At 38.3% G+C, this 121896-nt stretch overlaps 17 protein-coding genes across 20 annotated transcripts; 12 read left to right on the plus strand and 5 right to left on the minus strand.

Annotated features, from left to right (window-relative positions):
• Positions 1–3468: 3468 nt before the first annotated feature.
• On the minus strand, positions 3469–3720 carry RB195_020300 (uncharacterized protein; the record flags this gene model as incomplete). The annotated part of the gene is made up of 1 exon (XM_064188540.1): positions 3469–3720. The coding sequence occupies one exon, from the start codon at positions 3718–3720 to the stop codon at positions 3469–3471; it is 252 nt and encodes an 83-aa protein (XP_064044421.1).
• A 6920-nt stretch (positions 3721–10640) lies between these two features.
• On the plus strand, positions 10641–17255 carry RB195_020301 (uncharacterized protein; the record flags this gene model as incomplete). 2 transcript variants are annotated; one of them, XM_064188542.1, is made up of 5 exons in its annotated part: positions 10641–10665; positions 10953–11007; positions 16890–16989; positions 17055–17144; positions 17232–17255. In XM_064188542.1, 5 exons carry the CDS (start codon positions 10641–10643, stop codon positions 17253–17255), a joined length of 294 nt encoding a protein of 97 aa, XP_064044422.1. The 2 variants fall into 2 exon arrangements, with proteins under 2 accessions (XP_064044422.1, XP_064044423.1); XM_064188541.1 differs by lacking the exons at positions 10641–10665; positions 10953–11007 and having other exon boundaries at positions 16879–16989.
• Positions 17256–18191: 936 nt separating this feature from the next.
• RB195_020302 (uncharacterized protein) lies at positions 18192–18499 on the minus strand (the record flags this gene model as incomplete). Its single annotated transcript, XM_064188543.1, has 2 exons — positions 18192–18341; positions 18398–18499. 2 exons carry the CDS (start codon positions 18497–18499, stop codon positions 18192–18194), a joined length of 252 nt encoding a protein of 83 aa, XP_064044424.1.
• Positions 18500–30834: 12335 nt separating this feature from the next.
• On the plus strand, positions 30835–31257 carry RB195_020303 (uncharacterized protein; the record flags this gene model as incomplete). Its single annotated transcript, XM_064188544.1, has 1 exon — positions 30835–31257. One exon carries the CDS (start codon positions 30835–30837, stop codon positions 31255–31257), a length of 423 nt encoding a protein of 140 aa, XP_064044425.1.
• Positions 31258–31267: 10 nt separating this feature from the next.
• On the plus strand, positions 31268–32323 carry RB195_020304 (uncharacterized protein; the record flags this gene model as incomplete). Of its 2 annotated transcripts, none has more annotated exons than XM_064188546.1 (1): positions 31268–32323. In XM_064188546.1, the coding sequence occupies one exon, from the start codon at positions 31268–31270 to the stop codon at positions 32321–32323; it is 1056 nt and encodes a 351-aa protein (XP_064044426.1). The 2 variants fall into 2 exon arrangements, with proteins under 2 accessions (XP_064044426.1, XP_064044427.1); XM_064188545.1 differs by having other exon boundaries at positions 31439–32323.
• A 5025-nt stretch (positions 32324–37348) lies between these two features.
• Positions 37349–41967, plus strand: RB195_020305 (uncharacterized protein; the record flags this gene model as incomplete). Its single annotated transcript, XM_064188547.1, has 6 exons — positions 37349–37453; positions 37589–37680; positions 37814–37910; positions 39474–39563; positions 39628–39702; positions 41818–41967. The coding sequence occupies 6 exons, from the start codon at positions 37349–37351 to the stop codon at positions 41965–41967; spliced, it is 609 nt and encodes a 202-aa protein (XP_064044428.1).
• A 1409-nt stretch (positions 41968–43376) lies between these two features.
• Positions 43377–46057, minus strand: RB195_020306 (uncharacterized protein; the record flags this gene model as incomplete). The annotated part of the gene is made up of 8 exons (XM_013451810.2): positions 43377–43460; positions 44456–44608; positions 44671–44759; positions 44819–44918; positions 45008–45107; positions 45642–45757; positions 45846–45923; positions 45983–46057. 8 exons carry the CDS (start codon positions 46055–46057, stop codon positions 43377–43379), a joined length of 795 nt encoding a protein of 264 aa, XP_013307264.2.
• Positions 46058–47812: 1755 nt separating this feature from the next.
• RB195_020307 (uncharacterized protein) lies at positions 47813–50056 on the plus strand (the record flags this gene model as incomplete). The annotated part of the gene is made up of 6 exons (XM_064188548.1): positions 47813–47919; positions 48017–48107; positions 48709–48836; positions 48893–48957; positions 49659–49784; positions 49857–50056. The coding sequence occupies 6 exons, from the start codon at positions 47813–47815 to the stop codon at positions 50054–50056; spliced, it is 717 nt and encodes a 238-aa protein (XP_064044429.1).
• A 2592-nt stretch (positions 50057–52648) lies between these two features.
• On the plus strand, positions 52649–60659 carry RB195_020308 (uncharacterized protein; the record flags this gene model as incomplete). Its single annotated transcript, XM_064188549.1, has 14 exons — positions 52649–52695; positions 52754–52864; positions 52976–53087; positions 54147–54284; positions 56189–56285; positions 56630–56697; positions 58313–58404; positions 58528–58647; positions 59461–59590; positions 59752–59864; positions 59925–60007; positions 60074–60153; positions 60432–60521; positions 60576–60659. The coding sequence occupies 14 exons, from the start codon at positions 52649–52651 to the stop codon at positions 60657–60659; spliced, it is 1365 nt and encodes a 454-aa protein (XP_064044430.1).
• Positions 60660–62246: 1587 nt separating this feature from the next.
• On the plus strand, positions 62247–70582 carry RB195_020309 (uncharacterized protein; the record flags this gene model as incomplete). The annotated part of the gene is made up of 14 exons (XM_064188550.1): positions 62247–62293; positions 62347–62460; positions 62537–62648; positions 63409–63546; positions 65167–65263; positions 66434–66501; positions 67051–67142; positions 67287–67406; positions 69002–69125; positions 69766–69878; positions 69940–70013; positions 70087–70166; positions 70337–70426; positions 70499–70582. 14 exons carry the CDS (start codon positions 62247–62249, stop codon positions 70580–70582), a joined length of 1353 nt encoding a protein of 450 aa, XP_064044431.1.
• Positions 70583–73903: 3321 nt separating this feature from the next.
• Positions 73904–78279, plus strand: RB195_020310 (uncharacterized protein; the record flags this gene model as incomplete). The annotated part of the gene is made up of 11 exons (XM_064188551.1): positions 73904–74055; positions 74119–74281; positions 74383–74511; positions 74660–74782; positions 74845–75000; positions 76289–76427; positions 76504–76571; positions 76639–76766; positions 77750–77912; positions 77981–78065; positions 78191–78279. 11 exons carry the CDS (start codon positions 73904–73906, stop codon positions 78277–78279), a joined length of 1395 nt encoding a protein of 464 aa, XP_064044432.1.
• A 5013-nt stretch (positions 78280–83292) lies between these two features.
• Positions 83293–95068, plus strand: RB195_020311 (uncharacterized protein; the record flags this gene model as incomplete). The annotated part of the gene is made up of 12 exons (XM_013451815.2): positions 83293–83471; positions 86327–86408; positions 86496–86570; positions 87740–87877; positions 90261–90376; positions 90445–90554; positions 90615–90720; positions 91001–91094; positions 91250–91375; positions 93384–93497; positions 94730–94795; positions 94922–95068. The coding sequence occupies 12 exons, from the start codon at positions 83293–83295 to the stop codon at positions 95066–95068; spliced, it is 1353 nt and encodes a 450-aa protein (XP_013307269.1).
• A 337-nt stretch (positions 95069–95405) lies between these two features.
• Positions 95406–97744, minus strand: RB195_020312 (uncharacterized protein; the record flags this gene model as incomplete). The annotated part of the gene is made up of 9 exons (XM_013451816.2): positions 95406–95483; positions 95540–95599; positions 95673–95768; positions 95829–95918; positions 96085–96168; positions 96515–96574; positions 97299–97400; positions 97474–97586; positions 97675–97744. The coding sequence occupies 9 exons, from the start codon at positions 97742–97744 to the stop codon at positions 95406–95408; spliced, it is 753 nt and encodes a 250-aa protein (XP_013307270.2).
• A 1116-nt stretch (positions 97745–98860) lies between these two features.
• RB195_020313 (uncharacterized protein) lies at positions 98861–106445 on the plus strand (the record flags this gene model as incomplete). 2 transcript variants are annotated; one of them, XM_064188553.1, is made up of 20 exons in its annotated part: positions 98898–98992; positions 99296–99433; positions 100748–100925; positions 101003–101058; positions 101113–101314; positions 101370–101503; positions 101571–101740; positions 101796–101848; positions 102252–102365; positions 102434–102568; positions 102643–102745; positions 103557–103706; positions 103773–103930; positions 104048–104155; positions 104278–104400; positions 104463–104590; positions 104659–104760; positions 105317–105471; positions 105582–105705; positions 106001–106445. In XM_064188553.1, 20 exons carry the CDS (start codon positions 98898–98900, stop codon positions 106443–106445), a joined length of 2871 nt encoding a protein of 956 aa, XP_064044434.1. The 2 variants fall into 2 exon arrangements, with proteins under 2 accessions (XP_064044433.1, XP_064044434.1); XM_064188552.1 differs by having other exon boundaries at positions 98861–98992; positions 100748–101058.
• A 460-nt stretch (positions 106446–106905) lies between these two features.
• Positions 106906–114160, minus strand: RB195_020314 (uncharacterized protein; the record flags this gene model as incomplete). Its single annotated transcript, XM_064188554.1, has 10 exons — positions 106906–107034; positions 107090–107189; positions 107406–107487; positions 108864–109435; positions 109503–109639; positions 110085–110141; positions 110981–111137; positions 112778–112831; positions 113876–113969; positions 114109–114160. 10 exons carry the CDS (start codon positions 114158–114160, stop codon positions 106906–106908), a joined length of 1434 nt encoding a protein of 477 aa, XP_064044435.1.
• Positions 114161–117515: 3355 nt separating this feature from the next.
• RB195_020315 (uncharacterized protein) lies at positions 117516–118244 on the plus strand (the record flags this gene model as incomplete). The annotated part of the gene is made up of 3 exons (XM_064188555.1): positions 117516–117675; positions 117915–118042; positions 118107–118244. The coding sequence occupies 3 exons, from the start codon at positions 117516–117518 to the stop codon at positions 118242–118244; spliced, it is 426 nt and encodes a 141-aa protein (XP_064044436.1).
• A 2177-nt stretch (positions 118245–120421) lies between these two features.
• On the plus strand, positions 120422–120989 carry RB195_020316 (uncharacterized protein; the record flags this gene model as incomplete). The annotated part of the gene is made up of 3 exons (XM_064188556.1): positions 120422–120572; positions 120646–120773; positions 120852–120989. 3 exons carry the CDS (start codon positions 120422–120424, stop codon positions 120987–120989), a joined length of 417 nt encoding a protein of 138 aa, XP_064044437.1.
• Between the last annotated feature and the right edge of the window lie 907 nt (positions 120990–121896).

Below are 121896 nucleotides of genomic sequence, written 5' to 3' on the forward strand. Positions count from 1 at the left end.
AACCCTTATATTTCCTCATTCTCTGGAAACTTTCAGTGCTGAATTGTGTTTAACAGTGAACGTAATCGTGCAGTTAATTCGAAATGAGTTGTCGAGGTGCGACGGTGTAATGAGGTTTTGTATCAGCTGAATAATAATAGTGAACATAATAAAATTCCCTCTCACACTGACTTTATCGACGTTGCTATGATCATATGTTTACTCGATGACATTCACGGAATGATTCAACTTAATTTCAGCGTCTATTTTCATTTCTTATGACGATAAATAACGTAAAACTATACAATTCAATAAATAAATAAGATATTAGAAAATATCCAGACTAGTTCCTAAAATCAGTGTCATCATAGTTTTTGTGAAGAAGAAGATCGTTTTTTTTTTCGGGAAATTCGCTTTTCGTTCATGTTTCGTACATGAGAAATGCGATTTTTTCAAGGATTTATCCACTAAAACATCTCAGAAATTGTTAGCAATTTCTCGATTTTTTCTACCCACGAGTTTCCTCAATTCTTTTGAAATCTAATTTCCTCAGTTTCATAAATTATAGTTGACGTGTCAAAATTCTGGGATTAATTCCTATTTGATCTCTTCGTTTGTGAATTGAAATATGGTGGAGATGGCCATCCCAAAGATTCTCGATTGCTCTTTCTCTTAAAAGTACTAAAAGCAAAAATTTTGATCTGTATCCTTACAGTAATTGAATACATCCAGATAACGGTGAACACTGGGAGATAATTAGTAAGATTAAGTTTATTATTTCATTTCGGATGAACCAAATATCTCGCCGGATGTCTCGTTTTTCCTATAGAGCGTTCCATTTCAGGCTTTTGCGGCTTTTGGTAAACGCAGGGTTTTGTGTTGATCCCCTGGGGCTGGCTTTGATCGTTCCAACACATCTTCAAGCATTCCTCTTCTGTATGAAGTTTGTTACAGTTTCCTCCACAACTACCGTAGTCGAGTACTTCGCACCTTTCTGTCAGTGGATTCCACGCCCATTTAAAAGAATTTTTTTTAAAACGACGTTGCGGCACAAGCAGATGTTCTTCTTTTCTTTGTCTCTAAAAAAAAACAAAATATATGCGCAGCTTACTCACTATTTTATAAGGGCCCTAAAAATTCCTGAATCAGGATCTATTAGACAGAATAGGTCTCGATCCACGACTTTTTCGTTTTCTTCGCCTGTTCTCATTCCTTAACAGCTTAGCCTACGGTAGGAAATGAAGAAGAGACGTTGCTAATTCATTTCACTGGCAACAATGCTGATTGGAAAAAACCGCAGGATTTTCATGGCTGAAACGGGTAGAATTTGCTACTGACGCCAGTACTTCTACCGTACCTTCCGAGAGATTGAAGGCCATGCTTTTTTTAAGGAGATTTATTTTTTAAGGAGAAATTTGTGCACCACTCGCTTCGTCACTGTCTTGAGTCACAGAACCGATTATAGCTGCTATAGTTCGGGAGACTTCCCAGCTTTTCTTCTATATGTCTGAAAAACGTGACTTCTGGTAGCAGTGAATGTTCCAAAGTATCTGTTATTGTATGTTTGTTCGTATTGAAGCGTTCTGAATCAAAATTTAGAAATATCTAGAGGATGCTTGACAATGGTAATTTTCGCATACACTTTGGCGTCCTTTCTAATTTTGAAATCAAACACCTCACTTTGCCCAACGTTACAACTCTTTACACCTGCAGCCACGTTGCACATTTTTGTCATTTTCAAAAATCCTTGTTTTTTTTTGCTTAAAAGCATCACCACACGAATCTAGGGTGGCACGGGTTTCAGGCGGTTAATGCGATCAATAGTATGTCCGAATGGGTTTTCGACGAATCGCAGGCGAGGCGGGACGCAAACGTTGCGCATTGCAACAGAAGCCGTCGTAAGAAACAGTTCCGGGTCGCCCGTCTACACTGATACAGGGAGAGATGAACGGAATTAACCTCTTCCCCACAATCTACGACCCCGCATAGACATTACCCGCCTGAAACCTGTACCACCCCAGATTCGTGGGGTGATTCCGCAAACGCAGTAACGACATATGTTTCTGGGGCAGTAGCAGAAAGTATTACTACCATTAAAGAGTCACACTATGCTATGATTATGCCTATTTTTTCAGCTTAAAGGTAGCATACTACAAATCTTACGTGAAAAGGGAAACCGCGGGAAAAGTTAGAGAAGGGTTTGTGGATTGCGGTATCCGAGGTGGTTCTGCTCACCTCTTCGTGATCTTCGTAAGAAACAGCGTGGAAACTGCATTAGTTCCTACGAGACACGTGAGAACGCGCACCCTTGTGCCCGCGCTGCATCCACGTGCGAGCAGCGTAAGATCAGGGATGCTTCCTCATCAGGCTGTCCACGTGAAATCGATGAATAGACTGTTGAGGGGACTGAAGCATGCACATGAAACCGCGTTCTAACGTGCCTCGTAGGAAATAAAACAGTTCCCACGGCGTTTCTTACGACTATCAGAGAAAGATGAGCGGAACTACCAAGGATTTCTCATTCAACAACCCCACCTCTATCTTTTCCAGCTGATTCCCTTACACGTCAGATTTGTAGTATGCTGTATTCGAAGAAATTAAGAAAGAATTTCCTCCCGGTCTTGCCAGTATTTTTATGGCATTGTAGTGAGCTGCACGATAAACAATTCTAGATCTATTATGCCCTACTGCATTCAATTATGCTCTATTACATAGAAAACACATGAAAAGTTACTATTATTGTACGGAGTTACAAATTTGCTTAGTGCTTTGATCGCTTTGAAACTCAAACCGGGACGATGAACTAGAAATCATAAGCGATTTGAATTCGTGTAGTAAGAGGTTATATAAACGGTTTTAACATAAACAATTATGCCACTATCAACTTCGCAGCTGCGTGGAGGTTTGGTTTTTCTCAGTGACCATTTAAAAAACCATTTATTTTAGCTTTATTTAGATTATTTAGATTTATTTGTGTTGGAACTTCCCGAAAATCCTTCTCTTGCAAGGGCGTGGAATCCAGTTACAAAAATGTGGAAAAATTTCTATTACGGTGATTATGGTAGGAACTGGAACCGCTGAGAAACTTAAGAAAAATGCCCGAGGGAGTGTTGAAAAGAAAGCTGACCTCCTATTAAGTAGAAAAAATAGACCTCAGAATTCATTTTTAATGCTCCTGAGAAAAAGTAATGAAATTATCCGTTCTAATTTTCCACTAGCATTCACCATTATTTAAGTGTATTCAGTTGAAGTAAATAATGTAATGTAATAGTAATGTAATAATAATGTAATGTAATGTAATAGTAATGGAGGTAAAACTATGATTCCTTTAAATTAGAGCAGTATGAGTGCTTAGTAATAACTGCACGGAATTCCATCTCAAGCACACGGCTCCTTCTTTGCACCATATCAAAGAATATGCAGGGAAACGGAAATGAAAATGAAATTGAAAATGACAACCATTCATCTGTTGGCACGTTTGAGCTCTGGTCAGCAAATGGCGGAAAGCAGATCAAAGCAGAACCGTTGGAATGGCTGCAACTTCTCATCAGAAATGTTCTGCTGCTGTTCTGGAAGACTGGAGAAGATTTCGCGATATGTCTTAGCCTTGAGGGTTTCCCACAAAAACTGGTCGAACACTGACGGATCAGCTGACTTGGGTGGTGGCCAACTAGGGCCGAGATCATCCAGACCTCTGCTAACATCTCTGTCAGACGCGAAGATTGTGTGAATGTGATCCATGGTTCGACGGGATTTATGGGCAGTTGGACCATCCTATTGAAAGTAACCATAGGTCTTTTCCTCCTTAGTCAATGCTGCTACAACTTGATTGAAAATGTTGGACATCGGTAACGGTCCCATTTCACCGACTGATGGAAGATAATGGGACCAAATAATGCGGCGAGCAGACCCTCCGCATCTCACACCAACCTGATGGTGCAATGGTGTATGGTGGAAGTGATGCGGATTATCCGCTGCCCAGTGCCTGCCATTCTGAGAGTTGACATAGCCACTCAGGTGAAACCAGCCAGCATCAGACAAAAAAAGATCCATCTCCGATTCGGTGTACCCAGTGGCATCCGGCAATTTTCCTTTGCAACATCTGCTACAGTATAAGCAGGTCAGGGAACCATCATCTTTCCTTTGATGTGTTTCTTTCTGACCTGGATCTCTTTTCCCCGGGCCACTTTTATTTGCCCTCCCCCTTTACCTTAACCATTACCTAAAAAAATTTTTTTATTATCTTAACTATTACCTAAAAATTTGTTCGTTCTATTACCTAAAAAATCCAGGCGGAACAACTGAAACAGTGACAAGGTCATTCCTTTTTAGGTTTCAACCAGGCCCTGCTATTACTGTGACACTTCAGGAATCACGTTCTTCTGCCGTCGATGATGACATCGCTAAATTGATAAATTACGACTGCTTGGAAACCCTAGGGTTTTTGACCAGGAAAGAAGGAAACTTAGCATAACCTTGTAAAGATATGAATATCTAAAATCAGGAAATCAGAAGAAAAAATCTGCATTTCTGGCGGTGGAGAGATGCCGTGCAACTCAGTTTCCTCTACAGTTTTCAAATTGTTTCAAAATTGACCTTCATTCCAAAAAAATCGCGAAACAACACGGAAAAACTTTACAAGATGTTAAAAAGTCTGATTTAAAAAAAAAAGCTAGAAGCTTCTTAATCGTACATGGGTCTCTTCTTCTCTTAAGTAATGGATAGAGTTCCGGATAGTTCCCAAATAGGAAAAGGAAGGAATATATAGTTCCCAAGTAGGAAAACGACGACACGAGGCACTCTCTGCAAATCTAGGAGTCAAATGCCTCAGTTTGCTTAACGTTGAAGTACTCACATTTATTTGACATTTAGTATTTATATTTAATATATTTATATTTATTTATATTTGTCTTTTTCGAATACATCTATTTTTTTCTGTCAAACAAAAACAGTTTTTTGTTTTGCTTTTGTTTCGTTTTTTGTTTTTGCTAGAACGACGACGTGTATTTTTGGTGCAATACGAAAAATATTATTACTTTTAAAAAGTCATATAATGCTCGGGTGCTTCGTACGTTTTCAACGTATGTAATTTCCTCCCAATCGTGCCAGTATTTTCATGTGATCGTAGTGAGTTCCACAATAAACAATTCTGGACCTATTATGCTCTACTGCATTCCTATAGAAAACACCATAAAAGGCTATTATTATATGAACAATCTTGCAGCTCGGTCTGCTGCTCACATTTATGTACATATGTAACTCATTCGTGGTAACTCAGATCCTAAAAAAGGATATGATCCCGAGAAAATTCGAGAAAAATGAAAATTTCACCGAAAGAAAGCAATCTTTGCAATTTTGATCGTGTAGTTGAGTGTCGTCAAGTCGTTCAGTGTGCATTTTCTCAGATCACAATGTTTTCTTTCTTCTGGAACGAATCAACTCCTCCTTAACAAACGCATGTCCTTTCTCTCTCTTTTTTTTTATTTTCAGGGAACATGAGACCAGTTTCCACCTCGTTACAGATTGAAATTTTGTTTGAACGGTGATTTCTGGATAAGAACAGAAATGAATACAGCTGAGTCCAGCAAATATTACAATTTATTGAAGTTTTTGAAACTTCTGTCTAACTTTACAAGAACACCGTTGACTTTCTGCTTTATCTCATTTTGTTTTACTTTTGCAGAATTTTATTCAAATCACCAATGATTTTCTACTTCATTTCCCGAACCGAACATTTCATTTCGATTTTCTTGTGTTTTTCGTGACTTTGTTTGAAGTTTAGATGAGAAAAAAATTTGAACGTGATAAACGTCTTTCAGGAAAAAAATAGTTACTGTAAGACGTTTCATTACTAGAAATAAATAAGAGAGAATTTCCGATTTGAATCCGTTTGATGAATCACGACTCACGGTTCCTGTTTTCGCAGGAATTTCTCACTTAATTCACTGACATTGAGCGTTCAAATCGGAAATCATCTCAATCTACATCTTAATGACAAATCTCAATTTTCCGGAAACCTCTTACGCACCGTAACCCGTCAACGTCATCTACGTTTTATAAATTGCGAATGATTAACACTTGTTTACACCAAATCACGAGTTTATTTACGCTTTCATTTCCATTTCCATTTCCATTTTCTTTTGTTTTTCTTTCTTTTCTGACGCAAGAACAATGAAAAGTGCTGCGCCCATTTCTACAGTACAAAGATCCAAAGATCTCTTGAATGAGAATTTTCAGGGATTTCCTCAGTTTTTCTTTGTTTCACTGCTTTATCCTTCGTCCGCATAGTACATAGCATTTTTTTTCTCGACTCACACACTACGCATCATTGAACAATTATTGAGGCGTAGGAAAAAAGCACCAACGGCAACATTTACCACCATTTCCCTCATTTCTTGGGAACAGAATCCTCTCGACTCATTTTTCATTCCAAAATCGTTTGTAATCTCTTCTTTTCTCCGTTTAATACATTAATAGGGTTATGGAAATCTTCCTCCCTCCTTCCTTCTTTTCTTCGAAACAAAATCCTTCCAAATCATTTTTCAATCCAAAATCGTTCATAAAACTACTTAGTTCCCATGGAGCTCATAGAGGTTTTTCGTGGAAATCCATATTACTATTACTATCAGCTACGTCAGCAGCACAGTCATAACTTAATTTTCCTAACCTCCTTATGAATATATCCGTGTAGATCTGGGTTTTTGAGGATAAGCCACGTATAAGCTAGGTTACGTATACGTTAAGCTACGTATAACCTTTAAGCCACCGTGCAGCCATATAAGACGGTCTTGCTGAGTCTTGCTCGCAAAAAAAAATTACGGTAGTTGAACATTCATCCTTCTATAGCTATAGCGGATTTTCAATGCGTCTCAGCGAGAAAATTTCCTTTTTTTTTGCTTGTCGAATTTTTTCCTCCCAATCCTATATTTCTATTTTGACATCCCTTTTCGTGTTTATCACACAAAAGCGATGATGCATAAAAGTGTCGATTTGTTGGATATTCATAACGTTTTTGTTGTGCGTTTGAAATTCACGAACTCGCCGTTGACAAGTCACGCATCCAGCAGTTACAATGCATTCATAATGTCCGGCGACTAATCGGCGCTATCCACACATTTTCCCTGACTTGACCACCACTACGATAAAAAAGTGGAAATAACAGTCGAATCAAACCACAATGGGGAGCGATCTTTCGCTGATTTTCCTGATGCAGGAGCGACTCTAAGACCTTAAAGTCTTTAAAAAACTGAGTAAAGAAAAGTATCACGGTTTGATTAGGACGGCAAAAACTTCTCCTTCTAATCGTTACCATGTGAAATAGCTATAATTTCATAAATTTTAGTTTGATCTTAATTTAATTATTTTTTTTATTTTATATTTTTTATGTTCTATATTTTATTTTATTTTATTTTATTTACAATCTATTAACTACAAGACAACCATCCATCAAAACGTACTTTTCTTTTAAAAAAAGAGCGAAATAAGCTTTGTTCGAAAAAAGGTCTTTCAATTCTTTGCCAGAAATAATATTTTTTTTTATTTTTGAAAAGAATCATAAAAGTTGACTCTAAATAATTTTTTTAAATAAAAATTGCATTACTGTTACGACTTTTAAACAATAATCCAATTTATTTCTGGTCGAATACCCGCCAATAGGAGGAAGTGAGGTGAGTGGTTTGAAGCGTTAGAATGAAAGAAGGGCGGAGACGATGCGCTGTGATTGGCTCGTTTCAAACGTTTCTGTTTCTCACCAATTAGAACTCTCTCTGCCCTCAGGTGACGGTCGTACTAGATTACCGTATTTATACATCAGTTATTGTTATTCACTCTAATTTTATATTTTACATAAAATGTTTTTTTTAATTCTGTATAATAATATAAAATTTTTATCTAATAATTTTATATATGTTTACCGTACAACTTATATAATACATATTTACACAGTTGTTTACAGCAGATTAATAGAAAATGATCTACTATCTACTAATATTATATATTATTTACGTATGTAATATATGTTTACAGTTGCATATATAGCATATATTTACAGTTATGGCAATTTTTTGCTATTTCTAATTTTCTATTATAACTCCCAAGCCTGGCTGAGATCGTTTAAATACATAATTTTTAACGTGATATCTTCTCAGGAAACTCAGTAAATGCAAGTAAAAATAGATTTATAGTATAGTTCGTATATATTTACCTTTATATCTTATTTTTTATAGCATTTACAGTACTTATAGTATATAATATAGTTTTTAAAAATAGGATGTTGATCCGAGTGAGCAGGTGAACTGATGTAATCCATAGCTGAACACCCTGCTGACAACGGTGTCGAACATTTTTTCTGCAGTGTCAAAAAAATGGTCCATAATTTTGGAGGACACCATAATAACTCACTTTACCAAGAGTTATTGAACATCTAATGGTATAAAAGTATATTATATATTTATGTATTTTGCTGTTTTGAACTATTTATTTGTTATTTTGTTATTTTATATTATGTATTTATAACATATTTAATGGTACAATAATATTTTGGGGTAATCGTAAGTAGACATTGCTGGACGATAACCATTTAATAAATTTATAATATGTTTTACAATACGGAAGCACAGAAAAAAAGTACGCGTGGTCCCAAATGACGGATATGCGGGGGAAAATATGCGTCTTGATCGTCATTATGTAAAAGTTGTAGGTAAATTGTGGTACATACTTCTTCAAATCGTTAATTTATGATGAAGTGCGGACGAAAACGTTACGTGCACCCTTTCCATCACTAGTTTTATGCATTTTTCACACATAATTCATAATAAATAATCTTTTTAAAACTTTTATCCATTATTATAATCTTTGGGGTATTTAATTTGAATTCCTTCTAAGGGTGTTAACATTAAATTTTACTTAATTGGGTAAATCCTCGTAGGTATGGTACTTTGAAAAATAAGTACATATCTCAAGGACAAAGGTATTTAATAAGAATTTTTCATGAAGAAATGGTGAGAAAATATGTAAATAAATTAGGAAAGCTCATTTTCACATATATTTAATTTTGATAGGCTGTTTAATGAAGTTTTAAAACTACGTTTCACGTAAGTGCATAGCACTTAAGTGGGTTTTAAACGTTGTCGCTTTTTCTTAGTTAAGGCTAGCGGTCACTACAATCGATTCGCAGCAATCACACTCTTTCCCCAACTTTTACATAAACAAATAAACAAACAGCAAATATGTATATAATATAAAGATATAAATACTCTTCCTCTGTGCCCTTGAGCCCGTATTTTCGTGTTGTCCGGACAAACAGAAATCTCAGCGCCCCAATTAGTGCGTATTCTTGAATTCATTGGATTTTTCTAGTTCCAGTTTCATTATTTCTCTTGGAAATCGTCAGATTAGTGGATTCTATAGAAAAGTAAAAAAGATTCTCTGAGCTTATAGGAAAGCACAAAAGATTCTGTGGTTTTAGGTCAAAAAAATAGAAAATTTTGTGAGAATATTATTTCATGAAGGAGAAAGAATCACCTATTGTCACAATATTTCCTTAAAAAAAAGACAAAAATCATCACAGAAAAATCCTCTTCTTCGTTCTGGAGATATCAATTTCAATTTTCAATTTGTAAGACGTAGAAATAATGATATTTTCCCCTCAGTATTCATACGTTTACCGAGCCATCAACAGATTTTTCTCCAGAGATTTCCCGTCTTCCATGACGCTAGAAATATGAGATTACCACACGTGGACCCCCTCGAACCTCCCCGCACTCATCGTGATCCCTGAAATAACGCATGGTCAACTGATTGTTGACTGATCTGAGCTGAGTAGCCAATTCAACTCACTGAAATAGCGCATGTAACTGCCTGTGACTTCTGTTCGCCACCATTTCGACGTAAAAAAAAACAAAGAAACTCTTCAAATCACTCGTACTTATTCTTAGAGAGTTCTACCTTTTGTTTTCCCTGGAGAAACTATGTAATTGCCATGAGGGAATTTCGAGTTCTGCCTTCATTTCGGTGGATTACTTTCGATTTTTCCTTCAAGAGCACCCTCACTTTTCTACGCTGTAAATTTTACCAATAAGGTATATTTATAATTCATTGTATAACGTAATTTATCTGTCAGCATATTTATTTATTATTTAATATTATTTATTATTGCTTACTATTGTTTATTATTGTTATTTACTAACTATTCATTAGCAACAGTATTTCCAGCAAAAACGTTAAAACTAGAAGTAATGTTAATAAGTATAGTAGTAAAATAAATAGTAATAATAAAAAATGAAAATATTTGTAATTTGATTTATTTATTTATTTAATTTTTTTTTGAACAAAAAGATTATAAGCCATCTTCTTCACTATATTTTCGATCAATTCTAGCAGAGAATTCCTCTTCGATAAAAATTTCTAAGAGGTGGAATTGGGAGAAAAAAAGCTGACCGATCCACAAAAATTTCCTGCACACTTATCATTCGGGACCAACCTAATCCATTCTGCGCATTCGCTAGCCGCTTTCATTAGCCGGCTTCCGGCAATCCCATCAATTCTGGCCATGTTTTGTCTGAAGACAAAGCTGATGATGTGGAATATGTGCTGAAATTGCTATTCGTAATATTTATTTACAGCTATACGAACAAATTGTCGATGTAGGGTTTATTGACCATATGGAGAACGCGGATAGCCTCAGGGGTGATCAAAAAATTCGGAGGTTAGGTTTAGTAACGGATCAGGGTCATTAGAATGTTTCCAGGGTTCATATAAAAAGTATAGTGGTAAAGTAAAGTATAGTGATAGTAGTAATTTTATTCGGTTTCAATTCAGAGCATTTTTCATTTATCCATAATCAGTGGTTCAAGAAAAAAAAGTTTTATCCATTTTTCGCAGAATTTATTCGCCAATATGAAATCTAAAATCTCTGACTTATCAATCCGCTCGGGATGCGTCCCCACGTTCGTTTCAATTCAAAATCGTTTGAGGTCCACGAACATGTGACTGGCCTATACAATACAACTTGCGAGGGCTAGCCGATGTGTCAGTTCAGTCTTTTTATCCTTCCAGAGAAGCCTGGTACCAATTTACGGGTAAACCAGAGTGACTTGGACTGTAAGGCTTGGTTGGCACTAGCGCGGATTCGCACCATCGACCTGTACAATGACTACAACGGATCTCTAACCGACAGCGTCACACCCATCCCATTTGCATAGGGGGAAAAATTGAATATACCACTTCTGAATAGTAAAGGGAAATGTTATTTTATAATTTATTTATTTATTTTAATTTTTATTTATATTGTAGTAGATGAAATTCATGAGATTTTTAAAAGTGCCTTGGAATTCTTACGTGGGTGACGGTTAGCCTATTTTTGAATAGACCTCTTACTCTTTCCACATTTTTCAGCTATTCTAACGATCTTAGGTCGTAGCGTAACGCCGTGCACATGCATAAGAACCTCCAATCATCACTCTAGGACCAAAAATCTCGATAGATAGCCAATCCTCTGCCCTTCTTATCTTAGTTCGTCGAAAATTGGCTTGAAGTAGGACAGAGAAAGGATACTATGCATTAAGAAGAGAAATCCTAGAAAAAACGGAAGAAAATTCCTGATTGAAATGCTGCATTTGATGATTTTCTCACCACAAAGGCTTCTTTGCAACCACACTTTTCATTTGGAGAAAAATTTTTGTGGAAAATTCAAGCGCTTGCATTCCAATTCATAGCCATTCTGGGAGAACTTCTCTTTCTCTTCTGTTCTTCCAGAAATATCTTTAAAAATATGAGACGAAACTACGAATAATGATTCCGCTTATTCCGAATATCGTTTCATGTTTATTTTACCATTATCTTCACCAAGGACAACGGTTATTTAAAGTAACCGTTATTCCAAGTAAAACAAATTGTGTCAAAAATTTGGTGAATCCCTGTTTTTTCAGGTCGTAGTCCTAAATTAGTAGCGAGTCTCGTCTACGGAAAATATGTGGAAAATATAAGTTGAAGTTTTCCTGGCTTTTCGTGGCTTCCATACATACGAAAACATTCATAGGTAAGCAGAGAAAGGTTGAAAAAGAACCATTTTTTTATTCTTGTTGAGGTAAAGTTGAGTTGTGTTGAGGAGGAGGAAAGTCGTGAACCAATCCGTCAATCAATATTTATTCTACGTTCTTTTTCATCAAAAAAAAAATAAAACAAAAAAATAAAATAGAAATAAAGGATAGAAATAGAAATAAATTAGAACTAATTAGATTAGAATAAGAAATTAGAATAGAAATAGAAATAAATTGTGAAGTTTCTGGCTGTGCCGGGAATAGCAGATGTGTAAAATCAGAGTTTTTATTCTTCCAGAAAAGTCTGGCACTAATTTATCGACCCCGGAGGGATGAAATCCCTGGTTGGCGCATTTTTTAAGAGTCCCATTATCAAAATTAGTGGTTGGTAGAACGTCACATCCAGACTAGTCTGATAGCAGATAATTTCGAACACGCTTCGTTCCTGAAATTCTCCAAATATGTACGCTGCGGGGTCTGGATATTTATGAGTAAATATAAGCCTATTTTTTGATACCGGGTCATCATGTAAATAATAAGTTTATACTTCCTTTATTCTTCTGAAACCTTAGCTAAAATTGGGACCCTTGATTCATCTCCTAACTTCATTTCTAATAGAATTTTGACAAGAGCATTGTCATCGACTAGAAATAGAGACGGTGCTAAGAATTTTAAACAAAATCGGAATGTTTATAAAAATTCCTATAAATTCGTAGAATCCTCCTCCATGTCCCTTTGCTTTGACATTTTTCTAAATATGATTTGTAGTTTTCTTTGTGTAGAGATGGTGCTAAGATTTTTCAAAAAAATCTAAGTATTTGTAAAACTTTATCTATACTTATGGAGTTCTCCATCATATCCACTTGTTTTGACATTTTTCTGATTGTGATCTCTAGTTCTCATTGAGTTTATACTTTTCTTCTTTCTGATTTAATTTAAATGTACTTTTTTACCTATAGGAGCCTCAGGGCGTCAAGCAATTTGATGTTTTTCACCGCAAAAAGCACAAAACGTTTGTTTTCCTCTTTCCGAATATAGAAATCCTCATCTATTCGGGATTTTTCAACGAGTAAACTGAACGCGACGTGGGCGGCGATCGCATCGCAACAGCAGATGTCAATCGCAGCGCTTTTAACCACCTTTTCACGTGATTGCATAGGCCCACTCGAGTTAAAGTTAAACAACTCAACGTATGAGTGCCATGAGTTCACGATTACATACTCAAAAGCGTGTAGTGTTTAGGTTTAGCCAAAAGATATCGAATATTCATGGGTAATCGCGACATGCAGCCGCGATATAGTATAAACGGGACGCGAATTTTGTTTGAGAAAATTGCTGCATTCTAATCACTCTAATGCTTCAGAGGGTCCTAAAGTTATTTTATATTCTAAAATTCGTGAGCTGTTATCCAGTAGAAAATCGTGGGTAAAATAGTAAAATAAAAATTCAAAAAATTGGAAATATTCGAAGAAAAAGGAAGAAAAATTATAGGTAAATGGAAAAAGAAGTGATAAAACATCCATTTACATTATGACAAAGACACATTAAGATATCTATAAGGATCCTATAAGGATTTCCGGATAAAAAACGCAAAGTGTTTCTTTTAGAAATTCATTTCCTCAAGAAAGAAAAAGATTTTCATGAAGTATAGCTGCGTTCTGTTTTCCTACATTTTCCCTCTCCACTATGCTATGGATCTACTCCAGAACTAGAACTAAACGCACGTTCAATGCATTTTTCCCAATCTAACAGAGGACACTACTAAGAAGATTAAAACAGAGAGTTAAGCAGGCAGTTATCCAGAAGTTCCCATCATTTACACATAACCAGCTTGTTTTAATGAGAATTACATTAAAATGAACGCGGATTGTCCTAGCTCGTGGATTTTCTCACGGCATGCTTTCGTTGAATAAAGTAGATCATGTCTCGTGATGTGATAAAAACGATGGGTACATTTTTAATTCCTAGACTAGGCCTTTATTTCCTAATTTCCAAAATTATAAACTCACTAGTAACTTTCATGAGTGATAATACGTGAAAAATATTATTTTTAATTAATAAAAAATAAAAAAAAATAAGCAAGTAATATAATTTTTTCTGGATAACTATGAGTCATAACTCTTCACCTCAACTTCCAAATGTTCTTTTTCTTTCCTCCCTTCTCCTTTTTTTCCTTGAGGGATAATCAAGCAATGAATAATCTTAATTTCACCTTAATGGATACCTTAATGGATCGTCGTCTTGGAAAAAGCGAAATGATCATTCTTTTTTTAATCATGGGCCTCTATCCTGGTTCATGGATCGTACCTCAACGTACGACGTGTTCATATAAATGTTAAATTTGGAATAAGAAGAGGAAAATTCCGAAAATACGATTTGATAGTGAAATTATTCGAGAAATAAATCGCTCAATGGAAACAAAAACTACAACAAAAATCCAGTACAGGCTGTACTATATGTAGCCTGTACTAGATTTTTGTTGTTGTTTTTGTTTCCATTGAGCAATTTATTTCTCGAATAATTTCACTATCAAATCGTATTTTCGTAATTTTCATGATACGTTGGAGCGATCCGAGACTCATAAATCGATACATGATTGATGAAACAACGGTAGTTAAACGAAAAAAATGACTAGAACAAATTTATGCTAATTTAAGCCCGTTCACTAGATGAGAACATGGAGCAGAAGGACCCATGGATGGAATATTTGTTTAGGGTAAGGAAGAAGACAGGATTTAAGATTAAAAGGAATTCTCTGGAATGCTGATAGGACTGGTAGGATAGAACTAATTAATTTAGAATTGTTTTCTTCAGAACTAATTCATTGTAATGTTTGTACGCAGAAAATATGGTCAAAAGGCAATAGGTCTAATTCTTGAAACTAAGATGTTCATCTCCTTTTCTTCGATTCCTTCTCATTAATCCCTGACTCTCCGGAACACGCAAAAATTCTACGATCTATCTTTTATTGTAGTATAACCTGGAAAATACGACAAGGACTATACAGGGTAGTCAGATTAGTTCTTTAAATTTATCTGCAAAAAGTATTACCGAGTTCAGCTGGTCTTCAGATTAGATTCGTTTTGAAAAAAAAAGTTATTTGCACAAACTACTGCCGAATTCAATTTCTCTACACTTTTCTCTCCTTCTCTTCCTCAATTCTCTAATCTATGGATTTTTCCCGCAATTAGAACTAAACCCAATTACGATACAATATACTATACAGTATGCTAAATTACATTTTCTTTGGAGTGTATACCAGGAGCTAGGATTAGAAGGTTGTAGTTGTTATTATTTCTTTACTGCTCTCATAAATTACCCTCAATGTACATTTAATTGCGGTGTTTTTATGTCGGCCGCTACTGATTGTTACGCTGTTGCTCCATTTCTCTTGGTTTTTTTGGACTTTTCGAGTTCACCTGGTTATTCCCAGGAACAGATATATTCCATTGAATGAGTTATTGTAAGAACTAAGCAGAAATTCATGCAAATTTCTGTGATTCCGCATCGAGAATGAGGTCACCATGGTATTTTGTTTCAACGGTTGCTGGATGGATTAGCGCTGTTACGTTTATACTTTACCTCCCTACGCTTTCATTCCTCTTCTCTAAACCTCAATACTCCGGAATAAGCACGGCTTGTTGTTTCTCGGAGATATTATGTTGTCCTAGAAGTTTCCGATTCCGCACAGCTCTCGACCTATAAAATTATCAATGGCCTATTTTTGGGCCAATAACAAAGGCCAAAGTTTTTAACTTAAACTAAACTAGTTTTTAACTTGAACCTACTAACTTTTTTTTCGAAAAAAAGAGATCAATCTACTCGATCGATGAACGAACGTTATTGACTATTTCAATGACACGTTGAGAATATTGTTGAAAGTTCTGTTCATGAAAAAAAAACTCGAAAAAGTGGGAGAAAGATTTAAGGGATAACCTAATAAAGAGTGGCCGACCCTTACATTTTCGACGGTCGCAAGACTCTTTTTTTGAAGAGGTTTGGAATGCGTTGTTTGTAAATTCGTTCACTTTTAAGAGATTTTTCATGGAATCATGACTCAGTCCTCATTTGTAATGATTCAAGCAAATAAATAAATAAATAAATATGGATAATAAATAAATGAATAAAATAGATTAATAATAAATAAATAAATATACGAAGCAAACGTTTCTTTCATAATGTATAGTGGAAAATGGAATATAACAAAATAGTCCAACCTAATAATGATACAGTACAATAAAAATATAATAAAACTGAATATAACAAAATATAAAATCTACAAAACCATCCTTTCGTGCCCGAGGGCATAAGTATATAGCTGCCTTGTTATTTCGCCACAGTTTAAAGCTTCTTTTAAACGGATTACTGTCTATTTATTTATTTTGTTAATCGTGTTACTTATTTTTTTAAATTTACTTTGTTTTCGTTGTTCTTTTTAGATTCTAATTAAACTAGTTCTTTTTTGTTCTAATTTAATTACTTCTTCTTTTATTGTAAATTGACCAGCTCTTATTCCTTTCTTCCCTAAGTAAGTACACTGCAGAGTAACCTGTGTTTCACACTGTGGTGGTTGTTTTTTGCCCTTTGGGCACATACGGGACAACTAATGATTGAATGGATAAGTTTTACGTTCACTAATTTGTTCCAGAAAAATTAATAGTGTTTAAAGTTAAAAAAACACTTCTTATATTGAAATCTTCGAGCAAACGTCGTCGCAGAGTCTTTTTTCTTTATAATTATGGTGCTTCTTCGCAGACCGCATGACTCAGCCTCATATCCGCCGAAGCCGTATACAGTAATCTCAGCCCGTTAGGATCGCGTGAGAAGAGAGCTGGTTTTAAGTAGTGATTCTCGTGAAACTATGATTTTCAGCGCTAAGGAACACTACTCCACTGCGAAATTCCATCGAAGAGCACTTTCACGCCAGCGACCATCTACCGTACACGCAAGAGGCGCACACGATATACCAATGGTCAGTCGGATACGGTATTCACGATTACGGCTCAATCATCGTGCTTGGATTTCCATTCGTTTCAGGTGAACGTAAACGATGTATCATTATTTGGACCTACATGCAGTAATGTTGAACAACAACTACGAGCTCGTCGTGAATCCACAACAAATGAGGTGCGTGTACATAGCTGTAGAGTTTTTCCGAAGAAATTTTCATCTGAGGACGTCATGTAAACAAATGTTGGATTGGATGGATTTTAGCGTGAGAAAATGATGTCGACTTAGGCGGGGCGTCAATCCATGTTGTGATTTCAACGCCATAACCTATAAACATCGGCCAAATAATCAGTTGTCGATGAGTAGCTTTCGATTCGCCGGCGCTCTCCGCTGAAATCCCCGCTCGATTATTTTCTCTGTGTACCCAGTTTTCTTCACAACTGTACGGTGTACTCCGTTGAGTTCACCTTTTAACACTTTTGTACTGTTGTCTAATATTACAATTGTTAAAAAAAAACTACACCAAGAAAATCGATGAATCAGACGAAACCTTTCTGGAAAAAGTTGAAAAATGTGAAATGTGAAATCTGTGATTTATACGTATTTTCTCAGTTAATTTGCACGACGCAAAATAAGAGTGGATTTGAAGTAAATAAAATGCCTCATGGATCTGCAATATTTTTCAGTACCGAATATATGAAAAGTAAAGTTTGAAAAAAATCATTACGTTGCTATAAAATCCGCAAAATGACCTTATTTCCAATTCATTTATATTTTCTTATTGGATATTATGAATCCATGAGAAAATGAATCCACTTTAAATTCGCAAAAAAACACATTTAAAGAAGAACTCAGATTTCATAGCTATCTAGAAATCAGTTCTCAACATCAGCTATCAGTTGTCACTGATTCTTCGATTTTCTTGGTGTAGTTTTTTTTTGAACAATCGGTTTTTTTTTCTAATAGGGGTATTCGGCAGAAACAATTTAGGAATCCAAGCCTAATATGACATTTTCACTCAGTTGGCCTAATCGGCGGCCCACTGCAATTGCTTGAAATAGGAAACATTCTGAAGGTGTTGATGAGAAGTAACGAGGAGAAAATAGGTTGAAATAAAATTTAAGCGAAAAATTGTTCAGTCTGTTGCTCCAATTTTCATTCTCTGCTACTTGTCATGGATTCTTGCATGCATTTCCAGAGATACATTTTCTGATTCAAAATGTCTTACTCAGGTACGTGACGCACTGACGGTATTATTGCCTGACGTCGTTGCCCCTGTCCAGGCATGTGATCCTCGAACATAGCTCTCTCCTGATCTTCTCGATCTACAGCGAGATCTCGTACAGAATCCATCATTCGCCACTGTTCCATATCCTGAGAGACTTGCAGTCTCGTGTGAACTCCCTAATGGCACCGAGGGACCCAAGTACCTTCAGCTCGACAATGTCCGGCATTTCAGCGTAACGAAACGAAGAGTTGCAGCCGAAGATTCCAAGCTCCTCGAACGTATTTGACCTATTTGGGTTAAGCATAAGCGGTGTGCTGGAAAACAACACCTTTTTGCAATACCTAGGTAACTCCCTCACAGTGCAAGTTATGAAGCTCCTACGTGCCCAAAGGCCGATCTAAAATCCCTGACTACCTTTTTACACTCAGCTAACATATGAAACTGCATGTCAAAATATGTCAAAATCATGAGCTTTGAAAACTGCAAAGAAATAATGAGGTGGTTTTTGAAATGTCATGTCTTTTACTTGTCATGTGGTCCGGGGAAGGGCAGTGTAGTTAAAGGCTGAGGTGGTACGGATTTCAGGTAGAGTATTCGTATACGGATAGTAGATTATGGAAAGGGGGGTGACTGCGTCCATTTCTTCCTAACTGCCATAAAAAACGGTCTGGAAGATACGACTTCGAGCGTTCCAGCGCACTATTTTCTACAACGAGTTCGATTGGAGCGCGCCAGCCTTGTGCACGCGCCGCATCTTCCGGGCCGTTTTTTTTACGGCAGTTAGGAAGAAATGGACGGAATCACCCCCCTCTCCATAATCTACCATCCCGTATACAAATAGTCCACTTGAAATCCGTACCACCCCAGATTCGTGGGGTTATGCCTTTGAAGGATAAAGTGTGGATAAATTTTCTGGCGTTAATCAATCCGCTTGGGATGCGCTCCCAAGTTCACTCCAATTCAGAATCGTTTGAGGTTTACAAAAGTGTAACTGGCACATACAATAACTTGCGGTGGCTAGCCGATGTGTCAAGTCAGTGTTTTATCCTCCTAGAAAAGTCTGGCACCAATTTATCGACTCCAGAGATGAAGATGAAAGGCTCGGTGAGCACTAGGGCGGATTCAAACCTCTAACCGCTACACTACACTCGTCTCAGAAAAATAATGAAACAAATAAAAATTATTAAAATGAATAAGATAAATAAAAATAGTAAATCCAAGATAGAATCGATTTATTAACTCGAGAGATCTTTAGCCTAAACCTGAAATACTTGCTATACTATCAATAGAAGAATTGAATTTGAATTTTCAATTACTACTTTAGTCTGCCTTTCAAACACCTAGAACCTATGATTTTCAGTTTCGTGTGAAAAATGAATGACAGGTCCTTTTTTGTGCAGGAAAACCAAAAAATGTGTGAAATCCCTTAGTGAAGGAAATGTTGGTGTAGAGAAAAAGGAAGAGGTTAGGAAGTTCTACGAAAAGGATTTGAGCATGAATTGCAGAAAGTTAGATAACTTAAGTAGTATATGTGAGAGAGGGCAAATTTAAAAAATAGGGAAATTGCTTTGAACGCGTCGCGTACGCCTGCGTAAACATGGGTAAGAATCACTAGATCTATTGTTAATTTTATCATCGTAGTCCGAAACATGCAGGATTTTCCATGAAATTTTTCTCTCCTAAAAGAAAAAAAAGAATAAGGTGCACTCGTTGATCAACGGATGAGCTGCGTCATTGGTCACCAATTATTTTCCTAACAGTACAAAACCCGGAAAGCATAACCTTAACATAGCTGGTATGGCCGACCACAATAGGTTCGTAGGAACAGCACCACGGCTGCAAATCGACAGTAATATCACTTACCCAGACGTAAGGGAAAAAACGATAGAGTGCACGGCACTGAGCAGTTCCTCTCGGGCCTACGCGATCGCCTTCTATTCAGAATTGCTTGAAGTTTATGAACATGTGAGCAGCCTCATGTGTTGTTTGGGTGAGCCATTGTGTTAAGTCCAGGTTTTTATCCTCCCAGACAAGTCTGGTGTACCACGTTATTGAAACCCGGAGGATGAAAGGCTTGGTTGGCAGCGGGGCGGTTTCGTACCATCGATCGATCGTTCGATCGCAGTCGAACATCTCACCAACTGCGCTACACTCTCCGAAAAGAAAAGCAAGTCTTAGTCGTTGAGTGCAGTTTGGGAATGTATTCCTGTATTTTTGCGAAAATATTTAGAAAACATTTATTTATAAGAGAAAATTATTAACTCGAGATATCTTCGGCTTAATAATAGCCATTCAATTATAGCCAATTCAATTATAAAAAAATAGGCTTAAAAATATTTAAAACCTAAATATTTTCCAAAGATTTTTCTGTTCTATATTATTCTAGAATATTATTCTAGGAAAATATTGTAGCTGGCAACGTTTGTGGAAATATTCCAGAAACATTCCTGCTTAGCATGCATACACAAGTAGTTCTAGGAGTGAATTCTTAACGACTGAACAGATCCATCGGAAAGCGTGACGCGCGTTTGATGAACTACTTTAACCCATGCAACAGGGGTAACACATCCTTAGCACGCAATGTTGTGTTAGTCGCACATTTACAGCTCCATAAAGGATAAGGGATAAAGTGCTTGGCGTTAATTAATCCGCTCGGGATGCGCTCCCACGTTCACTTCAATTCAGAATCGTTTGAGGTTCAGGAACGTGTAACTGGCCCATACAATGACTTGCGGGGCCAGCGGATCTGTCAAGTCAGTGTTTCTATCCTCCCAGACAAGTCAGACAGACAAGTCTGGTACCAATTTATCGACCCCGGAGTGATGAAAGGTTTGGTGAGCACCGGGGCGGATTCGAACCTTCGATCGATCGAGCAGGCAGCGGAACCTCTAGGCGCTACACTACACCCGCCCTTGCAGTTCCATATGAATGATAAATTCTTGGAGATTACCATTAACAGCAACTCATTCTTTTTTGCTTAGACATTCGAATACAGTACTACAGTAACATTATTCTTGAAACGAGGTGAAATTGAACTATACCGCTGAAATAGACTCAAATTTCTTCATAAAAATAGTCAGGTCTGGATTTCATTCGAACTGCTTTGAGCAAATGTTTTTTTCTTGATGCGGTATCTAATTTCTCAAAAATTCACAAAGAAACCAAGCTTAATTATCCGAAAAAGGTCAATCGAAAAGTCAAGAATCATCTTTAAAAAAGTTCCTAAAAATCTATCTTCCTACCTAAAAAAAGACTCATCTGCACCAGCGACTATGTGCCATCAGGAATTTCTCTGAGGATTTTTTTTGCAGTACTATTTCCTTTTGATACCCACAAAATCGTGAGAGCCATATTCATGCATCCTGTGGTTTGTAAAACTAAAGAAAAGCGGGAAATAGAAACTGTAATGAAAAGTTTTGATTGAATTTGAAAATTTCCATTTCAATTGGAATTCCATTTGAAAAAGGGACCCTCTTACATTATTTTTTATACATTGTAAGTGATATTCATTCCGTCTTCATCACAATGATTCTTTCCGTAAAAGTCCGAGACCTGTTCTGGAGTTGTATTGTCCAACCAAGTACAATCCCTCTTTTCTATCGTCGAGTACTCAAAGAAGATTGACGTACCTCTGCGACGCATGTATTGTGAGAAAATTCCACTAATCCTATATTATGATGGAAAAAAATTAACCCGTCAGCTGTAAAATCCCCTGGATTTTTTCTATTTGCAGAGGAAGAAAGCATTTCTTGGAGGTGATCTGTCGCATTTCAGTCGTAGCATCTCACCACGACCGGAAAGCAGGTGAGATTTCTCTTCGTCTCATTCCATTATCGATGTAATTTCTGGAAAAAAAAATTACGTATATCCATAGATAGAACATAGGACACGTTCAATAATTAAGATAAAGGGGTTACAGTATATGAAGAATTTGACGAAGAGGTATGGTAAATAATTAGGGAAATAAATCAATTGTTCTCAGAAATTGTGTTTAGGTACAGATTCTTAGTGTCTTGATTGAATTTGATGGGGAATACACGCCAAGGATTGTGTGTCATTACTGGATAACGTGAAAAAACCTTCAATGCTCATACAACAGAACTTATTGTAGCGCACAGTGCTGTTTAGCCCTACAGCATTTTTTTTTTGCTCTTCACTTTTTTCAATTTGAAAAAAAACATATTCATAATACTTGGTTTAATTTAGATAATTTTTCGTCTGAACTTTCCCAACACGAAATATTCTACTTTAGATAATTTTGATTTATTTGGATAATCTTGAAATAGTAACGTTATAACAGGTTCTTGGTAAATTTTAACTCAGCGTATTACGAAACTGGCGTGGTGCGAAATGCGGAACACGCGCCGCATCCGTAAGCGAGCGGTCGAAAATCGATAAGATCTCCTCTACAGTCTCTTCAAGTGAAAGCAATAAATAGGCTGCTGAGGAGAACGAAGCATGTGCAAGAGTGCACGTTCTAAGGTATCTTGTAGGAGCAAAAGCGGTTCCCACGCCTTTATTTTTAGGACAATAAGGGGAGGTCCCTTAATCTACAAACCGAACACTACGGTTTCCCTGGGGTTTTCGTACCACGTCAATTTCGCGATGAGCTGCCTTTGAAATAGTATTCAAATATATAACAAAACTCTTTACGGCTAATTTTTCCATGTAATTGCACAGGACGGCAGCGAGTTCGCTAACTACCTCTCTTGATTTGATCTATGATCGATCAATAATCAACTCTATTATATTTGTTTGTTGCTGTCTTCATATTTTTTCGATATTCTCTTGTACACCCATTCTTCTTACCACCTACGTATAATTCTTTTGCCTTTTTAGCTTTTATTGAGCTTGTAAGATGGAAGGGAAATTCCAGGGTAACTCCCAACATCCACCCTCACCCACCCCTCCTCTCATTTCCAAACCTTCTTCTTACGATTGTTTTTTTTTTTTAAAAAACAAAATCCAGATGAACTGAACTGAGTGCGGGGAAAGTGCTGATATCGATTTTTCTTTGATTTGACAATGTTCCATTTTCCAATTTTCCAATCAAGTAGCAATTTTTCAACCCAATAGAAAAAATCGTTACGAAAACATTTCAAGTAACGTGGGTTCCGAGAAAGAAAGGAAAAGTAATATTTTTTTCAAAGTGTGCTACGTAACTAGTCATCGTCGATGTTTTTGTTATAGAAAATTATTGATTGGACGTATACATTTCATCTTTTTTTCGATTCAGCAGCTTAGAAGGCTAGATTTGAAGCGAACAACTACGGTCAGAGCACTTACTAACGTTTTATGAGATTAATTTAACCATTAAGTGCTGCCCAACTTCTTATTTTTATTCTTTCTTAAGCAGTTTTACGGTAAATCGTGGTGAAACCAACGGTTACCTATTTCTTAGCGAATATACTCACCGTTTCTTCTATGGAGAACATGTTTCTGAATTCTTTGAGTAGAGAATTTTACACTCCTCCTCTCGATCCGATGTCAATTACACTAAATAAATTTTTCTTCGCAATTTTTCCAGTTATTCACACCGTCTTCTAGATTACGGTATTGAACCTAAAAATCGCCAAAATTTCCAACTAGGACCTCATTAAAGAGCATAGTAAAAATTTTCATAACAAACCACTGATCCCATATAACTGAACTGTTGCTTCTTTCTACGTTAAAAAGAAAGATTCTAAATAATATCATGTTACATAATATATATTTATATTTTATATTTTATATTTTTATTTATTTTTTCAATTTATTTTATTTTATACATATTTAACACCCTTATATACTACAATAATAATTTAATGCTCTTCCTACGTATTCTTTTTTGGGAATTCTATTTTGAAATGGGATTTTCTACTTTTTTCCGATTTTTGCTTTCTATTTCAGAAAATCACCTAGTAGAGCGAAGGCATGTTTCAAAAACAAAGAAATTTAAGCGAAAAAAGTGCTTAGGAACTATTAATGGAAACAATTTTGTGCTCGACTCGAGGAAAACTCCACCCATCATTGTTTCTCTTTTCGTTCGAGTGCTCGACGTAATTTCTACGTGGCTGGCTGACTGGCCGGGGTCGGCATCGTCGTAGTTTCGTAGCTCATCTATTTAGCCGATATTGTTCCATAATTGAGTTAGTCCTCCCTCATTCCCATTCCTCATTACTCACAAAACCGCATCAACTATAAGTTATTTCCGCTTGAAAAACATCAGAACTCTGTCGTGACGTGAATGTCGCAGATCAAAAATCCCCGGCTACAATTCATGCATAAAATCCGACTAAAAGCCATCGTGGACAATGAACCCACGGTGCATATTTATGGCCGTAGCGATTCTTTAGCGATTTAACGTCACTGCCTACTGTCTATTTTAGCCTGAACTCTAAAGCATTTTTTAAGGATTAGTTCAATTGCAGATTATTATTTATTTATTTATTTATTTATCTTACATTTTTTGCGTAAAATAAATAACTCATAATAGTTTTCTGCGAGTCACTAGAGGAACGTAAAGAAGAACCCACGGATTTACGCAACATTTAAAATTTTCCTAAAGAATGAGGAGGTAGACAAATTAGAATTAAACAGGTGTAAATAAAAAAATTAAATATTCATTATTATTATGTATTTATATTTATTTATTTTATAAATATTTATTATTTTATGTGTTGTTAATTCAATCTGTATTCCAATACATTTTTTTTCTGCAGAAGAAATCATATCTTATAATGTAACTCACCGGTGCATCACCGCGGCCAAAAAAGAAACATGATTGATCCGTCGTAGGTAATATAATTTTCATCGAATGTGGTGAATGAATGACTTGATGCGAATATGAATGGATGAGATCTCGGTGAATTCTTTGACGAATAGTAGCAGAATCCTGTTTTTTTTTTCTTTTTCTAAGGGAACAATTTCACAACGTATTCCACATAGTATTGTATTGTATAGTAAGCGTTAACGTACACGTAAAAATAATGCATAAAAAAATAAAATGAAGCGATGGAGTTTTTTTTTCTTCTTGAAAAATTTTACTCCATTGAGAATAGCGCGGTTTTTTGTGTATCTCGTGCCAATCGATTTTTGCCAATCAATTTTTACTAACTATACTTTTGAACAAGGAAGTTATAATTACAAGTAATAATGTATCCGTTAAGAACGAAAAAGGAAACTCTTTAAAAAAAAAACCAAAAACACCCGAGAAAAATAACCGCTGAAAAATGTGTACGGCTCAGCAGTCAACCGCACTGTCGTCAATCAGTTAAGATATGAAATTTTCGAGTTGAAAATTGAGAATTTTTATTAGGATATACATATATACTACTAGAATATTTATTAGAATAATTTTTCTGTTTTATTAGCAGAATGTTAGAATATTTACATATAAGTATTGGTTCATTAAATAATTATTAGAATATTGACTCGAATTTATTTTAAAGTAATCCAAGAGAAAAGCAGAAAATGCATGGCAGAGCCGTTGAAAATTGAAGAAGAACGCTCTATAAACTATAAATTATGAAGAATAAACTAACAAAAAAATTTTAAAAAATAAATTACTGTAAACTTGGAACCTTATGCATCGAATGTAGTAGTAATAGTACGGAGAATAAGGCTTAGAAATCATATCTTAACGTAGCCATGGTCAAGTGAATAGTCACTTTTCCTCGTTTTTTTTTGCAAAGCTCATTTCCTTTCCTAATTTATTACAAGTTGATGTGATGTCATTTAGCTTTTTTCAAAATATTCTTAGAATGGAAAACTATTTTAAAAGCATCTTTCAACGGTAAAGTCATGAAAAAAAAAGAAAAGTCATGCACTTTCGCCACTTTTTTCTTCATTCATCCACGTCTAACACAATCCGTTTTCTTTCCTTTTTTCTTTTTCAAACTTTTTTCAAAGAGCAACAACAAAGGTCACAACTCTATTTTCTTTTTTTAGGCTTGAAATAGCTCACTTTTGTGTTTTATGAAGTTTTTTGAAGGAAATCCCTGGAGAAAAGAAATAATTAGACAACTGTTTATTTTGTCAAATACGTATTTGATGCGTACTCCACGATTTGTGATGTTGTTTGTAAGTAAGCAAAAATAAGCAGAATTGAATGTTTTTGTGCAATTTTGTGACGCCGTGCTTTTTTCCGCAACGTCCCCACAAGTGTGTGAAGAGGTCCCATTTACCGTATCTCCAGGCTATTACTTATTTCAAGCGTGTTTCTAGTGACATTAAACTCGTAAAATTTCTTAGATCTAAAACAAAAATATGTAGAGACCTCTCATGAAGAACTAAGAAGAGGAACTAAAAAGGAGCCCATTGTTTTTTTTTCTTTGGGACCCAAATCGCTTCAGTCAGCTATATTTGGGTATCCTGTTATTTACTACTCTATCCTTCTATATTTTTCTTCTACTCGATCAGGATAAAATTTCCTTCTTTGCATCTGACATGAAATGTACAAAATCAACTATCCCATATATAGTACGACCTCGCCCCAGGTTTGTTGTCCCGCGCCGCGTTGACGTCCGCATCGAAAGCGGGGCGCGGCCATAACGATCGATACGATCGATATATGGAGCATGCTAAGCTTCATTCTAAGCTTTCTTTCGCATATTTTCAATTGGATCTAAATTTTGCTCGTACTAAAAATCAATCATACTCATATTTGATCTTAAGCTAGATTTTATTATTTCCTTGAACCATTCCCAGTAAAGATGACATTTCCGAAAGGTCAGAAAATGACGCAATTTTGCGTACAAGTAGTTGAGTTCATGTAATTTGATATTACTTCCCCACGGTTTCCACATCCACCAACCGATATTGGAATAGTGAGGAAATTTCCAGGATTACACACAATTACTTGTAAACCATAAATTTGTCGTGGAATAAATCGTCGGATGAGATAAATTATAGCTTAAACATGGAATAGGATATATGGGCGTGGCTTGTGGGAAATAAATTTTTTCTCTGACCCTGTGTCTTCCCTCACCTAATCCTGTATTTCTCACTCACGCAAAGCATTTGTATCCATGAATTATGCGAATTTCGCTATTCGAATAATTTGATCGAACATTCTAGTGTTTTCTGGAGGAAAACTTTTTCCATAAAAGAGGAAACAAGAAATATGTCTTGCAATGTCATAGTCGATTTTTTCTCATTTCATATTTGTAGGTTTTTTTTTAATCACTACATACAATTGCTAATTGAGAATAGCATAATTAGTTCATCAAAAAGAAACTATATTGGAGCTAAATAAATAGAAACAATGATAAAAACGATGATAAATATAAAAGGATAATAAATAAAGAAAACTATGTAACAAATCAATACGAAGAAGAACAAATAAATTTAGAAAAAGAGGAGTATAAATAAAAAATGTAAGGAGATAAGCAAAAAATTGTCTGTAGAATTGTAAAATTGTCTTTGGAAGCGCAAGAATTCGTTACGTAACTACCAACTTCAGGAGAAAAAAGCCTAGAAATTAAAATCAGGAAATCCAGAGAAAAACAAAAAATCAGTGAGAAATTGTTATTTAATCATTAATTATTAGAAATAATTAAAATAGAAATAATACTAGAAATAGAAAGAAACTATGTTTATCTACAATGTTTTTTTTTCCGAAAATATTTTTTTGAAGAAAAAATTGTTTTCGACTTCATAAAAAACCTTTGGGATTGGCGATGAAAAATTTTCTAACGGTTTTGTAAAATTCTACCTTTTCTTCTAAAACTGTTTTCATTATCTAAACCAAAAACTGATTACTTAAACCGAACGAATTTCCAGGTCACCTTAGAAAATTTGACAGCTTCCGTCTGTTCTATAAAAGAATGGGGAATCGAAAAAAAAGCGTTATTTATGTGAAAAAGACATATGTGCTTCAGCAATTTGAGCAGAACAAAATAAAAAACAAATATATGTAGAGGGGGAGAAATGAAGTACTAGGCGCTGAAACAACAGCTGTTCCCGTGAAAAACACCTTAGAAAGGGCATATTTGTGCATGGAGCACTCGGATCGATCTCTCATCCATAGGAGAGATTTTTCCTATGTTGTATGTAAGTTTACTTTCTATAAAGTTACAAATAACAAATTATGCTGGAAATATATTGAGAAAAATTAGGAGAGCTCTTAAACTTTGGAAAAAACGTAAAAGATCACATAAACATACATTTAGAAAAAAGTAAAGTAGTAAATAGACATGCGCCATCCACCTGTTTCTTATCTGAACCGACAGAAAAGCTTCCGCTTCTTATTTGTGACCTTTAATTTGATTTTTTTTTGATTAGATTAAATGGATGCGATGATAAAATAACATTTTTTTTTCCAACATTCACAAAAACGATGGAATCCGTCCTTGCATAAAAATTTTCACATGAGATATCATTCATTTGAGCGCGAAACCATGCGTAAATAGTCTTTTTTCTTTTCTTTTCTGGTAACTGCAAAAAAAAAAGATTCCTTTTAACGCAACGGAAAAAAAATCCCATTGTATAGATTTACATCAGGCTCTTTTTTCCTTCATTCTTTTTCATCAACAACGTTGGCTGTTCAATTTTACACCTTCAAATTCATCTCGTGTACTCGTCAATTTTTAGGATCTTTACCTTAGTTTTGTTTTTTTGCAACTTTTTTTTGTTGAAAAAAATGCTTGTGTACCAGCTAATTTTCCTATAAATCCCTCTTAAAATTTCATACTTTCTGGTTTTTTTCAATCAAAAAACTCAAGAAGAGCGATATTGGTTGCCTTTCATAGAGTCATCGAAAGTTCTCCATGCAATCCACACGAGAAATTCCCTTAACAGCGCCTTGATCTCCATTTGGGGTTATTTAGTTTACATTTTCTATTTATTACGGATCCTGCTAGTGCAAAGCGAATTCTTGCAACTTCTACAAGATGTCGATTTTTTTCTACTTTTTTTTTGGAATTTTTTTCCTCCTGGAAATTTTCTTTCAGAATTTAAAACTCACATTTCAATCACACTCCGATTCTCCGCAAAACTTCCACTTACGCACAAATCTAATTCTGATTCCACTTCCTCTTTTCTGTTGGATAGGTGAAATTCAATATATGAATAAATAAATAAATAAATAAATAAATAGATAAATCAACTAAAGACAGTGTTTTAGAAGAGGATCATTAATTCCGATGCTCGGTCGAACATGGAAGAGCGATGATTGTCAGCGTGATCCGATCCCGAATTCGTTGAACGTGCCGACGTAAGTGTCTCTGGATGTGTATCCATGTGTGTGTATGTGTGTGTGTGTGATGGATGTTTCTCACGATGTCGTTTTGCGGCTCGCCGTCTTCACTTCTGTTTTGTTGATTCCCCCCAGTTTTTTTCTCTCTTTTGCCTTTAAACACTTCTAGTAAACGCTAGACATCATCAGCACGTCATTGTTTGCCCATAAAGTCGTGAAGGTGGTTCCTTCTTTTTTTCTGTTGATTCAACCTATTCTCCTCCGGCTTCACCCCACGAATCTGAGGTGGTGCAGAATCTCAGGTGGAGTATTCTTATAAGGGATAGTAGATTATGAAGAGGGGGTGGTTCCGTCCATTTCTTCCTATTTGCCGTAAAAAACGGTCCTGAAAATTCGGCGCCGCACAAGGTTGGCGCGCTCCAGTCGAACTCCTTGTAGAAAATAGTGCGCCAGAACGCTCGAAGCCGTATCTTCCGGGGCCGTTTTTTTACGGCAATTAGGAAGAAATGGACGGAATCAGCCCCCTCTTCATAATCTACGATCCCGTATGCGAATACTCCACCTGAAATCTGTACCACCTCAGATTCATGGAGTGATGCCTTTAATAGGACCGGAATTTTTCTATAGGTACTCTTCTCGAGGTGTCTGTGGATGTCATCTGAGGACCTGCACTTTACAGGGGTAGCTTCTGAAACCTGTCCTCTAGAAATTCCGCCTAATTTTTTTCTAATTGAAAATTAAGTTGAAATTCCTAATTCTATATACTTTTATTTAATCTTATAATACTTATACTTATAATACTATATAATATAATACTATATATTACTATTATACACATATTACTATTATACTACTACCACTATATATTATAAGACTTTTACTACAAAAAAATATTATTAGACGTATCTTGGATATATGAAAAATATTTTTATCTTTTATCTTTTATCGGATATTTTTCATATATCCACGATTCCGTGCCGAATCTAATCTGATCCGGATTTATCTCTCTAGAACCACACGCCAAAAATCCTTCTTATCCTTGGCTGGCCTAATCCGGCCCCTTGAACACCAAGCGATACATTACTTAATTGAAATATTTGCATGATAAGTTTAAGATGACGTGATATTGATTTCAAAAAAAGGAAATGCTATCCTGGGCAGTGTTTGTTTCACCAATAACACCACAATTACGGTAGCCGAACACCATCACCTGCATTCAACCCTACAATTACAGTACCTTGACATCTTCATATGCGTCCAAGGTCCATTATTTTCTTTCTGGATTAGCATGTAGCTTGTAACTTTTTTCTTGACAATGTGTTAGGGACGTAGAGAACGAGAAAAGTGCGACACACAGTTGTCGTCCTGTTTTTTGTATACAAACAATTATTTCAGCTATTCCCAGCGTCGAGGGTCCTGTTCTACCAATTACTGCCGTCGAAGTCAGTGCTGCCCTCGCAAAAATGAAGTCGAACAAGGCAACCGGTCCTGATGACATACCTGTTGATATCTGGAAGCTGCTAGGAGATCGAGGGTCCATGTGGCTCGCAACTCTATTTAACAAGATCGTTGCAGAAGGACGGACTCTAGACGTTTGGCAAACTTCCGTGACCGTGCCTGTCTGGAAAGGGAAAGGAGACATTGCTGACTGCACCTCGTACAGGCCCATACGACTGCTCTGCCATACGATGAAGGTTTTTGAGCGTGTCCTGGAAGCTCGTCTGAGGAAAATTGTTAGCGTTTCACTCAGCCAGTGCGGTTTTGTGAAGGACTGCAGCACTATAGATGCTATCCATGCTGTCCAAATCCTCCTGGAAAAACATCGAGAGAAGAACCGCAGTGTGCATTTTGCTTTTCTCGATCTCGAGAAACCGTGTTCCACATGAGCTGTTATGGATGTCCATGAGGTCGCATAGAGTACCAGATGAATATGTGCGGTGGACGAAGCTACTTTATGCGAAGCCTACCAGCGTTGTACGATGTGCTGCTGGAACAAGCAGGCCATTCCCTGTACAAGTGGGGGTTCATCAGGGTTCATCCCTCTCACCTCTGCTGTTCATACTGTGCATGGACACGATAACGAAGGAAATCCAGAAGCAGCATCCGTGGACTCTACTCTTTGCCGACGATGTCATGCTCGCGTCGGAGTCTCGAGATGATCTTCAGAAACAAGTGCAGTCTTGGAAGGATCAGCTGCAACAATATGGATTGCGCCTCAACACATCAAAAAGTGAGTACATGGAGTGCGGACCAAGGATAGAGGATGGTTCAATTCGTGTCGATGGCACCGAATTAAACAAGGTGAACTGCTTCAAGTGCCTTGGATCCAAAGTGACTTCCACAGGCGACATTGATCAAGATGCTCGAGCACGTGTTAATGCTGCATGGATGAAATGGAAAATGGCAAGAAGCGTACTGTGCGACAAGAAAGTCACTGTTCGGCTGAAGTCGAAGATCTACAGGACGGTTGTGCGTCCTGTTGCCCTTTACGGATGCGAGTACTGGCCGACAACGAAAGCCTTGGAAAGAGTGCTGCACGCTACGGAGATGCGGATGTTGAGGTGGACGATAGGTATAACGGTAAAAGAGAAAGTATCCAACGACACTGTGCGCTCCCTCTTCGGTGTCGTCCCGATAACTGAGAAGATGAAGGAGGCGCGACTGAGATGGTTTGGCCACGTCTTGCGGCGGGAGGAAGATTCTGTTGCCAAAACCGCTCTGAAGCTCGACGTTTCAGGAGTGAGGCCGCGCGGGAGGCCAAAGATTCGCTGGTTAGACCGTGTGAAGCTGGATATGATAGATGCACGTTTGTGTACGGCTGATGCAATGGATAGAACCAAATGGAAGACAAGAAGCAGAAAAGCGGACCCTGCAACAACGCGGGACAAACGCCTTGAAGAAGAAGAAGAAGAAGAAGAATTATTTCAGCTATTCTCCAGGCTATTTTTATAAAATATCCTAACTATTTAAAGAAAAAAACCAAGTAAAAATAACATAATAATTAACTATTCTAATTATTTGAAAGTATCCCAGCTATTTTCCTAGCTATTTCAACATCATTTCATCTATCTCCGACTTCTTATTTATTTATTTATTTATGTTATTTATTCATTACATATTTTTCCATGTATGTGTAAGCGAAAAATACCAGAAAAAAACTATACACCTATAAAATAATTAGTAAAAATTAATAATGTAGATCCATATGTTATTCAATATAAGCTAGAAAAACCTTCGATTACTTCATTGTTCATTGAATTCACTCCCAGTTTTCTCAAATTTTGAGAGTTCAATAACCTTATTCTGGCTTTTTTTTTCAAATTTTTCTTCATAAGTATACCTAATAAACAGTTACAATAACCAGAATTATTTTTTTACAACTATTTCTTTGCCATTTTTTTTCGAATTTTGTCTCCGTGAAATTTTTTTCACGACTGAAAAGAAAACGATTTGAAGGAGATATTGAATTTTATTCGCACATGATACGTACGGCTCGGCCCCGACGTTGACGTGGAGTTGATGACTATGTCAACATTTCGCTATAGCGCTTTAGCGGAATCGCAGCGAAACACACCGCTTCTCATTTTCACGCGTGTGTCTGCGCTAACGTGCCTATTTTTATAGGATTTTTCAGCCATTATCTGTCTTCGAACACATTTCTGTACATAGTTTGAGATAAATCAAACTATTAGGGAAATTCTTCCGATTTATCATTTTCATATTTGATTTTTATTCACCATAATTTATTCATATAAATTTTCAATTTTTTTCCCATAATTTTCAGCATTTATCTGTCTTCAAACAAATTTCTGTACATAGTTTGAGGTAAATCATTAGGAAAATTTTTCCGATTTATCATTTTCCTATTTGATTTTTCATCACCATAATTTATTTATATAAATTTTCAATGAATTTTCAATTTTTTTCAAAATAATTTTCAGCATTTATCTCTCTCTCTCCCAACACATTTCTGTACATAGTTTGAGATAAATCAAATTATTAGGGAAATTTTTCCGATTTATCTTTTTCTTATTTGATTTTTCATAACCACAATTTATTCGCATAAATTTTCAATTTTTTTTTATAATTTTCAGCATTTATCTGTCTCCGAGGAACATTTCTGTACATAGTTTGAGATAAATCAAATCATTAGGGAACATTTCCCCGATTTATTATCTTCTTATTTGATTTTTCATAACCATAATTTATTCACATATATATTATGTGCTTTTCATCTAATTATTCTAGGCATTAACTGCACAAAAACGATATTTTCTCCAACAACTATTAGTCTCGGAACTAATTCGAAAGTAATGTTGTTTAGATCTATGTACAGTACATTACCATAAATTTCCTGCACTTAGTAGTTTTTGTATTTAGAAATTCTGGTAAATTTTAGTAATTTCGGTTATATTCCCAGGAATCTATATTTATTATCGTCATTGGTTATATTATAGTATAGTATTTTATTAGTTATTATTTATAGTTATATTATAGTTACATAATAAAATATTTTAGTCAAAAATTTACGATGTCAAACTCCACGATGAGCGGTAGTGCGACAAGATCCACGCCCCATTTGCCGTGACTATAGTTAGAGGCGATTTTTATACGCTTGACCAACTCCATAACCATAACCAGCTACTTCACAACTACTGGTTTTCCAAAATCGTCTGACAAAATGCACCCGACATTCGCTCGCCTTTTCCACTTTTCTTAGATTTTTCTTCTGATTTTCTGAGCAATTTGTGTGATTTTTGGTGATTTTCCAAGCAAAAAACATTAAAAGCAATAAGAAAAAATACATCTTGCCTACCCTAATGATTTTTCTTAAAGTCTCTTCATAAAGTTCGTTTACAAAAAAAAGCAGACGTGAGAAAAGATCTAGTTGATTCATTACGACCAATTATCGAATAAAAATCAATCAATATCGCTCATAGATCACCCAATCAAAGTTCGAAATCAAGCATTCAGTATGCTGGAAAGTCAAATTACTCTGAAATTCTGAAAAATCATATAGTGGCTTAATTTTTATGAACGTACCTAAGGTTGTTTTCATGTACATGTAATATACTGTACTTCAATTCTCGGAACAACAACAACAAAAAAAAAAACAATTTTCCTAAATCTTCCGGAACTGGAAATGAACTAATTCGTGTGACTATCGGTAGAGGAACGAACGATTCACGTAATCACCGTCTAATTTTCTTTATTTCTACTCAAGAGCCGTCGCGCTGAACCGTTTTGAGGATTTCATCCGGACTTTAAGCGGTTTCATGTCAGATGATTGCCTTAGACGTACCAAATGAAACGAAAAGATGGTATCCAGGAAAATAGCAACATCCGCGTTTTCCGAAACGAATAGAAAAAGAGTACATAGCGTTGCTGGGGCTCCTTAAAGTATCCGCATCGTGTTCGAATTTCATTGCATGATATTTTTAGCTGAACTATTTATTCGACGAAAAAAAAAGGTGTCTCGGTGCAATTTTAGCGTGAAATTCGATCTGATGGGGATTTTGTGTGAAAGAGCGTTGAATTGCAATAGAAGTCCAAGGGATATGTGTGTGTGAAAATAATTTTGATTAATAATTTAAATTTTAAAAATAATCAATTCAATCGAGCAATCCCTTTAGCCACCTTGGATTACACAAGAAGCAGGATAGTTAGGAATTTTCAGGCACTATGAAAAAGAATTCATGGATACTCAGCTGATATAATGGAGGTATAGTGGATCTCCAGTTGATAAATATCCTCTACATGCACTCTATGTAGACTATTCTCAGTTTTATGTGTTTTTTCTAGACATTTGCTAATTTTTTTCCCCTAGACATAGCGTGACAATTCCTATAGGGCACCTGATTAGGACTAGTCAACTGGGAATTGAATTTTATATGTTAGCTGACTCTGGATGAAATAAGCTAACTAAGAATAATGGAATGGATCACGCACAACCCTAAACGCTCCTATGTACAGCTGCCGATTTCGGGTTCCCTTTTCTACCGCCTTCTTTTCCGAGAACAGAACTTAACCTCACGTTTCGTTCCTCAATTTTCGTGTTTGACTGCGATCATCGTGTCCAGTTAATCACGTACACAGACGGACAGACATTCAGGCCTCTTTTTCTTCTTTTCTGATCGTCTCAACGCGTCAACACATAGTCCTCAAATCCAGACAATCTTCTGAACTTCGCATGAAAAAATTAATCATTTGCACTTCCTAGTTCCCAAGCTTAATTCTACTCGACTTTTCTTAGATTTTTTTCTTCTGATTTTCTGAGTGATTTGTGTGATTTTTGCTGATTTTCCAAGCAGAAGACATTAAAATCAGTAAACAATGAGCTGTTTTCAAATTTTTTCCTTGAATTTTTTCTTCAAATTTTCCAACGCTTCTTTGTTTCTCAGCTGATTACTCAGGTTGTATGATGTTGTAGCTTTAATTTCGGAGTTAAAAAGAATGTCACATGTGAAGTTACTTTTACGTAAATTAGAAGTAGGGACCTTTTCCAAGAGTTCCCTTTAAGAAAAAAAAAACCAGTAATTCTCGGTTCCGTTTTGTTTTTTTTTAGTTTTTATATTTTTTTTAAAGTTTTGTTATCGAAATTTCTCACACCTTCCTCACACTTTATTTTTTTCTTAATTCGCCTTAATTTCCATCATGAAAAAATTCTGATTCCCAGCTTTAATGAACTTCTCTGAAGTGAACGAGGGAAGAAAAAAAAACATGAAAAGTTGTAAGCTTATTTTCGTGTGGAAGCAAAACAGAATACAATGGATATTTATCGATTCATGGTCAACGACCCACACTTAGCGCTTTTCTTGCCGCCCCCAAGTCAAATTTCTGAGTATTCTGTGTGGTTGTCCTAAAATCAGTAATGAATAAAATTTCATTCTTAGGAAAAAACTCAACAAATAAAAAGGTAAAATAACTGTAATAAAATCTAAATACTCTTCAAAGCAAATTACAAGATAGAGAATTGATCAGTGTTTTATTGCAGGATTAATATATAGAAGAATCATCTATGGAGACACACTAATCAACTTTATCTCTATCTTTTGAAATTTCATTTGGTTTAAATTTTGAGCATTTTTTATTTATCCATAATCAGTGAGTCAAAAAAAAGTTCTAACCGTTCTTCGCAGAATTTATTCGCCAATATAAAATCTAAAATCTCTGACGTTAATCAATCCGCTTCGGATGCGCCCCCACGTTCGCTTCAATTCAGAATCGTTTGAGCTTCACGGACGTGTGACTGGCCCATACAGTGACTTGCGGGGGCCAGTGGATGTGTCAAGTCAGTGTTGTTATCCTCCCAGACAAGTCTGGTACCAATTTATCGACCCCGGCGGGATGAAGGGCTTGGTGAGCACTAGGGCGGATTGGAACCATCGACCGTACGGTCACAGCGCACCTCTCACCTCTTACTCCATTTAGTCCCATTTGTTATTGTTGATTGTTAATATTGCTTTCTCTGTTGTTTTTTTTCCTTAAACTTCTTCCCATTTTTCAATGGATTTATTCATCCGAACGATAGAAATCGCTGAGTCCAGGCTCAAAGAAGTTCTCAAACTCCTTTTTTTGTCAATCTGATATTTAATAGTCTTGCTCCAGGATCTAGGATGTAGTTGTGGCTCAAAAAAAACCGACGAAAACAGAAATGCAGTTAGATAACGGAGTCCTAAGATGAGAACAAGGGGAATTTATAGCAAAAAACAACATGATAGGGAAAATTTTACTCGAAAAATACGATCAAAACATCCACCTCAATCTAATATATTTATAAACAACTCCAAATAGAAGTAACTGTTAAAGAACCAGTCAAACTCTCACTTTTTGTCAGGATCTCTTTCAATTTTTTTCCTATTCCATAACTACACAGAAATCATACTTCCCACATTTACTCCGCAAATTTTTTGTGTTCTCCGTAAATTTTTCTATTTATTACTCTTTTTTTTTAAATTACGATGTTGTAGGAATGGAATGGATCGGCATTTATCCATTGCGGACGTCAGTACTTCACAAGATATAAGTCCTAAGAAAGCTCAACAGCTTAATCTTAGCAACAAACAGAGAAAAATACTACGGGTAAGCACTTATTCCCGTTAAATTTCAAACCCAAGTCATTATTACTAACTCGATTATTATAGTACTGTTTTCTTTTTTAAACAACCTGATTCTATTTCTTTTTTTTTTCTTTCGTTTACTATTAATAATTTTTAGACAACATTCGCGCAGATGAATTCTGGTGGAACGTTCTTTAAATTAATGGAACAAGTATTTAGGAGATTAGAAGCAAAATATCCTGATATAAGGTTTGCATTTACTTTGTTTATTGCTTCTATTTTGTTTGTTTGTTTTTTGCATTTTTTAAAAATCGATTTTTAAAAAAATTAAAATTGAAGATCGATCCAGAATTGAATCCATCCGATCCCATATCTCTTTCAGATCAATCTTCTTAACCACTGCCTTCGTGAATTCGCTGTCCAGAGAGCGATCCTCACCGCCTCTTGTTCGAACAGAACACGATCATAATAAATGTATAGTGAGTTCATGGATCTTTTAACAGATAAATCAGATCAATATAGAATTGTACAGAATAAAAAGTAAAGAATTAAGAATAAAGTAAAATTACGTAGAATAAAGTGTCTCAAAGTATGAGGCCTCCTCCTCCGATTGAAGGATGGATCCAGGCAAAGATTATTAGATTATTAGATTAAGATTTTTCTCAGATTTCTGATTTTCTAACTCCTCACCGTTCAAGGATTTACCATCCCCGTAAAGTTGTAGCTTAATTTTTTTTATCAACAAAGCAAACTACTTAAATATTTGGTATCTGCTATACAGGTCCTTCCTTATACGATGCCTTTAGTGACTTTAGTATTTTGAAGGACATAAAAACACGAAGACCTCTAATAGTGATATGCATTTTAATATTTCCAATAGATTTCTGAATTGTAGTGAGCTCTGTTCCGTCTTGTTTTTGTTTTGTGGCACACCTGTAGGTGTTTTCGAATGAATAAATAAATAAACAAATCTCCAAGAACTCGAAAATTTTGTTTGTATGGTGCTGTCAACAAGGCATACGAAAGACAGTAGAAATAAAATTCATTCTAAACTGTAAACTTCAAGTTGCTGTTCATCAAGAAATCCTTTTGCCTCACATGTTTACGTCAATAGTTTTAATCCTTCCTGATCAATTTTATTGATTAGCTGAGTGAATTAGAACAAGCTTCCACAAAGCTACATTTTAAAAACAACCAAAACCAAAATGTATCTTACTTTTTTTATTGATTTGCTTAAGCTGCAGCCAAGATTAGTAATGACTGGTTCCTTATTAAAGGCATTACTCCACGAATCTGAGGTGATACGGATTTCAGGTGGAGTATTCGTATACGGGATCGTACGTTAAAGAGAAGGGGTGATTCCGTCCATTTCTTCCTAATTGCCGTAAAGAACGGCCCGGAAGATGCGGCGCGTGCACAAAGCTGGCGCGCTCCAATCGAATTCCTTGTACAAAATAGTGCGCCAGAACGCCCGCAACCGTATCTTCCGGGCTGTTTTTTTTTTACGGGAATTAGGAAGGAATGGACAGAATCACTCCCTCTCCATAATCTACGTTCCCGTATACGAATATCCCACCTGAAATCCGTATCACCTCAGATTCGTGGAGTGATGCCTTTAACAGCTAACGCTTCGGCGTTATCGTTTTCGTCAGAGCATGGAAAATCCATTGAATCCATCAGTGGCTTACCCTCTTATGCCCCTCATCATCCTACAGAAACCATTCAAACGATACGGAAACTCAAAGAACAACACATCGGCCAGTGCTTACCTCATTTACTAAATAATGTGACGTCACAGAAAACCTCGTACCAGAACTATGAGTGAATATTGGATGCAACTCGAGGGAATCGATAAAAAAAGGCCTATCAATAAAAGAACCGCCTTTATATTTATTGTTTATTTATTTATATCTGTCACTTTATTATTTTACATTTATTACATATTTATTTGCATTTATTATTACTGTATTTACTATTTTATTTACGAATGACGCTCCCTAGTCAAAAGTTCATTTGAAAGAACATTTAAAACACATTTTAAGGTGGCCATGTTCGAAAGAATCATAGAAAAACTGAACGACTCAGATAATGAACTGATTATTATCCGACAGCATGGAGAAAAACATGCTCAGGTTTGTTCCTTAAAAGTTACTTCCAGAAATTCTTCCACAGTATTCACAATCGAATCAGTTTTAGATGAAAGAAAGCGGTATGTCCGGTAGTATGATCGAACATTTTGGTGAGATTGCTGTTGCAGTGATTGCATCTCAGGTGAGTCCTATAAGCGTCAATATTGAACCTCGGTTAAAGGCATCACCCCACGAATCTGAGGTAATGCAGATTTCAGGTGGAGTATTCGTATACGGGATGGGAGACTACGGAGAGGGGGGTGATTCCGTCCATTTCTCCCTAATTGCCGTAAAAAAACGGCCCGGAAGATACGGCTTCATTCGTTTTGGCGCACCATTTTGTACAAGAGGTTCGATTGCAGCGCGCCAGTCTTGTGCGGCGCCGCATCTTCCGGGCCGTTTTTTTACGGCAATTAGCAAGAAATGGACGGAATCACCTCCCTCTCCGTAGTCTCCCATCCCGTATACGAATACTCCACCTGAAATCTGCACCACCTCAGATTCGTGGGGTGATGCCTTTAAAAAACAACTAAACAGAATTCCGAGAAAAGTTCGATGCAACTCAAATTTTAGAGCGGCACTCGTGTCCAATTTAGTGATTGATTGACTTTTCGTGTGCTTTCCTTCTCGTGGATGGATTTTCGCAAGAGCAACCTTGCATTTGAAGGCAGCGTATCACGAAACTGACGATGGTGCAGTCTGCACAGGGAAATATACATTTCGGGCTGTAGATTAAAGTAGAAACATGGCCATGCTCAATTCCCCTCTCCCCCCCCCCCCCTCGTCCTAAAAGACAGCGTGGGAACCTCTTTCCTACTTCCTACGAAATACTAAGAACGCACTGCTATGAACACGCGCCGCTTCCACAGGCAAGCGGTTGGCAATCAATAAGGTCCTCTCAGCAGTCTACTCAAGTAAAATCAATGAAAATGCTGCTGAGTGGACCGGAGCCTGAAAAAAGGGGCGCGTTCTAACGTACTTCGTAAGACCTAAGCGGTTCCCACGCCGTTTTCCAGGACAATTAAGGGGAATTGAGCTGAGACACGCTCATATTCGTAATCTACACGCCGAGCTACATATTTGCCCACAGAGACCGCAAAATCATCAGTTTCGTGACACGCCACATTTAAGCCACACCACCACTGGAATAATCACAAGTTCGGATATGAAGTAACCCTCAGATACGAACTGGCCGTGATTTCAGTTTGAAAAAAAAAACACCAAAAATCCACTAAAGAAACAAGAATCCATTAACGATGGTCCGTTCATCTAAATTGAAGCCAAATCCTTATTAGTGGGTTTAGTAGGGATTTTTCCTGGCACAGATTACTTTCTTTAGTTGTATCTCTGTATTTCCTTGACTTATTCAATAGCAATACTACAAAATACAAACAAATACATTGTTCAATACCTTTGGTAGAAAAATTTTCCATATCCTCATTCAAAGCGCATTAAAATCTAGAACTTTCCTTGTACACTGAAAATAACAACAAGAAAAGCCGTGCATATGTATGTGAGGAACATCTAGGATTATTACCTTGTTGATAACCGCTTACAGGACCAAGGAGAGTTTTTCTCAAGGGAAAAAATCTCCTTTATATGAAGAATTATTCTTTTATTCAATGAACTACCATAAATATTTGCGAAAGTAACTGCTGAAAGCCTAAGAAACATCAATGGATGTTCGTTTATTCGCTATTCGACGCGAAAAAAGCAAAAAGCATTTAAAGTTAGCAAAATATTGCATTCAAGTTGCGAATTAAAAATTAAATATAGGCGTACGAAGTACCGACTATGGAATTATTGATTGGCATTGAAATAAATAGGGTTACACATGATCACCCCATCTAGCCCTATTTATTTATTTATTTATTTACTAATTTGTTTATTAGTCATTCATGTGTGTATGAACGGAGCAATAAAAAACCAAATAACAATAACCAAATAACCACATATAAAAAATGCAGCGGTGCACCGCGTACGCTCAAAGCGATACGGTAGAGCTTAGAGCGTAGGATCAAGTGGGGACCCATGCTAGCATCACTCACCGCTGCAGTTCGCCATTCGGTCCCACCTCGATTCCAACCGCTATCGTCACCGCGTCGCTTCGAACGCAACCGCTTACGCAACTACACCATGAGCTTCAAGTCGTTTTGACCCTACTATACGTACTTTGATCACTACAAGCGAAGAATTTATACTAATTCTATTCAATACTTGATCGCTACCTTTGCGATATTTTAATGGTAGATTTCAGGATTCAATAAAATATAACCACGATGCTGTGAAAGCATGGCGAATTCTTCTAGCCTACGTCACAGACGAAATGATGGTCGGATTTGATCGACTGAGCCGAATTTCTGACAGAAGGAGCAGTGGAATCAACTCGTGCCCCAGAAGAACATAGAACCTTATATGCATTCATCCTTTCACTGCTAACTAAATGAAAAAAAAAATCCGTAAAAACAAAACGGAGATGTCGAAAGCAAAAGTGATCGCTAGAAAATCGCCTCAAATAACTTTCGCCCTCATCTTGCCTAAATAGTAGCAGCTCATTGATCTGTTCACATTTTTGTGAGATCTAAAATGTTTCTTTTTTATTTTTGAATGCTCCCAGGTACTCCTCATTTTGTTTGTACATATCTATGTACAGTTTTTTTTGTTCTTAATAAAATGAGCTATTAATGGTAATAAAAAGTTATCCGCAGAAGATTATGGTATTTTTAATCAAAATACAAAGGCTTTCCTTCCCCAGTCCCTCGAGACTTTGCTGCAGCTCTAAAAATACGAACAAACAGCAATGTGTCAGAAAACAATGTAAAGCATACGGCAATCACTATTTTGAACAACCACAAAAAAAACTGAACTTCCTATCAGAACCCGCTCACACGAGTGCCTTAACAGGCAGCGGTAAACCGCAAGTAAGTTTTCAATCGATTAGTGACGTGAACGGTTTAAATGCGCATGAAAATTGCTATGCAATTGCATGAAATCTATAAGTTTCGTCCTTCTGTCCTAAAAATTGCCCCACATAAATAGCCTTGATAATAAAATATAAGAAGAAAAATAATATAGAATATCCTAGCCGGTATGAAAGCAACATTTCTACTAAACTATGTATTTCTACTAACTAGCAACGACTTGCAAAATAGTGTAGGCTAACGATAGTTAGGGAACAAAATGGTTACAAGTTCTTCAATGACTGAAATTTGCAACTAAGGCCTTGATCCACAAAAGTATATTTATAATTTATCTAATATACCTTGAAACTTATAAATTTATCTAATATATCTTATAACACAAAACACAAAACACTGAATTATCACACTTAACGAAAGTAAACAATGTCAACTTTCTTAATATTATAAAAGTGTTCCATATGTGCAAGAAAGTGCAGCAGATAGCTATAGATGTGTAGTGAGAAGACATCTGAGAAAAAAAAAACAACAACAAAAACAGGCAACAATCGAATGCGAACTGCAGCTCTTCTCACCTTCTCATAACTGGAAGGGTTTGATTACATAATAAAACATCCAGGTAATCAAAATGTTTTTGATACAGGCATTAGAAATGCTAACAGAACTGGTTCTTAACTCAAAATTTAGATGCAAAAATCCAAATTTTTCAGATCGAGGATTTCAAATATAAAGTTTCATAAAGGACATAGAATGACTTTATGAAAGAATTACGAATACGCAAGTCCTTTATTCCAACATATAGCTAATCAATGCTATTTCATGGTGTCTGACTGAAGAAATGAATTGCAAAAAAAAAGATGAATTCAGTGGCAAAAAAAAAACCAATAATAACTGAACATTAATGACGATATCGTTTTAAATCGTTCTCCCACTTCTTTTTCACAAGCAGATACAACCGAAGTGCAACACGAGCATCGATCACCTAAAATGAGAGATTCCTGAGAGCACCAAGGATGTCACATTACCAGTCTCTCTCCCGGCCTCGAAACTATGTTAATACGTGCACTTAAGCAGAGCAAGTTTAGACAGAGTGTATAAATACAGGGGTGTCCTCACGTCTTTTATTCATTTGCTAATCTTATTCTAACATTTATAATCCGCAAAAAATCAAAACAAAAGTCAGAGGACTGAGCCGACGCAGTTAAACCTCTGGTTAAAATCTGGAACATAACCACTTTGTATTAGGTTATCCTGCAAGTTTCTTTCTACAGTAGCCAACACTTTAAGTCATACCAACTTGAGTTTTGGGCCAAAAAATCAATGATCCATCACATCGATTGGCAAAGACTAATGGCTATTCTGCTGATTATATTTTTTAAAACCTTTGTTGTTGAATAAAAATAACGGAAAAATACGAAAGAAAGTTATGGGACAACCTAATTATGTTATATTCGACAAGAACCCTTTGAAGCGGCAGATTATCACAAAGATTTTAGGCAAATCGTTTATAATCGAATACTTTACAGATCGGGGAAAATAACTCAAATGTTGGTGAATAACGCTGATAGCAGACATATTAATCCTGCTACCTTCAATTTATCCAGCTTATTAAGTGTGAAAAAATAAGGATGCACGGTAGTAAGCATTGTGCTTTATCAAGTGTACGTGTTAGTCTATCAAGCTAAATGACGAACTAGTGCGTAAATCAAAAGTAAAAGAGGGAAACTCTGTGTATGTAGAATAAAAATACAACAAAAAATAAAAATTATGTTGAAGTGGAAGATATGAAGTCACAAAACTCTTAGCAGATATTTATTGTACCGCAGATACTTATACTTACTTAGCAGACGCTTATACCTACAGATATTCTAAGAAACTATCGAAAATGTGTCATTAAGGGTCTGGAGAGGAAAAATCCTTTACGTACGAGATTCATTGCACATAGATGTGAATAAAAGAGAAAATGGTTAGACTCACAGAGTCGTGCTCTCCTTGTTGAATCTCAATGCCGAGAACAGTGTTAGCCAGCTTCTTTAATGACGGGACTCCATTGCAGTTCGCCATATTCCGCAAGATTACACACTTGGAAGTATCACGAGTCAATTTTCTGTTATGATGGAAATTAAGGACCTAAAATCAAAACCAAATAAATTAGAGACGCTCATGGTTCACAACCGCGAGTAACGACTCACACGAAAATCATTCTGAAGCGCATGTCCCACAACGGTACGATCTTTGAGAATCGAAGCAACCTCTCTTTGCACAACGTCGAATGGTGAACCTATTCAAGAACTATTCAAAGCGATTCGAAACAACGTCAACGAACCAAAGATAATGTACCGGTGGCAATGTGAGCAGGTCGAATTCCACTAACACTTGTACGAAAATCAGTAACGCGTTCTCGTGGTTTCACGTATTTATCGTACACTATTTTGCCTTCCTGTGTGAAACAAAATCCATTGATCGTTCAATACTAACGAAATATCACCTTAATGCTCATTGGAGCAAACAGTAAAACATAGCTCGTACCTGATTAACAATGGATACTCGTGCAAGCAAATCCTCACTTCCGTCCATGCCGCCACCGACATATTCGCAGTCGAGGGCGATTAACGGAGTCGGCTCTCCTCTGGAATGCTATATATGTAGTTAGATTTGTCGACATACTTCAAGAACAGTTCAGTACCAGATCGCAAACTAGCGTACGGTCGTGGTTGACTGCCTTTAATATATAGGTAGGTAGATTTGTTTGCTTTCATTTTTCATGGAACCGAACCCATTTATAGTCGGGTCAAAACGACATGAAGCACGGTGCAATTGCGTAAGCGACTGCGTTAGAAGCGGAGCGGTGGGGCCAGCGGAAAGGGACCAGGGTGGGATCACCGTGAACTTCTGCGACGGTTATAGAAAAGGTTCCCCCTTCAATTCTAACCGCTACGCAACGAAGCACCGCTTCGAACGCAGCCGCTTACGCAATTGCACCGAGCTTCATGACGTTCTGACCCGACTATATGAGACGTAGAAAAAACGACAACAATTTACAATTCACCGAAAATCACTAGCTCTACCTTACCAGAAGATTTTCGTCGATATATATCCAGTACATATAAATCGCTACTTTTAAAAACATAAGAGAAAGAAATAGGAAAACAGAGTAACATACATGCTACGATCGTGAAGAACAACAGGAACATCGTTATCTTTCTTGGCTTTTGGTTCATCGTTATTTCCTGCATTTCCGAAAGCTTCCTTACGCTTCCTCTTACGAGAGCGAGAACCCTAACGTCATCATTTTTTTTACAAACAATCACTTACTTCAAATAAATAGTTGTTACCAGCAATTTTTAACAATAACAAAAGCACACACCTTCAGCACCGCTGCAGTGGGATCCGAGTCCTCTCCTTTTTCCTTAGATTCCATCGCCTCTTGTTGCTCTTTCAGCTTCTAAAATACTTCCTTCTATAAGAAATGGTGGTATACATCAACAAAAAAAGGAGAATTACCATCTGAAGCACCTTCCATGCTGGCGACACATCTTTGGCGTCAACCTTGACAGCAGCTGCTTTCAGATGAACCATATTATTTCAGAAATAAACTACGGCTATTAGACAACAACCATATGCCCGGACGAGGGAGATCCAAGCGATATACGGGGTTCCGACGAAAAAAGTGCCGTCGAAAAATATGAACTGCACAGAGCACAAACCATTTCACGACAGATTTCTGACCAACGTTTGCAATAATTCATCGCTTCTTTTCACACATTGCTTATATTTCATGCACTTTTCCTTACTATCTGGTCATTCTTATCGATTTTATTGTGGATAAGTCTCTTCGCCCTGCTGAGATCCTCAGAAGAGGCTGATCTAAAGATGGGTCGTCTAGTAAGAGATGAAACGATGCATCGCTTTTGATTTCTAGGTTCTATAGTGTTCATATGGCTTTTGTCCTGGGTAGTGGAAGTATAGAAGCCCTCAAAGAAGTTATGCAGCCTGTATTATGCGAGAATTAAATAATTAGCTATGTATAATCTTTGCCTTTCCTCGCGTAAGACGACATTGATACGAGGCGTGAGAATATTAGTTCTGAGAGGGGAGACTCAGAGCTGCTCCAATTGAACGTAATCAGAGCGCAAAACGCAAAATTCTTAGGTCACACAACTCCTTCTTTTCTGTCAAATGGGGATTGCAAAGAAGCTATCCCTAGGGCCATTTTAGGTTCTTTTTTTCCGTTGGAGGTAATGCGTGATATGAATTAGCTATTTATTTCCAGTAATCCTATTTGGAGAGTCTGGTAAAATTAAAGCATTAATAGTTTTAGCTCTTTTTTTTCTTTTTTTTTCCTCCTTAAAGGCATCACCCCGCGAATCTGAGGTGGTGCGGATTTCAGGTGGAGTATTCGTATACGGGATCGTAGATTATGGAGAGAAAGGTGATTCCGTCCATTTCTTCCTAATTGCCATAAAAAAACGGCCCAGAAGATACGGCTCCGAGCGTGCCGGCGCGCTATTTTCTACGAGTTCGATTGGAGCGCGCCAGCCTTATGCACGCGCCGCATCTTCCGGGCCATTTTTTACGGCAATTAAGAAGAAATAGATGGAAATCACCATTCTCTCCATAATGTACAACTCCGTATAGGCATAACCCACCTGAAATACATTTTCAGGCACCACCCCAGATTCGTGGGGTGATGCCTTTAAAGGGCATTTCGGTTTTTTTTTGAAGTCACTAAGTTTTGTCTATTGTTTTATTTTCTTTTGGCCTTAGCTTCCAGTAGCTCTAACCTATACTTTATGGATCCTCAAAGACTAATGCTTAGGTTTCCGACTGTCTAAGCTTCCAGAGATGAATTTTCGCCTTCACAAATCGAAAACCATTTGACAGTTAAGAATGGTTTTTGTGCTCTAAAAACGACTTTTGCGCCCTAAGTTCAGTTCGATTAGGCAGCTTTGGTGTTTTCCCTCCCTGAACTACCTTTTCATAACTTTTCGCGTTGATATGTATGGTTCGAGTCTATGCTTGAACTCTTTTTCGACTCCTCGTAGTATTTGTATTGAGCATAATGTAATGTGAGGATTTTTCAAAGTGAACCTCTCGGTTAGATTCACAAGATGTCTATAATAGGGTCAAAACGACATGATGCACGGTACAGTTGCGTAAGCGGCGCGGCGGACATAGCGGTTGTGATCGAGATGGGACCTTCGCGAACTACACTGGGGAATTATGTGGTCCACACTAGATTCTAACCGCTAGACTCCGTCGCACCGTATGGTTGTCGTTTTTATCCTACTATATTTCGTCTTAGCCCAAAAATACTTTCGAACTAATTTACAGATGATAATTCGTAGTCCGCTCTTGGGAAGATTTTCTACAGCGATCCGGCAGTCTTCAACACGTTACGTTTCATCAAAATATCCGAGGCCTACTCCGAGAAATTATAAGTGAGTTTTCCATAATTTTCTGTTCCGAATTAGCCCATTATGGATATGTATTTTCTCAAGTTTCCTTCTATGATTACTTTATTTGTTCTGTTTTCAGACGACGTTTATATGAAGCTGCTGTTGCTCCTGTACTACCAGAAAAGCTAAAAGTATGCACTCGAAACTTTCCAGAGAACCAGGAACTTGAGGTGAGCTTCAGTTTCCAGATGTTTGTAATTTGTTCTGTTCGCCTGTTCTATACTTATTCTTTTTCTCTACATTTTTTCCAATCCTGCGTTTTTTTATTGGGAAAAAGTGTTTGTAGAGAACCAAAGTGTCAATGCCTTTGGTTTTTGTTTTCAAGGAATAGTGATGTTAACTGATTACACCTTATTTACTTCGATACTTTTCCTAAATAAAAGAGGTTCAATCCACTACTACCGCTATTTTGAAGTGGGGAAAGGGAAAGTTGGGCTTTGTACATTCTGCGTTGAAATTCTCTGAAGAGATTGGAATGTATTGATGTAGTCAAGGATCTGAATAAAAATGAATGTGGAAGAGGTTCATCCCTTCACCTTGCTGTTTATTTTCTGCTTTTGCTTCAGCTTCTTCCTTTAATCTTTGGAATACCCTCATCTTGTCTTCGTTTTTCTGTAGACTGTTAATGGAAAAATAGTAATGCGGCTTCCTGATTCTCTTTTTCAGTCTCTGTTTCTGAATTTTTAAAACTGTTTTTCTTTTTTTTCAAGAAATACAATTGAAATTCACACCCAAAGATGACTGACGCTTATTTTACCGATGCATTTGCAGTATGATCCCGTTGAATTAGCTCTTTGTCAACACGTGAAAAAATGGATGATTTCTGAGGAATTTCGAATTATGGCAATTTGTCAGCTCCTTCCCGTAGCTGGACGAACTTTGTGGTTTGCAAAGAACCAGTAGGTCTATATTTTGCATCTTTCTGCTTTCCCCCACATTTATGCGCTATTTTGAGGTTTCGATTGAAAGGATTGGAATATCGTTGCTACGGCAATAGCATTATGAAGAAAGCATTTGAAGGTTTCGTTTTGATTTTATCTTATTCGTATCTTATACAGACATCGTTTAATCCTTTTGAGAGATACACCTAGTTTTCTACCAATCATGTTAGATAATGTACAGTTGAATAGAAAATACTATATTATGATAATAAATATAACATTCTCTTATATTTAGCATCATAGTTACAGTATTCGCGTATTTATTCGGCGCTTCGTGTACGAAGATAAGAGCGGGAAAATGTAGTTGGGGGAGGGCACTCTTTAGCGCCATTATTTCTCGAAGTTCTAACTTACTTTTTCTCCTAGTTGCCTTAGTTTACATGTCACAGATCCTCTAAGACTAACGCTTAGACCTTAGGGCGCCAGTAAGTGCCCCTCCCAACTACGTTTTACCCGATAAGAGCCAAATAACAGCTAAATAGTTGAAATTTGCAGTTTGTATTTTAGGCATTTCCTCTGCTTTTTATTTTTGGCATAGTCGTTACCTTTTGATATAATACTGCACCGAGTCCTCATTCTGTACTTTATATAGACCGTATAAACACTCCTATCACTTTTAGTGGAAATACGTAACGTCTAGGTTTTATAGGTTGCTCATTTTCGGTTTCTATTTTCGCAACACATGTATAACATGTGCGTAAGCACCATGGATTGCCTAAAATTTTATTGATGATTAATCTTTCGATTATCTTGAACAATGAATGGCCAATGACACTTTAGGCACCCCGCTTTCTTCACTCGACACAGTACTGGTTGGTTTTAATGCAATTTTAATGGGGAAAGATCTATCCGCATTAAAAACGATACATGTCGAAACAGAGAAGATCAACTGGCTTGTCCCTTTAGGTGAGGCCGATTTAGATGACCGCTCGGTTTGAGACCGCCTCTTTTTAAAACTAATGTTCTTTCGTTTTCCAGTTTATGTGGCGGACTCTCGTATTTTGGCGAAAGAAGAAGTTGAAAAGTTCTGCTCAGTAAAGTCACTGGATGACCACCGAGCCGAGACGGTTCATATTTTGACCTCTCAGCTTAGACAGCTCACAAATTCCCTGGATTCACAATCTCACCAGTTGACGGCTGGACTCGACCAAGTTGCCTCTCGTTCACCGTCTTCATGACTCTATACTGTAACTAGTCTTTAGACGATTTGTTCACTGTTTTTGCTTGTTCTTGCAATGTTTATATTTGTTGATAGCATGAATCATTCTTTGTTTTTTTTTCATTTGTGAGTAGTAGACATATTAAAACTTAGATTATGCAGATTTCATGGAATGTGAGTTGTGTCAGTTCCTGAAAAGATGAAAAATGGGCGACTGAAGTTGTAGACTCATCAATTTAAGGATGATTAGGATTAATTCTATATACATTTCAGTTTCCTTGTTACGTTTAAATCGTATATATTTGCTAATTCTTAGTTATAAACTTCTTCATTTTGACACATGCAGTAGGTAGGAACGTGTTGTAAGGAGACGCGTCCTCAGTCAAGATTTGGTGCAGTGAATTCGTTCCACAGTACCCGAGAACACCGAATCTCTTTTCTGTTTGCTTTTTGTACTTCTTGATAATTTTTTTCATATAATAGAACATGAACGGAGATTATATAAGTCCTAACAAACCACTTTTCCGCTAGATTTACTTTCATTATTTACCTTTATTTTGCTCGTAGGATGCCTGTGAAATCTTACCGTTTAGGAACCAAACTTTTGCACCATTTTTTGTACATTTGTGCCTAACTACAATGTGTTGTTATCGGTGTAGTAGTAAATACCGAAATCCACGCTAGAAGAAGGCTACGTACAATATTATGCATGAACATTGAAAAAATGGGTGGGTGACATTGTGTCACCATCGGTTTTTCGGTTCACAGTCGCTCGTCTAAAAACCGGCAATCATTGAAAAAGGAGCAAAATAATCCAGAATGCCAAAAGACAATGCTTCGAATCCAGCATCCGCCCGAGGTTATGGTTGAAAAAGTGTTCAGCGACTAAAACATTCGTATTTCATCAGGATATCAAAGAAAATGGTGAAGGCAACCATATGAAATTGTTTGTTTATCATTCTTTTTTACTCATTTGTGCGATTTTGATTCTGTAAAGTAATGGTTTGCCATCACAGTCAAATTTTTGCTGCAAGAACAGAAGTTTTCAGCCCCCCACCCCTCTCTCCCACGGCCCAACGCCTGCAGAGTTCACATTGAAGGATCCTGAACAGAACTCTTGAAATACATAATGTACTTCAATTCATAGACCTGCTTTTCCTCTGGATGGATTTCCTTGCTCTCTTACTGCACCCTCTTTCAAAACTTTACGCATCAAGGAAGAATATGAAATTTTTGGCTACCCATCAATTCTTGAATTTTCGAGTTTTTTTTTTTGTTAAATGCTACTTCTGCCACAGGCCTCTCCTGTCACGGAAAAATCGTTGTTTACGTACTGAGGAGACTCGTTGAAGTATGCCACCAAAGTATTCCAGTTCTCACCAGCCGTCTGAATATACTTGTTCATTTCTGCTGAAAAGAAGCTGTTCCGCAAATATTCATTTTTCTGTCGTTAGTTTATTTTTCAACGTTTTCTCATTTCTTGAGAGTATTTGTCAGCTCAATCACAATAAAGAATTCATACATCATATTTAAAATTCATACACAGTCCGTCAGGCACACATAAGTGTTGGGGTCACAGCGACCTGAAGCCCAGTGCAATTGCGTAGGCGGCTGCGCTCGGAGCGGTGCGGTGGAGCGTCGCGGATGCATCGATATGGGACCCTCGCTGGATCCTTCAATGCTGCCGCCGATGAGGCTCATTCACGTTGGACATGCATGGAATACTTTGCTCAAGATGTACGGAGCAGTCCTTGGTCAGCGCTCTGCTTATTTGTTAAAGGTCCCACCTTTTGCCCTTGACTTCTCATTGCCCCAGGGTACTCAGAAGATGAATGAGCGGAAGTTTCTCTGCATCGCAATTGTACCCTGGTCCAAGTGCTTTAAATCGACGAAAGTCGATGATCTTACTCGTGTTTATAACTCTGCGTATTACTAAAATATTAACACGCATCACGAGAGTACTTTTTATCGATTCTTACCAGTGGAAGCTCTATTTAAAGCACAGAGGAATGCTAGATTTCAGTTTCACAACAAATCTTATTAGGATAAAGGTACTGGCGTTAATCAATCCGCTTGGGATGCGCCCTACGTTCACTTCAATTCAGAATCGTTCGAGGTTTACGAACGTGTAACTGTCCTCTATAATGACTTACGGTGGCTAGCCGATGTGTCAAGTCAGAGCTTTTATCCTCCTTCGAACCTCCGATGGATCGTGCAGGAAGCGGAACCTCTAACCGCTACACTACACCCATCCTATCTTATGAGGACAAATAGAAATTTGCTATTTGCAATAGTACATCAAGGTGATATCGCAACGAAAACAACTCTTTAACAAATTTGGAAGGTCTTTAACGCAAAAAGGGATCATGTACGAGAAGTGATGTTTATACATAGTAGGGAAATGTTTTAACTCCACATGGATACTCTTGTAGTTTTTTAAGCAGCAAAATTGGCGTAGAAATTTGTGTGGTGAAGGGGTTCCGATCTCTGTTCTATGCACTTGCTTCCTGACCTTGTGACTCTGACTGCTTACTTCGAAATGATAAGGTATGTACGCAATCAAACCTTATCTAGAACCTACTATCTGTGAAATGGCTCATTTCGTCATCAAATGGCTCCAACTACCGCCGTAACCGTTCTACTGGTCATTAGCCAATGGTACAAAGCGTTCTACGTATAAAATTCCCGAGAAATATTGACAAATTAGAAATTTTAGCATATCGGCCGCATTGATCACTAACTTACCAGGAGCGCCACCGGTTAACTTCAAGCAGTACTCCGGCTACTATACTGTTGGAGCGACTAAAAATCATCAGCTGCATTATTGGTTCGGGTTTTTTTTTTCTTCTTAAAATTTTAAATCGAAATAATATTTTTCTTCTTAAAATAATTGCATTATTAGTTTACATGAATTTGTGCTCAAAAATAAGTAGTTTAGGTTCGTTGAGTCTCAAAATAATCCAGCTTCGGATCCACTCCTATTGTGGTTGACGGGTGGACCAGGATGTTCTGGTTTGTCTGCTCTTTTGACTGAATGGGGTCCATTTATGGTGAGTATCTCCAAATAAAATCCGTACAAAATAAATGCATGTTCAACTTCCAACAGTGTTTCAAAGAAAAATAGGATTTTTCTATTCCAAGATAATTCTCTATTCTTAAAATAAACCTGGAAAAAGGTAGAACTTTGGAAAAAGAAGAGAGAAGGAGGGATACTACGGGCTTGGACCATAATATATCTGATTTATAGTGTATCATAGCTTCGAAATAATATATTTTTTTCTCTCTTTCTCTCTCTCACTCTCTCTCTCTGGATACCAGCTTCTGTTTTACTTGTCTAGGACACTATGAAACTTATCCCCATCTATCTATCACACCGCCCGAAAATCTCCTATTTGGGATTAAAAAAGCGTTACTTTTAAAATACCGACCAATAGAACCGAAATAGCTATTATTGGCTGAAAATAAATCCGTTAAAAATACTCAGGTAAGAGGGGAATTAAATTGATCTCCCTTCCGTTGAACCACCAATAACGTCTACATGGCTACTGGATACAGCTGGGCTAAAGCTTGGTGCACTTGCTGTCCGCTCGAATCGATGCGGCTTAGCGCAGCGGTTGGGACCAAGGAGGGACCCTCGCTAACACCACTCATTGCTGCAGTGCGAGTGAAACTAGCGATGGTCCCACCTAGATCCCAATTGCCGGCTCCATCGAGCCGAAGCTGCATCGAGGTTCAAGTCGGTTTGATCCGAATATAACTAATTCGTTTTTTAGAGTTTCCAAGACATTTTTTTTTTTGGGGGGGGGGGGGGGGGGGGCACTCAGTCGCCATTATTTATGACTCTCTTTCTTATTTTTTCTCTCTTTAGCTTACATGTCATAGAACCTAATTCTTACGTCTTAGGCCCACGACTGACTTAGTTGTTTACTTCCAGAAATAAGGACCCCATTGAGTGCCTCCCTCAACTATAACATTTTACCCGAATTTTTTTTATTAGTACAAGTGTTGCGAAGGCAATTATTGTCGATTGCTGGTATCTTTTTTGGGTGTTGCTATTTTCGCGAAAAAATTGGTCGTTGTAAACTTTACTTCATGTGTTTTTCGATTAGGTGAATCCGGACGGAGCTACATTAATGGCAAATCCTTACTCATGGAACAAAAATGCTTCAATCCTCACATTGGAAGCTCCAGCCGGAGTCGGATATTCGTTCGCTACTGATGGTAATGTGAGAACCGGTGATGATAAGGTTTGTTCCACTCCATTAGGTCATATCAGAGAGTATACAGGCTAGGAAAAATTTTAGTGTTTTAGTTAGCAGACAGAAGCTATTTCCTTACGATTACAGTCGTGTCGAAGCCTGAAGTCCTACCTAGTTGCGTAAGCGGCTGCGCTCGAAACTGCGTGGTGGAACCGCTTCGAGCGCAGCCGCTTACGCAATTTCTCCGAGCCCCATAACGTTCTGACTTAACTGATAAATCAGTTAAAGACCTACCAAATTCTACTTGTAGTTAGTCTCATTTTCGTTGGCCTATTAGTTACGCGTTCTATAGCAAAACGCACTTTCTGTTCTATTCTAATGGCAAATCTATTGTAAAACTCAGTTTAAGTTCTCCCTAGTGAACACTGATTAAAAAGTCCTCGCTCGAGGCACATAAAATCTCAGAATTTTCCCGGGGTAAGCTGAACGCGAGCAAAAAATTGTTGAGACTGTGAATAGTTTGTGTGTTTTGTGCCCTAACCATTGTACGGTCGAAAAAACGAAGCATGTACGCAATTGCGTACGCGGCTTCTCTCGAGACGCTTCGGTGAAGAGTAGCGGTTAGGAGCGTGGTGAAACCCCTGCTGCCACCACCCATCGCTGCAGTCTGCGATGTTCCCATCTCGGTTGCAACTGTTGCTTCAACCGTGCCGTATCGGGCGCAGATGCACCGCAACTACACTCGTTATTCATGTCGTTTTGACTCGAGTATACCTGCTCTTTTGGGCAAGAAGTGAATGTGGAAGAAGATAATGAAGCGTGCGAATTTGCGCGGATCAGAATGATTTCAAAAAAACGTTTTTGCGGGATTTTTTTTTCCTGTGACATTTTCTTCTTATCTTAGGTTGAATAGGATTACAAGTGCAACTCCTCCTTAAACCTTCGAACTTAAACACAACGTATCACGAAATTGCTGTAGTAGTACGGAAACTTAAGGGAACCCACAGAGTGTGGATTGTATATTACGAAACCCACCGTGGGTCCGCAAAACCTCATCTGATCGTCGTAAGAAATGGTGTGAGAACGGTGGTCGTTTGTTCCTACGAGATACGCTAAAAGTCCCGTTCTAGACGATCCGGTCCCCTCAGTAACCTATTCATTGGTTTTACTTGGATAGACCGCAGAGGATACATAATTGATTTTTGGCCGCTCGCTCGTCGACGCAGCGCGTGTACAGGGCAGATGAGTTATAACTTACTTCGTAGCAAGGAACGTCGTCTTCCACCCAGTTTTTCTCTAAACAACGATTCGTCGAAGTTGAGCGGAGTCACGCTGGAACCCAACCCACACTCTACGAATTCAGTGGGGTTTCTGTATTGCGTCATTTTTGTAATATGCTGTCTTTAAGCGAGAAATCCCACTACTGCTTTTTCTTAATTTTACTTCCTCACCTAAACCAATACAATCTAGTAAAAAAACGATCTGAAGCTCGGTGCAGTTGTTTGAGCGGATGCGTTCGAAGCGCCAGAAAGAAGCCAGCGGTTACAAATGAGGAGCGACTTTCGCTAGTTCCATACGGACGGCAGAAAGTAGTGGATCCAACGATGGTCCAATATCGATAGATCAGCGACGCTCCGACTGCGGACAATTGCACCGAGCTTCAGGTCGTTTTGACTTGCGTATGCTCTGTCGACTATCGCACATCTTCAGCAACTCGTCTTTCTTTGTTGGGACACATTCCTGCTCTCCACTTTCTTGCTACAATCGAACACGTGACGCTGTTGCGTACATAAAACACTAGCGTAGTATATGAAGTATAAACTCTTTATTGTGATTGAGCTAAAGAAGAATATCGTCCAGAAACAGGGCAAAGTTCAGGAAGTAATTAAGGAATAAAGCGGAGACTTGCAGGACAAATATTGCTTTCGGCAGAACTGAACACATATTTTCAGACGGCTAGTGAGAACTGGGAAGCTTTGGTGGCGTTCTTCAACGAGTTCCCTCAGTACAAAAACAATGATTTTTATGTGACGGGAGAGTCCTACGGCGGTAAGTGCTTTTTTTTTTAAGAGAACATGAAAGTTCAAAAATTGATACATGTGCTTCTTCGATTCCACCCATGATGATATTAAATGTTTTAAAATCAAAAGTGAGTAATCAAGAGTAATGATTAGCCTTCCTGTACGTATGGATTCCGTATACACCCTGAAATCCGCAAGCTGATGTTTATTTCTTACAAATGTTGTCCTTGTTGTTAACACTAACAAAAATTTGAATACATTTCTTAAATTATCCGCTCTTCAAACCGCGAGTTGTAGTTGAAAGCTTAGCTCAAGGCCAGACCAGGCAATACTTTCATCATCTGCTTCGTGTTTATGTCGAAATATTTGCAGGTGTTTATGTTCCGACATTGATGCAAACAATTCTGGACAGACAAAATCAATCCCATATCAACATTAAGGTATTCTTAATTCTAAGCAGCAAATACAACAATAGTAAGTGTTCGCGCGGTGGAAGGTTCTCGCCGGGATCTCTCGGGACGAGGAGTTCCCGGTCCCATTCAAAGCCAACGAACGAAATTGAAGTTGTACAGAACCCTTAGAGTTTGGATGGTAGATTAGGAACCCAGCGTGGCTCCGCTAAATCTTCGACATTGAGCGGAGTCGCGCTGTATTCCCTGATCTGCAACCCCAACTCTACGCTTCCCTAGGGTTTTTTTTTCTGTACTACGTCAATTTCGTGACATGCTGCCTGCAAAGGCGCGCTTACGACTTAAAGGCATCACCCCACGAATCTCAGGTGGTGCAGATTTCAGGTGGAGTATTCGTATACAGGATGGGAGACTACGGAGAGGGGGTGATTCCGTCCATTTCTTCCTAATTGCCGTAAAAAACGGCCCGGAAGATACGGCTTCATTCGTTTTGGCGCACCATTTTGCACAAGAAGTTCGATTGGAGCGCGCCAGTCTTGTGCGGCGCCGCATCTTCCGGGCCGTTTTTTACGGCAATTAGCAAGAAATGGACGGAATCACCTCCCTCTCCGTAGTCTCCCATCCGGTATACGAATACTCCACCTGAAATCTGCACCACCTCAGATTCGTGGGGTGATGCCTTTAAGTTCAGGCATGTTAAAAGAAAAGCCAAGATCAGGAAAACTCTTAGCAGAGACCTTAAGTCGGGCACGTTGAGATTTGCAGTAACGACAGAAAGAAAATGCACAAGCGCAACCTTGCGCGCAATTGAGCATTAAAAATTAGTCCAAAACGACCAAACGCGACAGCAAATCTTAACACGCACCCCTTTTCCATTCTAATGTGCATCAGTAGAACGTTTATGTGTTAACGTCGTGTTAATTCCCAATTAGCACGATCAGCAGCACTCGTGTTGAACAATAAAGGTACGCGTTTCTTGTGATCTTCTGCTGGGTCGTGTCGACAAGGGTCTCTCTTCGGAGAGACTACATTACTATAAAAGATGAAGTCTCCGGCGTATCAATCCACTTAGGATGCGCTAATCCGTCTTACTGCAATTCGTTATCGTTGAGGTTTTAGAACGCATATTAGCACATACAGTGACTTGTGGGGGTCAGACAATGATCAAGTCATTGTTTTTCTCTCCCCCCAGGCAAGTCCGTTACCAGTTCATTGACTCCGGAGGGATGGTGGGGTCTGGTTGGCAGCATGGGGGTTTGAACCCATAAACTATGTGGCCACACCAGATCTCCTACCGACTGCGTTACACCAGCGTTCATACGTTAGTATAGTCGAATCAAAATGACCTGAAGCCTGATGCAATGGCTTAAGCAGCTGCTACTCGAAACGGCGCGGTGGAGCCAGCGGTAACGATCTCTAGCTCTGCACCTTCTGTGAAGATAGTGATGGTTCCATCCGATCTACGCATCTGCGCGAAAAAGTACCCGCTCAGTACGGCTTCTGGAAGCCAGCCACCTGCAGTAATGCGCTCAGAACTACGTTGGAACCGTCTTGCACGCAATCAGCTACGTAACTTTGCACCATAAATAAAATTTTCCTAGTTTTTGAGTACGCGGTATATCGTTTATGAATGAATGAGTTCTAGGGATTTGCAATCGGTAATGGATGCGTGTCGGCGAATGAGGGTACCGATGCGTTGATCAATTTCCAGTACGCTCATGGAATGATAGACGACAGGTAGAAATCGCCCACGTCTACCGGTTTCCGCTTTCTTCTTCGATAAGAAATCTTTGAAACTGTTGCTGTGAAGTGTTGATCATTTTCATACATAGAAAATTTGCTGAAATCTTAACATTTCAGCAAATGGGAGAGGATTAAATCGCAGTGCTGCAACAACGACACCGATGGATGTCCTTTCCATTCTTTTAATGGTTTTGATACTTGTTCTTTATTCGTCCAAACCACCACAACGAGTGCATGGTAGGTATTTTGCACTGCTGTTGATCTTAAATTTTATTGTCAAACATTTTAAAAAATGAGCAAGATTTTGACTGTAACGCACATAAGTGTGAACAGCTCACAGCTGTCATGGGCGATTAGGAAAGTGCTGAGATCGCAATAAAAAATAAAGTAAAAGATAAATCAATCTGCTTGGGACGTGCTGCGAAGTTCACTTCGATTCAGAATCGTTTGAGGTTTATGAACGCGTGTACGGATTTCAGGTGGAGTATCCGTATACGGGGTCGTGGATTATGGAAACCGGGGTGGTTCCGCTCACCTCTCCCTGAATCACTGCAAGCAGCCGGCCCCTGAATGCTGTTTTGTACGATGTCTTCTATTGGAGCGCGCCACTCTTGCACGCGTAGCGTCCCTTACTGCCTATCGGGGCACTCCGAATTGATTTTCGACGAATCGCAGGGCGGAGGCGGCGCAAGGGGTGGAGCGTTGCAATAGATGACGTCGTACAATACAGCACTCTGGAGACGGCAGATTGCAGTGATACAGGGCGAGATGAACGGAACCATCCCGGTCTCCATTATGCCCGACACCGCATACGGATACTCCTCCTGAAATCCGCACTATCTCAAATTCGTGGTATGCTGCCTTTAATCTTCCCAGACAAGTCTGGGACCCAATTTATCAACAACAAAGAGATGAAAGGTTTGGTTGGCGCTAGGGTGGTTTCGAACTGTTGATTGAGCACTCACGTCAAAGCAGTCTAACATCTTACCGACTGCGCTGCACTCAACGAGAAACACGTACCAAAGAAAAATTCTACATAGCTTATTTCAGGGAAAGTGGCATAAATCCGTATAATATGTATGATAGCTGTGTGAACGTGAACTCTGCCGAGGCAAAAGTATCTACTCGATTCCGTTTGGAGTACAAATACCGTACCGGGAAGGAACTGGACGTATCTCAGGTTGACAGTTTCTACATGTTTTTGTAGTTCGTACTGAATTAGGATTGAATGAATTGAATTAATTTAAATTTAAATTCCTATTGTAGATGATCTTCAAAATCACATAGGGCAGGTTCGTAGTTTAGTTGGATGCGCGAAGCGCTAATCGTTTTTGTATTCAGCTCTCAACTGTGCCGTGCATGAACGAAACAGCGGTTACGGTGTACCTTAATCGTGCCGATGTACGCAAAGCTCTTGGAATACCTACAACACTGGGACCGTGGTCTATTTGCAGGTGAAGCAAATGGTTTTTTGCTGCTTCTAATCATCCCATCACGATCTTTTGTGATTACAGTGACGTGATCAGCAACACCTATGACAGACAGTATGGAGAAATGTCGTCACGAGTAAAGAATGCTCTGGATAAAGGTCTTAAAGGTCGTAATTTAATCAGTTGACAACCTTGTTATGGTAGAAAAGAGAGGATTCACCAGTGATTTTCAGGAATGATCTACAGCGGGGACATCGACATGGCGTGCAATTTTTTGATGGGGCAGAGATTTTCTCGTAAGTTAGGCTATAAGGTGAGTTACGTATTAGATCAAAACTGATTTTCGTGTTTCCAGAAAATTGTCAACCTTGCCCTTTCATCTAATATTATTCTATTCGAGTGTCATTCGCCAGTTTTGGTGTGATCTACTTGATGTTTTTTTTTCTCGCTCCAACTCAGGGCTTTAAGAAGTTTTTTTTCTCTGGTGAATAATGCAAGCAAAGAAGATTTTCCTCGAGATTTTTTTTTATTCCGTTTGGATGTAGACAAAAGACCAAAATAGTAATCTCCTCTGAAAAATCCGTTTTCTAGGAAGTACAGAACAAGAAGCACTACATTGTGGATGGACAAGTTGGTGGATACCACACTCAATATGAAAATCTTCATTTCGTTACTGTTAGGGTGGGTGCTTAACGATTGTTGTTGCAAAAACCAGTGTTTATGACAATTTTTCAGGGCGCAGGACACATGGTGCCCACGGATAAGCCATCCGTTGCCTACTACATCCTCGAAAAGTTCCTATTCAATGGGAAATTTTAATCTGTCATAGTTAAATTAAATGAATAATAAAGGTTTTGAACCTAATAGTGAACTCTGTTCTATCTGTATTACATATTATGCAAGCTTTTCTTAATTTTTTCAAGGCTAAGATGAGATTTTCACAGAGTTGGTGGATGTTTGTGATATTTGTATAATATGGCGTCATGTACGATGTTTTATCAGAGTTATTATCATTATTATTAAATTTCTATTTTTAATTTATTTTTATTATTCATATATTTATTGTTTTATCATGTTATTATTATGTTTATGAAAGTGGATTCTAAGATAAGCCAATATTGTTCCATCAGGACCGTTGCCTAAAGCTGGAATAACTCAAAAAGAGGAGAAGAGGATAAAAAGAGATTGAAAATTATGGAGTGGTAGTAACCTGGTCGAAATCTCCATTTCAGTGCCAGTTCAGGGTGCGAGTCTGTTTTTGTATCTGATTTTATTTTTCTCGATAGAGCTCAGAGTATAGCATCTGGAGCATCATTTGGAGATGATGGTGAGCCGCATTCGTAAACGCTTTACAATGCATATAATCTATTCACAAGTAGGATACGATAAAGATCTTAGCAGAGACACGAGGTAAAAAAAGGTTTGATCTATTGTTTACCCAAATGACACTGTTTCCTCCTACGAAGATTATTTGAAGAAGTCAATAAATCCTCAAGCTTTCTCTTCAAAGGATCAGATCTTCACATATATCAGAGCGCTTGACTTGGCTTCATATAGTCGGCGGAAGGGGTTTACGGTCTAACGCGACTATCTGCATCTTCGTTGTGGTGTGTCGTTCTTGAACATATCCGAGCCCATCCTGTTCGATCTCCAGCTAACGTTCGTCTGGAATCTTCCCATCCATCGCTATTCCATAAGCAGCGGAATTTAACGTCTCGACCGAACTGTCCATCAACTCCATGTGTCCTCAGATCTTTCTCCGCCACCTTCATCCAGAACTTCTTTTATGACTGGAGAGCCTTTTCCTATTAGGATCCAAAAGTATGCTCAGGTCAACTTGGGCAAGACGATCAGACGATTACCGCATGACGTGATGAAGAGGCATAGACGGTTCTACACACCATGTACACCATGTCCTCTTCCGAGTAAAGTAAAGACACACCACCGGCCAAAAGTAGCCTAGGAGTCGTCTAAGCAGCTTTCTCTCCGTGCACTCAGGCTCTTCCAGCCGATGGCACTATCCAAGTCTCCGAGCCGTACATCATGGTAGGGCGAATTGCGGATACGTAGACTCGCAGCTTGACTTCGTCGGCGGTGGGGGTCGACCAAGGCACTTGGTCAATGAGTTGAATCCCAGAGAGCTATTTGAACTCAACTTAATCTCGAGGAGTTTGATTATGCTGTAGCCGTATGCTTCAAAGAACCCGACTTTTCTGGATTCATTGCAAATCTGATAGCTAATTAGAAAAGAAGCGAGTGGGAAGCGAACCTTCTCTTTGATCGATACACTTGTTTGACTGGTCTTACGAGCTCTAGTTAGTGTTTGTTTTGAAAAAAATAAGCTTCGTACCCACCCACACCTTATCTCGTACCTTCTATCTACGTACTTGCTCACTTCATCATCAAATGGCTTCAGCAGTTGCGGTCGCCCTTCTACTGGTCATAAGCCAATGGTACGAAATTTTCTACATATATCTGATGGCTACTGATATGTTAGTGATTTTAGTATATTGGCCGAGGAGATCAATGATCTTCCTGGTGCGCCAAAATTGAATTTCAAGCAGCACTCTGGCTACTACACCGTAGGAGGAGAGGCTAAGAATCATAAAATGCATTACTGGTTAGTGTTGTTTTTTTTTCTCAAAGCAAATTTTCGCTTGTAAACATAAATTTGTGGTCGAAAGTAAATAGTTTAGGTTTGTTGAGTCTCAAAGTGATCCAAAATCTGATCCAGTCATTTTATGGCTAACTGGTGGACCAGGATGTTCTGGCTTGTCCGCACTTTTGACTGAATGGGGTCCGTTCATGGTGAGTATCGATAATAAACTGCTACTACGCAAAATGCAGGATGTTCTCAAAAACTGTGATGTTTCTGTTTCAATGCTATTCTCAACTAGAATTAGAGTATTTGGAGGGAGATGAAAATAAAGAGAAAAAATAATTAAAGGAAAGAGAAAGCGGAAAATGCTCAACAGATCATTTCTCGCGTGTCGTCGAGAACAATTTCAGAAACTTCCTTTTGTCCTCTTCCGCATTTAGGTCACAACTGTTTTTGCTCGGGAAACCGTGGAATTTGCTTTCTTCTGCCAGTGCCAGGAAAGAAATCTCAGGGGGAACGGAACAAAAAGGGGTGTGGCTTTCTAAGAATCCATGAGTAACCAAAACTATAATCCAAAGACATTCAAAAAGAGAGGAAAAGAAAAGATAATAGTGAAAAAAGTAAATAATCCAAAGATATTCGTTGAAAGAATGCGTATGAAGTGCTTCAGGATTTTTTTTTCAAAAAAAGCGGAAGATTGTCGCTGTCACCTATGCAATTGTTCGCTGACGACTCTACGCCATTTTTAAAGGACTATCAAGAAAGTCCTTCAAAAAAGAAGACTATCAAGACTTTTTTTGCATCAACAGAAAGTTTTGCAAAGGCAAATATTGTAGTAAAATTATCGATTCGTGGAAATTTTGGCCTGCTACTGATACATATTAATTTTGAAAAATTATGAAAAATGAATGAATGAATGAAATGAAATGAGAGGAAGTAAAATTAAGTCCATGTTTGTTTTTTGTTCAGGTGAATCCTGATGGAGCTACTCTACGAGAGAATCCATACTCATGGAACAAAAAAGCTTCTGTTCTCACCATAGAAGCGCCAGCTGGAGTTGGATATTCGTACTCGACTGATGGTAACACCAAGACCAATGATGACCAGGTTTGTTCATTTCGGTTCGCAGCAGGTACTGTGGAATGTCTGCGTTAAGATCAATCTTCAATTCTTCACATAGCAGAAGAAAACATTTTTTAATGACTAAATCAGTTGAAAAATCCTAAAAATATGTTACTGTCTTATCTCCAATTGTACTGTTCGTTAACTGTTGTGCAACGTTGAAATTTCTGCTTCGTCGTAAACAGAACTCTGTTGTCAAAAACAATCTACAATCAGTTTTGAACAAACAATCTACAATCTCCTGTCAACAAATAGTCCGCAATCTGTGGTCTACAAATAATATTGTTGACGTTAAGTGCTTTCCACTAGTAAACACTGATAAAAAAAATGGTTTATTGGGGCCGACAGTAGCAAGAAGGTTTCAAAAGTTCATCTGAATACTCCACTTTGAGCGTAGCACGGACACGTCACGTTCCCTACGTTCCCTGCAGCGTCGACTATGCTCACAGAAGAATTGATGTGAGGACTTTCACTGAATTGAAATTGATCAGTATCCTAGAGTTCTTCAATGTAAACTTAGTGCAATTTCCTTTTCTTGCAATTTCCTTTCCCTGACATTGTGAAATGAATCTACAGAAAACCTCTTGCCAAACACCGATAAACTTGCTCGTCATTTTAGAAAAGTAGTAAGAGTAAAAGAGGGAACGTGAAGCTTAAAGGCACCACCCCACAAATCTGGATTTTCGTTGGAGTATACCTATATCGCAGATTGTGAATACAGGGGTGGTTCCGCTCATCTCTCCCTGCACCACTGTAAACAGACGGCTCCCGAATGCGGTTTCCTATTACGTCCTCTATTGCAACGCGCCACCCTTACGCCCCGCCCCCGCCTGCGATTCGTCGAATGAAATGAATTGCCTATCAGGGCGTCCGAATGGATTTTCGACGAATCGCAGGCGGGGGCGGGGCGCAAAGGTGACGGGTTGCAACTGAGGACGTCGTAAGGAACTGCATTCCAAAGCCGTCCGTTTACAGTGATGCAGGGAGAGATGAGCGGAACCACTCCTGTATACATAATCTACGATCCAACCTAGGTATACTCCAACAAAAATCCATGCCTCGCCGCATTCGTGGGGTGATGCCTTCAAATTGTGAAGGGACCCTACTAGTTCAAATCAACTAGGATTTTTCCACCATACTTCTTGGAATTTTCGTTTTCAAGACGTCCTTAGATTATATACTTAGAGTATAAATGCATTTGCTCTCTCAATTTTCAAATTAAACTCATTACTTTTTTCTATACACATTCTACATCCTTAGTCCTTTAAAATTTAAAACCTTGTGTTTCCCGGGTGACGACAACACTTACAGCTTAATTTCGCGCTCCAATCGAATGCGCGACGCCGTGCTTCGAGTAAACATGAGTGTCAGCGTTTATTTACATCTACTACATGCTGTAGTTGTTCTTTACTGTTCACTTTGATATGCTTCAAGAAATAGAATCAAGTTGTAAGCGGATCCAAGATTAAAGACAAGTGACTAAAGTAAGGCAAATAAAGAGTTCCATCTAAAAACCTCGCAGGCACACAATCACAAAACAAGTGACTAAATTAGGGAACTGCATTCTCGGATTTCCTTTTTTCTTTAATTAAAAATATTTTGCAGACTGCTAGTGAAAACTGGGAAGTTTTGGTTGCGTTCTTCGAAGAATATTCTCATTTGAAAGAGAACGACTTCTATGTGACAGGAGAATCATATGCAGGTGAGTGTCTTTTTTCCTGAAAATCCCAGTCTTTTTAAAGCTAATAAATATTGATTAAAATACACAACACCCAAAACACTAAAGATCATTAGGGGGAATGTTTGATGTTGGATGCTCTCCACTATTGGGTGGAATTTTGCATGTAGTTTTCAAGAATAACAATGAGAGCAAGGAAAACCCTGCACAAATCAACGAATCACAAGCATCAAGGACATCCCGATTCTACAGTTTAATTACCAGATAAAGTAACATTGCATTCATGCGAAGTCCATTCTGTACAGTACATGAAATTAACGATGTTGGGGTCTCTGTGGGACCATACAGAGTTCGGGTTGTAGACTACGCGTATGAACGCGGTCAACAAATGCTTGATCCCACCTAGTAGTAGTAAAAAACAAGGTGCGAAACGGCCTCTGCCCCTTTGAAGTGTGCTAGAATGCGCCGCTACTGTGCACGCGCCGCGTCCACGTGCGAGCGGCCGGAAATCAATGAGGTCCATTCCGGCAGCCTATTCAACTAAAACCGGTTAATATAATGCTAAGGGAACCGGAACTCGTACAAGTGTGGCGCGTTCTAACGTGTGTCACAGGAACTAGGGCGGTTCCCACGCCATTTTTCAGAACGATTAGAGGAAATCTAGCGCGTAACTACGTACACAGTCCTATTCTATAACCCGAACTTTATTTTGTCCCGCAGAGATCCCAACATAATTAAAGGCATCACCCCAGGAATCTGAGGTGGTACGAATTTCAGATGGAGTATTCGTGTACGGGTTCGTAGATTATGGAGAGTAGGGTGGCTCCGTCCATTTCTTCCTAATTGCCGTGAAAAACGGCCCGGAAGATGCGGCGCCGCACAAGGCTGGCGCGCTCCAGTCGAACTCCTTGTAGAAAATAGTGCGCCAAAACGCTTGAAGCCGTATCTTCCGGGCCGTTTTTTACGGCAATTAGGAAGAAATGGACGGAATCACTCCCCTCTCCGTAGTCTCCCATCCCGTATACGAATACTATAATATAATACTGAAATCCGTACCACCTCAGATTCGTAGAGTGATGTCTTTGAATCCATGGCGTGGTGTCTTTAGTGTGCAAGCGGTCACGTGATGATATGTAGATCGAAATTGTACTTATCTATTCTGCTGATAGTAACCATAATATATGACATTTTCAGGCATCTACGTTCCGACGTTGGTGCAAACAATTCTGGACCGGCAAGAAAAATCCAAAATTAACATCAAGGTTATTCGAATATTATAGAAAATAATGTGTGAAATGTAATCGGAAACTCTCCCACGTTTTGAGTATAATTCTAATGAATCGAGCTAAAATTGAAACTTGATAAGATTGTATTTTGATAAAACTAGAATTGGAAAAAGCAGTCACGAATTTCCTCTTCTAATCGCACGGACATTTACAAAAAAAATTTAGAGAGAAAAAAAAAGATGAGAAGAAGACAAGTTCAAGAAGAGAACTCTAGATGAGAATGAACGAGTTTCTGTTAAAGTGTTCTTCTTTTTTTTCTTCTTCTTCTTCTTTTTTCTGGAAATCTACACAGAAATTAAAGTTTTTTTTTTTAAATTTTTTTTATTGGGACATGTACTTCTGTTTTTTTCCATGAGAACAGTCACTGATGCGGTTCAAAAATTTGCGGCCTCTAGGAGGAGTCGCGTTGCAGCATCTGCGTTTTCGACAATAACGACAATACGTAAATAAACCTAATAACCTAATTTAAAGTAACAACTAAAGTCAACTTAGGCCTCTATGCTTTATGAATTGATCAAGTTCTAGGGATTTGCAATCGGCAATGGATGCGTGTCGGAGAGCACCGGCATAGATACATTGATTAACTTTGAGTACGGGCATGGAATGATTGATGACAGGTAAAAATCATATTTCAGAAGCACAGGAACACCATTTTTCTTCCTTGAGTTTGTCAGCTATTGGCAATATCTTTTTTTTCTAAAAAAAAACATGCAGTATTATTGTTGTTTGTTCTTTCGATATTTACCTCTTCTGAATTCCAGCCAATGGCAGCAGGTCAAAGAGCAATGCTGTGAAAATGACGTCGATGGATGCGCCTTCCATGAATTCCAACAAGGCAGTAAATGCTACCGATTCGCCCTAGAAGCCTTCAGAATGGCATGGTTAATGTTTTGCATAATACTTAGTCTTGAACTTTATGCCAACTATTTCCTTCATGGAGCGGGTGTACCGCAGTCGAAAATACTCTATGTATGACTCTCAGTTGGTAAAATTAAGACGTCAATTTTGGAACCACGTCATTTGCTTTATTTCCTATACATTAGAGTTTGTTCCTCTGCTCAACTCAAGCAGAGAGATGGACAATTGTTTTAAGGACATATTAAGGAGCATCCTAAGTTCACTCGTGATAAGCATAACGAAGAACGTCTTGCTTAACGTCTATGTGCCAATCTCAAACCGAACGCACAGGACAAAATGGTACCGCAAATCCAGTAACAAGGATATTATAATTCACAACCTTTCCGGTCATGCTACACAAGTTAAAGGCACCACCCCACGAATCTGAGGACCGTTTTTACGGCATTTAGGAAGAAATGGACGGAATCACCCTCCTCTCCCTAATCTACTATCCCGTATAAGAATACTTCACTTGAAACCCGTACCACCTCAGATTCGTGGGGTGATGCCTTTAAGAGGTCGACAGTACTAAATGTAATTCCCTTTGCACCAGATAGAGAGGAAAGACAAGAATCAATTGAGTTTGCTAGGAAAATTACAGTCAGCAACGAACGCTTTCGCATACCGTTTATGTCTGATGAGGTTAGCATTGCCATTCAACCGCTTCCGAGGAAAGCTAATCTTGAAGAATTTGTAGCGATACTAGAACTCCTCCTAGTAATAAAGCAACTCCTTAAGCGAAAGCTCCTATGCAATCGCCCGTAACCGATCGCACTTGCACTATACCGGTGTCCAAACTTTGTCTAGATAAAAAGGGAGATGATCGAATGAGCTCACATGTTACTTATTGAATTTCCTGTACGCAATGCGGTAACAAATACATAGCAGAAACGGCTGGACCACTATCTGTTCGAGTTAAAAAAGAACACCTAGACCTAGGCAAATTGAAATCACGTTACTCCATGGAATTAGGTGGTCGTAGAGTGCAGTGTCATAACTGGGAAAATTTTGAAAATCACGACGTTGGCGCTTGAACCTAGTATTATTACCACGGAAAAAGCTTTCGAAGCGTTTTGGAGCTCAAAGATGAATCGCAAAGAGAAGTACCTTTAAGATGAGCAAAAAATTGCCCTATTGAAAGGCACCCCACGAATCTGAGGTGGTACGGATTTCAGGTGGAGTATTCATATATGCCATAGTAGATTATGGAAAGAATGGTGATTCCGTCCATTTCTTCCTAATTGCCGTAAAAAACGGCCCGGAAGATACGGCTTCGAGCGTTCCAGCGCGCTATTTTCTACAACGAGTTCGATTGGAGCGCGCCAGCCTTGTGCACGCACCGCATCTTCTGGGCCGTTTATTACGACAATTAGGAAGAAATGGACGGAATCACCCCCCTCTCCATAATCTACTAATAAAGCAACAGCACAGGGTACTATATACCTATCACAGCGGAGGTCCAGTCAAATTTGCGGTAAAATCCGGAAAAATGTCTTCACGGCATGTGCTTTGCGTTTGCTTCACTGTCTAATGCTACGAACGCTCAAAAATGACCAACTATATCCTAGAGTATTTTCAGGGCAGGTGGCCTAAACCCCTACAATATGTATGCTGATTGTGCGCAAGGCGAGAAGAGAGAAGTATCCACTCGATTCCGGGTGGAGTACGAACATTTCATGGGCGAGAAGCTGAACGTTACTGAGGTTGTTAGAATTTGCAGATAATATCACAAAATTCAGTACGAAGCTTGAAGCTCGGTGCGGTTGAGCAAGCAACTGCGCTCGAAGCGGCGCGGTGGAGCGTTGCGGTTGGGGCCGAGGCGGGACCCTCGCTAGCGTCATTCATCGCCGCAGCCCGACTCAAAGCTAGCAATAGTGCCACCTCGATCCCAACCGCTAGCGCTTTCGAGCCTCTCAGGCTGCCCGCGTGGCTGTGACCTCTGGGGGCACACTTACGCAATCGCGCCAAGCTTCAATTGTTGTTGTCATGTCGTAGATCACAAAACAGTAAACTCGTACATATTTATTTATTTATTTTCTCCGCATGCGCCATCGGTACATCAAAAAAAAGAGAAGAAAGTACACTTGTCTGAGTGAGAACATTTTTAAAAATCGTCAAATTTATTATCAGTGGAATCTGGCGCAGTTCATTTCGTGACGCATTCAAGTATTATAGATCGGAAGTCTATTTTTGAAGAAAATTAACCGAATCGTCAAAAAATTAGTAAAGATGTGTTCTGTTTTGTATAATGCCAACTTTTATGCACGTATCCGAACTTTTCTAAGCCCACAAAATGAGCGAAATGCTATCCAGTTACGGTATTTAGTTAGTTACTGTATTCAGCTTCTCCCAGTCCCATGCATGAACGAGACAGCGGTTACGACGTATCTGAATCGTCCTGATGTACGTAAAGCTCTTGGAATACCTGATGACTTGAAAGAGTGGTCTTTGTGCAGGTGAAGTCTAGGGATTTTCTCGGAAATTTCCCATTAATTCAACCTGATCTGATTTTTTTAGTGACGTTGGCTATCGTAAGCAGCATGGTGAAATGGCGGAACGAGTAAAGAATGCTTTAGATGCTGGTCTTAAAGGTTGTTACTCGAGTTCTTGGATTCTTAAAAGAAATCTTCATGTGAAAATAAGGTCATCAACGATAAATTTCAGGAATGCTATTCAGTGGTGACGTTGATATGGCGTGTAATTTCTTGATGGGAGAGAGATTCTCACGTCAGCTCGGCTTCAAGGTGAATTTGTGAACTAGACTGGGACTTTTCCTCAAGTCTTCAAAGAGTCGTCTGATTTATTGTAAAATTTATTGCATGTGTCCTGTGATTGGTCGTGTCTGATACGACAGGCCTTTTCCTTCCGGAAAAAAGTGACCTAATTCGTGAACGTATACGGTATATTTTTGTAGGAGACACAACAAAAGAAAACCTACCATGTGGATGGACAAGTCGGTGGATTCTATACGCAATACGAAAATCTTCATTGGGTTACTGTCAGAGTGAGGGTTTAGCTGTCAAACAAAGAAGTATAGATCGATTTCAGTTTTCAGTACTCATGAGGATTTGTTTAGGGCGCAGGTCATATGGTCCCCACGGACAAACCATCAGTGTCACTTCATATCCTTAATGCATTCATGGAAAATAAGGGATTCTAGCTTGTTGTAATTGAACGTAACAAGCTTGAAATTTTAAAGAAAAAAAACATAAAATAAAAAAAAGATAAAAAAATATTGTATTTGTACTACTTTTTACGTCTGTTAGTTTTTTTACTCGCATGAAGATTCCAAATAAAACTTCTTCAGAATGGTTACCTACAGTACACCATCGTTTACACCTTGGTCACACGTTCGTACAAAATTGTTTTCACAACAGATTGAGGAGTTTGCTTGAAGAGTGTTTGCTGAGAATGAACGTTTGAAAAGAGAATAAAGAAGGAGGAAGTGAGAAGAGAAAAATAATAAAGGATGAATCTATTTATCTATCTATTTCAATCAATATCAAAGGATATCAATAAATGTGGTCGAGTATTTAAATAAATAAATAAAATAATATTTTTAAATGCTTAGAACCTATTTAATAAAAAAAATGGATAAGGATGAAGTGTCTGGCGCCAATCAATCCGTTTGGGACCTTCGCCACCACGTTCACTTCAATTCAGGATCGTTTGAGGTTTACGAACGTGTAACTAGCCTATACAATGACTTGCGGTGGCTAGCCGATGTGTCAAGTCAGTGTTTTTATCCTCCCAGACAATTCTGGTACCAATTTATCGACGCCGGAGGGATGAAAGGCTTGGTGAGCACTGGGACGGATTCGAACCTCCGATCGATCGTGCAGGAAGCGGAACCTCTAACCGACTGCGCTACACCCGCCCCAGAAAAATAATAAAATAAATAGAAATTGATAAAATAAAGAAGATAAATAGAAAAATAAAAATAAAAATAATATAAATAGTATAAATAAAGATAAAATAATGAGTAGTATAAATAAAAAAATTTAAAAAAATTAGAAGTAAAATAATAGAAAATAGAAGTAGTAAAATTTGAAAAATTAAATACAATGTTTACTACAGTACTACCGTTGCAATATGCCTATGATAATGTCAAGCAAAAATTTTAACAGAACAACTAGCGTTCTTTCTTGACATTAAACAGGCGAAGTACTAATTCAAGGAATTTTACAAGATTCCGATTAATCTGTAGAAAATCCAGTGGCATTCACAATTCATTATTAACGACATTCCCAAAGTCCCAACTTCTATAGAAATTTTCTATCCGCTGTTGTTTCGTTCTTGGACAAATTTCTCCTGAAATCAATAAAATATGAATGCTCTGTCTTATTGTGACTGATGTGTTACGTCCACCTGAGCTTCAGCATTTCTCAATTCTCAAACTTCGATCAGTTATTTTTTTCCTCGCCAGCTTATCTGTTGAAGCGCGACAGCGGCCAACATGTGTTGTAATACATAACAAATGATTTGCTAGAGGTTAAGCGATTCGCTCGATTAGCTCGATCTTTCATCGAGTTGAGATTCTCTAAAAATAGTGTTGATTGGAGGTGGCTTTTTCTCAAATTGATGAGGATAAGCAGCCGATCGACGAGTAGAAATCCATGCTAAAACAAACATCAGTTGCTACGAGACGTTATGCAAGCAGTAAATAGTGGGACACCTAAAAAATCCTAACACTTTGACGATAGCACACTTTTCCTGCTTATGGTACGTTATGTGTAAAGATTCAGAAGAATAATGAAAAAGAATCGTCAAAAAGTGTTCAGCTCACCGCTGTGTCGCGCCGTCGTCAAAAGGTTAAAAAGGAATACAAATTTTTGAAGAAAATGCATTATAAAGCTTACACTAATAATTTTTCTTTCTTTTCTTCTCATTCAATTCAAGAATAGCATCTATTTAGAATCTATACCCACGAAAGACTGTCATAAATGAGCCCACTTCCTGATAGTACTTAAATTCAACTGGGAGACCGCGGACGCTTATACAGCAATTCGTGCTCTTAACACTATTGACACACATTCTACGCCTCCTCCACTGCTCACCATTTATGAATGGAAGATAAATTTATCCATTACTCACTAAAACTTCAGAAAACTATTTTTGGAGAGTTGCCCTGATACTTCTTTTAAGAATTCTAACGTTTCACGTTGGATTTCTCTTCGGAAAAAAGAATTGGATGGCGAGAGAAATTCCTCACAAAAACAACTTGTGAACAGTCATTCTTTTTTGCTGGAGCGAACTTCCTTCCGATATTAACAGCTCTTGCTGTTCTTGCTCTACTTGAACGAGTTGCAGTTTTTGGGGAAAAAAATGTAGAAGTATTCGTGAAATCCACCAAGATCAAAATCGAAAAACAGGAGAAGAAACAGATATCTTATTGAAAGAATACAAGAAAGAAGCAGAAATTGCTTTAGATAAAAGAAGGATTTTCGCAAAGCACAAGAAGCTCTTTCCGCCATTATTTTAATTTTAATATTAATTCATTATTTATTGCTAATTTTTACTATTATTTATATATTATCTATTACTATCCTATCATTCTATCTATTATTTACAACTATTCACTTGTTTATTGTTTTTTCGAACTTAGTTTAAATTAGTTTAATTTAATCTTAAACTGCAGGTGAAAATACTGACGAAAAATCTCATGCATTAAGTTTTTTCCTACAAAAGTTGCTTTATCGAGTATCTGCATAGGTCTGTTCGAGCCCAGTTCGATGGTTCGAAATCATCTTTTGCCAACCAGGTCCTTCACCCTTTTTTGCGATCGATAAATTGGTGGATAAATTCTGTGCAGATCGATCCAGAATGGTCTGGAAAGATGAATACCCTGGCTTTTATAATATATGATTTGGCCTACGAAAGTCATTACAGTAACCCATTGGCGACAACATGTTTTCTTTTGTATCTGACTCCAATCTGCTTTGAGCATGGAAGTAATACTAAATAAATAATAATGAATCCATCAAATTTAGAAAACTTTCTAGAAAAAAGTTAAGAAATAGTGAAAAATAACCATTGAAAAGTTTGAGGATCACCGATGAGTCGTGTTCCCATCAAATGATTAAAGAGAAATAAAAAATGAAAAATAAAAATAAATTTTAATGTAGTAATTTACGTCGTGTAAACGTTCATAAACCCCAAACGATGCTGAACTGAAGACGAACACGTTGCTGCATTCCAAAGTGAATGTTTAACACCGAGCACTTTTTCCTTTATCCTATTTATCGATCGGCTGCACAACTGACAATGGACGGATGCTATGCATCAGAAATCTATCCGGCATACAAGATCCAGTGTGACCGTTGACCTTCTTCGCAGAAGTCGTTAGAGGTGCTTGATTGTGCTTGGGGGCTTCGCAACGACGCTCTGACCCCGTGCCCCCGTGTATCAATCAAGATTTCCGTCCGGTGCTCCGCCTATCCGTCAGCCAAGCCTCACCTCACTCAATCAACCTGCCGTGACGATGTTGTGGACGACTGCAGGACTGCTCTGCTGCCTGCTTGTCCTCTGCCGAGCACAAGAAATCAAAGAACTTCCTGGTGTCAGTTTTGAGGTCAACTTCAAACATTATTCAGGTTTCTTCCAAGTCTCCGATACTCACTTTCTTCATTACTGGTAAGGTGTTTTAGACTACGCTTAGGTAATTTTTTCTGTGAGGAAATTTCCAATTGTTTCTAGGTTTGTTGAATCTCAAAATAATCCCTCAAATGATCCGTTGATCTTCTGGTTCAACGGCGGTCCTGGATGTTCGTCACTGGATGGACTTCTCAACGAGATGGGCCCTTACGTGGCTAACGTTGACGGGAAAAGTTTGAAGCAGAATCCATGGTCTTGGAATAAGGTGAGATCAGATTTTCACAGATGTTTTATCACTTATCTAATAACTCTGGATATTTTCGGGTCAGGATGACTCCAAGTCGAGAAAAAAATTCTTCTATTAAGCTCGCCTCCGTCGTCTACATTGAATCCCCAGCTGGTGTCGGCTATTCGTACTCAACGGATGGTAATATCACCACAAACGATGACCAAACTTCCTTGGAGAACTATGAGGCCGTCAAGCAATTCTTTACGGTAACTACAGTACTTTTATAGTAGCTGTGTAGTGAAATTAGGGATTAATTTAATTATTATTCTGCTGGAAAATTTCATGAGAATATTGCATGCAGCAGAAAAAAAATATCAAGAAAAAATAAAACCAACTAAATGGAAATTTCTACAGACATTCCCTCAATTCCGTCATCACGCCACACATATTATGGGCGAATCATATGGTGGTGTCTACGTCCCCACGTTGACGGCAAGAATCGTTGACGGACAAAAAGAATTCCCCATCAATTTGAAAGTGAGTGAAATCGTTGTAAATCGACCAATATCCAGAAAAAAATACTCCAATAATCCATTTAGGGAATGGCTCTTGGAAATGGTTATGTGAACGAGAAGCTGAACATTGACACATCGATTCGTTACGCTTATGGACATGGAATTATCGACGAGAAAACATGGAACACACTTGAACGAGAATGCTGCAAAGGTTGCATTGACACTTGTGATTTTACTCAGGTTCGTTGGGAAATTCGGATATTCCCTGGGAAAATTGATAGTTGTCGTCAGATGCTCAGCGAAAAATTGATAGCTGTCGTTGTTTTGTTAGTTCCGCCATGCGAGTGACCTGCGCCTGGCATTGATATGTCATGTGTTTCTTGAGGTGCTGCTGTATCCTCGATGTCGCAGCTGTAGGCACCCGGACCTATGTTTGACCATCACAGACGACAGTGATACACATTAAAGTGAAGAAAAGCACACACAGTCAGGCAGAAACGATCTGCACCTCGGTGTACAGTAGGATCAAAGCGCATGAAACACGTATGCAATTGCGTACACGGCTTCTCTCGAGGCGTTTTGGTGGAGCGTAGCGGCTAGAAGCGTGGTGAAACCCTTGCTGGCACCATCCAGCTGCAGTTCGCGACGGTCCCACCTCGGTTCCAACTGCTACCTTCACCGCGCCGTTTCGAGCGCGTACGGAAATGCTCCGCAACTACACTCGTGATTCATGTCGTTTTGACCTGACTATAACAGCGTAAGCGGCTGCGATCGAAGCGTTGCGGTTGGGTCGAGATGGGACCAACCTGAACTGTAGCGATGAGTAGTGCTAACAAAGGCCCCAACTCGACCCCACCTCCCCCAACCGCTACGCTCCACCGCACCGCTTCGTGCGCAGCCGCTTACGCAACTGCATTCAGCTTCATCCCGGTTTGACCCGACCATAGTGCGAACCAGGAGTCAGGAAGGGTACGTGCGTTGTTGCGGGCGGATAGCGTAGCAATCGGAAGAGTGAACATAAGTAGCATAGTTTTATTTGACCTTACCAAAAGCGAATATTAAAAAAGTAGCAGAAGAATATCGTATCATATCATATCTTATCAAAAAATAAAGAAAATATCAGAAAATGTATCGTTATTACTCACTAGGACTGGTTCAATGAAAGCTATCTGTGTGGACTGCATTGAGTTGAAGGTTTGATCAGCTTTCCTAGGATTTCTGCTATCCTTAGAGAGAAATGCAGTTCATTTAAGCGTTATAAGATTTCTAGAGTGAAAAGGAAAGAGATATTGAAAAGAGATAAAGAATAAATATAAAAGGATATAAAAGGAAGGATAAATAAAATTAACATATAACAAAACAATAAAACAAGTGAAATAAAAGAATAAGGGCTAATTAAAAATATTTTGGTTGAGATTTCCATGTGTTATTTTCAAAAGCGACAAAAAATGAAGCATCGTTTCCAAATCGCTATTTTCACTGGCTGTGGATGTTTCCGTTGATCGAATTGGACCATTCCTTTTTCCAGGTTACTGGTCACTGTGCCACAATGGTCGAGGATATCTTCCAATTTTTGTGGGCCGGTGGTTTGAATCCGTACGATCTTTATAGAGATTGTGATCCTAATCCGTCTGTCAACGGAGAGCGTATGATGCATATGCTTAAGGGTAATTCTAATAATCAAATTCTATTTTCAGATGTTATTTTCCAAGAGGAATGATTTAAATCGGTTATAATTTTCAGGCGTAGCTGCTGGATACAAATCTCTGGAGAAAGAGCAGAAGAAAGGAGATCTGATGAGCTTTTTACGAGTGAGCATTAGTGGTATACTGTAGTGGTATACTTAATCAATGTAAAAACAATTTTTGCTGTATTTAGGCACACGAGCCTCTTTACGGTGATGCTCCTTGCCTGAACGACACCGATGTGATCGTGTATATGAACGATCGCAATGTTAGAAAAGCTCTCAATATTCCGTCCAACCTCAAGAAATGGGATATTTGCAGGTATAAGCTTTATTTTAACAAAACAAATAATAAGCGCTCGAAATTTGTTCGTCGTTTTCTTTGTTCGAAAATTTAGAATTAAATAAAATCTCCCGTCTATTAGTCACCATTAACTAAAAGCTATTAGTAAAACTCCTCTTCTATGGTCACCAGTTGCTGCATTGACTGCCGAGTAAAGCGCCATACTGGATCGCTACAGAAAGCAAACTGAGGGCAGTACAGCACAAAACTGACGATGTTCGGTTCTCTCCAAGAAATACTGAAAAATAAGGAAAATAAGGGAAGAAAATAGGATCGGGGCTTAGATCACGAGTATGAGTGCGATCGCGCTCTTTTTCTCCTCCCCCATCAATTTTTGAAAGAGGGCTTGTCGATCGAATTTTCCTACGAAGCACCTAGAGACGGATCACATACGCGAGCGCACTTGTGCGAATCATGTCTGCGCGCGAACGAAAATTAATGGGTGTTGACGCTGTTTTCTCTGCTGTAGCGTGGGGCTTTACGTAACGCGTTGCTCGGTGCTTCGTAGGAAAATTCGACTAGGTGTTTCCCATGTGTTTATCAAGGCAATTAGGGTGGATGGAGCGTGATCGACTTCGCACTCGTTAACTACAGCCCCAACATTATCGTATCGTGGAGCGATCCCAATATCGTCAAGTTTGTGGAGTGCTGCCCTGTTCGATAGAGAAAGGACGTAAGTTGGTGTCCAGGCAAGGGAAAATAAGCACCGGGGACTAAAAATTGTCGAAGAACAGGTGGAGAATCAACACAATATAATAGGAATAGGAATGAATTGAGCAGGAAAAAATAGATGTGGAAGGATGACAAATAAGGGCAATTAGTAAGAATAGGAAAGTGGTAATGGTGCTACTAGAACAAAAAAAAACAGTAGAAGAAGAACAGTAGAAGAGTAGAACAAAAAAATGAAATTTTGGAAGATATCTAACTCAATCCCTGGGAAAATCTTATCCACAATGTTGCAGTAACGAAGTGACGACGACCTATCAGAAACAATACGGCGATATGGCTCCATTCATCAAAAAGATCATTAAAGCTAACGTTCGAGTACTTCTTTACTATGGAGACACAGATATGGCGTGTAATTTTATGATGGGACAACAATTCTCGGATCAGCTAGGAATAAAGGTGATCTAGATCGGGTTAGCTGGTTTTGGATGAATGGACTTACAGTTATGTGATCGATTTTTTTGCAGCGAATTCTCGGCAAAACTCCATGGAAATTCGATCGTCAAATAGCTGGATTTAAAACGATGTTCGAAGGACTCACATTCATAACAGGTAAGCACTTAAATCACACGTTTTTATTCTTCAAAAAAAAATCACAATTTAATTGTGGTGGATAAATTTTCCGGCAAAAAAAGTGCGATTACAAAGATCTCGAAGCAATTTTTTTTGACTTGCAGTTCGAGGAGCTGGTCATATGGCACCACAATGGAGAGCACCTCAGATGTACTACGCTATCCAGCAATTCCTCCTCAATCATCCCATTTAAATTATTAAAATGGAAATAAATATTTGTATGTAAAGGAGAATTTTTTTACTACGAGCAAACTGTGCTGCTAAAGTTCTGGATTGGTCGGTTAATTCAGAATTTGTTTCTTATAATTTGCTTTAGTTTTAAAGCAAACTTTCTATTTGAATGTTTGTTCAACTAAGAACTTAAAGCCGAAGAACATCAGTCATTAAAAATTTAAATTTGTTTCAAGAACCATTTCAATTGCTATTCTTCTATGTTCTGTTTTGGATTTGGAAGGAATGGATAGCAAGCAAATAACAATTTTTATAGAAAAATAGTAGAAATACAATGAAATAATCGAATAATTGATTGAAATCGATAATAAATAGGAAAACGTAAAATGGATGCGCCTTCATGGGTGGCCACTGGCTATTCGAGATGAAGGAACAACTAAAACAACCTCATTCATCGATTAGTTAGGAAGAAGTAGATCACAGTGGGGGCACTAGCTGATCTTTCTTTTGATTCAAATCAAAATCAATCATCTTCAAGATTTAATATGTCGTAAATAGATCGACAATACTGGATTCACTCAAAGTAAAATCTATAGTGGATATGTGCTCCGAATTCAGGGATTTCCTCCAAGATTAGGGAACATTTTCTTGTCTTGTTGTGAGATAACATTTCGCTCTCCCTATCAATTCTAGTATGATTCCTTCCCCCTCAAATATTTTCATCATCTCACCTTCACATATTTTTACCTTGGGTGTGTGCTAGAGATTTATACGTTGAAAGATTTTACTATTTTATTTCCTTGACGCAGCAGATTATGTACAATATTTTAAACGTTAATTTTTTCTGATTTTTTTCTGGTAACGAAGTTTTATGAAACATTAATAATAGTAAATTTAACATTAATAAACATCTTTATTAAATATTTATTTGTCGGAATTCAAAAGTATTCAATTGAAGTAGATAAGGATAAAGGATAAAGTCACTGGCGTATCGAATCCGCATTAGTGATGCGCCAAGGCGTTCATCCTGCAATCCGGGGTAATCGTGGTACCGGACTTGGATGTCGCGGAGGCCCATAAAAAATGACTGACTGCGGGGGCCAGCCGGTGATACAAGTAAATGTTTTTATCCTCCCAGTACAAATACTGACGTGACATATCTTCTAGCCCCGGAAGTCCTTGTAAAGGCCAGTTAGCACTAGAGCGGACTCGAACCCTCGACCGTGTAGCTACAACGGACCTCTAACCGACCCGCCCTGCGCCACACCCGCCCCATTGAAGTAGATACGCTCTATCTATATAATAGAAGGAATCGCTATATAGGGAATACATTTGTAATTAAATAAAGTATTTAAGATTTAAAATTAGGTTATATTATGGTATTTATTTAAATAGTTGGACTAATCATGCATGATGATGATGAAAAATCTGTAAAACGACAGCTGAGATGAGAACATGGTGGAGTTGGTAGAGTTTGAAAAAAATTGGTAAAATATTCTAGCAGATGTAATAAATTGCTTTCAACCAACATTTCCCTCTCCCTTTCGTTTTTTGCGGATTAGACCTACCATATTTGTTTTAACGGTAGTACTGGTCATTCAGTTGTCATGGATACAGAATTGTTTACAGTTTTCCGTTGCTTCAAGAAAAAAAATCGGGCTAAAAAATGGGACGTGTTCGTAGAAAAAATCGTCGAAAGATATTTTTCTCTTTCCGCATACTGATAACAATTTTCAAAAAGGATCTTTTCGAGTGATTCATCCGTGATTTTCGGGCACTTTATTTGCTGCGTTGTCGACTATGCCCAATGCCTGATAGCGGCATAATCATTAGTAATCGCTCTTATCTCAAGCACATATAGTTAACGGCTTCAAGCGCCTGCTGCGTTCCGGGCTTATCTCCGTTTCCAGCTCATATTCGTTGCCGTGGAGGTTGTCTTCTTTGATTGTGACCCATCCTATTATTATATATTAGTTAGTATGTTATTTTTTCGACGTTCGTAAACCTCAAACGATTCTGAATTGAAGTGAGTGAACGTGGGGAGCGCATCCCAGACGGATTCATTAACGCCAAAAACTTTATCCTTTAAACTTTATCCTTTATGTTATTATTTATTAGTTCGTTATTTTATTGTTTATTTTAGTAGTTCTTACTGGTTTGTATTAGTTAGTGTAGTGTCTTACGTTATTATTTGTTTATGTTTTATCACTTTTTATTTGTTCGTATATGTTAGTATATTTTATGTTATTATTTATTTATGTTTTATTAGTTTTTATTAGTTTGTATCAGTAAGTATATTATTATTATTATTACTATCATTATTATAATAATATTAATCGTATTTTTGTTATGTTTGCTTGCTATTTGCTTTTGTTACAGATACCTATATTGTATCTGTACAGCTCTTAAGTTACTGTATTGCTTATTTGTACATATTAGGGCACCTTGTCACCTTTTATAGGGTTTTTGCTTATTGTACTTAAGGATTTTCACTTTTTCTGCCTTCTAATTTGATAATTTCGCTCGTATTCCACTGAATCATACCAATAATACGGTTTTGTAGCCTTTTTTTCGAAAAATTTTATTTTACTTCAAATTGGTTTTAATGCTATTTGAGCATTTATTTAGCATTTATTTTAGCATCTTTATTATTTCTGCTATTACCATCACTATTATTTCTATTTCCTTCCTTTCAATTTTATAATAATTATTATTTATTATGGTATTATTATTTATTGTATTATTGGTCATTAGTTATTAATTTGTTAGCCTCTAGTAGCTTTTTTTTTTCCTAAGAGTTAGGATAAAAAGTATTGTAACGTAGTGCATTTTCTAGCTAGGAATATAATCATCTTTAAAAGCGAGAATGACAGCAGTGGCGTAACCAACAAAAATCCGGAATTATTTGTGGAATTAGCAGATTTGCGCTCTGAACGCATTATGTACGCAAAATCGTTATACCATTTTTTTTTGCTTTGATATTCCCTTAAAAAAATTCCTTCCTGATAGTGAAGTTATCGAAGATCGTTTCCCACCAATCCCCTGAAAATGATAGTGGAATGGTCATAAGGACATAAGGAAAAAGAAACGTTCGAAGCGAGGAATGAGTTGAAAAACATCGTTGAGTGAGAAAAAAAACATTGATTAAATATTCTAACACATGGAATTAACTGCATGTTTACATTTCATTGACACTTAGTGACATTGAGATCTGCTGTGAAGTGAGAAACGAACTTGAGCGAAGGAAAATATGGAAACAAATAACTTCATGAAATGAAAAGTTGTAAGAAAAAACATTTTCTCGCTCCTGACTTACTACTGCCTTCATGTAAATGCAACAGTTTTTCTGTTTTTGATCGAATATCACTTTTCTATAAATATGGATGGATAAGAACATAAACTAAGATCGGATGCACGGAAACAAAAATTCAACCTTCCATTTTCTGACATTTTTGTTGATTTTTGCCCCTTATAAATTACTTTTTTGCCCACTAAGCGCCGCAGAGTGATTTGAGTCTACTCACTCTTTTTGCTCTTCCATTTTGAATTGTAATTAAAATCAGGGAAAAAACTGGACATTGCGGTCCCTATGTTTGATTTATTCTATCATTTCACACGACTTTATATTTTTCCCATGCTACGTGTACCATTACCGTCTTTCTTTCATGTGTTCTCCTATTTTCTACAGACTCTAGCAACGCGCTGACATCGCAGAACTGCTACGGCCCGTCAGTTATCTTCAGTTCTTAGCTGAACTCGCAAAAAAGGAGGTGTTGTGTGCCTTTTTCACGTGAAGTTGAAGTGGATAATTTATCGTTAACAATACAGCTTAAAGGGTATAATGTTAATAAAATATGGATAGGGATGCTCGAACAGACCCTTAATTCAAAAAATAAATAAATAAATAAAAATAAATGATTGGATAGATCTTGTTTGCCGAGTGTTTGTACCGTAATTATGCTGTGAAGTGTAGTCATTCTTTTTTAAAGAATGAGTACGAAGAGTTTCTCCTTCTTTTCAGAAGCAAATCCAGTTGCTTTTTCTCTAGTGATAGAGCTTAAAAACAAAAAAAAAATATTTCTGTTGATTAAATTATTTATCAGTTATTCATAAATCATAAAAATGTTGCTTTCAATGAAGTTAGGGAAGTGAATGTCTTGCGATAGAAAAACGAGGTCCTCCCATCCTCGATACGTAGTTAAGCATGTAATCGGAGGTGAAACGATCAGAGAAAAGCGAAGACACGTGTAAATCCAATCGTATGAACTCTCCTTTCTAATTTTTCAACTTTTTTTGACGACATCACTTAAATTTGTTTGTAGAAAAAAAAACGCAAGCAATTATTTAGAGCTGATTTAGATAAGTAAAAGTCAGTAACTTATGTAAATAAACAAAATTCACGAAGAAATCTCCTTCCCCCCCCCAAAAAAAAAACAAAAAGAGTTTGGTATGGTTTGAAGCTTTGTTCATCGTTTCTTCCATTTTTTTTTGCTATTTACAGCAAATATTTTTGACAGCGCAGCTATCGATTTTTCCCTTGCCTTTACACTAGGAGATGAAGCAGCTAGTAGGACCCAGTTTTTGACCTTTTCTCACAATCTTTTCGGAAATTTCTATATTTTTTCCTTCCTGAGACTCAAGAGCTATCCCGATGTTCCACAGTTTCCAGAGTTACTAGTGATCAAAATGGCAACGGGGGCTTGTGTTAGCCTTAGTCAGCGGACTCTCCCGTTCTTCATCCTACGTAGCTCAACTCTTTGTCCATTTCACTTTCCTCAGCCGTCTACTAGTTTCCTACAGGCGACATACATTATATCGCCTCTGGATTCATTCTATCAGCAATAGTAATAAGACAGTGCGTTGCCGTGTTCATCAACGCTCATTTCTCTTCAGTTTTTTTCTCTTTCTCTTTTTCTTCTTGTTCTTGTTCTTCTTCTTCGCTCTCTCTCTCTCGATCCCTCTCCCATAGCTCCTCAATCTCTTGCGAAACGTACCGTATTCGAATGTTTGAAGTTAAGGTCAATTAGGACACGATATGGGTGTGGAGTGGTTCCGTAACGGCGGTTCCGCCCATCTGAGAGTGAGTGTAGTGGCGGTTGTTTGTGGAGGTTTGCTCGTTGTCTCCTTCATAGATTGGCTTTGCGGTATGACTCGTCTGGAGAATCTGTCTGGATTCGTTCATCCCAAATACCAAAAAGTCGAGAAGATATTCAGGTAAAGTTGTTGTGTATTTGTATGTGTTTGTCGGTTTTGTTTACTTTGTTGTTCCCACGTAAAAGGAAGGGTTTTACTCGAAATGTTACGCATCCACCGAACTTTATTCCGTAATTATGGAGAGTAGAGTGAGCTTAAAACTCAAATCCAAGCAACAACCCCTACTATCCTCCACAGGCGATCGTTTCTGGACCCCTCTGAGACCTTTTGCCTCTAAATTCTATTTATTTGACTGCTATTTAATCATCCTACTTATTTTCTAATCCTTATGTATCCAGCATTTACCTCATTCCTAGCCGTAAACACTAGTAAAAATAAGCTATTGTACTTATTTTTAGTTTTTAACAGTAAGATTCAGCTGCTTCCAGAAATCTACTGCTTCTCACGGATTAATCGACCTATCCAACCTGCCTTAAATTGTTTTCGTAAACCCACAGTACTCTTTTTCGCAAATCTCCTCTCCTTTTTTCCTGAAAAATACTCCATGGATGTTTTGATGCTAGTTAATCGCAGCTAATCTATGTGCAATAACCGGTTACCCACATCATGCAACCTTTCAAGGTCGATAGAGAAACCCAGTTCTTTGCTTTCGAAGTATAAATACTTCTGAAAACTATTGTTGTAGATTCTAGAAACATAAATAAACATAAATAAATAGCAGCTAATATTGAAATAAAATTTTAGAGCTTTTTGAAAGGGATTGACTCGCCCTTTAAGGTAGACGCATAGGTAGATAATTGCAGCTAAAAACATCAGGGTGGAATTTCTGGCACGTGGCAAAATCTTAGTTTAAAAATTATTATTGTTTATTGTAGTTATTTGAGCGTCTAATATGTAAATATAAAGTTAAAAAGAAAAATATTTGATCTCAAATAACCCTTAAAGGTGTATTGCAATAGTCACCACTTTTGAAGAGAGATAAAATTGTAGAAAAAGTCGTAGACAAATATAAATACATGTTTTTCGTTTACTTTTTTCTTTCACTCTTTTTTGAAATATCCTTGAATTTTCTAGCGTTAACGAAGACAATTTAAATTTTTCAGTTCCATATTTTTCAGAATAACTCTTATTTGTTGGACATTAATATGTCACGAGGGTGCTTATCTTTGTTTACTGTATTGTGTCTAATGGAAAATTGATAAAATCGAATGTGAGAGAATCTCGACAGAAATCCTACAATGTATGGCAGAGACAATTTTTCATATGGCTTTGATCTCCTAGGCTTCTTATTTTTTTGAAAACTCACATTTTATACCTAGTAGTTTTCTGTAATTTTTCTCTCTTACAGATTTCTGACATTTTTTTCTTCTTTTCATAGTAGAGTAAAAATATATATTCTCTTATGATCCTGAAACTATCACATTATTTTGGCATAAACACCAAGAAATACTAAACTAACAGCAGAGTGAGAGAGAGAACTAGATAGCTAGAACCTACCTGTTAAGTGGATAATTCAAGAATAAAGGATTCAATTTTTTTTACGCTTTCTAACTTTTTTTGTCATGCTCCTTCTATAAATGAACAATTCAACTATTATTATTATTATTATTATTATTATTATTATTATTATTATTACTATTATTATTATTACTATTACTAATATTATTATTATTATTATTATTATTATTTAATTAGTGCAAAAAAGCAGGTTTTTCGTTCTATTAGTTCCTACTGAATAGCAATAAAATAAAATTTTTGTACTAAATGTTATAAATTGTCGTTATGTCGGAAAGTTTATATTATCACTTTTATAAATATGTGTATGATATTTTATTCAAATCGCTTTTTCTAAATTAATTTCATTTTTCTTCTCAGATGTCCCGTCGCAATTTTTCTCAAATCTACTCCTACGATATGAATCCATTAAGAGCAGAATGGTACTGATTTAGGTTTTAGATGGAAAAACCTGGATTTTCTTTTGCGTTAACCTCGTGGTTTATTTATTATTTGGTATTGATATCTATCAAGAGCCTCTCAACCATTTCGCAAAAAAAAAATCTTCGTTAAGCTTTCTTAGCGCTTAGCGTTTAGTTCAGAAGTCTCAAGCGTTTCACTTTCACCCGTTTCGCCCGGTTCGCTTATGCGCCTGAAACAGGCTTGCCAAGGCTGAACTATGTACACATCTACACCCCCTACACACGCATTTATTGTTGTACAAAAACTAGAAGCAAATGTGCTTCGTTCGTGTAAATATCGTGAAAAACACGCACACAAAAATAGCCCCCGTTCAGGCAGTTTAAAGCGTGGAATTGGAATTTTCGGCGTTTAACTTTGAAAAAAAAAACAGGTGCGAAGTGCCGCTTCCATTAATTTCACCTCTTGTCAAACGATGCGAAACATTCCCGTTTGGGAAAAGAAAAAAAGAAATAGCACAAATTTCTTATGTAATCAATGTTTACAAGGAGAAGAACTTGAGAACATTGAGTTACAACGTAAGCGGAGCTCAAAGCTACTGTGCCCGATCCTTTTCAGAGCATTTTTTCCAGGAAAATGTGGGGGAAAAGGTGAAAAATAACTTTCTTCCAACGAAATTTGACAGAAAACAGTGTTGAGAACTTTCTATGATTTTATAAATTCTCAAATGTAAAATTCATATTTTTCTAGTGACCACATTGATTTCTGAATCTCAAAATCTTACAAAATTCCCTAGAGAATTGCTTTCGAGTAAGCGGCGGTCGAATCCAGAATCTCCTGACTGTAACTCTCATTCCCTTACACATAGTTATCAAACGAGAACCGGTTACATTAGTTATAGGTGTAGTTCGGCAAGTCATGAAATCATTTGGGGATGGGGAACGTTGTTGAACGTTTACACTTCGGATGTAAAGCGGATCTGTTACATCTATGTATTACAGGAAAAACTTCCATGACGGTTGGGAACGAGAAGGTGCCGCCATAGCTGTCTATCATAAGGGAGAGTTAATCGTTGATCTACAGGTTAGTCGTCTTCCAATGGTGGATCGAATCTCATCTATCTGTTGATCGATCGATCTTTTTTTCATTTGTGATTATTTATGATTGAAGGGTGGCTATGCTGATAAATCGTCTGGAAGAAAGTGGACTTCTGATACGAGGACAGTCGTCTTCAGCGCAACCAAAGTATGTGTTGTTCGAAAATTTCGTAGTTATGGATGAACTGGCAACAAAATCTTTTACATTTTTTCCGACTTTTTTTCTATAAGAAAGGTTATCATTTACTTGGATACCTAGATGTTATTATTATTATTATTTTGATTATTGTTATTATTACTATTGTTACCATTATTATTATTATTATTATTATTATTATTATTATTATTATTATTATTATTATTATTATTATTATTATTATTATTATTATTATTATTATTATTATTATTATTATCATTATTATTATTATTTTTATTATTATTATTATTATTATTATCATTATTATTATTATTATTATTATTATTATTATTATTATTATTATTATTATTATTATTATTATTATTATTATTATTATTATTATTATTATTATTATTATTATTATTATTATTATTATTATTATTATTTTATTATTATTATTTTTTATTTTTTATTTTATTATTATTATTATTATTATTATTATTATTATTATTATTATTATTATTATTATTATTATTATTATTATTATTATTATTATTATTATTATTATTATTATTATTATTATTATTATTATTATTATTATTATTATTATTATTATTATTATTATTATTATTATTATTATTATTATTATTATTATTATTATTATTATTATTATTATTATTATTATTATTATTATTATTATTATTATTATTATTATTATTATTATTATTATTATTATTATTATTATTATTATTATTATTATTATTATTATTATTATTATTATTATTATATTTGACATCCTTCCTTTCTCTTTTTCTAATTTCAACCATACCTAACCCTTTTGAGCACTAATTAATAATTTATTACTAACAACTTATTTTAATTTAGTTTTTGGTTATCTTGGTTATTGGTTTAGTTATTTGGTTATTTATTATTTCAAATTATTTTATATTAATATATTGACTACTGATTATTTATTATGCCACTTTATTTTATAAGTAATATCTCATGGTTACAGTAATTTATAATTTAGAACTAACAACTTATGTTAATTTAATAGCTACTGGTTATTTATTATTTCAATTTATTTTATTTTTATTTATTGATTACTGACTATTCATTATTCCAATTTATTTTAGAGAAAATAATTCATCACTCACTTAATTTAAAAAAAAATACTCAAGGCTGTCGGAGCGTTATGTGTGGCCATCCTTGTCGATCGTGGACACATCGCCTACGAGGACAAAATGAGTGCGTATTGGCCGGAGTTTGCCCAACAAGGGAAAGAAAATATCACCATAGACTGGTTAATGAGCCATCGAGTGAGTTCAATTACAATTTTGTTCGACAAAGAACAGGAATCCAGAATGCTGACAAAATTCACGTGTCTTAGTAAGGATTTGATATTCTGACGAGTGAAAAAAAAAATCTATTAAAAATAACAAAGACAAACAAAAAAGGAATAACAAAAATAAAAACTTCAATAAAAAGGACACGCACATTTTCACAAAATCTGAAAAAAATAGAACAGAAAAAGTTACAGTTTCTTTTCTATGGTAATTACTTTTTGTGGATGGCATTTCAGAAAGAAGAGAAAAGATGATTTCTATTTTTTGTTTCTCTCGACATAATTTTCTGTCAACTATCAGAATTTGTTCGCAGCAGAGCAAAATGTTTATTTTTCTCAGCAAGAGATTTTCTAAGATATCTTATTTCAAAAGTTTCACTTCAAAACAATCATATTTCTACTTATCTCATATGCATTTATTTATTTTCTTGTTTATTTATTATTTCTTTTTAAAACACGCTTCAAGAGACTATCAATAATAGGGTGACATTCTGAACTACATATCATCAGTGGGCAGAATCTTATCAGGGGACCCTGTCAGGGCATAGCACTACCGTTTTTTAACGGCATATAGTCTTATAAATTCCTGACATATAGTCTTATAATTGTTTGTAGATTAGCATAGTGAAGGTGTAGTCTTATCTTATCGTGCTGCAATAATTGTTTCTGTCTTCGTTTCAATGTATAAAGTACCGACAATAAATGTAGAACGAAGGGAACATCGTTTTCGATGAGTGACAGCAATAATCAAACTCAAAAGAAAATTTTTTTTTTCAATTTTTAGTCGGATCGAGAATCCGTACAATGTAATTACCATCACCATGCTCAGTGACATATAGTCGCTTAAAGGCATCACCCCACGAATTTGAGGTGGTACGGATTTCCAGTGGAGTATTCGTATACGGGGTCGTAGATTATGGAGAGAAGGATGATTACGTTCATTTCTTCCTAATTGCCGTAAAAAACGGCCCGGAAGATACGGCTTCGAGCGTTCCGACGCGGTATTTTCCACAAGGAGTTGTATTGGAGCGCGCCAGTCTTGTGCACGAGCACATCTCCCGAGCCGTTTTTTTAGGGCAATTAGGAAGAAAGGGACGCAATCACACCCCTTTCCATAATCTACTATCCCGTGTACAAATACTCCACCTGAAATTCGCACCACTTCAGATTCGTAGTATGCTGCCTTTAAAGGTGATCGGATTTCAAGTGGAGTATCCGTATACTGGGTCGTAGATTATGGAGAACGGGGTGGTTCCGCTCATCGCTCCCTGAATCATTGCAAGCAGCCGGACCTGAATGCTGTTTTGTACGATGACTTCTATGGCAGCTGCCACCCTTGCACGCGTAGCGTCTCTTACTGCCTATCTGGGCAGTCCGAATTGATTTTCGACGAATCGCAGAGCGGAGGCGGCGCCGGGGGTGGAGCGTTGCAATAGATGGCGTCGTACAAAACAGCATTCTGGAGGCGGTTGTTTGCAGTGATGCAGGGAGAGATGAGCGGAACCACTCCTGTCTCCAAAATCTACAACCCCGTATTTGGATACTCCACCGGAAATCCGTACCACTCCAGATTCGTGGGGTGATGCCTTTAATGAAGTAGAGCAACTGCGACGATAAATGTCGCAAAGTACGCTTTTGATGTCACCGAGGTCTCTGTAATTTTTACGCTCGATGGTGATGCTACAGGAAACAGTTTGTAGTGAAGCAAGATCAAGCAAGGTCCGGGCTATTGGGAAGGGTGGGGCACGGGCGTCCTGAGATTCCCGCGTCACCTCTGCTGTGTGAGCGAAGTCTGCAGCGTTGTCATCCAGCAAGGTGATTTCGAGACGTTTTGAGCGTTTTTCCCACACTACAGCTTCTAAAGTTGCTTCTTGTAGAGATCGGAGTTGATTCTCTAATTATCCCTTATCCATTTCAAAATTTCCTCAAAACAAACTAGAATAAAGATTTTAAATCAAGAGTAGGAAAAATAAAATACCCAAAGGAAGGCCCAGCTGTATTTCTGCATATGCTTATAATCAATCAGGTACCGATCGCAAGATCGCACAGATAGCGATTCATCGTGGTCTTCCTTTGGCTGTATATCCCGAAAAGCGAACTTTCTTGCTTTCATGGTTATTTTCTCGTATTCATTCTACTGATATGGCACCTAAACCTTGGATTCTCAGTAAAAAAAAAATTGATTCCCTCCTGAATGTATCGGTTCACGTCCATCGACCAACAATCACATTGATAGCGTATAGCCAAGACATGTATTATCACACTCAAGAGAGCATCAAAAATTTATTTTCTGCTTCTACAGAATTAAAAACAGAGTCTATAAAAATGAGTGAAAATGAAACAATTTATTGCCACAGGCCGGTTTAGCCGCTTTGGATGAGCCAATTTCAAGAGAGGATGCAAAAGATTTCGAAAAAATGGCTTACGTACTTGCGAAGCAAAAACCAAATTGGGAGCCTGGAACTAAAAGCGGGTGAGCTGAAATTTCAGAACAAAAAAAAAACTAGCATTGTCTGGCTGCTGTCCATATCGTTAGTTCAGATATCACGCAATCACTTTCGGATGGATTGTAGATCAAATAGTTCGTAGAGCAGATCCAAAACGAAGATCTGTGGGACAATTTTTTAAGGAAGAAGTGGCAGATAAGTACGGTACGTGTTGTAGAAACCGTCGTTGAGCCTGTACTCACCTACTGTAGTAAAAATTTCCAGGTATCGATTTTCACATTGGTCTTCCTAGTTCCGAGGAACACACTATGTCACGGTTATCCATGCCTTCAACTGCACACCTACTCAAGGAAATCGTTTACGATCCAAGGTAAAAGATTTCTAATAGGTTTCAAATGATAGGTTTTTGATCGAACTTTTCAATTTTTTCTCACAAAAACATTCCGCAACGTAGTTCCCCTTAAACTCTTATGTAATCCCTCAGCAATGTGACTCAATGACCACCGATAGACACTTTTGACTACTTAAATCGACTGTATTGACTCGCCCGCAAGGCTGTCCATGTCCTTTAAAGATTCTATAAAGAAACATTTTTAGTCTAAAAGTTTCCTTTTTAACATTTCAAAACGTTTTTTTGAACTTTTTTTCAGGGTGCTTATTGTTCTTGGAATACTCCACCTTCGACCTCCAACATCAATTGCGAGAAAAGTTCGCGAAAATCCGCAATGGTTCAAACTTGAGCAGGTAATAATTAAATAATTCACTATTAATGTTATTACCAAGCAATTTAATTGAACAGTTAATAATAATTGAGTTGATTAATAATTGCAATAATTGAATAGCAATTGAAAAAATCACTTACTTTAATGATTTCATTCAACCATACCTAAACGATTAAGGATGTAAACACTTTCAATGATCCAGAACTACATGGAATGGAACAAGTTGCCGCTCTTGGTATAACCAAGGCACGAGACCTCGCCAAGCTTTTCTCATTGATGCTCAGTGGGAAATTGTTTAGTAAGGTATAATTCTGTTTAACGTTCACGTAGTGTTTGTTGTTTAGTTTCGAGAAATCAGAATTTAAAATCAAAACGTACTAAATGAGATCAGATACGGACGATACGATTCTAAAATTATATCAGTTAGTAGTGAATACAGTTGGTTTGAAGGCATCACTCCAGGAATCTGAAGTGGTACGGATTTCAGGTGGAGTATTCGTATAGTAGATTATGAAGAGGGGTGTAATTCCGTCCATTTCTTCCTAATTGCCGTAAAAAAAACGGCTCGGAAGATGCGGCGCGTGCACAAGGCTGGCGCGCTCCAAACGAACTCGTTGTGGAAAATAGCGCGCCGGAACGCTCGAACCCGTATCTTCCCGGCCGTTTTCTATGGCAATTAGAAGGAAATGGATGGAATCACTCCCTTTCCATAATCTACAATCCAGTATACGAATACTCCACCTGAAATCCGTACCACTCTAGATTTGTGGGGTGATGCCTTTGAATAAAATATACAAATCAAACATCAATAGATCGGACATTCTGACACATTTCCATTTTTTGTTTTGTAACATTTTACGACACGGTGTTATGGTGTACTTAAGATATCACCCCACGAATCTGAGGTGGTACGGGTTTCAGGCGGGTAATGCCTGTACGAGGTCGTGGATTGTGGAGAAGAGGGTGATTCCATTCATTTCTTCCTGTATCAGCGTAAACGGACGACCACGAAACGCTGTTTCCTAAACGTCCTCTATGCAGCACTCGGATGGGTTTTCGACGAATCACAGGCTGGGCGGGGCGGACGGGGCGCAAACGTTGCGCATTGCAAGCTATCGTAAGCAACAGCGTTGATGCATTTAATACGCTCCAAAACGATGTAATGGACTCTGCCGGGTCCTAGATCGTTGAACTGGTGTGTTGCGAGTGCTAGAAAGCAAAACACGATGTGAGAGGGGACGATCCCAAAACGATGTAGTGGACTGTAACTGGTCCTAAATCTGCTTAACTGGCAGTTTCGCAGCAAACTGATATCGCATACTTCAATGCTGATATAGTCGGGTGAAAACCAGCTGATGATTTGTGCAGTTGCGTACGCGGCTGCGCTCGGAGCGGCGCGGTCGAGTGTAGCGGTTGGGATCGAGCGAGGACTCTTGCTGGCGCCACTCATAGCAGGAGCTCGAGTGAAGCTAGCGATGGTTCTACGTGGATTCCAACCACTATAGTAGGGTCAAAACGACATGAAGCACGTACGCAATTGCGTACGCGGCTTCTTTCGAGGTGCTTCGGCGGAGCGTAGCGGCTAGGAGTGTGGCGAAACCCTTGTTGGCACCACCCATCGCTGCAGTTTGCGATGGTCCCAACTGCTACCTCCACCGCGCCATTTCGAGCGCGAATACGCAAATGCAAATGCACCGCAACTACACTCTTGCTTCATGTCGTATTAACCCGACTATAGCTACGCAGCGCCGCTTCGAACGCAGCCGCTCACCCAACTGCACCGAGTTCCAGATCCTTTTAACCTGATAGCAATAAGTAAAGTGCTCGCGTCACCGCTAAATAGAACCTGAACCTAAAATCGGGCATGTTTTGAACGAATAATTCCCTCATAGTTTAGTGCCTTTAATTGCATTTTAATTATGTATGGCAACAGCAATGTTATCGATCGAAAGGACCACCTCCATGGTTTGTCACCAAAAAGCGGTCATTTCTTTCCTTAATCGATCCAAGAATAAAAAATATGGATCGTTCTTTTTTTTGTGTAATATGAAATCGTACGTGGTCACTGATTCTGCAATCAACGTACCCCAAACATGTTATGGCAGAGCCACCATCCCACAATTCAAAATACAATCCAAGGAAGAACCGGACTTTCATAACGTAAAACTTACTAAACATGTTACATCCGTAGGGCGATAACAAACTTAAGGTTTTTAAGAAAGGAGTAAATTGTTATATCCACATAGATGTATGGATAATGTTATGAATTTTTTATGTCATATATAATCTCTTTTCACTTTTAATGTTTAAGAAACTCCTGGAACGATTCAAAACGCCACAAATTAATTCTGGTCTGGATGAAATAGTGATGACACCGCTTCCAAAAGGACATGGATTTCTCTATGAGCGTCATCCTACAGCAGGGGTAAGACATATCTACCATAAGCAAAGCTAATTCTGAGCCGAATACATCTGTTCCTAGCAGTTCCAAAATCAAAATTGTCTGAACTAGAGGGACGCCAGAGCTTTCCTTGAGTAGTAAAAGTATATAGTAGGGTCAAAACGACATGAAACACGTACGCAATTGCGTACGCGGCTTCTTTCGAGACGCTTCGGTGGGGCGTAGCGGCTAGGAGCGTGGTGAAACCCTTGCTGGAACCACCCATCGCTGCGGCTTGCGACGGTCCCATCTCGATTCCAACTGCTGCCTCCACCGCGCCATTTCGAGAGCGTACGCAAATGCACCGCAACTGCACTCGTGATTCATGTCGTTTTGACCCGACTGTGGTACTTGATACTCATCATTGGATTAACTACAGATTTCTGATCAAATTTCAATCAACGTGTGAGAGTAAAGAATCAGAGGTGCAATAATCGTACTAGGGGATTCAACTGAAAGCAATGTGCGAATTGTACGATTCTAATACCTTATTCTCGTCTCGGATAACCATGATTCTATGCTGCTGCTAGTGCTTTCGCCGCATCCTCTACCTCTCCACAATACATGACTCTCTCCCTCTCTCTTTTCAAGATCTCAGACCCTTAGTGGTAATGTTCCGTCTTCAGATCTTACAAAGGTATCTACTTAGGTGTAATTATAATAAGATACAGAAATTTGTCTGCATCACTGGTCCCGATTCTTCAATCTCGTATCACAAACCCATCGCATGGGATTAGCCATGAAATCAGAGTTAAAGGCATCACCCCACGAATCTGGCATGGTATAGATTCTCGTTGGAGTACATCTATATCCGGGTCGTAGATTATGTATACAGGGGTGGTTCCGCTCATCTCCTCTTGCATCACTGTAAACAGACGGCTTCGGAATGTGGTTCCTTATGACGTCCCCTATTGCAACGCGCCACCATTGCGCCCCGCCCCCGCCTGCGATTGGTCGAAGATCAATTCGGACGCCCCGATGGAGAATTCACTTCATTCGACGAGTGGCAGGCGGGGCAGGGCACAAAGTTGGCCCGTTGCATTAGAAGACGTCATAAGAAACAGCGTTCCGGAGCCGCCTGTTTACAGTGTTGCAGGGAGAGATGAGTGGAACTACCCCTCTGTACATAATCTACGACCCGATATAGGTATACTTCAACGAAAATCCATGCCACGCCAGATTCGTGGGGTGATGCCATTGAACGTGCTATTTTTCAGAAACAGTGGCTCGTAGGACATCCAGGATTTGGCGGAAGCACAATCATGATGGATATGGAAGACGAGGTACTCCCGTTTCTGACCAATTCATCATTTATTCTTCAATTATTCCTGTTTCTTACATTCGCTGCAATTCTCCATTTTTTCATGTTATCGAAGATTCCTAAACATTCAAACATTCGATATCTTCAGATTGTCGTGGCCTACGTTACCAATGGGCTGAAGACAGGAATGGGTGAACTAACGAGAACCTATCGGCATTTGCGAAACGCTGTCTTCGAATGTTTTGAAAAGGCAAAGCAGGAAACTTCGGAAAGTATTGTCGATATTCCTCTCTAGGAATATATTGTCCCTTTTCTATAATTCCTCCTCATCTGTCGCCCCTAAACAAAACAGTGCACATCGCATAGTTGCCATCTTCTCATTCCGTCATTTGACCGTCTCCCAGGTGCTCTTTGTCACTAATATATGACATATTTCATATTTGTACATATGGATATCTACGGTTCAATAAAAATTATTAAATTTTATGATCAATCGCAGTTCAATCACAATTATTACTCCGACAATCACTTGGAAAGCATATAAATTAATTCATATTAAGTCGTAAAGAAATCAGTGCCTCTGACATCAGGAAAACAAAAACCGTATATAAACACGTGAACGAGCATGCGGGCTATTCATCCATATCATCTTCGTCTAGTTTAGCACGCGCCCATTCTTCAGCTTCCGCAACGACATTATTGGGAACGGTCTAGAACAAAAATGGAGTGAAAACAAATTCAGGGCGAATAAAAAACGAAATGTAACCTCATGTCTTCCATCTGTGTGAGCGCCTACCCATCCAAGTTCAATTTGAACATCCTTATCCTAGGTAAAACATTAATAATCTTACAAGGGAAATGCAAATGAAAACAATGTGCGAACTGCATGATTGTAAAACCTTATTCTCGTCTCGGATAGCAATGATTATTCGTGCAGCTTCCTTCACTAAATCCTTCATGTCAAAATCTTCCAATTTTAGTTTCTCTATTTCGGCCTAGAACAGTAGAGGTTGCATGAAATAAGTTGTCCCAATGTTTCGGACTCAAAAAAATACCTTCGCGGCTTGTCTGTGTTTTCCAACAGCCCACGCCTTATATTCGTAACATAGTCCTGAGGGCTCGACAAGGAACAGCTTACCGCCTTCCTACAAGAAGTAAAGTAACGAAGACAATGAAATAGAGAGGTACTTCTAACGTTAATTAAAATCTCTCAAAGTGATTCCACTGCCGGTTGAAAATTGTTCAAACAACACGTTTAAGGTAAGAATTTCTATTTTTCTTATAAATTACACATAAAATAACGGAACAAACCTTTTCATCCCAAGATGTGAAGAACGCAGAGGCACCAAATGGACGACTTATTCCAAGCGTGAAAATGTGGACATACTCTGCTAGCTAAAAAAAGTTTCATACGTAAAAGTATTCCTTTTTGCGGTTTCTTTGTAGTGCTTGTTTTAGATGATGTTTCCTCCGCTACTGGCCTATACAAACTAATGCAATTCAATTTTTAGACTTTTTTATCCACTGTACACCACAAAGTGTGAATGTGGTGTTCTGCGGCTACTGTTTGGTTAAATTATAACGGAGAAATCACTAATTATCGACCGAGATTACCAAAAAATAGGTGTCCTATGATCAATAATGCATTTCTGGATGCATTAGCAGAGACAAGGGTTTGTAAGGGTTTGAGAGGTGACTACCTAACTAAATAGATAATGTACGATAAAAAAAAATTACTCACAGCATTGGCCAGCTTCTGCACAGGCATAGGTTCACGATAATCTTTGAGATATTTGACAGCCTGCAATCATGTTTAGAAGTATCTCCAGAAAAGCTGTCAAACTTAGGGAAACGGTGAGATTAAATCGTACTCCTAAGAGTTGTAGAAATCAGAGGATAGGGAAACATGAGGAATAATCGTAGAGTTGAGAGCTTTAACTCAACTGTTTGAAATTACTTGCAACATCAAAAATGAAGTCACAAATCTATATTCACACTGTAATAGTGAGTTCACACAAAGGAACCACCATTACCGCTGTAGAACAGTGTCTCAACACGAGAATGAGTTCTTAAACTAAAATTATTCTATCTAAAGTACTGCATTACAAGTACTAGGAACACTCGAAATTATGCACCTTGCGACTAGTAAATGAGTCACAATGATTTCGGGATCATCACAGGTTTGCTCTAAATTTTATGAAGTAGGAACCTTTTTTAGGTTAAAACGAGAAAACTTTTTTCACAAGTATTCGGTGATTAGTAAGGCGAAATAGGGATAAAATACAATAAGAAAAGCTTGTGTAGTTAGTCTGATGTGAAACAACTGCATAACTGAACAAGTTTTCCACCACCATCATAAAGGAACAGGAAGTAGCTCTATAGATTCACTAGTTATGTGTTTCTAGAGATCGTTTCAGGAATCTCACAAGAAATTGAATAAAACGGGTACGAGAAATAACTAGAATTCACACATAATACAGCGAAGTGAAAAAAGGTTTTGAAAAAGCGAATGTTGGTTCAAATACCTCGTTACAAGCGTAGTCCTTCAGAGCTCGGCAGTCTGGATAAACTCCAGCCAGTGCAAGTCCGATATTCTCATTGGCGTTGAACATACGTGGATTTGCATTCTGCAAAGAAAAAAAATTCTATAATCAAAATATTTAGAGATGAGGTCACAAAGCGACAAAAAGACTATCACACCTCTTCATACATCTTTGAGGTTATCACTTTATCAACAGCGGTAACTACTCCGTTCTTTCCACGAAGTGCTATCATCGTGCCACTATTATCCACTGCTTTTTGAGCATATTCAACTGAATTTAAGTACTGAGTTGAAAGTGAAGAGAAAATCGAACTTTCAAACATAATACTAAAAAAAACGTAAAATGATAAAAGTCCTACTTTGGAAGATGCGTCCATCGGGGGAGAAAGTTGACGCTGCTAAGTCGTAACCCGTACCAATGGAACTCATCTGTAGTACAAACAACTAATTTCGATAACTGAAAACGTTAACTGCCCAAAATTGCGGGATTAAAAGCGAAAACATAAATAATTGCCTAAACAAAGGACAGTACAAACAAAGTGACATTGATTGGAAACTTTAGAAAAAGACAAATTCAGAGAGGCATATTCTTGGCAATTTTTGCCAAGGTATCGAAAAAGAAAGGAGATGAATCCAATGAAAAACGTGGATAAAAGGTGGGAGAAGTTGAAGAAAAGAATGATTTGAAAACGCGGCGCAGGAAAACGCGCTAAATCGTAGGCGTACGCCGTAATTTGACGTGACGTCATACGGGCACGCGGCGTTGTTCTTTCGAAAAATATCTCGCGTCGAGTTATGTTCTTTTTCCTGCTCATTTCCTCTTCTGTCTTACAAACCATAGTTTTCAAGTTTTAACTTTGCATTTATGTTTGAAAGACATAGCTGGTTTTGAGCTGTTTCCTTCGTTTTCTTGCCACTATCGGGATCCACTGACTCACGGGAATTATTCAGTCCATCATGGAGAATTCAGACGTTTTTCTTCTTGGAAGTTAAGCTGTCAAGAATACTGCGTACATTTCGAGTGAGTAGGTGAAATTGTTTCACTGAAATAGTCGAAGACGATCAAATTTTTGTTAGTGTGTATTTCTCGATCTCGTACAGCAATTGTTGGTTAAGCATTGACGAGAAGCCCGTAGTATTTCTCTCGCTTCTACAGAAAATAGTTGATGAGTTGTAGATCTCCAACATATGAAGCAAGATTCACTCAAAACTGGACCTTTTCTTGAAAGCGAACTGCTAAAATTCGAAAAAAAAGGAAAGTTAGCTCAGTTGTATCTTTCTGAGATTTTCAATAGAGCTGATATAGAGTGAAATAACGATTATGTTTCCAAATAGGTACCATTCAGACTAAGTCAGCTTTCGGTATACCAGCGAATGTGTTTCATTCTTTCTCTTTCATTTTTTCCTTCAAACAAACAGCTTCCTTGTTCTACTCCCTTCCCCGTTCGTCACTTCTGTGAATGCAAGCATTTCCGATTTATTGTGACCGTCTACGAAAGAGCTTTCATACATTGAAAATAAGAACTTTATTTACTAGGTGGGTAAATGTCTCGGTCAAGAAGTGGAAGCGATTCCGAAAGGGATGAAATTCGTTCTCCGAGCTCCGATGAAGACGCCTCATCGAAAAAGTCCGGGAATGGAAAACAAGCTGACAACCCGAGATCTCAGCCAGCTGAAGTATGCGTTTGTATAGTCACATCTAAAATTTTTAGGAACTAGATCAAGGCCCGAAATTTGCGAGCATCATTTGAAATTATTGAATGAGGTCTAATCACAGAAATAATCTGTTCCACTTCTATACAGTTGAAATGTTGAAATGCGACAACCTTGAGAGTTGTTCTTTACTGCTGTTCTTTTAAATGTTGCACTTATTCCACGAGTTGGGTTCTGCCTCTGCCCAACGGGCGTTGTTGGCAGAATTTTACTCGTGAGGTCACAGCTTCTTTCCTTAAAATTGAAAAAAAAACTTAATATTGACAGATGGAAAAGCATCGATCAAGAAAGAAGAGCGATTCGGGGAATGACAGTGTTCGCTCTCCCAGTTCTGATGACGATGCGGCATCGAAAAGATCAAGGAGTGAGGAACGAACTAGGCGATCAGAGTCTCGCAATGTCAGAGTGAGTGTCGTTAACCGCTTTTTTGTTTGAAATTTGCTTTGCTCATTGAAGGTGAGACGAAGTATTTGGCCTCTTTAAAAATACTTAATAACATAAGTTATGTACATTTTGGAGTCGCACTTATTTAGTAGCGTAATCAGTGAATTATGTGTGTGCACCAACATAATCTTCACCATCAATGTTTGCGGTAGCTCGACAGTGCAATTTTTTTTTTTGTTACTTAACGAAACCATGTTCGCAGATGACGAGAGGTTAGGAGCATCGAGACATAGGTGACGTTAAAGGCCTCACACCACGAATCAGAAGTGATGAGGGAGTCGACAGAAAAAGCTAGAGATGGAGTTGTAAATTCCGGGTTCCGGAGTGGTTCTGCTCACCTCTTCCTTATCGTAGAAAAAGGGCGTGAGAAACACTTTAGTTTCAACGAGGTACGTCAGAACGCGCCTCTGTGTACGTGCCCTCGGCAGCCTTTTCATTGGTCTCACTTGAATAGACTGGTAGAAAACATAAACGATCATTCACTGCTCGCACTTGCTCGCACTCGCACTGACTGTGTGTGTGGCGTCTGGCGCATTGCAGCTGAAAACGAGGTATAAAACGCTGTCTTTCACACGGTTTTTATAAAATGACGGTTAGGTAAAGAAGAGTGGAGCCATGATGGATACCGCAGTGTAGATCCCCATTTCTTGCTTTTCCTGCGGATTCCCTCACCACGTCATATTTGTGGTATGCTGCCTTTAAATTTGGAATTCCTCTTACTTTTTGGTAGCTTGAATTTCTAGTTTAAGTGCAGGGTACAGGCATGAGCAAGAAAATTTGTATATCATGTTTTAGATCAAGTTATAGTTGAAGATTTTAACTTAAAAGCACCGTATCACGAAATGGACGTGGTGCGCTGATGGAAAACATGGAGTTCTTGATGTAGATTACAAATATTATGCTCCTAATCCTCCTAAAATAGCATGAGAAACGGCGTTCGTTTTTACGAAGTATGTTGGAACGCGTCGATTCACAAGCGACCGGTCGAGAATCAACGAGGTCTTCTCGGGGAAACCGGAGCTTGTAGAAAAGTGGCGCATTTTAACACACCTCGCGGGAACTAAAGCGATTTCCAAGACGTTTTTTCAGGAAAAGTAAAGGAAATTTACCGAAACTATACTCGTTAATCCATACCCCGAACTTCATGTTACGCATTAGGTTCATACACAACGTCACTACCTCGTTAACTGTTTTCTTTCTTTTTAAAATTCTATTCTTGACATAGGGAACTGATAAAAGTTGCTGCAAAGAAATCTCTCCAAGAAGTATTTTCAGTCAAGAAGCCGCTCGAGATCGAGAAGCCGTAGTCGTGAGAGAAGAGGGAGGGAGAGAAGTAATGACAGAAGGAGAGATAGGAGTGATGACAGAAGAAGAGAACGAAGCAGTGACAGAAGAAGAGATAGGAGCGTTGATAGGAGAAAGGAAAGAAGCAGCGATAGAAGAAGAGAAAGGAGTACTGACAGAAGAAGAGAGAGGAGCACTGACAGGAGGAGGGAACGAAGCAGTGAAAATCGAAGTTCAAGGCGAAAGGATGATAGAAGAGAGCGAGACCGTCGCGAAAGGAAGCGCTCTCGAAGCAGAAGCAGGTGCAAAACATTTTACCATTTTTTGTTAATGTTATTAGATTTAATTCACTTCAGTGATGGGAAGAGAAAAGATGGTTCTCCAGCACAGCGTCGGCGTCGAGAAGGGACACCGGAGAAAAAAGCCGAGGAGAAGAAGTCTGCTGAGGAGGAAAATAAGGAGAAGAAAGAACCTCTTGATCTTCTAAGGACGCGGACAGGAGGTGCTTATATCCCGCCTGCCAAGTTGCGAATGCTGCAAGATCAGATACAAGACAAGGTTAGCAATGTTGATGTGGGTGTCTTCACATTAATAATGGTGTTTTCGTTCTAAGCAAGGAGAACAGTATCAAAGAATGAATTGGGAAAGGATAAAGAAGAAAATACATGGTTTGGTCAACAAAGTGAACACAGGAAATCTCGTTCAAATCGTACGAGCGCTTCTCCAAGAGAATGTCATTCGTGGAAAGTACGTCAATTTTTTTTTTTCTAGTCTTTTTATTCACTGGTTGATGAGTTGTTTTTCTCTTATTCAGAGGACTTTTGGTGCGATCCATCATGCAGGCTCAAGCATTCTCCCCCGTATTCTCACATGTTTATGCTGGCTTTGTTGCTGTCATAAATTCCAAATTTCCGCACATCGGAGAACTTTTACTTCGGAGACTTATTGTGCAGTTTAAGCGTTCATTCCGTAGGAATGATAAAGGTAATTTTGCTTAATTTTCTTTCGATTTGATTATTTTGACCACTATTTTTTAAAGGTACCACGATCACTGTTTCCAAGTTCATCGCCCATTTAATCAACCAGAGAGTGGTATGTTTTTCTAATTAGTTCCAAATTTTTCTCTTTTTCGAAGGTGTTTTGCAAAAATAGCAAGAGCTTTTTGAGACATATAGAAAACCGAAAAAATGTATGTAGACGCCTTAGACTGCCTGAAGAGCTTAATTGTGAGCGATCAGTAACCTTTAAACCATAGAGCCGGCAAAACCGTGCTGCCCGAGCGACTGAGAAGTCTGCAGGGAACCTTGCCAATTGAAAGTCCTTCTTTATCGCTGTCGCCTCCTTCACCATACCAAGCTTTTTTCCCAAACATTTTGTTTATTTCACCACCTCGCTTTAATGGTGGTGAAAATTCACGCGGTTGTGATTTAAAGCAGGCCATCATTTCTTCATTGAAATAAATGATGTATTCTCCTAGAGAACTTAAGAATTTAAGGCACATGAAGTGCTGGCTCTGGAGATCATGATCCTGATGTTGGAAACTCCTACAGACGATTCTGTGGAGGTGTCAATTGCATTCCTGAAAGAATGTGGTGCGAAACTCACAGAGGTAATTGTTCCCTCAGTCGTTACTATCTATATTGTAGATATCTTTTTTTACACAACTTCGTTTACTAGGTTTCTCCTCGCGCACTGGACACGATTTTCACTCGTTTGCGTGGGATTCTACAAGATGGTGACTCCTCAAATCTTGACAAGCGTGTACAGTACATGATTGAAGTTGTCATGACAATTCGCAAGGATAGTTTCAAAGTAGGATTAACCGTGTTTTTCTTTGGAAGATCATTTGGGATTATTTCATTGAAACCATGTTGTTACTTCTCCAGGCATATCCTGCTGTAATCGATGAATTAGATCTCATTGATGAGGACGACCAGATTACGCACACCCTTTCACTGGAAGATGCAATAAATCCAGAGAATGAATTGAGTAAGTTTTCAATTTTCATTGTCGGACGGATTTTATGAGAGAATACGCGGGACATTTTACTTTTTTTGAAGTTGTATTTGTAATATTTGGTGTGTTAAATATGTACATATGTTAAGTATGTACATATGTATTAGATTACATAGATATACTAAGTGTTGTGTTTTGAGAAATACACATGTAATATGTCAGATCCGGCAATATCCCGTTAAATTTTGTAACACTTCTTTTTTCACTCATATCACTGAATTATTTATCTCTAGAGATGTGGTACCAGTGTCATAAATCCAGTAGATGACGAGTAGATGAAGAGGTCTGCCATCGTTGAGTTAGCATGTTCGCTTCGCTTTTTTTGCTTACTACGCAGCAATTCTTTGTTGAGGTAAAACAGCGCTGCGTGCCAAGTTCTTTATCGGACCCGGGTTCCGATTAGTTTGCTGAGCCCAAAAATTGACCGTAATGTGTTCTCCTAGATGTTTGATAATCAAAAAGCTTAAACATCCGAAGGTGAAGTCCTTTTTTGTTCGTGAAGTCAAACAAGCATTTTTTTCAGTCGGGTTTTTTTTGGAAACAAAATTTTTGATTACCTATATGAGATATACATTAGGCTAGATAAAAATTTGCTGTGCTTAAATAATAATACACATAATGAACGTTTTACTTCTTAGTAAACTTTATTTTTACCATCCTATCCCTTATATGAGGATTAGAACAAGTTAAGTCTTAATAACTTGTCTATGCGGAATACTTCATTTTGTGTGATGTTACTATTCAAACCTGCTGACATCCTTTTTCTACTCTCTTGTTTTACCAGATGTCTTCAAATTTGATCCGGAATTCGAAAAGAATGAGAAACAGTACGAAGAAATCCGCGCTGAAATCATTGGCGATGCTGATGATAGCGATGAGGAAGGCAGCGGTGATGAAGACGAAGCCAGTGGAGACGAAGGAGAGGAGAAGAGCGGTTAGTTCAGATAGTTTTATGATATTTTCAAAACACTAGTTCCCACTTGCTAATTTAGTCTTATAGGTGCTGCTGCCGCATCTGGAACTACCGAGATCATTGATAATACCGAACAAAATCTTGTTGCATTCCGACGTGAAGTTTACCTCACTATACAGTCATCACTTGACTTCCAGGAAGCAGCCCATAAATTGCTGAAGATGAAAGTGCCGCAGGAACTTGAGGTGATCAGCCGTACAGTGTTCTTCTTCTGACCGTAACAATACGATTATTCCTTTCTGTCCGGTCCTCTGCTTTCTTTTTTGTTTGTTTCTTTCTTTCAGTACTGGATTTTTTTTCAGACGGAATTGTGTCATATGCTAGTGGACTGTTGTTGTCAACAGCGTACGTATGAGCGTTTCTACGGGTTACTTTGTGAAAGGTTCTGCCGTCTACGAAAGGAATACCAGGTATCGTTAAGTCCCATGTTATTAACTGTTCAAACAAAAACACAAAAATGAGTGCTGCTACGTAAGAAGCTGATAAAAAGTGCTGTGAAACTTAATTGTCAAGGTTTTTCATTTTATTACAGACAACGTTCGAAAAAATTGCTTGCGACACCTATGCAACGATCCATAGATTCGACATTACTAAATTAAGAAACATGGCTCGGCTAATTTCACATTTGCTCTTCACTGATGCTATTTCATGGACGGTAATTCCTTTCTTCCCACACATCTTGTCTTTCGTTGTTTTTACTTCAAATCGTTGTTTCAGATTTTCACTGATGTTAAACTAACGGAAAACGACACTACGTCATCAGGACGAATCTACCTCAAGTATATTTTCCAAGAACTTTGTGAATCTATGGGTTTGGCGAAGCTCTACGAAAGAACAAACGACCCGTATGTGAAGTTTTCTTTTGTTTTATTTTTCTTTTTTTTTTACTTTTTTATGTCACTGTTTTGTTTAGAACGTTACAAACCGCTTTTGCTGGTTTGTTTCCCCGTGATAATCCTCAAAACACTCGATTTGCCATCAATTTCTTCACTCTCACTGGTCTTGGTGGATTAACGTGAGTGGAATACTATTAACCTCCATTTTTTATTGTTCTGTTACGTGGAGGCTTGCTTCTTGTTTTCGAAGAACTTATTCGATTGAATAATCAAGCCTTTCCCAAAGTGGTACTAGAAACATCAGTTTATTGCTTCGTATTTCCAGTGAAATCCCCTAAGGCTGATGCTAGGAACTCTCACATCACATTATTGATGCGCAGAAAATTCATATCACGACTCTTTTGTTGCATGACCGAAAACAGTTGAACTGAACAGTGTTAAGTTGCTCATTTTCGACAATGCCTCAGACGCCCAAATAGCTTTAAGAGTCATTTTCATGGACTTTATTGTCCGTATGTTCCGTTCTGGAGTTGCACGCAAATTCTACAGTGATATGAATACAGCTGATGTAAGAATTCACTACACAAATTGAAATGTTGAATTCTCTGATGAAAAACCAAGGAGGACGTCTTTATAGTTGGTAGCTGCTCTATGTATACCTTTAGTATTGCGTAAAAAAAAAGATTCACTGGAAAACCTTGTAAGCGCATCAGGAACTGATGATTTTCATTGAAGGCTTGATCTGCGGAAGTTCCTGGAGAAAGGCATGAAGAAGAAAAAACAAGATTCTATGGGCGAGTCGCCTTCATCTTCATCTTCCACCTCAGACGACTCTTCCGATGATTCGAGCGATAGTGACGGTGATAGTGACAGTGACGATGAAGACTCGGGTTAGTTTATGCTAAGGTTTTTTTTTGCTTATGCATCGAATAGATGGAGTGCTCTCTAACACAATTTAACGTAGTTGTACAAACAGGAGAGACTGTTTAGTTCTCTTCAGACTCGTCATCCTCTTCGTCATCATCGTCATCGTCGGACTCCACAAATGCGAGAAAACGCCTGGAGTTGAAAAAGAAGTTGCAACGGGCACGTTTGGATGAAGGGGATAGGAATGGAAGCGATAGGTTGGTTATTGATCATCTCTGCACGGGATAAATCAGAAATTCTGCAAAATTTGTATCGATGAAAAGGAAAAATTTTTTGTGAGCACAATTTTCCTCAACATTTTCGCAAGTTTCAATGAGTTGTCGATCGAGAAATTACGCAACCACGAAAGAAGTAATCTTTAATTATGTGAATGCTTTAGTGGCATGAATCAGAAATCCTTTAAAAACACCAGTCCTCTTGTGGAATTCTGTATCTAAACAGACCTATTTAGCTTATGTTTTGTTTATAAAGTAAAAGAAAAAACTATTACAGAGCTCAAAGGAGAATAAAAGAAGAACCGCCATCTCCCGAATCATCGCCGAAGCGTGAAAAACGAAAGGATCGCGAGAGAAATGGTAAAGAGACCGAAGTACAAGATAAGAGAAACGAAAGAGAAAGACGTAGATCGGCATCGCCATCCAAGACTAGGAAAGGTGAAAAATCTCCGAGTCGCAACCGTCGCTCAAGGTCCACCTCCAGATCAAAAAAAGACCGTAATTCACCAAGCAGAAGACGGGACCGTTCACGCAATGAGAATAAGTCACCATCGAGAGGAGATAGCGAAAAATCGCGGAAGGAACGTGACAGGAGCTCACGGCATAGAAGTTCTTCGAGGGACAAAAAGAATAGAGAAAAAGATGAGCGCAGAGAGCGAGCGCGATCGCCAGAATCTCGACTCAGCGAAATTCGTGTGGACGAGCGGCGCAGTCGTCGTTAAAGCCTGGTTGTGGTACTTCGTTAGAGTGCATTCTGTTTAATACCTTTTTTTGTCTTTGTTTGTATTGTGCTAACATTCACATGTGTGATTTTTTTTCTGCAAATATTTATAAAAATCTTTAAAATTTGAAATTATCGTGTTACGTGAAGGAGTCGTTGACTGAAATCAACAGTTCGAGTGTGCTAGTGAAATATAGCGGGTTTATATTCTTTTTTTTTTGTATAATTTGTAAGTCTCAGTTTGTAAGAAGTGGAGCGTAAAGTTCTCGTTATATCCAATGGCAGCAATACGTGTTCAGCCTCGTTCCCGGAGGGGAAATATCTTCATTTTGAAATTTACGTCCTAGAGAAGCTGGATTTTTCGCTCCAATTTGTTCGGAATCAAGAAGCAAGATCTTTATTGAAGACAGCAGCGTTACGATTGAACTTATTATGCAGAACATAAGATTCACTTTGCCGAGTTATACCGTAGTCGCAGGGAACTTGCGTCTGACTTTTTCGATCCTCTCAAATCTCTCCGTGGTAATCGTTTCGTGGACTGGAGTTGTCCGAGATTCCGTGCACACTCTTCCTTCATCCATTCGTGACCTCTGTGATGTAGGGCATCAGGTTAGGGATAGAGTCATTTTATTGGATTTGATGTACCTGACTAGTCGAGGAGTACCGTTCTTTCTGGACAGGTATATCTCGAACAAAGCTTCGATCATGTTCGTAGCATCTTTCATGCTCTCGTGGAACGATCCTGCTTAAAATAACTGTATACATAGGATATTCAGTGTCTTGGGAAATTTTCGCTGTTTTGGTTGCCAGATGCGATCGGCACGTGGGTATTTCCGCGAGCGCGCGAGCGTGGCAACGACGAATGGTGGAGCGGTAATTTTAGCGGAGACTATCTTCTGTAACAGGTACTATTCACACTAGAACAATTCAAAGAAAGAAAATACAGGAATGGACTACGAACCAATGTGGACAGTATGGTGTATGAGATGGACGACTAGGAGCGCTGGTGCTTCGCAACGTTGAAGCTGGACGAGGTGATGGAGCTGGAAGAAAAATTCATGGAATTCAAAAACAATCAATATGTCCAGCACTTTGTAGATTCCTATTTCGATGTAGAAGTATTTAATTGGAAATATCGTATAATTCGTGAGCAGTTCTTGACAAAAAGCGCCGTTTTTGTGTTGACCCAGCTATAGTAGGGTCAAGACCGCATGATGCACGTACACAGTTGCGTACGCAGCTTCTCTAGAGGCGCTTCGGTGGAGCGTAGCGGACAGGAGCGCGTTGGAACCCTTGCTGTGACCACCCATTGCTATTGTTTGCCGAGGTCCCACCTCGGTTCCAACTGCTGCCTCCCACCGTGCCGTTTCGAGTGCGTACGTAAATGGGGTAAAAGGTAAAACTGTGATTCATGTCGTTTTGACCGGACTATAAATGTACTATGTGCTTAACGGGGACGTTATGCGTAGGTAGTGGGTTTCAGAGAGTGAAAAGAAAAGAACGAGAGTTGTTTTTTTTTTCTAAAATTTGTATTGGATTTCTAAGCGTGTGGAACATAGAGGTCACATTCCTTATCGTACAGATCCCAAACATACATGATCCTTTCATGACATTCCTAGACGTGAAAGTGGTGGTTGACTGCATCGCTGTGCATATGGCGACAATTTATGGCAATGCCATCAACGCATTCGGGGAAAAAATCACTAACTCTCCGTTTTTGATGAGGGGTGACGAAAATCCCGAAAGGTATGGTACGGTAAAAACCATCGGAAGCACGATGCAGTTGCCTAGGCGGCTGCTCTCGAAGAGGCACGGTGGCGATGGCGGTTGGAATTGATGTGGGACCATCGCGAACTACAGCGAGGAATGCTGCCAGCAAGGGTATCCCCTAGACCCTAGCAGATACAAGGTAGGGTTCTAACCGCAACGTTCCGTGCCGCTCCGAGTGCATCCGCCTACGCAAGTGCAGCATGCTTCATGTCGTTGGTTGGTTTCATGGTTTTATAGTCGGGTCAAAACGACATAATTCACGGTGCACTTGCGTACGTTTTCGAAACGGCGCGGTACAGGCAGCAGTTGGAATCGAGGTGGGACCATCGAAAACTGCAGCGTTGGGTGGTGCCAGCAATGGTTCCGGTGCGCACCCAACCCGCTATGCTTCAACATACCGCCTCGAGAGAAGCCGCGTACGCAATTGCACCGTGCTTCATGACTTCTTGACCCTACTGTACTCGACTACAGTGACGGATATGTGATAGTAAGTCGTCAATGTTCGGAACATTTTTTTTTAAATTTTCTTTTTATTTCTGAGTAAAGTTTATGCTTCTTCTATTGGTGCAGCTAAGAGTGCTGTTTCTATGACTGACAAATAGGACTTTAAATTACCAAAATACGAGTATAGAACCAATATTCAACTTACCCTGTACGATCCGCTCGTACATGTGGCTCCGTTCGCACGAATGTCGAGCATCCGATGCTCTAGATGGAGCCTGTATGATTGGAATGGAAGTCTCTTTCTTCTGCGTCATTTCTCGACGTGTCTCCTTGTACTCGGTCTTACTCTTCACCACTTGTTGAGATGTTCGCTCTCGCTGAAAACTATCACGGTCCTCTTCGTGATAATCCTCCTCGGGGACCGTGGGCAAAGTTTGCATAGGACTTTCTCGGATGGTTTCATGTGCTCCACGTAGTACACTGTCCACTCGTTTGTTCGCATGGAAGATCTCATCATCAATAATCGTAGTCTGGCGGGACGCAGCTCTACTATCACGAATTTCCTCTTTTTCTGCGGGTTTTTCACCTTGTACTATCTCCCTTTCATAGTATACTGTACGATCCAGCAGCGGGGTTTCTCTGGATATTTCGCCGGATCGAGAATAGGCTTTTTCCGATCTGCCCGCATCTGAGCCACGCTCCAATGAAGGTTCAACAGAAACATCACCAACGGGAACAGTAGAAACATATGGACCACGTTCCAGAGCCGGTATCGTTCTAAAAAGGAAATTCAGGGAATGGATGTTGAGAATTTGTCATAGTGCTACTAGATTGGATCACTTACGTAAGATCTTCTCGGCTACTCAGTCTCTCCACACTTTTACGCTCTTCTTCCACAAATGTGATCGTATCCATCTCTTTTGCCGGAGCTATGCACTCTTCCTTAACTCGTTTTTCTTTTTCGGGCATAGCGGGAGGTGCCTGAAGAGTTTTATATTACAGGCAGCGTACCACGAATCTGAGGTGGTGCGGATTTCAGGTGGAGTATTCGTACACGGGATAGTAGATTATGGAGAGGGGTGTGGTTCCGTCCATTTCTTCCTAATTGCCGTAGAAAACGGCCCGGAAGATGCGGCGCCGCACAAGGCTGGCGCGCTCCAATCGAAGTCCTTGTAGAAAATAGTGCGCCGGAACGCTCGAAGCCGTTTTCTGCGGCAAATAGGAAGAAATGAACGAAACCATCCTCCTCCTCATAATCTACAACCTCGTATACGAATACTCCACCGGAAATCCGTACCACTCCAGATTCGTGGGGTGATGCCTTTAATAACACCGTACCACGACATCCAAGATGACACCCGCTTCGCTTCAATGATATGTGCTTCCCAAAACCCTATTAACAGGAACGACTCCTTCCTCAGCTCACCTTTTCTACTTTCTGGATCGTGTAGTACACTGGCTCCTTGTCGCGTTCGCAAATTTCCTGAATTCGACTGAATAAGGAGAGATTTAGAGTTTCTGTTTTATTGGCTACATTATGCTTCATAAATTGTTCAATAGATCATTAATGAAAATTTTGGGAAATACGTGTATCTTTGCATTTTTTCCATATTTCCACTTTTCTAAAGCTATAGTCTTTATATTCTTTGCTACGTTGGGGGAGAGAGGGGTTGAGGGAACCTTCCATACACTACTGCTGTTCGAGGAACGATGCAAGTCCCTATCTACAGTACTTTGTTATCATATCCTATTGGAGTTATTAGTAGTATTAGTGTTAGTATTATTAGTGTGGAATTGAAGCAGAATGTAAAGAATTTGCTTTTCTTTACTGCTTTGCTACGACTTCCCTCAACTATTCTCTTTTTTTTTGATAAAAAAAAACCCAGATATTCCTGGATTAATGAGTTTTGAACTGCAAGAAAATATCAGTATAAATTTAATAAAAAATCAAATGAGTAGTTTTTAATGTCTCTAAGTGATAAAAAATTAGTAATCAAAGTAGGCAATAATTGTATAATAGTAAATACCAATCATACGTGGCAAAACTTACTGTATCTTTTTGGAGCGTTTTTTATTTTTTTTAAAAAGAGATTCACTGCTTGTTTTTAAATTCCTCTTCATTTAGCTCATGATGGAAGAGAATTGTAGAATACTTCCAAACATATTTCCACTAAAAATTCAAAGGAGTTAGGCGATAGACTGATTGTCTAACTTTGCAGGGATTTTGTTTATTTAAATTTTGTGGAGATAAAAGAAGTACCGTCATAAAATCATATTGTTGGATGATTCAATAATAATAGTGGAGGCACGTTAATAACTTACAGTCCCGGCATCCACATATTCTTCCATCCTATACAATGAATAATCATCGTAGAGAGTGTCAGGCGGTTCATCGCTGAACTGAACCGGCTCCAGTAGGATCAGTTCACGTCGACCATCGCGACGTGGTTGAACAGTCTCATAGATTTGTTCGGATGACCTGTAATTCCGAGGAAATTCTTGTTGAATCGTCACATTATGAACGATCTGAATTGATTCGCCTCAATTTTTCTTAGGTTTCTGTACTTATGTTTGCCCGTAGGACTGCAATGCGCAATCGACTGGAGCAGCGCAGGGTGTAGAGAAAATGGGAAAGTTGCTACGTCTTAGGGATCGAAGCAGAGGATAGCGGATAAAGTTGAAAAAGCGAAGTAGTTTGTAAGTCATTAAAGGCAGCATACAACGAATTTGACGTGGTGAGGGAATCCACAGGAAAAGCTGAATATGCAGTTGTAGATTTCAGGTTCCAAGGTGGTTCTGCTGAGGTCTTCCTAATCGTCGTTTAAAAAAAAACGGCGCCTTCCACGCTGTTTTTTTTCACGACGATTTCAATCGCCACCTTTGTGCACGCGCCGCATATTCGTGCGAACGGTCGAGGGTGAATGAGGTTTCCTCACCGGCCTATTGAAGTAAAACTAACGAATAGACTGCTAGGGTGGCCGGTACTTGCCAGTAGAGGGGCGTTCAAATGTTATTCGTAAGAAGTAAAACGACTCCGACGCAGTTTTCATACGACGCTTAGAAAGAGATGAGCGAAGCCCTCCCGCATTCGGCGGTCTACAACCTCAACTCTAGTTTTTTACACGGATTCCCTCACCACGTCAAATTTGTGATGTGCTGCCTCTAAGGAACTTTTAGGGAAAGAAAAAGGAAAGGAAGCTTTTAAGGAAAAAAAAACAGAGTTTAAAGGCATCACCCCACGAATCTGAGGTGGTGCAGATTTCAGGTGGAGTATTCGTATACGGGATGGGAGACTATGGAGGGTGATTCCGTATATTTCTTGCTAATTGCCGTGAAAAACGGCCCGGAAGATGCGACGCCGCACAAGGCTGGCGCGCTCCAGTCGAACTCCCTGTAGAAAATAGTGCGCCAGAACGCCTGAAGCCGTATCTTCCGGGCCATTTTTTACGGCAATTAGGAAGAAATGGACGGAATCACCCCCCTCTCCATAGTCTCCCATCCCGTGTACGAATACTCCACCTAAAATCCGCACCACCTCAGATTCGTGGAGTGATGCCTTTAAGTGCCCCTCAATAACGCGTGAGCTCTTACCCACATTCGTTCGTTTATTTATTTATTTATTTATTTATTTATTCATTCATTCATTCATTCAATCATTTATTCATTCATCCACTTATTCATCCCCAACTCATTATCTCTTTCGCTCACTCATTCATTCATTTACTCACTGTTTCTTCTTTTCTCTTTTCGTTCTCTCTTCCTCTTCCTCCCTGTCTGACGTTTGCCCATAGATACAAACTCTCAACGTTATACGAAGCCTCATTCACTTTCAGCTTAGTGTTCAATAGTTAAGAGTTTTGATTGCTCGAAAATTTCTTGGGTATTTTTCTTTTCCTGTTAATGCGATGCGTTTAATTGAGGAGAAGAGTGACTAACTCCATAAATCAGCGTAACGTTCTAAGATTCCATGGAAGAAAGAGGGCTCCTGAACATTCGCCATCATGAATACTTCACCCTCTCCCGCAAACATCAAACAATTGCGCTATGTTCGCATATTCTTTCCGTAAGAGTAAAAAACTATTCATAGAAAGTTCCTTGAGCACATGCACTAAAACATACTTCGGTCGACGTTTCACAAATCGAATGATCTCTGCACGACCATCAGCAGGAGGTCTGAATAAGAAAAATTCACTTCGAAACTACATATTCAATGAAAATAAATTTTTTTACAAGCTATTTTCTTATGGGCATCACTTTTATTCGTTATCTGAGATGTATCCGAGGAAAATTGGGGCTAATTTTTGAGAATAGATCCATCAAAGTTTGAACATACTCAAATATCGCCCGAATTTGCTCATTGAGTTTCAACGCAGCGGTTCTAGCATTGTAATCAGCGTTGGTTTTAGCACGGAAAGTCTTGAAGTGATAAATGTCGCCGATCGTGGTGCGGTGCAAGTTTTGATGAAGTAGTTTGCATCTCATCCGGTCCTATTCTAAGCCAAGCGGTAATTTCTGAGAATATTCTCAAACTATCATACAAAGGTCCGCGTGATGATGCATTTCCAATCGAATACTACGCCTCCAAAACAGAAGCAGGTCGACCGGGATCAATAACTGTACTGTGGATGGGAAAGTCGGCCTTTTTCGGGAAAAAAATTTGCTCATTCACTCTGAGATGAGTGGCCCAGGCGGTGACCTTGCGAGTCATCTCAGATCATAGCTTCCTACGCAGGGGCGAACAGTGGCTGCAACGCTCGAAACTCTGTTTTAACTCTAAAAGGCCAAAAAAAAAAACAGTCGATATATCGAAAACTATAGATAATTAAATAGTAAACAAATATACAAAATGTTAAATAAATAACAAATGTTAACAAATAAATGTAAACAAACAAATGTTAAGTAAATAACATAAATAAATGTTCTAAGGAAATCCACTTTTTTCCAGAACTAGAATTTCTTCCAAAAGTAGCATTTCTGATGCCAAACTTGATGCGAAAAAATGTTTCCTGGTAGATACATGTTCAATTATTTCAGTCAGATGCTTGATATATCACTAGATATATTGAACCCTATATTTATATAATAAACTCTCAAAAACATAAAACAACTTTTCCAGAACTGGAATTTTCCCCAAACGTAGCATTTCTGACGTTAAACATCATGCGAAAGAATGTTTTCTAGTTCACGTATATTCAATTATTTTAATCGGATGCTTGCCGTTGTGTCCTTTTCTTTTTATACACTTCAAGTGATTCCTCTTCTTGCCATGCTCCTTCGGGAATCGTCGCATCGCATGGGGAAACTTGATGGGCTGCAATCATTACATAAACATTTTATAGATGCGATAAAAACCAGACTGAATGACCAAAAGATCTACAGTATCCTCACCCTTTCCAAGGTCTATGGCATCGAAACAAAGGGACCCATTGTAAAAATTATTCTAAACTTACATTTTGAGGTGAACGCGTTGAAAATGTTGGAAGATTGTTGTTGACTGTCCATGACTTCTCACGTTTTCGGGATGAATCCACGTTTAAATGTCGGAAGACGATTTGATTCGGGGGGAACGGTGCTATTAAAGCATTTAGAAGAGTTGCTGCGAAAAGAGAGTTCTTGCCGTCCTATTCCAGTGCAGAAGACGAATCATCCTATTTGAATTCGTAGGAAACGATGATTCATTGGCCTGCGAAAGATTCTACATGTAGAAGAAGCTTAAACAAAACTCGAATACGGAAAACATAATATCATATGAGTCGACAAAAATGAATGTGCTTCACGTAAATATCACACACAAATCGTACACAATTTGTACTAGTAAACGAAAATTCACAGTAGTTTTTCGTTTTATTCCATCCATTCATGTGTGTTTGCACTTCTATGCACGATTTTGATTGGAAAATTAATTACATTTTGACATTGTCTAAGATGAACTTGTAATGGTTTAATCTTTAAACAAATTTGTATAGATTCCTATGAATCCTTGACATTTTTTCATTCACTGTTCTACCGTGAATTCTTCACACTATGATTCACGACATTGTTGAATGAACGAGTGTCTTTTACAACTGGCACGCTCAGTTCGAACTGAAAATGAACAGAATCCAGGAAGGACAAGAATGGTTCATTCAATTAACTAATCAACCATCAACTTCTGTAATAAGTCATAAGTTACTGTAAATTCGAAAATAAAACATCATTCACTTAGGTTATGTTTCCTAAGGGCGGGTGTAGCGCAGACGGTAAGTGGTTCCGCTGTTTGCACGATCGATCAGAGGTTCAAATCCGCCCTACCTCTCACTAAGCCTTTCGATCCCTCAGGGATCGATAAATTGGTATCAGAGCTGTCTGGGAGGATAAAAACACTCACCAGTTGACCAGTGACTAGGCCAGTTACACGTTCCTAAACCTCAAACGACTTTGAATTGAACTGAACGTGGTGGCGCATCCCAAGCGGATTGATTGACGCCAGACACTTTACCCTTCGTCTTTTTGTTTCCCAAAAACCTTTCACACGGATACTAAGGTGAATATGTAGTTCTCCAGTCTTTTCACAAACTTCATTCCACGGTTTTCAGTACTATTTAATTTATCGCAACCTCATTCCGATTCCTAAAAGAATCAACAAGCTATCACATCAATGAACGAAAACTATCGACTACTCCACAATAATCTCCATTGTTTCATCCAGCACGGAATCTGAGCATATTTTAATCGGAATATCTTTGTTGCTGAGTAAAAAATAGGAAAACCAGAAAAATCGGGAAGAATCTTGTTGGACGTGAACCAATAGTATCCATTTACTCTTGCATTGTTAGGGTGCATGTGAAAACTGTTCGACCCTCTCAGGATTTGACCTCAGGACAACTTCAACTCGAAAATGGGGATTTTATTAAGCCTGTAGACCTGTAGTTATGTGGAAGTATTAATCGGGAAAAAACCGTCATTATCGATTGTTTGTTCTGATCACATCATTTTATTTTCTATTATTTCGCCAACTGCAGGATTTCAGTTTGTTGGATAAAACGTGACAGCAAAATTTCTGCACGTGCTCATCATTTTTCCAGAAGAAGTTCGAGTTTTCCGGAATAAATTATGTGTAGCTCCATGCATGTTTTATCACCCTGAGGTCCTCTGAAGGTCTCTGTTCCTCTGCTGCTATTTGGGGATTTCGAACTAGTAACAAGGGATCCCATCAAACACGTGGACTTCATATTTTTAAATTAAATTAAATTTGAAAATTTGATTATTTCAGCTCACTGGCTGCTTTTTGGTGGTTTGAACTGGTTGTCGACATTTCTATGGATAAATACAGGAAAATGAACGACACAAACTACATCCGATAGGTTGGCGAAACTACATGAAGTTGTCTGGAAGACGACAAATATTGACGTTGACGGGAAATGGAAACTTCATGTTGACACTTCCGGTAGCGAATATAAGGAGGTGAACAACGATCGAAAAAACGTCATGTACCTTTTCAATTGCTTTCTCACAACGTTTTTCCGCGGTAAATATTTGTCTACGACAGGTGGTTGATGATTAGACGCGTCAGTTTTTACCTTTAGACTCGTTACCTGAGTAAGCAATGAATCATCCGCAGTTTTCCTCCTACGAAAAGTTTCTCTGATTCATCTTTATTCATTGGACTAAAAGAAGACGATGACAAATCCACAAAAAAAGATCTTTTTGAACTGGCGAGTAGGAAATAGGGTGGGAAAATAAAGAAAATGAAAAGAATAAGGCCAAGCACGTTAATAGAATGACTCTTGAAAAGGAGGTAAAGTTTCCTTTAGGTTTCTTTTCTTCTGTTCCATTGGGCCTACTTTTAGAGAAGAGTTACTCTGAAAGAAAGACAAATTCCCAAGCAGAGCAGTAAGGATTTGAACACCAGATCAAAACCGAATTACTTGTAAGCAGTTCCTTATATAAAGCTTGTTAAATCCATGAAAAATAAAAGAATACGAAAATAAAAGAAAATAGGAGAAAGTAGACAAAAACGGGTGTAACGGGTTATTTTCTATTTCTATTTCTATTTTTTTTTCCAAAAACAGTTTAGCACCAGATGTAAAGCATGATAATAAGCTGTGTCGGTCACTGGTGACTACCGAAAATTGCAAATAAGAGCACTTTCTAATTTAATGGAAAAAAGAAAACAAGTAATATGCTAATTACGAGCAGGTTAACAACAACTAAAACAAATGCTCTTTAATTTAATAAATTAATAGTAGTTAGTTTGTAAACAACAACAAATAAACTGTAAATTACAATAACGAATTACGGGTAATTAAGGTGGGCATAGCGCAGTCGGTAAGGGGTCCGCTATGATCGCACAGTCGATGGTTCGAAGCCGTAGTGTAACGGTAGTGAAAAAAGTGAAAGAAAAAAGTCAAAGTGAACTGTAGTGTAGCGGTTAGAGGTTCCTCTGTGTCTGCACGATCGATCGGAGGTTCGAATCCGCCCTAGTGCTCTCCAAGCCTTTCATCCCACCGGGGTCGATAAATTGGTACCAGACTTGTCTGGGAATATAGAAACACTGACTTGAACATCCCACAAGTCATTGTAGAGGCCACCATGCATTCCGAAATCCTCAACGATTGCGAATTGCAGTAAAACGCTCGACGTATCTCAAGCGGATTGATACGTCACGAACTCTATCATTTCGTCCTTTAATAACGAACAATTAATCTGTAAATATGTACTGTCCACAGTGAAATATCTTAATAATCCTAAAAATGCTAAAATAAAATCTGAAAATGAGTCCGTAATGCATCGGAAGTATTCAATTCGTCCAGGATTCATCTTTAATTCCTCCAAAGATTTGTATCCGATCTCACTTATTTACAACTACTTACTTCAGATGCTAGCATTTTTGCTGCTACTGGTCCTCAGCCTGGCCTGTTCTTCAACAGCTCTACTAGGAATCGGACAGACGCAATCCGTTGCCGTTGCAGGACGACTGATTTGTAACGGAATGCCAGCGGCAGGCGTTAAAGTGAAATTGTACGAGAAAGAATCCAGTAAGTATTTGACTTTAGTCATCGATAGTCATCCACAGTGATCGCGGTGCGTCGTTTATCGCAATAACTGCACAATTTCTGTGTTCAACGCACAGTCCTCCTCGTATCCCATGCTCCAATCAAACACGTACCGCGGTCATCCGAGTGCACATAAGTGCCATTTTTCATTCTTCCCCATAGACAGCTCCTGTTGTTCCTCATTGTGGTGCTGAATACGAGCAATTTAATTAGTTTTTAAGCGTTCGACGTGAAATTGGCTGAAAGTGAGACGAATCAAAACGGTGAATTCGTACTTTCGGGCTCAAAAACGGAAATCACCACAATCGACCCTAAAGTGAATATCTACCATACATGTAATTATAGTGGTGTAAGTTTTCAACGTTTCCGTTGTCCACGAATCCAAGTGTCATGGCATAAATTAAAAATTTCAGTTATGTTACCGAAAATTTGGCATCACCATACCGGACAACTACATTAGCGCCGGCACCAATCCACAGCAGACATTCGACATCGGAACGATTAATCTCGCGAATCAATTTACTGGTGAAACTATAGACTGTATGAATTGAATTGTACAAAAATTTTGATATTTGGAGCTAATAAAATCATTCCACATCGAATAAAACAGTAACAAGAACACAGGTCACAGTAGTAATTTCGATGAACATCGGAAATTTCAGGAAACGGAAGTGCCGTTGAAACGAAGAGTACAGTGAAAAGAAAAAAGAAATCAGTCGGTTCCACTCATAATTTTCTTCTTTTACTCCACATCAAATTCTATCCCAACATCGAGTAGTGAACACATTCAATTTTGTCACTCCAGTGATAAAATTCAGGATTCTAAGGGAAAACTCAGAAACTATCAGCGGAAAACAGCTAAGAAATTAGGTCGTCTTCCATCATTGTACGGATTTTCGGGATTTCATGGACATTTAATGACAACCGATCATAACAATTTCATACATAATACGCTAAGGAGAAATTTACTGTTAACTTCTCGCCACTCTAAACTTCAACTAGACTTCAGTCTGAGATTTTTATCGCTTTTTTACTAGCTTTTCTTACAATGTTAAAGGCATCACACCACGAATCTGAGGTGGTGCAGATTTCAGGTGGAGTATTCGTATACAGGATGGGAGACTACAGAGAGGAGGGTGATTCCGTCCATTTCTTCCTAATTGCCGTAAAAAACGGCCCGGAAGATACGGCTTCATTCGTTTTGGCGCACCATTTTGTACAAGAAGTTCGACTGGAGCGCGCCAGTCTTGTGCGGCGCCGCATCTTCCGGGCCGTTTTTTTTACGGCAATTAGGAAGAAATGGACGGAATCACCCCCCTCTCCGTAGTCTCCCATCCCGTATACGAATACTCCACCTGAAATCTGCACCACCTCAGATTCGTGGGGTGATGCCTTTAAAGACAGATACAGGGTGGCAGAGGAAAACGGGAAATTTTTGCGTGTAGTAGTGGCAGCCCTTAGGAGTTCCTAGACAGGTGGGAATGGCATCCATCAGTATACGAACAGTTGACACTTAGCGATCATGGATAGGTGGATCGGATCACAACGTGTGGAGTAATTTCATAAAAATGGTGATGCGACTGCGACTACTACTTCCATCTTCGATGACATCCATACGTTTTCAGGGATTTCATGGAAAGGGGATTCCAACGTCATTACAATCATTTAAAATTAAACTAAATTAAAAATTGCAGACAAAATTGGTGCTGACTCCTCGAAGTTCTTAATTCGTTCATTGATGGCGTCCGGGCATCACGTTCCAGGGTGTAATGACGTCGGGATTCCCAGCAGTTAAACAACAGACGTACTATTACCATTTTAAATTAGAAAAAAAAGAACTTAAAATAATTTCACAGCAAATTTACATTGTGAACCTATCCAATGGTTCATAATTACTAAATGACAATTAGTTGTATACTGAAGGATGACACTGACGTGTGTCCAACGATTCCTCAGGGCTGCCAAGACTGCACTCAAAATTTCCTCATTTTCCTCTACCATCCTGTAAAATGGTTTACAAATCCAACGTTTGCTATTTAACGCCTGACTGGAATTCCTTATTTGAACACTTAAGTACTGTCAAGGAAAAATGAGTCACAATAACAACAACGCTAATGTGTGTCCCCAATAAACCGTCGGACAGAGTCATCATTTCTGGGCAATTTCTCCAGAATTCACATGGATTCGAGCCTGAATAAGAGCCTGACCTAGCTCTGAATAAAAACTGTGACCTATAAACTGATAAAATTCCCTGCCGTCACAATTCTCGACGGTAAATATTGACTGTCGATGGGGGATGAAAAACTGCGCATGTTGACTCTTTCAGTAGTGAATATAAGAGAGAGAGTGAGCAACGGTCATATAAACATCTCATTTGCCGTTTCCACCAACTTTCCTCCCTCCCTCAGAACTCACTTCAACTCCAATTCAATAGTGCTTTTTTCACGTGAAAATATTTTTGTCGCTCTAATAGTTTTTTCATTCGATGGGACCAGTTGCTGAACGCGTTCGAAGCTGTGCAAACATTTAGTCATCTGTCATTTTGTTTCAAAAAAAAGATGCAGATGATTCATGCAAACTCGTTAACCTTACGACTATAAAGGCAGTGACAGAGCGGGTGACTTTACACTCTTCAATCCTTTCCCTTCAATACATTCCCATCGATGCTCCTTATCAATTAATTTTAAAATTTTCTCCAGTAAAAATTAACTGAAATGAGCTATTTTAGATGCACATCCTTATATTGCTTAGCCTTGTCAGTTCCTCATTAGCTCTTCTGGGAATCGGTCGAACACAATCCGTAGCCGTCTCAGGACGATTAATTTGCAATGGACGACCAGCTGCCGGTGTTAAAGTGAAATTGTATGAGAAGGAAACGAGTAAGTTCCTATATTCTTCCCAAATTCTTCAATTTTTATGAAAATTCCAAGCAAACGAATTTCGAATCTTCAGCATTCGACGTTAAAATGGCCGAAGGAACGACTAATCAAAATGGCGAATTTATGCTCTCGGGATCAAAGACGGAAATTTCCACTATTGATCCTAAAGTGAACGTTTATCATAAATGTAATTACAATGGAGTAAGTTTTTCTTTCCCCTGACTTTTCAGTTCTGGAATAGTGTCAGGCAGGCATTAGTCATCAATGAACAAATTTTAGTTGTGTTACCGGAAGTTCGGTATTACAATCCCGGACAACTACGTGAGCTCCGGCAAGAATCCTCAAAAAACGTACGATATCGGAACGATCAACCTTGCCAATCGATTCACCGGTGAAACCACTGATTGTTTAAATTAATTGTACATATGTAACTGCTGTTTTGAGGTAATAAAACCATTTCACATCATCACATGTAAACAATTCGCAAACAAACCCTGAGTGTATCTGATAAAACGAAAAAAAACATATCTCTATGAAATATTCAAATTAACAGTTCGATTGAAATCAGAAGAATTGATGCGTAGAGCTATTTGTTTTAGTAAGCTAGGCAGCTATTGAGAACAATTTCTTCCATAATTAAAACTCTCTGCTCTAGTTTATCACCAGGATTTTTAAGTAGAATCGTATAGGATACGAGAAAAAAAGTCTGAAATTAAGGGTTTAAGTTTTTTCACTCAGATATTCTGAATGAAGAAGAATTTTGGCTTTAAATGAGGTTACTTTCACAAAAAAAGAGGAAACGTCTCGAAAGAAATGCGTGCAAAAACGCGTTATCGGCGATTTCGGGAGAAATGGAATGAATCGATGCAGTTTTGGTGATCTGAGGATGCGTTGATCTTGACCATTGCGACCATTATTTGGAATATTAATAAAAATATTAAATATTAACAAAAAAATAAATATTAATAAAAAACAAGGGAATTTTGACTAGGCCATGGGGGTTTTTAGAGTTTTTTTTTTCACGTGGGAGCAATATGGTTGCTTTGCTTCTGAAGAATGAGCAGAAAAAATCACAAGAAAAAGCAAAGATTAAATAGTCAAGTCCGTAACAACTATCCACGAAACTACCATTTTTTCTACATTATTTTTATTTCGCGGTCTAATTTAAGCAAAAGTTAATGAAACCTGAACATTTCTCTTCCTTTAGGACTCAGTCCAGTAGATGTAGGTAAACTGTAAGCAAAATAAGTAAAAATACAAAATTTAATAAACGTCATAAGGTCCTTTAACAGTTCAATATACTTGGGTACTGATTTGAGGAATT

Source organism: Necator americanus, chromosome II (assembly GCF_031761385.1).
Source record: "Necator americanus strain Aroian chromosome II, whole genome shotgun sequence".
Lineage (NCBI taxonomy): Eukaryota > Metazoa > Nematoda > Chromadorea > Rhabditida > Ancylostomatidae > Necator > Necator americanus.